This window comes from Cyclopterus lumpus, chromosome 1, assembly GCF_009769545.1.
Source record: "Cyclopterus lumpus isolate fCycLum1 chromosome 1, fCycLum1.pri, whole genome shotgun sequence".
NCBI lineage: Eukaryota > Metazoa > Chordata > Actinopteri > Perciformes > Cyclopteridae > Cyclopterus > Cyclopterus lumpus.
Window position 1 is genome coordinate 9,337,745 of NC_046966.1, and position 119,021 is coordinate 9,456,765.

Sequence of the window (119,021 nt, forward strand, 5' to 3'; positions counted from 1 at the left end):
TGTTGACGACTCCCTTGTGTCCCCTGCCATTTAATGTCGATGCTAAACAATTGCACTGTGTTGCCTGATAAAATACCAAGATAACACTGCTCAACAGATGTCCTTGTCTTGGTTTCCCAAACAACATCTATATAGTACACTATCAATGAATTAAAGATACTTACTGACCCGCAGCACGAAATGAACATAATACATCTTCAAGGATTTGATAGAGCAGTTGATCAATAACAGTGACTGCACAAATATTCCCCCCCCCCCTCCCTCCCCCCCCAACACACACACACACTTGCACTTTCCCCCCTACTCAGTGATGCAGGACAGTGCTATGAGAGCACCATTATGTACTCAAGCCAACAAGGCCAATACCACAGCAGTTCTGTACTCCCAGTATACTGCATCGTGATTACCTCATCACAAGACACTTCTGCAGACAACGTGACCTTATTCCTTCTGTTGACTATAGGCCACGGGGGTGTCTAGCAGGGTCTTTTGGGGTAAGATGGTGCTTATGTGTGTTTGTGTGGGGTTGTCATAAAATAAAAAGGCCTATCAAGGTTTCCACACTCCGCGAGCAGATCATCCATCTGGACGCAAGTGGGTTGATTGTGTTGACACTCACAGCGTGGTGCTGTCTGGAGAGGAGAGAACCCCTCTTCACCTCCTTAATTGTGCTGAACATGATGCAATAGAACGCATGTGCGTGTGTGTGTGTGTGCGCGTGTGTGTGTCATGTGTGCGAAAGAACGGTGGCCCTGAAGGCTCAATGCACGGCAACTCAAGAAACACACACGCAGATAGAAAAATTGAGAGCAAACGAAGAAAACATCTTCACCATTTTGACGGCTCATGCACACACACACACACACACACACACACACACACACACACACACACACACACACACACACACACACACACACACACACACACACACACACACACACACACACACACACACACACACACACACACACACACACACACACACACACACACACACACACACAGAAACAAAGCACAGCTGATGTTATAAAACAACAGCAGACTAGATTGGGACACCAAATCCAAATATGGTCGGTGTGTTCCAATTAATTAATAACTTTTTCATGACTCATTTTCGTTGTAACCTTCAGCATTTTTTTGTTTCCGTCTGTTTATGAGGTGCGTTTGTGTATTCTGTTGTTTGTCAAGTTGGTGAAGACGTTTGGATGTGCTGTGCACTGTTTTCAGAGCCACTAAAGTAATCAGACATATTCCAAAATAACTTAAAATGTTTCATCAATCTCTGTTGTTGACTAAAGACTGAATGATGAAGTTATTTTGTTTTCCTGTATTGATAGAATTGACAACATCCTGTAACGTGTTGCATATAAACGTCCCGACACAGTGCTAATGAATATACATCCTCCACTTAACTTCTGTTTGTCCTTTCTGCTAAATAGGAAAAGGAAAACATTATAAGAGATGAAGTTTTAATCACAGAAACTCAATAGTCTCATTTCTTCGATTATTTTTTTTGTCTTTCCATACAGCCGAGTTGAAGCCTGAACAGACCAATCAAATGACCTCAGAATCTCATCCCCATGCTCTGCCTCCAGTCCATTTCCTTCACTGGTTTCCACTACAACTGCCACCAAATGTTGACTGCAGTTGAATTTACGGAAAAACAACTTTTATTCAGACACAAAATGGAGCACTTCAAACCATTCAGGCTGAATGAGTAAATTAACATCACAGCACGGATTAAACTGCCAGCAACAGACTTCACATTTCCACAATCATGAGACACACAAGTCACAGGATCGCTCATATACGCTTTTATTGTTTATATCAGGAACGCTGCCACATTCACTGGTGCCAGCACAGGATTACATAATTGTCAATGCTACAGTATATATGTGAAACAGAAATGATCTTAGATAAAGTCTTTCTCGTGACACCCTCTCACTAAAACACTCCCTGATGTGTCTCTTATCGTGCCTTTTAGCGTTTGTGGTTAATTTTCCTTTCAGTAAAATCACATTCAAGTCATTTTTTCTCCAACCATTCAGCCGTTATCGGGTGTACAAGCGTCCTGAAAAATTATGATCTTTGACACTAGTGGTAGATGCTGAATTGTGTTGTTTTCCCAGGAAGAGAACAAGGTGAAATAGGCCAAGGTGACAAAAAAAGGTGATAATATGCAATAATATTTGCTTTTGCAGGTAAAAAACTTTTTTTGGGGGAAAAAAAACCCTGATTTAAGGTCACTGCAGGGTGAGGACATGTTTGGGGGTCAGCTAGGTCTACATCAAGATGTAAATATTGAGTCATCTTCTCACATCTTACGGGGACATTAGCACACACTATTAATGACACGTAGGTTTTGCATATTTTGTTTTGCATCTGAGGATATGAATGCAGTCAAGGCACACCGGCTGCTCATATGCACACAACGTTGTGGGGATACTCTCCTGGACAGGCCAGACTCGCTGTATGGGGGAAGAGTGCAGCGGATTTAAAATGTTAAGAGAGACTCTTTGGCAGTAAAGTGAGCATCAGTGGACACATCATAAGGACGCCAAACAAGAAGTCACACCAACTCATACGCACAAATATAGAACAACATAACGATTGTTTAAAGCAGCGGTTCCACACTCCTTTGATTTTACACATCAAAGTCTGGTTCCAGGTCTGGGGCACTACTTTGTAGTTTAAAGACTTTCTGGCTCCAGAGGGAGCTATGTGAAATATGATTACCATCATGTGAATTGGACTACAAGTTTGAAAATGAAAAGAATAAAAATAAATCAGGTGTGTGGAGTTAGAAAGAAGTGAGTTGACCAGACCTCTACAGCCCACTCATCTCTGCAGAAGGCTAACAGCTTGAGGCTAAAAAAAATACAACTAGACGGTATTTCACAAGAAAGAATCAATGCTTTGAAAAGAATCCAGAAATTAAAACTAATTTGGTGCAGCAGTATTGAGACGTTCTTATTTCCTACACCAGTAACAACCCACTGTGTTATTCCCAACGCTCACTGGAAAACCACTGCTCTAAAGCTTGCTAAAGGAGACATGAGTTTACACTGTAAACAAAAGGACATACAGTATTTATAGTAAGTCAACAACAAAATATATCTCATATTGAAGGGTGCATTTCTGATTATACAGCATCTTGGAGACACCACAACTTATTTACTGCAAAGCGGAGCTCAATGTGTCATTGTGCTCACTCCGCATTGCACAACACATCTGCTTCGATATTTCCGGTGCCTCCGTTATGATCAGTCACATTTTCACGTGCATTTAGTCAATCACTGCCATACATGTGTCATGACTTCCTGACTGAACTATTCACACATGCAATATATTCGTTCTCATATTACCACATCTTATAAACCACCAGTAGCTGTGTTTCAGCGTATAGGTCCTTCCTCTTGAAGCCGCTCTACTCTGCCGAATTTATGATTGTGGCACAACGGAAAATGAGTGTGACTGGATTATGTTGAACTTAAAAACTGTTTTGAGGAATGACGCAAATTGTGATGGACAAACATGAAAAATGAGCTTCCGTTTCTTAAAATACAGCTTTATTTGTGAATTTACACTGATTAGCAATACATCTAAAAGCAACTCCATTTGATAACCATTTATATTGGATGTTCACAGGTCACAAAGTAGCTTGACTCATTCTGGCATGCCAAAGCAAAACTCGTTATTTACTTTAAAACATTAGTAAAGCAAGGTGCAAACAGTCGGAAACAAAAGTGGAGAAAATAACAAGGATCCAATGCACAGTTCACCTGGGAGCAATTTGCTCATAAAAGGGTTAATACAAAATAAAAAATAAAAGCCTAGCGCTCTCTGCAAACTAAAAGAAAAAAAGAACGCGTACTGCGTTAAACATGGAGGATGAAGAAAAAAAAGAAAGAGAACCTCCCGGGAGGAGAGATGGCATGAAAGAAGAAGACGGTCTGAGTGATGAAAAGATGGTGCACTAGTGTCAGGTTGTCCTTAACCACTGCACCCCCCCCCCCCCCTCTACCTCACTCACACACACACACACACACAAACATATAGAAATATATATGCACTTCCATTTCCTAACTCACACCTCCCTTCTCCATGTTCCAGTTGTGTGACCTCAGCAGCTCTTTGCCGAGAGACAAAAGCTATCGTTTAACACAGCGAAAGATTTGTTGCTATACGCCCACTCCCTGCCCCCAAATCCAATGCTTCACATTGCTAGCTGGGATATTAGTACATCTGGTTAAACTGCTGGGGGGAGGATATATATATGTGGCAACCCATTACACTTTGGCTTTGCAGAGTTCATCTGTGGGTCATCTGACAGTTACTGCACGGTCGTGTTTACTGGACAAATTACACGAGGGGAGGCTTTAGAAGCTGAAATGACGACTGGGCTCTCGGAGCGATCTAATAGAAATACAAATGTCCATATGTGCCCCTTGTAATGTTCCAGGTCCAGGAGGAAATCAATGGCAAATAAAGCTGCTGTGGATGAAGCTACTGAAAAAAGAAATAAAGTTTTGGGCCGCCTGAGGGGTGTCAATGCAGTCACTGGGGAGATTTAACAGAGGTCTTGTTAGGGTCCTTGACGCCCGAGCAGGCAGACGACGGTCGCAACCCTTGTCTCATCATAAAAAACAATGGAGGGAAAAATATATTGAGTATGGCTTCAAAAACAAAAACAAAAACAAACGCACAAAACACCGAGTAAAAAGCTCCTCACTTCCCGACCCGTGACTCTCTTTTCAGCTGGCGACTGCAGATATTTGGACTCAGTATTTCGACAGTCCACTTCCTGTTTCTCTTTGTTGAGAAGTGGAGATGATTTCTCATGTGCGACACCAAAAAAAAGACTCTCGTTCGACTCACTTTCGGGGTCCCGTTCTCGGACAACATGCCTTGCTTGCTACTTGCACACCTTTTATCAAATTACTTCACAATCTCCTTCACTGATGAAACCACCTGCAACTGAAATGGGTGATATACCACAAGAGAAAAGTGCAGCACAATAAAATAAAAAATATATAGTTAAAAATCTATAGCCAACATATCATCCAGTTTTCATATATCTGCGTTATATAGTAAATTTGTGTACTCTGAAGATTAGAATATAATGTCAGCAATCGGGCATCACTAAAGAACATAGTCAGCCATATAAATTCAGAAAACGTGCGTAACTGCTGTAATTCTCTGTAAAAGCTTACAAATGAGTACAAAACAGAGTTGACTAATACCAAATTTGTGTTGAATAAAAAAAGATCACATTTCACGAGATGACAAACTAGACACAAATGGTGACGCTCTACTGAAATGAGATCGTTTCCTCTTTTTAGTTTGGCAATAACAACATTGAGATGAAGAGGAGAAGATGTGAAAATGCTACATAAATATTTGCGCGAGTCGGCGGCTCGTTGACCTAGTTGTCATAAACCGCCAGCCTCCGTCCTCACTATGTTGTCTGGTCCAGTTTCTAACCCCGTCTTCTAGTTCAACCACAATCAGCCGAAGAAAAGGTTCGCATCAGAAGCTAAATGGATCGACACAAACCTCCTTCGCAGACCAGTTTTCCAGTGTGACTTCAAATGTCATGAGGCCTCTCAGATCTCTGTGGAGACTCAGGTGGCCAGGATGCAAAAACTAAAACTTAAAAACACAAAGATTTAGTTTCAACTTGTGCAGTTTAACAACAATGTTGCAACGTAATCATTGAATGAAATTCGATTTCGACGCAAGAAATAAGCGAGGTGGTTTCCAGTTCTATCTTCGGCCTGGGAACCAGTTATTCTAAATCAAAGCCCTGTTGGAGTGCTGCAGACACCCAACACCCCCCCCAAGTCGACTTTAACTTGTGCATCCACGTGCCCATCCCACAATTTCACAAACATGATGTCTTCTAGCAGAAGGAGAGGCCTTTCTTTTTTGGTGTTGTTGAAAACCAATTCTTTTTTTTTCTCTACGTGATCCGTTTTGTCTGCCATTTTGCACATACAAACTTTTGTTAAAGATTTGAATAAAATTAAAAACACAAAAGGACGTTGAAAACGGAGACAAAATAAAAACACAGACATTAAACAGAGAAGGTTGGCTGCCGCCGCGCTTTCTTCTTCCCTCCCGTCTGCTCTCAGGCCTCCGTCTTCTCTTTCTTTTTGTTCTTCTTCAGGAAGGACGGGGTGCGGAACTTTTTCTTCTTCTTGGTGTTGGGGGACTTGGAGGGTGAGCTCTCGGGGGACAGCGCCTCCTCGATCTTGCCGCAGGTGCGCACCGTGATCTCCACGCTCTCCACGCTGGTGGTCAGCTGGCTGACGCGCCTGCACAGCTCCTCGTCCACATCGCCGTGGCTGTCTTTGCCGTTCATCAGGCCCGTGTGGTTGTCTGAGGGAGGGCGAGCACAGGGATCAACAGACACTTATTTACAGACCCATACATAATAAATAACCATACCCACAACGCTTCATGCTGACCTCGGGGCAAAGTCAAAGGGCACATGTAAGAGGAGATAATGTGGGGAGACACAAAGGTTTGCACTTAAGAGCTCAAATTAAAACAGACTGATAAAACTAGTTGACTGAATAAAGCAACACATCTTTATCATGGAATATTTGTGGTAAATAACATGTTGGGGAACACTGATCTCCCATTGTGTCTGATGTAAGTCAAAAAATAACAAGCACACTTAATAAAAAATTAAGAGACCCTTAAGGCAACGTGGCTTTTCCTCCATATGTTGCCATCTCATACCATTTGCATTATCGTATTTTTAATGATGCTTGCCGTGAATACACTTAAAGGCGGGTAAACGAAGGAAATTAAATGCTTGGAACATAATTCAATAACTTCAATGGTCGTAATGTCCTACATGTAATTACCTGATAAATCATATTTCTGCTCATTAGTTTTAACAGACTCATTTGATGAACTTTTAGCCGGTGTCCATGTTCATCGTACAAGGAGGGACCTCGCCAACGCGAAGAGTAATGCAACAGAATCCATGTTCATTATTGTTATTTAATGCCTCTCTGTGCTCATGTGGTTAACGTGAGGCGTTTCAAGTCCCTTCTGTACCAAACACACTAATACCATTTGAACTGTGTGTTGAATGGTCGCTTTACATAAAGAGACATGGTGTCCTAGTGCTCTACATATTTCATAATACCCCTGCATAAACTCCAGTGACCCGACAGCCCAGAGAGCCTGTCCTCCTTTCACCTTAATATAAATGGGGCTTTGAACCACGGCGTACAGCAACGCCTCAATGACTGTCACGTCTCTGTCTCGGCGTCGCTAATGCAGGTTGGGGAATGCAGAGCAGCGGCATCATGTTTCTATACTGAAACATGAAAACGGAGATGACTTGTGTGTCGTTGTTTTTTTGTTTTTTTTTTACACAAAACGCAACCATTGATCTGGTGGGCTGAGCTCATAGCGGTGGAGTCAGAATAAGTCGATGTGCTGTTGGGGGTTAATTGTTACGCATTGAGTGGTTTCACGCGTGTGTGCTGGAGGGAAGTCAATCCCACAGCGTCATTATTTACAACCTGCAAGGAGGCCGTTGTGATCTTTGGCTCTCGAGGATGCACACCGACAGGCTTCAAATGTCTTAAGTTAATAGATATGAGACTGCAGATCCGAGAGGCTATTCAATACCCAGAAATCATGTTATGTGACATCATAGCACGTTTACGTTACCAAGCCGGCCGGTCTGTGCTGTTTTCCATGAATGCAACAAAGGAGGCAAAAGATCTCGTCCTGACGTGAACTCGTTTCAACGGTTCTGGCTTGTGGTGCGTTTAAGGACGCTGCAACATTCCCGGTTGAGAGTGAGCTAGCAAAGAACATTGTGATATATTCTCTGAAGACATAGGTTGACATTTTGAGTAAAAAAACGAGATGGTTTCTTGCCGAGACGGGAAGACCAACATCACTCATGTTTCAGCTTCAAGGAAAAACTGTTCTTTATCATATAAGAGCTGCAATATGTAACTCTGTAAAACAAAAAACGTCTGTTGGGTATTTAAATTGGTTTTGAACCAGCGATACAACATTTGAATTATTAAGCCTTAGGTGGCAGTAGGCGTACTTTTGCTGCCAGTCTATATGCTCAGCTAATTTCCATACTAAACGTACAGACATGAGTGGCATCGGCAAGAAAGCACATAAACATAGTTGCCATAAAATGTCAAACTATTCTTTTAAAGTCAAACCAGGAAGACTGAGTAATAAGCAAATATGTACAATCTGAAAAGAACAATGCACATTTGTTTTCTGCATTCAAAAGGTTTGGGTGCGACAGCCACCTCTGAAAACCTCCATGTCCCCAAACGCCCCAACAGGGAGAGCTTTCGAAAGCAGTTCAGGCCAAGTGACAGAATTGTACACAGCAGCAATTATGTCACTTGATTCTCATATTGTACTGAAATGAACGGAAACCGGTGGCTCTGAATCGGTTTTGTTTCTTTAAATGTGGAAAATCTGAATGTACGCTTTAAAAAGCAGTAATGTTAAATTGCCGTTTTGTTATTGCAGACGGACAAGTTTTGACATGAAAAATCATTGGAGAAACTCGAAGCACAGATCAGTAGTTTAGGCAATGGAACAGTTATTTAGTTTGTATTATGTTTTACTCTCATGCGCCCACGCACACACACACACACACACACACAGTTAAGATCATTCTGACAAAGTCTCTCTCTCTCTCTCTCTCTCTCTCTCTATGGGTGAGTGATACCTTCTTTAGCTGGAGTGCTTTGCAGGGACTGGGTGAGAGACAGAGACTGAGAGAGAGTGGAGCCGTCGTCGGAGGTTAGCTCGTGCTCTCCATCTGCAGGGAGGTCGGGGGGTGGGCGAGGGAGGGATGAGAGGATTGCAGGGCGGCGCAGAGGATTGAAGTAGTGGGACGACAGCAGGGGTGAGTGGGGGGAGAAGAGGGGGGGATTTGGGATAAAGGGTCAGGGGGAGGGGGAGGGAGTGGAAGTGGGAGGGTTCAAGAGATTAGTGGTTACACACATGTTAGAATCAGGCCATGCACAGCTGCTTTTACACAAAATTTCCCAAAATCCCCGTTGATCGGTTCTTATCCGTTTCTCAGTGTGCACTGTAATGTTTTGTGGCGCCCGGATGTCCCCCTGATGAACAGAGACCTCCAGGCTGCAGGGTGGACACATTCAACTGTATCGTACCGAATTATGTTGTCCAAGCTTTAGGCTAAAATGTTACAAAAGGAGCAATAACAACTTTTACACCCTTAAAATCCTTACTCAAAAAAAAAAAATGTTTATCTCCAAAAGCCCTTTATGTTCCTTCATGGCTCTTAATTGAATGGAACTAAGTGATCACTTGTGTTGTTGTATCTCTTAAAGAGCTTAACACATCCTTTGTACATACAGTGAATGTTACAGTCGAGCTCCGCATTAGTAACCTTATCAGTGTTGCCCACTGATTAGTGTGAACGATTGACATTACCATATCACTTTAGCACGTTCATCAGCACGGTCACACATCCAGTATGCTGAGGCGTCTCAGTCACTCTCACCAGCGGATAGAAGATGGTTGCATAACAGCCTTGTGTGTGCAGTGAATGTGCAAATATGTTCTCTGTCAGATGTTACATGCAAAAAGTTGAGATCTGAAGAGTGCACTCAGAGGTCGGGGCTTTAAAAAAAATATATAGAATGAGCTGCATGAGTCCCATAATGTCGAACATTACTAAGTCCAAATGAAAGTGCACCTCATGAACTGCTTACAGCAAATCCTTTTCAACCTGCAATATCCACATTATATTCTCTACAATGGTCAGTTTTGACATTGTTAAGAATATAACATGTTAAAAATGATCATACTTTCCTAAGGTAACACAGAGTGGACTCGACACTAATAATCACAGGATAGATCTATACACGTGTGTGTGTGTGTGTGTGTGTGTGTGAGTGAGTGAGTGAGTGAGTGAGTGAGTGAGTGAGAGTGTGTGACAGACGGTCTCCAGCTTGCATCCAGATTGGCCATCGGGGGATTCGTGGGCCTGTGGAGGCAACAGTGTCATAGCAACGGGCTCCGCTCATGTGGTGGGTGAGAAGACCTGCTGTCTGTTCGGTCTGCCATCTTTTAGTCACACGGGCCTCTCATACATACATGTACACACACACACACACATATTAGCGCCATGTTTCATGAGGACGATCGATTTAGGGGATCACGAACACATGTGGATGTTGATGTACGCACACACATGCATACACGCACACACATTAATCCGCTCCAACGTGGCAGAATTCTGTGTCGGGACTAGTGGTCAACCCCCGTTCACTATCTGTTCACTATTGATTTCCCCCCTGCTTGTCTGAAAGGCAGTGGGACAGATGGATAATATGATTAGCATTGACAACACTGTGTGTGTGTTAAGCCAATGAAGGCAGCAGTGGAGCCCGCAGGGACCAAGCCCTCATGTTAAAAGGTATATAGGTGTGTGTTTGTGTGCGATACCCCAGGCTGTCAGTTAGAATATGGGAGTGTCCACCGAGATCGCCGTTATGGCGACGGGGCCACAGACCGTGAGACTGCTGATGGAGCACAGAGCAAACTCAACGTGCACAGTAATCAATCTGCTGGTGACAATTTTAAAGGAGGAGAAGGGGAAGGGGTGGGGGTGGGGGGGGGAGGGGGGGGGGGGGTCTTGTCTTTTATACAGTTGGAAGTCTGTTACACAAATGAGAAAGCTCATGGAGCCCACGACAGCAGGACGTAGCCTGGCACTAGTCAGAGAGAGCAATCTGCTGTCATAGCTCAGATTTTGTTGTTAAAGATAATGTATGTCGGGACCGGGATATTTTTACAATTGTAAAATATATTTTACAATAAAAGATGGCAAAGTAACACCCTAACCCACTATTATACGTAACTAAACATAATATATAAAATTAAAGAGAAAATGAGGTTACAATTATCTATAGAAACGCTAACTATAAAACATAATATTGCTATTATGATTACTGACAAAACATATACCGATAGCTGAGATTGGCCAATATCGGCCGATACGATCTGCCCCGCTGACACATCGGCAGGCTCTAATACAAACTGACAAAAATGAGAGCACACATCTTTTGAAGGCCTGCAAAGACCTGCAGCTCACTCAAATCTGTCTGGCTCAGACTAATCTCTTCCTGTGAGCTTTCAAAGTGGGCTTTACGGATTGATTATGGATTGATTGTCTTAACACTGCTCAATAGTCAGTTGCTAAAATGAACCTTCACATATCTGCATGATTGTTTGCTGCTTCACACACAAAAAACATCGAGTACAAGTCACTATGTGTGTGTATGTGTGTCTGTGTGTGTGTGTGTGTGTGTTTATCGGCGCCAGTGTGTGCAGTCCATATGTCTCTCAGTGGGAATGGGCTCTTGTGGTGTTTGACTTGAGCATGAAAGAGTTCAAAAACAAATCCACACACCAATCCATGAATTTATGAGTTTGCATGTTCACTCAAGTGTGTGTGTGTGTGTGTGTGTGTGTGTGTGCGTGTGTGTGTGTGTCGTACCATTGGGGCCTAGATGCCTCCTCTCCACGTTTGTGCGGTACTCCTGCAGCACCTTTTCTGTCTGCTCACTGAAGGGGTTGGGAGGCAGGGGAGCCATCTGCTCCTCCTCTGTGGGCACGTATGGCTGGGGAGGAGACATGGAGAGGGGTGAGCATGGGAGCACGCACACACACAAAAAACACACACACACACTCTTTTGAAGATGCAAAAAACAAAGCACATGCAAACAAATTGATGTAAGCATCAGAGCATAAACGCACGCACAGCGCCTCTGATTTAAACACACTCCCAAAGGCACACACACACTGTGTATGAGAGGGATGTTCATTCATCAGGGCCTCACGGAGGCTCCTCATATAAAGATCAAGGTGCCGACCACATCGCACAGAACTCATATAATCACAAACCAATTAGTCTGCAAACCAACATCTTATTAACACACTGTGGAAACATAAACACCAAGCGTGAGACACGTGCAATTACCGCCATACTCACAAAACAAGTCACACGTGTGCACACAAGAAACACACGTTTCACAACTAACGTCCTCTAAGAATCCATCATGCTCCAACACAACATCTCATTCTCAAGAATGCACGCACGGTTGCAACTAGTGCAATTTTGTCCAAAGAAAAGCCGGTGAAAATCAATAAAAAATTGGTGTCAATCTTAAAACACGACATTGACAAAACACATGCAATGTTTTCTGTTCTGAACGGGCAATAATGTGTAAAACGAATCCACAAAAAGAGTCAAATAAAAACACCACAGCAACAATTTGAAAACATTTGTGGATATTTACCAAGACTTGCGCCAGATCCTTCAAGACAAAACACCAACCACAAAACCATCAACATCGAAATGTCTGAATTAGATATTTTTTACCTTATTCTTTCCCATGTATTTATCGTTGTCTATTTAATCATTTATCTCCATAACTAAGTACAAAACTTGAACTTACTAGAGGTTCCTTTTGCCTTTTCAAAATGTTCTCCTTGCCTCCGCCTAGTGGTCAAGAGGTGTCATTACACTGGCTGTGCTTCCTGGCGAGCTAGTGAGGAAGGTGATTAAAGCCCCTACACAACAATGAGCGCCGACACAGATGTTTTCACTTGTGTCCAATTAGCCAGAATAACTGAAAACACCTTTGAGTTATTGCTCAATAACCAGTAATGAGGGAAATCTGTATTGTGGGTTCAACAGCAATAAAGCACTGCATGGCCATAAAAAGACACACGTGGGAGCAGAATGAAATTGAGATGTGAAGTTACTGTCTCTGACTCTGCACACAAAGGAAGAAAATAAACAGTTCAAAGCAGCGGCTGTTTATGACGCCGCTGCTTTGTGTTATGTGTATATTTAAAAAACGGCTAAAAATTGAGGAAAACTCTCCATGAAGTTCAGATTTTCTTTTCTTTTCTTCAAATTTCAGTGATGTCTGGTGTGTGACAAACAGGAAGTAAAAGGGTTTACATCCTGTATTTATTCAGGAATTTTCCAAATCACAGGATTGGAAGAGTTTTGAAGAGGTAGAATGGGAAGTACTGCGTACTGGTAGTCAGTATTTCACTTTTAACAAATATGATTACACAATATAATCAATCATAGAATATACATAGCCCTGATAGGCCAAGATGTATAACTGGTATGGATGGGTGTGCTGAGAAATATGATCTGGGCCTGCCAACGTCTAAATTCATATCGGACCTCGATACTCAAGTTACTTAATGGCGTCTCTACAGAACCAAGAGTAAACTGACTTAGCGAGACGTCTATAATAAAAATAAACTTTATTTATTAGAATAGCCTTGATCACAGCACATGTATAGCAATATAATGGAAAGCTGAACCACCTCCGCCGTCTGCTCAATGGATAAATAAATCAATGTCGTGTGTACCAAATGACAAGATAATGTACAACCTGCCTGGGGAATTTAAAAAGACACGGGACAACAATCCAACTGTCACGTGTGAGACCGACATGTCTGTGTCTGTATATATATATATATTATTGAATGTGTTCCTGTATCCTGTACTGTTTCTATTGAGGTTATTACTGTTTCTTTAAATAGGCACATACTCTGAATAAATGAGTGGGTTGCACCTGAAGGGGTGAGTGAGTCTGTTGGATGTGTGGGCTCTGTGGTGGTGTACGTTGTAGCATTATTCAGCCTTAGGGGCTGTTGAGTTATAAAACGAATAAAGACAACGTTGCAAAAAACCCAATAATGATGTCATTTGTATGAACAGAAGAATATTCTGAGCCTCGGTGCCAGAGAACTTGGTTTACAGCAAATTGTGTTTTCCTTTAACAGGAAACAAAACTTTTTTCGGTCTGGACTGTAACATCAAACAGTACAAGTAATCTACATTAATTGAGGTCCTTTTCATTTCTGTGAAAAACGTTTTTCGTATTGCTATTCTTTGTGTAGCAGGCCTAGTGGAGACATGAGATGATTCGATGGACAGCTTCAGCAGCTTCTTTCTGTCTGGCGCCAGTGAACGAACAGATCAACGTCAGGCGGAAAGGCCAGCAAACTAAATTAATATAGATTTTCTTCATAAGGTCCGAAGAAAGAAATTCTTACCCGCCGCGGTTCATCAACAGGGATGCCTGCAAGGTGCTGAGAGCGCGGCCCTGACGACATCATGTCAAAGCGGTTCTGTTCTCTGATCTGTGATAGGTCAAACCACACAATGATGTCATCGGAAAGCCTTTGGTGTTGAAAACAATGCTGACGGAGAGGAGAGATAAGTCAGACTCACTTTGTTCCTCTTCTTCAGCACCTCACTGGGGTCTGTGTTGAGAGGGACAAACTGATTGGGGTCCTCGATCCGGATCGGGGTTCCCGTCTCCTCCGCCTTCATCCACTGGAGAAGGAAGGCAGGAGAACATCAAGTGAGCTCAAAACAACAACAACAACCCAGCACTGTAAAAAATATAACTTATATATAAATATATCTTTTGTGACTATTATATGTAAGCCTATTTATATAGAACTTACACTCAAATTATATTTTTTATCAGAAGTGTGGGTTAAAAAACCGCGGGACTTAAGATAAATGCTCCCAGTGGTCCACTCTACTGCGTTGCATTAAGGGAACTGTAGAATCCACCATCATTAGAAACGAAAAATGCAGTAAGATATTTCAGTGTCTGCTATTTTTCGTCTCTTGTGAGACATCAAACTTTGTAGGAGTGCAATACGACATAACTGGACTACTAAAAAAAAAAAAAAAAAACATTGCAGCGGAACCAAAACCAGTGTAGTTCTCTGTTCAGCCCGTAGATGGCGACCTTACACCAGGTTTCAAACACTGAGGAACAACTGCCGACAAGACACCAACTGACAATGAACTGCATGTTTAAGTTTATCATATAAATCCCGTCGTTACAGACACAAATAAATACACGTCATTTGATACAAACCGTCGGAAAGTGTTTTGTCTCAGTTCAGAAGTGCAGAAATCAGTATTAAAAACTAAAAGCTCCACAACAATGCGATACAGATTATAAACTGGCTCACTGGCCCACACACAAAGGCAACTGCAGCAAACTCACACACACACACACTCTGTGCTCACCGTGGTTGTCCGGCTGTTGTAGCGCTCCTCTCCGCCCTCCACGCTGACCTTGGTGTAGCTGTTGGGCGAGTTGAGCCAGCGCGTCTTCTCCCTCTGCTGGCGCTGCTGCAGGAACTTGAAGGGCAGCCGCGTGGCGCAGCTGTCCGCGTCCTCCTCAAACATGAATGCTGTGACCGTGGCGGGGATCTCCACGTCGCTCTTGTGCCTGGGCTTCTCTCGGATGATGGGGTGCCTGTATGTGTAACCGGTCCTGTAGCCCTGCAGCAGGAAACAAAACAACATCAACAGTTTGAGTTCTGTGATCAGAGACGATTTGGTTTGTGAGCAACGACCAGGAAACGGAACATCATGGACACACAAGGAGGAAGGCCTTTGCATTTGTATACTGGGTTGTAGGTTATGTAGAGAGTAACTAGTTTATTTTCATCCCAATGCTGTGTTCATGAGGGGTCAGAAGAGAGACGGGTGAGTCAGAGATGACATGCTGAGAGGCAATGAGCGAGCGAGAGAGAGAGAGAGAGAGAGCGAGAGAGAGAGAAGGGGTGTGAGAGCTAACAGAGGGAAAATCTCAGCCAGCACCCATTTGTGCTGTTTCCCCTGTACTTTCTGATCCTACAGCAGAGGTTTCTGCTCTTTAACACCTCTGTTCTCCCACAGAGGCCCACACTGCACATGGTCGTTACCCAGTCCCCCTTCAGTTGGTCACAAAGAAAGTGAAACGACCAATAAAACAGCCCACACATGAGTTTCTCCCAGGGTGGAAAGGAAACGCAATGCATTCACGAAATGCCTCTCGGTTGTCACTAATGTATCTTTTCAATGGATGAGAAAGAAAAAACAGACCGACATTTAGTTACATGAAAATGACTGATTGGACTGTTTTTTGTTGAAAAATGTGCTGATCTGTGAACTTTGACGGAAAAAGAAATCTTGACAGAAAACACGCGGAAGTGAAGTGACAAGTGTTTACCGTAGTTAGTCATTTAATAAGCCCGATGATTACGATGACCCTCACGTTGACTCACCAGGTTATCCAGCATCCTCATCAGAGACTCAAACTCCATCTCGCCCAACTTCCACTTTTGATTGCCACTCATGTTGATAGACCCGTCCTTGATAACTGTCTGCACTTGTGCTTTCAACTTGGCCGAGTCCAGCAATATCAGGTTGTCCACCCCGCCAGCACACGCCATGGCCTTCACCTGCACAAAGGACAGAGGGAGAAGCGTGAGAGACTTACGCGACACAAAATAAACAAAAAGACTTTTCCATCATCAAACAACTGGGGCTTTGGATCTGCCAACTAAAATGAGAATATTTACGGCAAAGACGTTGTTTACCAAAACCAAAACGGGCTACCCCCTTAATCTAAAGCTACCACAGTGCCAAGAATATACAGTACTGCACAGGGCATACAACGAACAACGTGGGGGGATGTATTTATAGAAATTAAGCTGGGCTTTGCAGTATGGATTAATGTTTTCTTTTGCTTGACCGGGGAGAGTCGAACAGGAGATTTGCTATGCCTCTTCCAGCGAGGGATGCAATAACATCTCTAAAATCCTCCGCACAAGTGAACACAAAGACATGCAAGTGGAAATTATAACAATATTGTTTCATACAGTTGAATTGTTGGGGTTTGTGTTGAATTGGTTCATTTTTGGATTCATACGCTGCCCTGCAAAACATTCATCCCTTACTTTTGACTACCTCAACCCTTTCTTTCAGCTAACTATTCCATTTATCCATTACTGTTCATACATTACCTCAAGATAAACTACTCCGTTGAACTGTTACTTTCACCTGACTTCTCCTACTGCGCTAAATTATAACTTGTTGTTCTAAATTAGCTACTCCACAATCTTTCCACACTTCCAGTCCACCATCCAGGGATACACAAAATATGAATGTGAAACTGAATATCAGCTGTTATGGATTTAATATTCAATATGTATTCATTTCCTCTGCGTGATCCAGACCTCCTGAAAGCCCAATCTGCCGGCTTCCTTTCAGCTTTCTTACTGACTAAATAAACAAAAGGAAGAACAACACCCTTCTGTAAATGCGGCTTTGGACAACAACAACAACAACAACAACAAATCAGCACGTTACTCACTTCATCACTCTAAATAGCCTGGCTTGAAGACTGTTTAGCCAACATTTCCCACAAGGCAAGAGATTATGGCTTATGGAGTGTTGCTAAAATAGTGAGAGCGGGGACATGTAAAAATGGCTGTGGAGAGATTATATTTAGCGGAAAAAGCTGCGCCCTGCTGGTGTAAACTGAGGGGTAATGGAATGTGCTGGGTGCCCGGAACAGCAGCAGTGTGTGTTTGTGTGTGTGTGTGTGTGTGTGTGTGTGTGTGTACCTGGATTTCACAGACATATTGGGCAGTAAACATGTAGGTAAATGCCTCTTCGATGGTCTCCCCGAGAGCAACTACACCGTGATTCCTCAGCACCAAAACCTGTGACACAAAATTACAGGCAGCATTATTATGCACAGCACAACAGTCAGTCCGTCTTTAGCGCTCCATAGAGCGCAACTATCTCAACGGGCGGCTGCAAAATTAATTGAATATTTATCGCAATCATGATTTGGGCTTCCCACAATTAATTAAACACCATCAACTGCGATATTGACGTTTAAAATGCGAGCTCCGCTGAAAGAAAACTTTTCTGGGGTGAGTAGTTCCTTTACTATTAAATTTGTCTTTTTTCCCCCATTTTCTTTTTGCTAAGAATCAAAATGTTTTATGGTCACGATTCATGTTTAAAACTTTGTAGAACACGAATCCCCTGAAAGGTCAATGAGTGAATGAATGGGGAATTCACTTCCAGGATCAGAGCCGTTTGTCATTTTGTTAAATACTCTGATCATTTATTTAATATTTATCCGAGTGTTGAATGAGAAGGTTGATAACGCCTTCTGTCTTTGTTTAAATATGAAGCTAAAACCAGCAACCTGAGAGTGGTATCTCCCTTCTCATCTAACTTTCTGCAAGAAAGCGAAAGCATATTTCTAATAAATGAGCTATTGCTTGAAGAGCGACTGCTCAGCTAGAAGCCCCCGTTAGGGTCGACTTTTCTTAGGTTTCCTACCTTCGACGTGGGCCCCAGGGCCTTCTGCAGCTCTCTGCGGTCCTCCTGGTCATCCAGGCTGCCCTGGTAGCTGTAGTAGGCGATATCACCCAGGATCAATGACTCCTGTGAAATGGGCAGGATGCCACACTTCATGGACGACACCTGAGAGAAGAGAAGAGGGGACCAGAGACCAATAAGAAGCTTCGACAGGTGTGCTGCAGCTGTTTTATTCATCCAAGTTTGCGGCCGACATTTAAATTGGCTGCCGTTGTGAAGAAAGCGTTGAAACTCTTGACTTCTCCCATGAGTGCAGAGACGAGCCACTTGACATAATTACACCATTCAAACTTATGAAAGCTCCCTGACAACCACTCGACATCTGATCAAAGAGAGCTCCAGGTGCTCGGCGGCGAGTTAATCAGGAGCATCGGCAGGTGTTTGCCAGCGGGGCGGGTCTTAAAGACGTTGCAGCGTTAACGTGAACTTACAGCAGCCATGGCAGGAGTTTGCACATGCAGGATGCAGCGGATGTCTGGACGCATGGAGTAGATGGCAGCGTGGGGGCTGAAGCCCGCAGGGTCGATCCTCAGGGTGGTGGAGCCCTGTTCGATCACATCCCCGAGGATGTTGACCTTCACCTGGGGAAACAAGGAGAGGAGACAAACTCGGTGAATGCTTCATGGAGCTAAATACTTTGTTCATTTATTTTTAACTTGTGCAAAGGCACTCTGACACAAGCTGAACCAGCTTGATGAAAAGTTGACAGCAGCATCTTCTAGACGGCTCTCCTGAGGAGGGAGAGGGAATATGATGATATGATATGATAACCCTCCGACATAAACTAAGAAGACATAAAGTCAAAATCAATAAGCGTGATGACAGAAATCATATTATCAGCGATTCCTCCTCTCCAGGAAAAGCATTGGAGCGTTACCAGGAAACATTATATACTTTGACAACTTATTACCAGCCAGTTAGCGGTTATTAGATCACGGAGAGAGAGAAGAGCGATGCAGGCAGAGATAGAGGTCGAGACCTGGAGGAAAGAGAGTTGTTTAACCAGAGAAAATAAAGACAGATAAGGGGAATTAAAAACCCGAAGAAAGAGCAACTGACCACAGATGACAGTCCTCGCTGTAAAAGTTAACAAACCAAAAACACAACTTTGCCTGCAGACCTCGTGCAAAATCCCCAAGCAACCACATGTTCTGTGATGCAAACCAGAACCAACGAGATCACGTTTCTCTTTCACAACCCAAAGTACAAGTGTGTGTTATTCCAACCGGAAAGGGCGTCCTTCATCGAATCTGCTGCTTACGAAGTAATCCCAGTCCAGCTGAATATTTTACTCCTGTGCTTCAGTTCTGCTGCTCACAGCTACACAATGAGAAGTTATAAAGCAAACATGTCTTTCACATGAAGTCTAGTCAACAAGAACATGATGAAAATATCGTAGTGGATCGAGATAAGGCGACTCGAGTGTGGTAGCTACATACGTTTGGAGACAATATACCTGGCCCGAACAGAAACTAACCCAAGCTATTGTAAACAAGTATATATATATATATTTAGAACTAAACCTTTCAGATTGCAGCGGAACATAAAAAAAGCCCCCTTGAAAACTAACTGAATGAAATTGTGCTATAAGATTCTTATTAACTTGACATACAATTGGTTTTCTTTTGTATTCTTGTTTGGTTATTTTAAAAAGATTTCACCTTACATACAAAAAAGTGGGCCACACTTTACTGGCAAAGCCACATGTGTTTTGTTATAAGGACCAAAACACAAGTGTTATATTGGCATTGATTGATGAATTCTAACAGCAGGGGGGAGTCTCTGGATCAACTCAAGCTGAAGATCCTGAGACGTGTCCCGAGTGCTGCTCTGCTTTTTAACAGCCATATGGATGTCTGGATGGATGAGCGCCTATTGATCTTTCCCCCAGCAGAGGAACGAGAATGGCAGCGGCCGAGCGCAACTAACTACCGACATCTTTGTCACCACACGGCCAGCTGTCAGATGATCGAAACATCGATCGGTTTAAATCACATGTCCAGTACAGTACGAGTTCACCCGGTCACGCCCCTAAACCCGTTCGGTAAAACCTGCCCTGCTGCTGAGAGGCCCTTCTGACAAAAACACAACACTCCTCATTTTACAAAGACGCGTCAGAAAGAATCGTGAACGTGACTCGGTTGGATGGAAAGTACTCGACAAGGGCATGAAACCTCTGACCTCAGCATCGCACGGACATCAATCTAGACTAAAAGATGATCTAGTTCTTGTGCATACATGTATGTTACAATTCTAATGTCACTGTGATGTCCATATCAAATAAAGTCCAGTCAAGTCAAGTTTATCTGGAACCAAAAAAAACACAAAGGTCGACCAAAAAAAACCTAAACCGAAATGACCCCAGCTTCACCTCCGAGAGTTCAAACCGTGAGCTTGAGAGGGAGATGGGAAGCCAAGTGAACGCCAGCCGTTCTCTGGAGCTGCAGTCTCAAACACAACCTCCCAAACTCTTTATTCTGGATGACTTGAACTCAACCGTGTAACCATAGAGATCGCAGGATCAGAACAGGCTGAGAGGAGAAGAATGAGAAGGGGATGGAGACCAGAGAGGGAGAAGCCCAGGAGCGACAGCATGCCATCAAAACACAAGCAGACTGAAACACAGTCTGGGCAAGATGAAAGCACCAGACTACATAATTCTGCTGTGGTCATCGCTCTCGTACAGACAACCTCAGAGAAGATGGATGTGATCCAGATGCACTAAAATAGGATTTTGGCTTACAGACGACATTTTACACTGCTGTCTTCTGTGATTTATTCAATAAGTAGCTGCGCGCAAAAAAGTGTCAATACAAGCTATCCGACGACTTTACTTTTCCAGTGGAACAAAGTGAGTCATTATTTGTGAGATGACCAAATTACAGTCAATATCCCCCCAAAAATATCCCTTTTAACACCTAAAATAAAAACAGTATATATATATTTGGTAAAATGTCCTTTTTTTTTTTATGTGAAAGCATTTCAGTTGCAACTAAAAGAAAACCCTTTGATGATTATAGACAGTAGCGTCCCCATTTGATTTGTGGAGAGTTTGACTCTGAAATAAGAGGGTGGAGCTAAGTATAATTGAAAGCTGAATCATTTTCAGGCAACCGAAATGTTACAATTAACTTTAATGCATCAAGAACAAACAAAAGGGACCAGACAACAACCTGTGGTAGCAATCTGTCAATCACAAGGTAGTCCTGTCCTAAAGCAAACCACATAAAGCTCATGTTTACAGTGTCTACTGAGTTAATAAATCAAGTGAAAAGTATGGTCATTTACATATAAACGTCCGTACAATTGGACTTATTTTTGTAACCAGAGTATTTGCCTCCCGATGGTCATTAGAGAGAGAACACTTCCGCATTGACTTCACTTTTCAGACCCAGATGTTGCTGCCTATGTGTGATTCAGTGCTTGGATATATAAGTTAGTTAACGGTAGCCATTAGCTTTAGTTTAAACAAGCTGAAGACAACTGTCCTGCGCATTTCTTATAATATGTTTGGTGAATACATTGTTATTCTTTATTCAGTAATTGTGGTAACGGCAGAAACCTCTGCACTGCAGAATCTGGACTCATTTGTTGTTTTGAGGAAGCTATCTGCTGCCCCTACATTGTTTATTGGTTAAGAAGTTGAGACAGCTGTTATACAGAAAATGAATCAAATCAATAATTTTCTGCACCAACATAAATTCTAACTATCTTCTTTTACCACCAGGTGAACTTCCGCATTGTATTCCCACCTAATGAATACACAAAGCTGCGCTGTTTGAGAAAAGCTTGTAAAAGATCGTACTGTAGAAGCAGCTTTGTCAACCGCACTGACTTTATATGAAACTAATCAGGACCAACAAAAAGGAGGAATATAGAAAACAACTAATTTGTCTCGATGCCTTTAACAGCTGCTACGCGTTACACAGGTGTGTGTGTGTGTGTGTTTGCACAGATAAAGTAGGGCTGAAGTACAACAAGGCATAGAGAACAGAGGAGAGGAAAAGTGAAACCGTGGTAATGTCACACAACATAATAAGTGAATTACTGGGAAGACTTACACAACGTATAAGTAAAAGTGATATATTGGAACGAGAAGAAATAAACACGTGGATGGAAAAGAGAGGGAGAAAGAAGAGCGAGAGCAGAACAGAGACGCACACAAAACGGAAGGAAATAGACAAAAGATACACAGAAAAGGATAAAGGCCTATTTCATTTGTTTCACTCAAACAGTCTCATGTTTCTTACCAGATTCGATGCAGACGCCTCAGCGAACGACAGTCCTCTGGGACTGATGAGGATGTGGTCTTGCTCTTTGCTGACTCGACCCTGAAGCGAGAAATAATCAAATGGATGTAAATCTGACCACAGCTGACTTTCACTCAGGCTTTGGTAAGGATAGACTTTTCTTATTTGTGTTTCTATTCTGAAAACAGTGAAACTATTCCAGTCATAAGTCAAGCGAGCAAATTCAAAAGCAAATCAGTTTTTTAAATCTTTTTTTCAGCATGCTTCCACAAGGAACACAGGAATCCAGACAATTCATAGATTAAACGTCATCGAATTAATCAACATATATACTGGTGTTGGACTAGTGTCATTTTTGCTATAAAATGAGACGCACTGCATTGTGGGACAAATCCAATACATGTGGTGCACTACAGAGTAAACGGGGACTGGTTTGGGACACAGCCCATAACTGCCAACACATTTAAGACCTCCGTTATTAAATGTCTTGGTGCAGCGACTTACTGTGATGTAGGAGTTGGAGAGGTGGGCCCAGCTGAACAGGTCCACCAGTCTGTACGTGCTGGCCAGTTTACAGCGTGTCAGCCTCTCGCCTTTCACCATCGTGGTGGACTCGACTCCGTACAGGTCGTTGATGGGAGTGACCATCCCCAGACCTGAACAATGGCATGATCAGGGTTAAAGAGAAATGACAGAATATGGGTTAAAGAACATACACTTTAATCCTTTCTCCCCAACGACGACAACAGCAGCAACAAAAGGACCACTGTCAACATCTGTCTTTTTATCGAATGATATCTCTCACACATCTGGCTCCAACGGTCACTTTTCTATTGATTAATCTAACATTTATTTTCTTTTAGAAATTAATTTAAGCCAAATAAATATCAAAACTTGTGTGATGAGTATTTCAATATATATCTTAAAAACAAACGCATGTGAAAAGAAGATAGACCCTAGCACCACATCGTTGGGTCTCCGTCTAAAATACTTTGGAGCAGTGGTTCTCAAATGGGGGTACGTGAATGAAGGACCCCCCAAAATTAATTAAATAAAATGTGCGCAAGTTTATGAACTGAATTTGATATATTCTATATTAAATCAGACACTGATGGCACAGCGCTGTGTATAAGGTCTTTTTTTCAACTATCAATGCTTCGCGCTGGTTCGGGGGTACAGAGAACCACTGCTCTAGGTTTCTTTAGCAGCAGCTTGTTCTCCGGGGGAAAGCATTTCGACCGGGCCCAGCCAGTCTTGTGACCGACAAACACAAGTTATGCAAAAAATGGTGATGTAAACAGCCCTCCAACCAATGCTTTGTTTACCGCAATGTCTCTAAGACTTACTCATTAGGGGTGTGTCTTAAGAAAGCTGAACTGAACCACTATATTGCATTTGATGTGTAATTCGGCATTAGTTGTGCATTCCAGCGCAGTGATTGGAAGCAGACTTCACATATGGACTCCTGGACAGAAATCCTAGATCAAAACACAGAGAAGTATGCGCAGCTCTTCCGGAGTCTGGGGTTGCGTTGTCTTGGGGTATTTATGCCCTTAAGCACGCAAAGCTCATGTTTGGATTTGGATCTCCCGCCTTCAAATACAGACTCCGCGTTTTGTTTTTCAGTGCTGTGCAAGGCGGTCACACCCTGGGCAACGGTGGCATGTTGTGCTAAATGATAGAGTAACGGGCCACAGCCCTGTGAGCACTCACTGAGGGGGGAGGTGTTGAAGCCGGCCACGGAGGTGGCCACGAAGAAGTCAGCGATCTGCCTGAGGGCCAGCAGCCCGGCGGGGTTGTTCCCTATCCGCTGCTGCTCCTGGATGAGACTCTCCAACTCCTCCTTGAAGGCCTGCAAGAGAAAGATGAGAGGAAATTGTGTGAAACAGGCAGGGGGGGGGGGGGGGGGCGGCACTGAGACGACACAGTGTGTGAAAAACTAGAACCTGAACCCTCAGATCCCCGAACGAGGACGGGATCTAAATTTCCCCAACACCAAAAAAGGATAAATCTGGATAAATATATATTTTATAACGTCATGAAAAATATCCAATAATTACAAGAAAATCAAAGTCGTTGAGAACTTTACTTTGCGTTATGAGATTGGACCCCTCAATCAGGTATTATGCAGCTTAAACAGCAACCATTCATTTCATTTGGAAGACAGAGCTTCAACTTTCTTTCATGGTAATGACATCAAAAATAATGACAGCAAGAGATGATGGTGAAGCAGATTAGAGTCAAAGGGAGAAAAGAGAGCAGGGGATTAGTGGTGACAGAGGGATGAAAGAGTAAAAAGATGTGGGGACATTAAGAGAGACAGGAAGAGAAGGACTAAAGACGGAGACATGTTAATCACAGATTAGACATTCTCCTCGGGTGTCAATCTGAATCGTCCTCAAAGGGCTCGATGAAGCTGGATCAGGATAAGGTGGCTTCCCAACAATCAGAGTCAGGATTGGCCGTCTGGCTAGCTCACAGCCTGCACTGTGTGTGTGTGTGTGTGTGTGTGTGTGTGACTCACTCTCATGTCCAGTCTACAGTCATCTGTTGAATCCACACAAACAATGTGTCGTATACGCTAACATGCATAAGACCAGATACACACACACACAGCTGGCTGCATTACATCAAGTGTGCTTTTATGCTTTCACTTCCCTTCAAGGCAAATATTACTCATAACGAAACAGCTCCTAAATTAAAACGTTCAAACAGAAATCGCAAGACTTGGATGAAGGTATGCATGAAGACTGGCGCAGAAAGCGTTGAATGTGATGCTGCTAAAGCCGATTCAACTAATGCAAACCTGTTATATTCAGTGAAACCCAGTGCGTCAGCGAGTGTGACAGCAGATGAGGTCATACTGTATGTATAGCTCATAATCTTAATAAGGCTGCTGAAGCTGTGACCAGTGCAGAGCTAATACATAGTAACACCTACGGTGAAGTGTTGTGATATAGAGGAATAATGAACACTTTGATTTGTATTGCCTGTTCACATCATTTTGTTTTGTTTGTCTGTTGTAAGTTTATATATAATTAATTGGCAGAAGCATTGCTCCCGTTTAACTTCTATACTTTGTGCACTTGTTCATATAATTCATAAAGACGACTTCCAACAATCAGAAATGAATGAATATATATATATATATATATATATATATATATATATATATATATATATATATATATATATATATATATATATATATATATTTTTTTTTTTTCTGATGCTGGAATACCAAAGAAAGAAAAGATATCTCAATGAACACTCAAACATCTCCTGGCTCAACTGAAATCATATCACCTGCATCTCAATGCGCTTGATGATGGAAATGATTTGGTCTGATGATGTCAGGCTAATAACCCATTGGATTTGACCTAAAATCTACTTCACCTCATCATAGAGTTAGCAGACAATATCTGACACTCAGAGTCCCACTTCCTGGTGGAAATTTAAAAGCAGTGATGGGAATCTGTGGCAATGGGCCCCGACACTTCTCAATGCGATCACCCCTATGCAGGGTACCATCCAATATGAAGGCCTTTATTTCATCTCAGGGCATATGCATCAACACATTTCCAATATAGCTGTGCACAAAAGCATCCCTGACACTTAACTTCCCCTCGAGTCCCCCATGGGACGGTCCATTAGTCTTCTGCGAGTGGAGTTGAGGCCTTTGGTTTTGTTACCCATGTGGGGGTGTTTTGTTAAAAGTGGAGCGGCCCCCCGTGTCAGGACACATACAGTCGCGGAGCACCGCTGATTCTGAACCCAAGCCAGACATTCTTCGGTTCCTAGAGGCGAGATCGCCGTGGCAACCAGCCTGTTGCGGATGTCTGACAGTGGTGGGTCGGGGGCCTTTTTGTTTTCAGTTGCTGCTGTTGCTCTGGGCATTTCTGTTTCAGAGACGGTTGTGCCAATACATTAACATTGGAGCCACAGTGCTAAAGACACAGTCCATTGGTCAGACACCTGACTCGACTAGAAGGCTCTTTGTTTTAGGTGCTGGAAGATTTGTGCTACCTTGACACCAGTCGCTCTAACAAAAACTATTAAAAAGCAGTTGAGCATGAAAACTCTCTCTCTCTCTCTCTCTCTCTCTCACACACACACACACACAGTCTACAATTTGTGTGTTCCCAAGAAGATTATGACCACAGGGATTTGATTCTCATCATCTTAACAGATTAATTCTGGGGCCTAAAGTGGATCTTATGCCTATCATTAATATCTCGGACCCCCCCTTCCACATTTGCCGCAAAAGAAACCACATCAAACATGCTTTTTAGTTGCTGTACCGTGACTGCTCAACTAAGAAGTAAGGACACTCCCACTTCAACCCAAAGACAGGAAATGGAGAGAACCTTCAAAACAACATTACATCATTGCAGTTACAGCTCTGCCTCTGGAGTGAAAACCCCCACACATATCCATCATCTACATTGCCTGTTAAAAATCCCTGACATGCAAGCAGGCTAGCAGGTTTCTCCATTTACTGGAGGAAATAAATGTGATCCAATCAGAGAAACAAGGAAGGCTTTCTGTGTCTGCTCCAAAATGGCAAAAGTTAATTTTAAAAAAAGGACCTGAAGTGTTGAGAGAATTAAGTGGGCGTGCAGATTGGAGCTTGGCCAGCACTTGGCCAGCTGCCGAAGAGTGGAGAAAGTAGTACAAATGTATGTCATTTCATGTTCTCAAAGATGAGAGTTTATTGGTTTTTGCTCAAAAGTAGCCTTCAAGATGCATGGCTCGCTGACGGACATCACATCAGGGCAGATGCTTCCTGGAAAGGAAACTTTATCAGGCTTTACTATTTAGTGGCCGGTGAACAAAAAATACAGTTTCACATCCATATTTCATATCGTCCGGGTCACCTTCTCCAAGGGACAATAGAAACTTTTCTTCGAACTACAACAGGAAGTTTTTAGTCTTCCAAAAGCTTGTGTCATATAATCTGCAGAGAAGTTTCCTTTTGTCCCGGTTTAGTTATTCTTGCAGATGCAGGTGACACTTGGACTGTCGTACGTCCTGCTGTGTGAAAGGAAGACAGTTATGACAGTTGCAGCCACACCGATCCGGCACGTCTGTGCTTGTGCACCGATCAAGGTGATGGCGTCAGCATTACCTCACACACACTTGTTAAGTTGGACTGACTCACTTTGGTAGAGTTCAATTATTACCATTGAAACAAATTGGGTTGTTTAAGTTCACACAGCACGAAAGGGCTTGAAAACAACACGCACAAGTAGCCTGTCTAAACTATGTTCCATCAGCTGAATATCAAAGGTCCAATTTGGTTTACTTATACAGGGAACACAATCTTTTGGGTTCATTTCCTGAAGCAGGTTAGGATGACATTCACACAAACTGCACCTCAGTACACCTGGAAGAACGTAGTGACCTGCATTCTTTCAGATCCCTTGGTGACGGCATCCCAGCTCAGATTGCGTTAACTCGCTGAATAAACCGGTAAATAAGTAAAGGAGCCATCTCAACAGATTTAAAATAAAGACTACATGCCGTGAGAACAAAAGACATGCATGTAAAGATAGATAAAAAAGGCAAACACACACTCCTTACAGCTTGCACACACACTTGCTCAGCAGGTGAGGCCTGTAATTTCAGCCACAACCTCCCCAGTTATGTCAGCACAATGCTGTCCTTTCAAGCTGCTGACGTGACACTGTTACAAAGTAGGAGAGTGCAGAGTGCCTGCCAGCAAGTTTGCCAAAGCTATTGATTCTCCTCCCTAGTCGTTGATCTCTGATGATGTGACATTGTGAGCATCGCTCACAGCTAACAAACTAAGGTTACATTCAGTTACATTATGGTTCTGTTCAGGGAAAATTAATATTGGCCAAATGTTATGATGTGTTCAAATGAAATCAGGTCAAATGTAGTGTCGGTGAGAAACTTGAATACACATAGGAGAGGTTTTCACAGCAACATAAAAAGATATTAGAGGTGAACTATAGCTCTAATAATACAGCGTTACAACTATTGACAATATTGTTTTTAATCCATAAAAATAGTTTTCTATTTACTGATCATTAAAATTGTGTGTTTATAAAGAAAATAACACTATGAATTACTATAACAAAGTAAAAGGATAACATTAAGAATTGTTTCATGGTTTACACATGGTTGAAATTATTCATCAATGATCAACAATTAGTATTGTTTAAAAAAATAAAAAATAAAATAGAAAATGTGATCAGGGATCTCCAAAATATTTGCTTCCATTTTGTTCTTTCCCGTGATCCGATCCGAGATACGATGCAAACTGAGTTTTCTGATCCGGTCAAGAGCTAATCTCAAATTCTGAAGAATTTTATGGGTGGCCAGTTATAGCTGCATGCTCAAATAATCAATTTTTCCCAAAACGCCTTTCACCACCTGTTGATACTGCCATTGGCAGCTTGCTGACTCCATACTCACTACTCGTAACTGTCCAGTAGGGGCAGCTAGTGTTAACACTGCTGAGTGCATCTCTAATACTCTGCATCACTTTGCATTCAGCAAGATAAAAATCTTAACATCTATTTTCCTTTTTGACTAAAACATTACTGACGTGAACAATGTTGATTTCAGTTGCCAGACGTGGAAAGCTTTCACACTAACCACCCAAGAGTCTTTTTTGACTTTTGTCCTCTCCTTTTGAGGTTGCATGAGCTAAAGTGGACTTAGTAACATTTCAGTGTGCTGCCCTCTAATCCAGAGGGCACTGCTCCACAGCTGGAGCTTCAGCACCCAAGAGACGTCGTGAAAAGCCAAAAGTGAAACACAGCCCCCGAGACGTGGCTCTGAGGGGAGCGCAGAAGGTTTCAAAAGGAGTCTCTGCAGAGAGTTCAACCACTCATGTATTATCAAATGAGACCTTCAGGGAAGCCATAACAGAGCGTCGTGACATTTGCCTCACACGAGCGGGTACTAGGCAGAACCAACAAAGCACCATAAATCATCCACTTGCATCAGGAAGTCATTTCTATGGATGATGTAAAACTGAGCCACAAGATGGGGACACGAGTGGGGAGGAAAACCTAATAGCAGGGGGAAAAGCGAGATGAGCGGAGATACAGAAAATAGAAGCAGCATGTGGAAGCATAACTCAAATTCAATTTCATCTGATTTGATTTCAAGCCTCTGGGGGATTTTGACCTTTTGACTTCTTGGGTCGCAAATAGAGTCACGCCAACCCCGTTCACATTACAGGGAAGAGGAGAAGCTTAACCGCAGAATTTAACACAAACACATTATTATCATGATTTAACTACCATGACACCATGAGACTTGTATTTGCAGCAAAAATGCAACGGAAAATCCCCTCGCCATGCCTCACAAGCCCCTCAAGGCAAATGGTAATCCTTGCGTCATACAAAACACTCCACCAAAAGCCTTCTAAATCTCCTTTTGTCTCTTCCTTCCTTGTATGATGTTAAATAACCAAAATTATTAAAACTAAAGTAGATTGTCACACAGATTAACAAGAAGTCCACTGAAGGAAAACAATGCTCGGCTGTTTATCTTAAAGGAAATTTCATATTAAAACCGCTTCTACAAATGTGGAAATGTACATCTGCATCCAAAATCTTGAGGATTGTTTTGCTCTTATATGTAGGAGGAGATGAAAACACTACCAGCCCTTAAACTACATGTTTGCATGTGTCACTTCCATAAATGCACCAAGGGACTTTGCAGAATATGTATTTGTTTCATGTGTTCTAATTTACGCATGCATGCATTACCTCCACTCCCTCTCTTTCATCCACCGCCACGTGTTGTCTCACGTGGCCTCCCTCTGCATATTGTTGCTGCATACAGGCAATAAGTAAGTTTCCAAACAGCCTGGTAGAAAACAAAGGGACTGAATGGGTTCAAGGTTCAGTTGTAGCCTCCGGTTTCCAAAGGTAAACAACTGCTGCATGAATGAGGCGAGTGGATGAAGTCCGCTGAGTTGATTCAGTCCCGCCTGGTCTATATCGGTGCGACTTTAAATACAACCTGCCATCCGAGCGCTACAGACATGTAATCTGCAGCCACCACTAGTCCCATAACACTGGAATCAAAACAAACAGACGGAGAGAGAGAAAGAGGAAGGGAGGAAGAGAAAAGAGAGAGAGAGAGCGAGAGAGGGGGGTGCCATGTGTGGACACCCAGCTGGTGACGTGGTTGTTGTAGTTGATGAGAGAGAGCAACCGAGAAAGAAATGTCTATGAGTTGAGGGCCAGCTGGTGACACACACTTGTTGTTGTTGTTGTTGAACATGAGTAAACCAGCACCGAGAGGCCAACTGTCCTGACGTAAGGACTGAAAACCCCTCTGCAGCCAACAGGGAGCCACCTGTCACTACTGAGAGCTGAGGTGGGTTTACCCAGAGCAGTTTCAACAGAGCCGGGCCTCCTTTGCCTCAGCTGGCTCGATAAAGCCTCAAGTTCCATTCAACACAAGGGTTAGTAAGATGCATAACACTGCACGGCGTCCAGTGTAGTACTTGAACACACCACAGAGAATAGAGCCACTATCCATGAGTTTTCTGCACCTGCCTGAGAGTTTAACAGAGGCATGAAATACGTGTATACATTTGTAATACAAAGGCTGGACATGTTTGACAGATGACCGTGGCCGGCACTGTTTTGCTTGGCCTAGAGCAGGGCCCTTTAATGCACTCCCTCATGTTGCTCACCCCCCAACTGCACGTGTGGTACTCAATCACGTAAATGGACACAGGCATATGCAAAGAATCAAGTGGAAACTTGCATCAGCAGCACTAAGCTGGTGCCCTTCCAGACATCTGGCACAAAACACAGTGGGCCAAGAAAACCACACTGGGCATGTGCAGAATGCGGATCACATTTAAAGCTTAAAAAGAAACGTGTCAAACCGAGGTGGCCACTACCCAATATCAATCACAAGTACACACATACACACTTCCAGGCTTGTAGAACTCTGCTTGGGAGGAACATTCATGCATGACATGCATCGTCTATATCCAACAGTTAACCTTATATCCTTTATCTAACTATAACCTCACCATCTGTCCCTGCTGACTCAAAGTGCATGTATCACTGCATACACACACACACACACACACACACACACACACACACACACACACAAACATAGAAACATAGAAACTTGCCTTGAGTCAATAGCGCAGAGTAAATGTTCATAATACCGTGTGGGCTGACCGAGGCACGGACTCATAAAATCTTCACTCAAGGTGAGGCAACTGTTCAAAGAGCACAAACAGCAAGAAAGGAAAACACCAAGCTTGTTGACTATTGTTGCCAGCGAGTTCCTCCGGGATGCAAATGCACTCAGACATAAAACAAGTTGATCTACATAGTATAACAAATATTGAATTATTGTAAGTGTGTTCAAGTGTTGCTGTGTCTAGTGTTTATTAAGCCTCTTATAATCACAATCGTTGCACTGAATTCTGAACTTTGCAGGTTACAGCATGTGCAAAATCTCCAGTAAAGATACATCTTAGTTCCTATTATCATTTGTGTGTGTGGTCCCACAAAGGCCTCGCACCCCCAACTGCACCTCCAGCACTTCAGTTCTACTAGAGCAACAGTAATTCTCAAGAATCCAGACCTCCAAGGAAAGAAAATCAAACCACAACATGATGTGTGTTGGCTGAAATATGCCCTGTGCTCACAGAGTTGTTTACCTCAGCAAAACCTGAGAGCTGGGCCTGCTCCGACAGTAAGCCTGAGCGAGGGCGAGGCAGCTGGTGGTTATAATAGGGTTATAGCAGGCGGCTCACTGCTTTGATTCTGTGGCCGGTGTCACAACGTCAACAAAAGCACATGTGATGCTGTAACGTCTTTAGAAATCACTTGATTGGGGAATAATAACTGACAGAAGAGACAAATGGGAACTGATTACCCACAGTAGAAGTCAGTGAGGCCAAAAAATGATTTTCTCCATTTGGTATTCAGTGATCTTTAAAACTGAACCAGCCTATTCACTCTATTTTCTCTAAAAGATAGACTAACATTCACGTAGTTTTTACTTCTTCCATTAAATTTCTGGGAAAAAAAGTCTCCAGACATATTCATAGATGGAGGAACAGGTGGTTAACACCCTGGACCGGTCAGCAGTAGACAGACCAACCCATTCATTCTCATGTTAACAGATAGAGGGGATTTAGAGTTTACCTCGAGAATCCGGACCCCAACCATCTTTCAGGACTATACGCTCTGTGCAACGTATCGGTATCATTTACATAACACGGTTCTGTGTTGTTGTGCATTGTTACTTCAAGGGTAAACGATGGCATCAGCGGATACCATTTTAGCAGCTTCCCATCTCTCCATTGATCTCTCAGCGATGTCCCTCTAGAGAGAGATTGCATGCATTTCCCTCATTTTGAAATGCAGTTAACAGACTTACGGGGCTCTGTAAGATCTGCGTGACACGTTTCTTCTGCTCCAGGACATTGAAGTCCTGCCGGAGGTCAGGTGACATGTTCCTGGCCCTGATGTACTCCGGATCGTTGACGTTGACGCGGTCGAAGTAGCGCTCCTTAGTCCCTCCACTCGCCGGGGGAGGGGTGGTCACCACCTCCTGATGGCTGTCCACGCTCATGCCTGCTTCACCTGTCTCGCTCGCTCTATGGCCGCCGCTCTGACTCTCACCTGAGAAGAAAAACAAAACACAAAGCATGTCATTAGAAAGGCATAGGGGGCCTCGGAATTAATTTAATTGTAAGCAATTTCTTTTAATTGAACTTAATTATTGTAATGTTTCCCATGTGCACATATAAAAGGGAGTTAAGGGAACTGAACATAAAGCACCAGGACTCAAACTAAAGCACTGACGCAAAATGCCAAAGGATCACGTTGCAAACTTTCATAATGTCTATTATCATGAAATTAATTTGTATGCTGCCTTACTTCCACCAAAATAACTACCACACAAACAAGCAAAGGCGTCACTGATGGACACACCACTCATGTTTAATATCCATTGCTTAAGTTAAGTGACCGTTGTAACTCAATAGAGTAATCAAAAAGTAATATATTACTTTCTAAACTGGCAATCCAATATACTGAAAAACAACATGCCATGAGCAGATGACAGAGTCACAGCTCATGGACGGGGGTGATTAGCGTCGTGTCACAGCAGCACGCAGGCGTCAGTCGGGTCACTCGCTGAGCAGTTTTGTTTGATCATCCAGACCTTGACTGGTGAGGTGGTTTACTCCCAATGAACTCCCACCGTTCATTCTCAGGTCAGCTGGCATGACAACAAGCATTTTGCAGGATACAGGAATTGTTACAGTCAAAGCAACAAGAGTGGCCCTAAACCCGTCGGTGTCACGCCAAAAAGGGACACAGCCGATAAAGACAATGGACGTACATTTGAAAAAATATGGCAACGCTGGTTGTGTTTGTGAAAGAGTTGAAACTCTGTGATGCGACACGCTTTTGAGAGAAAGTCTGACAAAGAAAAAACAGACAAACTGGGAAACACAGATTTTCTTCCGATTCAAACGCAGTATCCTTCGCACTCTCCTTCACTTGTCGGTTCGACCGTAGCCTGACCTTTCACCTTTCCTATGGGATATCCTTTAACAAGAGATCAAATGTACACCATGCTTGGTGAAATACAAAGATCAATTCACTGGAAGAGACGGGCAAAATATATACAACTGCATTATTCAGGATGTGTCGCAACAAGGCTGCTGTTGCAGTAGCGAAGGATAAGCTGGTGGTGTATTAGGGAGAGGTGGGGCTTATGGGAGCCCTAGCAGATGGTGTCTTGGCTTGAAGAGCAGAGCGTTTAAGAAAGGAATCACGCTGCTTTCCCAGTGGTCATCCGACAGCAGCATCGACATGCTGGTATTGGTCAGACAGAAGAAACAAGGAGTTAAAGAAAATCATAGTGGATAAACATGTAACATGTTTGAAGTGGTTTTTTTCTGATCAGGACCTCATGCTTTCTCTTGTTAGATGGAACCCACCGTGTTAACTTAACGTTCACAGTATAGCAACTGTACCAATGCAAATTTGCAAGAAAGCCAACAACAACATTCAACATATCCTTTCCACAGGATTGCCAATGGCCTGAAGCGGCCATTATTGTGACCCTGATATAACCAGCGCTGGTGCTGCTTCCTCTCCCATCGGACACGGAGGTCACGTGTTCGATGCTTTGCTCAAAGACACGTCAGTGGGAGCTCAATGTGTTTGTCAATCGGTTTTCCCACCTCAATGTTTTCCACATTTCAACTGGCTTCCCTTCTATGCAGATGATCTCCGTGTTTTGGAAATGACATCCAGTGACAAGTTTTAGTAAATAGTTGGATAAAGAAAGAAGCTAACGTATCTAATATGGCAATACTGTGCAGATATATCGATATTTTCTGCAAAACAGAATCCATAGGAGCACAGGAGGCCTCTCGCTCACGACCTGATCACACGACAAAAGCTGTGATTTATATTATGGAAGTGAATAAAAGTAATGATTGACAGCAGACGTGCACGCCTGAAATATGCTGAATGAGTGGAATTCTGTGCAGCCGAATGCACCAGCTGTAGCCTCACCAAAATAAAGTTACAACCCCCCCCCCCCCCCCCTCCAAGCTTGAAACCCTGCCTCCCACCTCCTTTTACTCACACACAAACACCAGTACACAGGACTGCTGTAGTGTGTCACAAGACAAACCACAGCAGTCCTCAGCATGAGCTTCCTCCCTCGCTCCCTCGCTCCCTACGCCTCACTCAATAGATCATTGTCCCCATCCCGAATCCTCTCGGTCTGGTCACATCCAGAGAGATCGACGGTTGGGAGGTTTGGGAGGGTAAGAGGGGGGGGGAGCGGCAGTGGCGGTGGTGGTTGTGCGAGTGTGCACAATTAATCCGAGTAAGAATGAAATCTGATACATCACATTGCAGCCCAAATATTTATCCTTCAAATGTCATGCTTCACGGCAGATGTTGTCTTGTGATTGGTTCGAACACTTATCCAATGAGACACATTTAGGTTTTCACAACAATCCTAGAAGTTCAGACTGAGTTCAGTGACCGATGGGACATTTGAGCCACAATTACCCTTTAAATATATGACAGCGCTTTGTTATTGCAATTGATTGAAGCTCCATTAATATGTGGCAGATACAGACGAGGCTGGCTGAGTTTACTGAAGGGCACTAGACTGCGACCGCTGCCCGAGGCAAGGTGACTGCAACCTCTCACTCTGTGACCTTTAGTACCCCCCCCTCACAGCTCTGTAAACATAAACTGTCTTTAACAGTAAAGGAGTTGTCCATGAAAACACTCATCTATAAACAATTACTTTAAGAGTGCTACAAAACCAACCACTGCTATAAAACTAACCATGCTTCACAAGTCTTTGGTCACCACAATATGTCACTTTATTTCCATTTAAACAGGATGGTCCCATTGAGATTCAAGATCTCTCCTAATGGGAGTCCTGGTCATGAGAGAAAGAGAGAGAACTTCCTCAAACACTCCTCTGGGTGTTAAACACTTGACTGCAAAAAACCAATAAAGTATACTCGACTTGGGTTTATGATTGTGACAGCTTTAAATGCTTCAATTGGCTTGTTGATACTTGTACAGCTCATACATCAAATCATGGAGAAGTCATGTTAATGCATGAATGCATACAAATCCAATTAAAAAAGACACATTTATATTTGATGAAATGAGTTCCTTCCTTCATCTCCATCACGGGAGCTAACTGCATATCTGTATCTGTATGACAGTGCTCTCCCATAATGCCTCAGTAGTCCTCTGACATTTGGAGCTGGAGCCAGACAACGCACATCTCTCCATCTTCATCTGGTGACAGCTAATCTGGAAACCTGCATCTAACTCGGGTATCTGCTGCTGCATCTCTCCGTCTGGTGCCGTCTCTCTGGTTTCCTACTTTTATGTAGGAACATTACATACAAATGTAAATATGTTCTGTTCTTACAACCCGACCGGCGCATGCAAAATTAGTAACAAAAAAAGAAACAAAGCCACAACAGTACAGGCAGTCAACACAATACGCCCACCGACCAGCTCACACACACCTCTTATCTTTATCTTGCCCGGGGAAAGCTTCACAGCCTGGCGGCTTGAGTCTCCACCACTAAAAATAGACAAGCAGCCCTTTGGGGTTATGTTACGACCCCACCAGCAACAATACCAGGAAAGAATCTGTATGTTGGCTAATTATATCCACACACACTGTAAATGAGCACATATACAGGCATGAACAAATCTGCACACAAGTCACCTGCAGTGTAAAACCTGTAAAGGCGCACGTGCACACACACACACACACACACACACACAAAACAAATACAGGCGTGTTTGTTTAAACATGCCTGCATGACAGATCCAGCAGGGAAACTGGAGAGTGATGTGTGTGTGTGTGTGTGTGTGTGTGTGTGTATGTGCGTGCGTGTGTGCGTGTGTATATGTGTGTGTGTGTGTGTGTGTGTGTGCCAAACGCCAAAACAGCCTATAGATCCTCCAGCCAAGAGAAAACTTCTTCTGAGCCGGCCGGCATACCAGCCGGCGTTGCTTTTGTCTGACGCTGCAACAAAAGGCAGCGGCTGGTTGTACTTTGGGCAGTTGGTTTCTTGTGCAACCTCATTGTGCAGATTGCAACACAGACACACGGAAAACAAACTTGTTTTTATTCGGTTTTACGGACATTCCCTCTGAACTATTGGGAAATGCATGCTGAAGGCTGCTTCTGGTGAAAACGTATCAAGTGTGTCTTCCTTCACATGCAGCCTCTGCTGCACTTCACATGAGAGATGACAGCCACAGCTAATCTTCTCTGGTGCTAACGCACTGTTACCGTTTATAGGGCAGGAGTGTGTGCCTGTGTGTGAGTGTGTGAGTGTGTGTGTGTGTGTGTATGTGTGTGCCCAAGCAGCCATACTAACATGGAATTCCCCTAAAACTACAAATCAGTTTTAGGGATGGGAGTCTGAGTCATGCTTTGGCAGCATGTGGGAACACAAAAAAAAAGGCGGATTCTGAGTCTTTAAAAGAAATAATGAATATGCAAACCAAAATCAAGGTGTAATGAATGACACAAGAAACCAGTCCATAGACAAATAAACCAAGCCCGACCAACCTTGTATTTCCTCCTCGGTCAGTGAATGGGAGAGATCAGGCAGTAGTAGTAAGCAGCTGGGGCAAAACACATGTCTCTATTTTTCTCTGCTGCTCGCAGTCTGCCCTCAAATTCCAACACTGAGTTTGTTCCCAGAGAGAAGCCGGGAAAAGACGAGAGAGAGAGAGAGAGAGAGAGAGAGAGAGAGAGAGAGAAAAAGAGAGAGGGATATGAATGACGGAAAGTGAGAGCCTGGCTGCGATGAGAAAAACCAGTCGGTCCACTTATCCGAGCAGATCGTCCGTATAGATGCTCTTTGCTCCGAGCTGCCAGCAGATTCTCCCAGATTCCTGTGGGCTCTGCTCCTCTGCGTTTATCACAGAGAGAAGCCTCAACAGCTGTGAGTGTGTATGAGAGAGGGTATGTGTATGTGTGTGTGTGTCCTCTGCAAATGAGGGTGTGTGTTTGTGTGTGTGTGTCCTCTGCAAATGAGGGTGTGTGTTTGTGTGGAAAAGAAGCTAAAGGGACCACGTGACGCAGGCGTAATCCTCCGCCCACTGGCTAGAAACACACACACAGGCAAACACACATACACAATCTGCTCAACCAATCAGAGCTCAGGCTCACACTAATCGCACCATCTCCTCCTCCTCCTCTCTCTCGCTCTCTTTCTCTCTCTTTATCGAGTCGTCTTTTTTTTCTTTGATCCATTCACTTTTTGGTTTCTCTCCCACATTCCACAATCCTCGCTCTCCGACTCTTCATGTGGCTCATTCGCACTCCCTGTCACACCTCAGGCGACCGTACTAAAGGTCAGAGTTCATGAGTCCGGCTGGCAGCGGCGTAACCACAGCCAAACAAAACAGCGTGGCCTTGATAGCAGCTTCTTAGATTAAGTGTTATCTGGATCTGTGGCGGACTCACTATGTCACAGTTTACTGATCCTAGGTCAGAGGTCAGCTGTGGTTCAGTGTCTTGCCTAAAGCAAAACTCCATTATAATCCTGGCTTCCATTGTTCTGTTGATAGTTTTTACTGCTGACTGAGTCTCACCAAAGCTGCTCATGACACTGACATGTTGCTTTTCTACAGTATATTCCTAAATGATGGTGTGGGTTTTACTTTAAAATCATCTAATCGGATCTTAAATAAATGTCTTAAATATGTAGGATATACGTAGGTGTTCTGTTTCCTGGCTCAGTATGTCTTTTTCTCATTTTGGCACAAAAGTCCATCATAAAAAGTAAACTCCGATTTACGTGAATTGTTTTTGGCAAAGAGCTTTTGGGTAATAAAAAGCTGCAGTACACGTTGACTGCCCTTCATGCGATAGCTTAGATGATTTTGTTTCGGCTCCTGTAGAAGAAACCGTAAAAACAACACTGTGGCTACAGACTCCAAGCCGACCGAGTCTCGGAGGACCTGCACTCAAGATGAAAGCTCAAATTAAACAACACAAAATCCTGGATCGTTTTGTGAAATCTGAATTTCCCCCTGATATCAGTTCAAACCAGCGTCCACAGCTGTGTGAGTATGATGCTGTCCATGCCGTAACAACAAGGCAGTGAGAGGTGTGTGCTGGTGCATCACAATGTGTAACAAATGTGCTTCATGAGGACACAGTGGGTAACTAGCCGCATGCTGGATGAAAGTTGTGGTTTAGGTATGTCTCTAAATCGCTCTGAGCCCTCAGTTAAAATGAGAGGAACTCGCTATGATTGACAGCTTGACATATGAGGAAGTGGTGAACCTGTAACAGTGCAACCAAAGTGCACTTAATATAGTACAACACCACAAGTAGCAGTCACTACAGTTTTCCTGATTTGGACAAATTCTGGGTAAATGGGTTTACAAGTAATTGTGTTGTTGTTGTTGATGTTATTTAAATACAACATTTTAATTGATCAACACGATTGAATATGTTGTATTTGTACGCATTTCTGCATTGTCTATTATCGCCATCTGACTGTGCCGTCAATGGCATTTTGCGAGGAACACACACATATAGTTCTCGGTTTATCTTTACTGCAAAGGAGGAACATCGTACCTTCTGAGACTGACACACACACACACACACACACACAAAACGGATCTGTCATGCAGGCATGTTTAAACAAACTGTGAGTGTGTTTGTTTTCTGTGTGTGTGTGTGTGTGTGTGTGTGTGTGTGTGTGTATACGTGCGCGCAGCAGGTGATGCAATACTGGCCATTTTTTACGCCCTGTGGGGTTAAAAAAAGTTCAGAAACTAAGGCCGTGTTCAGACCAGCATTGGACCAAATGGCATAATATGCCGTTTGATTATGTAGGTTTTTCATGGTTATAAAATCTGCAAACGGGACAAAAACACATCACCCTAACACCAAACACCAAACAGCCCTTTTTAGTTTACATCAACACACATAGATAGCTGTCATACTGCGTCCTCTATACGAAGAACAAGTGTGCGTGTGCTCTTGGGCATCACTTGTACTGCTTGTCTATAACATGGCATAACCCTGAGAGAAAATACTATTTATTTCAGGTTGAGAATCCACCGCAGCATCGTCTGACAGAAAAGAATCTTTTAGTGCAATGAATGTGCGATCTAGAGTCTGCAGGTCTTTGGTCCAAACAAATGCCGACGGATGAGATCTCATTGATTAGTTTCTGGCATCAACAGCTGCATCATTGTGTATATCCCTGTCTATCAGTACATGTCATTAGTAACACGTAACAAGCTGCAGGGGCAGAATGCTGGAAAAGGGCTGAGCAATACGTAACGGTTTTAATTTCTTTCGCAAAATTAACGATAAAATGTGAATAGTTTGAAGAATTTCACATGTGTGTTCAAATAAATCTAAATTAATGTATTAAATATTGATACGGCACAATCTTCTTCGAGGTGTTTCTGTATTGGCCTGCATCTGCACAGTGTTCTCCTCTGCAGTGCAGTGTGTGTGTGCGTGCCAAGTACAGACTGGCATAGAAGGAGACGGACCCCCTCCCCTCTCCTTGATGTTCGTGCACTCAGCACTTTATACCAAACTCCACGCACACACTCCCAGTTGTCACTGCCAGGCCTGAGGTCATTGCATGGAGACATCACACATCCCAACCTAGAAATATGCAGAACTTTCAGATGTAAAAAAAAAAAAAAACAGTTCGACAAACTGCACCTTTGTTTTCCCTAAACCTCGAGTACAAAAGGGCCAAACCAAACCAAGCCAAGCCTGGCGTAGCAGCTAGTATGTCTCACAGCTTGATAACAGCAGACTTGTCTCTTAACGAGAGCTAATCATGACCCTGTGGAAACCCAAATTACTGTTATTGCTTTAGGTTGGCTCATGTGACACATTAGAGTCAAAGTTGGACTAAAGCCAGGCGGTCCAAAACAAATAAAAGACCTGATCCTCTGCCGTCTCCACGCAACTGTTATCAGGTCTGATGATTAAGGAGTCCGTTGCACACCGCGGTGCTCTTAAGTAATCCCATATTTCTGTTGAAGTCATCCCCTCCTTGACCTCGGTGATAAGCTGTGGACCAAAACAAAAACACAACAGAGGGGAAAGACTTGAGCGTCTCCTGGTCTAAATGCAGCCTGGTATCCATTTGCTGCCGAAAGCCCTGCTATCAGCGGACCGTCGGCGTTCCCACCAAACGGCGAGCAGTAACAGGAGAGGAGCGAGGGGGCACGTTTCACCGACGCCAACTGTTCAGGAATGTGCAAACACTTGAGCTCATTATTGGGCTCTCTGAGCTTTTTCACAAGAACAGGAAGAACACGGCGGCGAGACCCCTCGGTGGGAACTTGACAGATGTGGTCATGCTTAAGAAAATACAACTCATTCAGTGAATGGGTGTGAAGCAACCCCACTGACATAAGAAGTATTTTTTATTTTATAACAGAGCTTGTTTCGACTACTTTGACTTCAAATGCCTGCCGGCCTGCCTGCCACCCCCCCCCCCCCCCACATGACAGGGAGGTGAAGGTGACTCCCAGAGGACAGTATAAAGCCACATGAAGGCCTCCAAAATAACTCTTGGTAAAAGCTCTGGTCCGTTCACGACAGGAAACTCGACCGGCAGGAAAGAAAGTTTACATCTGGAGGATTTCAACTTCACCTGGAGGTGTTTTATTTAAACCCATTTTACCGGATAATAACAATGAAAATAGCACTGGAAAAATAAAAAGACTTGCTTTGGTGGGGACCTGCTGCTTCTGGTGGGGCGATAAAGGCGGATTCAGGAAGTCCAGTTTCAGTTATACTGTAAATCCATTTATTTGAAGGCTTACCACATGTCAAAACACTGCAGCTGTTTATAATACTGCAAGAAACAAGTGTGCAGCTCTGCAGAGTTATGGCGTTGCTGTTCATTCATCCAGCAGCTCGATGATCGCAGGGTTAACATTACATTGACCCTGTTCACGTTACAAATAAATAATCTCAATGTGCACTTGCACATATCGAAGCGAGCTATGCAATCGTTGGCAGATGGTGTCGACCCAGTGGTCTCGGTGAAATGAATGACCAGCCCCGCCTCGCACGTTTATATATCATATCACATATATATCTATAGAGTTGATGTAAACTAAAAAGGGCTTGCTGGGTTATGTTTGGTTTCAAAGGTTTTTATGCTGTAGGAAGGGCTAGAACTTTTGTTCTCTTCATTTCTAGGAAAGACTGCATGTTTATGTATCAGCTGTGTTCATAGTCAGATCGTCAGGGTGTTACAGTAAAGCACGTTTAGTTTTTCTTTTTTTTAACCCTGCAGGGCATACAAAATGGCCAGTATTGCATCACCTGCTTTGACACACACACACACACACACACAACACACACACACACACACACACACACACCACACACACACACACACACACACACACACACACACACACACACCACACACACACACACACACACACACACACACACACACACACACACACACACACACACACACACACACACACACACACACACACAAAAACCTGTAAAACTGTCACTCCTGTTTATCCGGCTCTTAACAGCCTGTCTAGTTTTACGCTTGTATTGGAGTGATCTTAAAAGAGCCTCTAATTCATGTTTGAGGGGTAAAGAGCTAATGTTTAACGCTCAGGTTCACTTCCTGAGCGCTCGCTGGGAACAATGAGGTCACTGTCTGAGCAGTCGTGTTATCAGCATGGAGAAGAAGCGCACGCACACACAATTACAGGGAAGTCTGCCTCAAGGTTCAGGTGAGACAACAAGCTTCTTTAGAGAGAGAGGAGAGAAAGAGAGAGAGAGAGAGAGAGATTTAAGAAGTCGTTCCTCCTTTTCTTCCTCCATTAATGATAGATAAAACGAGGCCTGGATGTGACAAAGGGAAGTCTCCGCCCAGTCGTCACCTCGGTCAAATGTGCCATTCCAGGTCAAGTTGAACAAAAAGCTCCACAGTGACAGATGGCTGAGGAAATACAGTGTTTGTCAGGAGGAAATTCAGAGCACGTATGCTCAATAAGGACCCAAAATTAACCACAATCTGCCCGTCAATGCTAAAACTAGGATGAAGATGGAAACAGCTAATAATAATAATAATAATGACCCATTGATTTCTAATCACCCTTTCTTGTCCTGGTGTCGCTGCATGGGAATATGGTGATTAGCACCGAATCCATTTGTCATTTGATGCAGTGCATTTTGAAGCCCGTCACCGATTGGACGAACCCAAGTGTTCTTGTAACATCTTTATCTGTTCTAAGCAGAGCCTACAACACATGTGGACTGCAGTTACTGCCATGGCAACACAACAACATGTCAAAGTGTCACATTAAGTCCAAAGTGGCTGGATACACTTTACACTAAAACTGCAAATGGGGTTTGGGAAAACTGAGAAGTTCAAAGCACATTGGTTGAAGCCAATGAGAACCAAGTCCATCACAAAGTCCACACTTGGCAGTCGGTTGCATGAGTCTTCAATGAAGCTGTGACATGAAAGCCAAAGCAGTGCGAGTCACACAAACCTTCAGGAGACAAAAAGGTGCTTTGTAGCTTCACATCCATCCCGCCGGCCAAACCCTCTGAATCAAAGCCGTGAAAGGAAGGGGTCGTTCGCTTTCATCCCCGGCCCTGAACGCCGCTGTGCATGTAGCATGAAAGAAGGTGATGACCTTCAAATCTTGAGAATGTGTGCGCACAAATGTTTCTGTGTGTGCACACATTCTCCAGATTCAAGTTCGACATCATCGGTCAGTACCATTTAACAATGAGCGGCAGATTTATTTGTGACAATTTGAAATGCACTGCACGGCGTTAAGGGGCGGGAATGTCTCGCAACCTCGTGATTCCATTTGGATTCAGAGGGAATTATAAAGTGAGAATCGATTCATCTTGATGCGTCAACACTTTCCTATACTTGATTTATTTGTTCACACTGTGACAATCTGCTATTGTTTAAATACTGCATACTTGTAATTATTCGTGATTAAAAAACAGATGAATTGTATTCAATTATCTTTACAAACAAATAGAAGACATGTGTAAACTGGAGGGTTACACTTCCAAAATATTGTCCAGGATCGCAAAGAGAACCAACAAGAAAATTAATACAATTAATAAAATCGGGCCTCAATGACTGAGTAGCGGCACAAATCCTTGTAAAAAAATAAATAAATACAGATTTAATTTCTTGCCGAGAGTTCGATGAGAAGATCCATAACACTCTCACGTCTGAATTTGAAGCTGCAGCCAGGAGACGCCTAGCGTAGCTTAGCATAAAGAGGGACACAACAAGCCCGGCTTTGCCCTAATGTAATACATGCTGCCTGCCAGTGTCTCTAAAGCGCACTAGTTAACAGGTAACAACTTGCTTGTTTAATGGTGTGTTATGCGAAGCTTAGCAAACTGGTTTGAATGCTGGTGGATTGGAGAGTCCTGCTTCATAGCAGCCACCGCTGCATTTGTACATCTTTAGCATGCAATAGTCACACGGGTCATTTATTATTGTTACATTTAAGTCCATTGGGCATGCTTATTTAAGTGATTCTGACATTCATGTTGGAATTTAGGACAATTTAACAAGGATTACACAAATAAACCCGACTGAAACGTTAGAATAAACTGATGCACGCACAAACACACACACGCACACGCACACACACTCTGCTAATCACCCCATGATTGTGGCTGGTAATGACAGAGCCAGAGACCCTGTTGCTTTAACCACGCAAACAAAAACAATCCATCGCAGGGTGCCGCGGCTGCTAACTGCTACCGTATGTGCTCACCGCCAGACGCCGTCTTTACAATGAGACGGGGGATGAGCGGCAGAGCGGCCCAGGCTGCTGCACGGCTACACAACACAGGAGAGGTGTGTGCTGAATTAGATTCGGTGTGAATCACTTGACATTTTCTCAAAGCTCTTACTGACATCAATCCCTTACTGAGGAAAAAAAAAAATACACAGGGATTCTATTAAGTTGACTCTGCTGTCTTTCTTCAACTACGCCCTGATTGCTTTTGGGGATGTAAACAGGAAGTACAATGTTGCCGTGGAATCAATTACTACACTGTGGTCCACAACTTGTGGTCGAAGTCCATTTTTTGGTTTAAATTACATTTGTCTGTGGAGTGACTTTTTGACTGAAATGGCGTATCTTTCTCCACGGCCTTCCTTCAACCTCTACTTGGACTTTCTGATTCAAAATGTGTTTTATTAATCATTTTGCTTGTCCAGTCATGTGAATAATTCATCAGAAATGTTGAACCACATAATCCAGATCTCAAAACTGCAGTTTCTCTTTGGCTGCAAGAACAAACGTTGTATAGATAAACCTTTCATAAAAGTGTTTTATATTTGTAAAACCCCCGGAGTGCTTCCACCACCACGCTGCCGTTGCTTATACAGAGTCCCTGCAGATAAAAGGACAAGAATACACACTTCTGTCCTCGATTTCCAACACATAATCAAGTTATTTTCCTTTGGGCTGTCTCACGGGCAAAAGATGCAGAATGAAGCACTGAGATGGGCCGCGTGTCTCTATTACAGGAACGGTCGATAATTCATTTGGAATTAATGGCTTCATTGGGCGATACATTAACATGTGAAAAGCACTAAATAATAAAAGGTTTGTCTTTGGGACCCCAGAACAGACAACTGAAAACAAACAACGACAGCCAGCAGTTCAAGTAAGCGAGGTTGTGGCGCCCTAAAGCTCATCAGTCCACTTTTAAAAGGCGAAAGGGTTCTGTGCCAACCCCTCCACACACATCTGAGTCCCATGTGGGAAGAGATGGGCCGACCATCCATACAGAGCAAGAGCAGCTTTTGTGGACTTCTGTGCCGTGTTGCCGGAGTTGATGTTCCAGCCTTTCATTGCAATATGGAATGTCTGTTATTTTAAATCACTTGTAAAGTTGTATATAACGGGGTCAGCCGTCATGTGTATCCAAATGGAACTGATGTATTTTTCATAAACAGCTTTTGTCAAGCTGTTTTTGAATGTGCCTGTTTTGCAGTGAATATGTGGACGGCCACAGTCACATGGCGGATCAATAAAAAGGGCTATAATCACGAGGGTTATCGGGTTGTGCTTTGGGGAAAAATAAATCTTCCAGAAATCTTTGTCTAATGAAGCAGAACTTTTTCCCTTAGAGAAAGCTGCATTCCTTTCCACACAAAGAAGATTTTTTTTTACCAGTGACTCGACTCAGCTGTAATAAGTGCACGTCAACAGCTGGGCTGCGTTCCACATTTTCACACTATCCGAGATTAGAGACTGAGGAACTGAGGAACTTTATCAACCTGGACTGACCCCGGGTGATAAAGTGGGAGGAGGAGTGATTTTATATTAACATAAAAAAGATATACTTGATGAAGGGTCAGTTCATGAACTTTCCAGCTCCTTTCCTAAAGGGACGTTGGAATCAAATAAATCTATTTGTAACCTCATGCACGATATGAAATTATCCAGAAATCAAGCATTGTTCCTTTTGTCAAATGGTGTTGGACTTTCGTTGCTAAGGACCCATAAACCGTCTGTGGTCAAGCAACGAGGCACAACACTGAGGGGGCGTCGGCCAGAGAGCTGGGGTGTGTGCGCGTATGTGTGTGCGTGCGTTCGGGGACTATCCATTACACAATCCGAGGAAGCAGACGGATTCAGAATTTCAGGATCTGTGTCTGGATGAGGTCATTTCGCATGAAGCAGAACTGCAGGCACGCAGGCACACACACACACACACACACACACACACACACACACACACACACACTCTACTATAGCAACTCCAAACAAAGAGTCTGTGCATGTGGCGACCCCACCCCTGCAGAAAAGAGGGGGAAACAAAGAAAACGAGACAAAACAGACATAACAGTAAGATAGAAAGCGGAGATGAATGCGGCAGCGACGGACATCACACTGCAGCTCCGTGGGCTTCACTTTATGCTCACCCTGTGTCTCATTCATAGCAGAGACATTAACAAAATAAAAAAGGATCTCACACTGTCAATGAAGGGCCTGAACTGTTTTTGCATTAATGTTCCTAAATCCATCCTCAACTTTGGTAGATTCACTTCTAAAACCAGATTTTCACATGAAGACAGAGGAAACCTTCTCATCCTATTAGAATCTCAGGGGCCTCTTAAGCTGTTCCCGCACACAGGTCGCATGCTGGGTACACAGTGACGACAAGGCCAAACCCCCCCCCCCCCCCCCCCCCCCCCCCCCCCCCCCCCCCCCCCCCCCCCCCCCCCCCCCCCCCCCCCCCCCCCCCCCCCCCCCCCCCCCCCCCCCCCCCCCCCCCCCCCCCCCATTCACCTTGGAGCTCCAGAAACAGCAAAGGGAAAAAATCAAAAAGTAGACATTTACCTTTGTATCAAGGTGAAGTCCAGCTACTGAGGCCTAGCAGCCTTCAAGGTCAATTGATGTTGACAACAGCCTCATCTGCACGTTAAAAAGATAGTAGAACAAACCTCTGACCGTTTGGACTTTTGACATTTTCCTTTTCCAATCTTTTCATTTTTTTGAGTCTATCCTGCCAAGATTAAAGCTGGGACTCTGCTGTTGCTGCTGAAAGGTTGTGGTTAGAGTCCACTCAAGTACTACATGCACTTAGATGTGTTTCACTGCTTTACTGTTGCATGGATAAAGAAGATATTAAGAGTGAAACTGACAATGTGATTAAACTACAAACTACAAAAAATGCCAAGCTGCTGTCCTCAGGGTGAACAGTGCAATGTAGCTGTGATGCCAGTAACCAGTGAGCAATCCCAAAAGCTAATGCTCTCTCGTCCACAGCATTGACACATGTGAACTATGAAATGGGTGGTCTCCACAGAACGGAAATGGGCCAGGGGGGCTTTGATGAGCTCTGGTTTTATTTGAAAGGAAATCTCAGCATGTCTCTCCCACAAGAGGAAAAGAAACAAGCAGAGTTCTGCTCAGTGAGTCATTGTGCCGCGCTTTGACCCTTTCTATCACTTCTCACTGCTCAATGACACGGTCAGAACGGGGTGGAAAACAGCCTCCAACAAGTGTGTGTGTGCACATGTGTGTGTGTGTGTGTGTGTGCGTATGTGTGTGTGTTTATGAGCATGTTTCCGGGCCTGTCAGGGTTGCGACACAGATTCATACAAAGCATCCACCATGGGAAGGAAAGTGGCCGCAACTGATGCTGATGACATCCAGGAGGTCAGGCATCTTGCTGACCCCCCCGGGGTCCTTCCTCGCCTCGTCAACAATCCATTCACTGAGCTCCGCTGTCATGGAGAGTCCAGCAAACACAGATAGATGGAAGAATTTCAGCTTTGAGGAGGAAAGACGTCCATTTAGCTGGTGCTTGTAGTGTGTGTGTGTGTGTGTGTTGATGAGATAATGATGATTCAATATCCAATATTTATTTTACGGGTTTATTCAATGGTTTTCTGCCAATGCAAAATAGTTATTTGTCAGTTGCAACCTTAAAACAGAAGAATTTCATTATTTAATCAAACATATGACAAGTTCCTTGACCCCAGACATGAAGAGCATTGTTTCACTGTCGTCTTCCTTGTGTCGGTTTCAAGTCTGCTCTATTGAACTTGGAACCACAGCCAACAGGAATGATGTCAGGGTGTACTGAAATAAAGTGTTATTTTGAAAATATGATTCAATTGGTTTCGAGCTTCGTTGTAAATCTGCTTCCCAAAGTCATCTTGGAACGCTTAGCATCTCAGTTCTGCTTAAAGCCAATGGATAACAATACCTCTATAGCAGAGATGCTTTTGGGATGCTAGACCCTCAACATGGGATCCGTGCCCTCTATTAAGGGGTCCTGGAGTAACTTAGGGTCCATTTCCCTCCATTTTGTGGTCTGCCTCCTTATCACTCCTATTTTGTGGTTGTCCAAATGTGTAGCTGCAGTGTTCCAGTGCCTCTCTCACTCTGGGACAGTGCGTGTGTGTGGGTGTGTGTGTGTGTATGTGTATGTGTATGTGTGTGTGTGTGTGAGAGAGAGAGAGAAGGAAGAACAAGCTTCCTGTCAGGATGTGGGGTCTAGCAGGGGGACAGTGGCACTTAGCCAAAAGTTACAACTTTCTGCTGAGAGAGAGAGAGAGAGAGAGAAAGGATTCTTCTGCAACATTTGGGGCTCACGCTGAGCTCCGGATGAACCTGAATGAGGCAAATTATCAGCGTCTTTCTTGCGCCACAATCATGGTGAAGGCTTCACTGACATCCAGACTGTAGACAATTAGACCACCATGGAGGAGAAAATACTCCAGAGCCTGGGCCTCCTAGATCCCTCCTCCGGCCTCGCTACCCTCTCCGGTGATCTCCTTTGCCTGATTCATCTGCATTCTCGCTTCCTTTCATCATAATGTAGTTCATGTTATCTACGTCTTGGAAATCATTCGGATCCGCACAAGTAGTGCAAAAAGGGGTACAATTGCTAATGCTCTGAGGAGGAATTTCAGTTTTATTGAGCAAGAACTGTAATGCTAAACAAAGTGTGAGTCGTCATAAATACTGTAAAATATACATTTTCTTATAACCAGGATGATTACTCAGTCAGTGTCTACGGCTGTCGGGATGAATAGGAAAATTGCAATCGTCCCACTATCACATGATACCTCAAGGAGATTCATATGATCTTTTCATTCACACCATTGTTCAACAAGTAGCATTTCTAGCACTCTGAACATACAAAAAAATGCTCTAGTGGGATTTGAAAAAGATTTTAAAAAAGGTACCAAACACATTTCTGCACAAACGTATAAATGACCCCATTACCAACCGTTAAGGATGTGGATGAGTGTTTCTGTGTACATGTGTACAAGTAGGCCCAGCTGTTTCCTCACACCCATCACACACACCCATCACACACACACACACACACACACACACACACACACACACACACACACACACACAGGAAGAGCTCAAAGGACTCTAGTGATGCAATCCGGAAGGAAAACTTTGAATTGCAACTGACAATCACCACAGATGAGTACTAAAGTTAATTTTCCCTGAGAGCTGCTAAATGCTGTCTTTGAAAATGTTGACTATAAGTGACTTGGGAAGCCTTGGGCTTTTACAACTAAATGTACTAGATTGACTCGTGTTTTTAATAAGAGATTAAATGCAGGTATGTTTTAGTTGCTTGATTTAAACTTTCTAGGTTCAGTAATCATCAAGATTGTGACAAACCGTAAAAAACAAATCCAGGCTTAAAGAGGTTTTTATATCCAGTGAGCCGTTTCATAAACAAACTTATCTATTTGGCATCCTGACAGGAGGATCTTTCCTCTATAGCTGACTTGCAGCCTGTATCACCATCACACGTGTCACTGTCGACTTGAGGCTGACGAGGAACATACCAAGCATCTAATGGCTGTTGTCTTAAAGATATCTCAAAGCAGGAAGGATTACGCAACCGATGACGGATCATTAAGCACAAGGGATTATCTTTCCAAACTTCAAAAACTTCTAAAAGCTTGTGCAGGCTAATGGTTACGGGGAACTACGGCGTGCCACTGTGCATCAGCGTCAAATCTAAGTGGCTCAGCTCACTCGTCCAATAACATTTTGAGAAACATGTTTTGCTTTGTGAAACAAAATAAGACCTTTTATTAAAAGGCCACGCTTTAATTCAACGACAATAAGAAAAAAGGTAACGCCTGCACATTTACTTATCAATGTTTTAAATCATACTCAGATCTTCTTCAGTTCAGAATGTTTGAAAAGTGGAAACCCGTCCATAATTATACAACATGCACACTAACAGACAAACAAGCTCTAATGGTTTTATAATTATAGCTGACGTTTCCACTTTTCAACTCTTACCTGAGGAATAGCCAAGTCATTCATAAAATCATTCATAAATTAGCTTTGCAACTACACAATATAATTAATCTTCATCAACTTGAAAAAGGAAGAGAAAGGGATTTAAGGGGAAATTGCGAGGTTGTGTGTTCAGCCCCCTCACCACCGAGTCAATATTTGCCGATACAGAAGAGCTTCCCGCTGAATGATGAAGTCATTGTTTTTTGGGACTTTAGAAACAAGGTTTTTTTATTGTTTTGCAGTGACTTTGTGGAAGTTTTTTCCTGATCTGATGTGAGGTCCTGGGTCAGGGATGTCGTATGTGTACAGATTGTAAAGCCCTCTGAGGCAAATTCGTAATTTGTGATATTGGGCTATATAAAAAAACTGAATTGAATTGAATCCCAGGGACGTTGAATGTGTTTGTGCTGGTTGGTTGGTATGTTTCCTAGTCATATAAAAAGTGACGAGATGTTAGATGACCCTACCAGTGAAGCATGCTGGGGCATTAAGGATTCAAACTGGGCACCTTCCTCTTCATATTAGTCTTCAAAGATGTTGATGAAAACAGAACCCCAACCAACCCTTTGGCATTAGTAAGTAATAACCTTTACTTACAATACCCCGCTGTCATAACTACTTCCCGTCTTTGGTAGCTACAGCAATCTTTGGAAGGCTTCTGACCCAAAGTACTGATGGGATGTCAGATGTCAGACATGCCACGTAATGATTTAAATTGGCATCACAGACATGTGATCCCGAAGTTGGATCTATGTCAAAGGTCACAGCCTTTCTGGAGGGAGGCGCAGGGTCTCATGTTACATCTCAATTAGCCACCGATTTGTCAGCCAGGCATGTAAATGCGAGGATCACCCCCAGGGCCTTCATGGCAGTGTCGGGGCCCATTAGCATGATCAAACACAGGGGAGTGGATGGGGGTTGGAGAGTGACCTCACTGATGCCTGTTGCTGAAATATCAGTCTCCTGGACCCGCGAGGAGGGAAGTCTCGGCTGCGAGATGAATCGCAGGGATACATTTTTGAGCTTTGCAAGGCGATACTGAAGCTATGCGCCGAGAAATTCCACAACTCCCTTCTGTCTGTCTCTCTCTCCCCCTTCGTGCCCTTTGGCTTACAGCACCGTCCTCATCCCTCAGTTTTCCTCCCACCCCGTGATGCCTTTTACAATATCCTTGTCCGTTAATATGGTTGCGAGACAAAAGATGATGGAAATATGATCGGGCAACACAGCAGTTAGCCTCCGCTTTGCTTTTTCCTATCAAGCTTCTTTCAGATCAGACAGTTACCAGAATATCGTCAGCAGACGTGAAAAAGGGGAATAGTGCTTTCAAGTTGATGTGGTGACTTGACTCGGTTTACAAGGTGCCTGATGGAACAGACAGACCCGTTATTTATGATAGTTTCCCCCGCCCACACTCACCCCTATATATTATATAATTAGTTTCCCCGGGGGTAACACCGCATTAATATTCCCTTTCAAATCATCCCCTCTGTTTAAACAATCAGACGGAAAACGCCCACCGTCGCAACAGGCCTTTCTTGGATCGTCCGTTTAAAGACGAGCATGAAGGGTTCTTTCCACATTTGAGATGAAGGCAAGGAAGATTGATGGCTCGTTGAGGTGGCGACATAAAGCTCGACCGTGCATCGCATATGGAGGAACTAAGAAAATCACAGAAAATGAGATCGGAGGACGCTTAGTCACAGCCGACAATGCTGGATGGCTTTACCAGAGGACAGTGGGCAAGGTGAACTGAGAAGACAAAGTTTTCAATTTGTCCCAAATAAGTCGCGGAGGAACAGTTTCACTCATTCCTCCCCTCATCTGTCTTTCATCTCCTTCGTCCTCCAGCAGGTCCTCCATCTCTCTCACACTCTGTCCACTCTCCGTCTTGCTGAGAGACGGACAGTGTAGCGTCCTGGCAGCTCTCCACCCTCCCTGCCTGGGCGGAAAAATAAACAAGTGTCCACATGTTCCAGAGGAATTTTAATGACTTCCATAACTTGGACTTCTTTACCTGCCAAACCCCAGGCATGGGAAAAACAGTGGACTCTGGAAGAGCCACTGTTAGCGGCACTGATGACGAGCTTTGTGAGCCTGATGCCAAGTAGCATCCTTTGAAGAGCCGAGCAGCTTCATAGAGATGTTCAAGCCAGAAGCCATTTAGACAAAACTGAGCAGAAAATGTCTCACCTGGATTTAATTAAAGTAGAATAACGGAAAATATTTATCAAAACTGATTGATCGGTGGCTGCCAAATGTACTGTAACATTCAGAATGCACAAATAAAACTAAAAATACATTTGCACCAATAATGAACAGGGGTTAGAGTGGACCTTGAATGTCCCATTGCGCGATTAAGCACACATTAAACGCGTAGTGGCGTTATCAGCAGTGATCAGTGCAGCCACACAGCAGGGAACAACCGCATGCGAGTTGACCCTATGGACCAAACAGTGTGTATCGGCTACGGAGGGTTTCTATTGTGACGCAACAAGGGCTCCGATCACATTTTTTAGAGTAAAGTATGTATCCCAAATGAATCACTTTTCCCCAGTGCTGGAAAGTCGCTGGTGTGTATGAGTGCACACATGATTGTTCAAGAGTGTATGTTTGTATGTGCAGTGATTGAGGTCCAGAAGAAACTCACTGCCAGGTGGGAAAAGCCTCGTTGGGAGTGTGTTTTAATGGGGTCGTGACCCACAGACTGTCAGGTCCCAGACTTAACTGACCTGACCTGAGAGCGGACATGGGATTGGTCTGTGTTAAGAGCCGAGGGAAGGCAATAAATCTGTTGGAATTACCATGTCACCCCAAATATGGAGGCCCATTTTAAGAAAAAAAGAGAGACTAAAGACGAAACAAGTAAACAGCCCATTGAAAACTATGGTGATCCAATTCTTGACCCAGCTTTTAACACGATTTCTAATTAATTTTGTACCACAAAATGTCAGTTTTGAACTGTGAATCTTTGCTTCACTACACTGAATTTTTTAAACATAAAAAGGGCTGCATTACATCTGTGCATTTTTCACCTGCATGGCCCCCTCTTCGCCATAATTAGCAGCACATTACGAAATCAGACTATGTGTTTTATTACAGATGTGTCAACGATGGGGAACACCCAGCCCGCTGGCAGGACCACTGTTTAGATTTCTGATCTCCTCCGTTGTGTTTTTCTTTCCCTCACAACCCGGGACCAGCTGCAGAGGAAATGACAATACGAAGAGCAAACAACAGAGATTAATAACACCTCCTCCCACCTACTCATGCTCCCTACTCTCTTCTTCCTCCATGTAGCTGGTCTTTCTCAGTACATGTGGCTTGTTTGACCTCCCGGGCCACTTCTCAATCTGCATTTCTACTCGTTTCATCTCCTCGATTGCGACCCCTGACCCATGAAATTGATATGTCCACTCCGTCTTGCACAAACCCAGGAGGCTCACTCATTTGCAGATTTCGTTGCTCCACCTCCTTTCCCCTCGTTGGACCCCGACTTCCGTCATGCATCAGGAATCTGGGCTGTATTCTCCAACTTTAAGCCCACAACGATTAGCAGGCCTCGGAGGGCGGACCCACAGAACTCCCCTAGAGTTGTGATGATAGAGCTTCGTGGCTCAACACAATCAGGAGAACTGAGTAAACCCCGTCTGTATGTGTATCTGAACAGTAAATCATTTCAGCCCTTTTATAAGCTCTCATTCCCTGTAGTTGTCACAGTGTGGTAAATACAGGTACATGCTGACTTTAAAAAGTCCCTCACAGAAGAAGAATAAAAAGGTACAGACAACCACAAAGAGTCAGAAACATAAACCTGATGCAGCAGATCAGGAAGAGAAACTACAATCGGAGCACAACTAGCTACCTCCTAGCTCTAATCCAGTATGTGTGACAGATGTAGGATGATGAGAGGAAAGGAAAGCCTTAGAGATGAGGCACACGATCAACAGGATTCACAGAGACAGAACAAAGATAAAAGGTTAGAAGTTAACATGGAAGTGTCTCTTTTCTTTCCCTTTGGAGAGCACCTTGAATGACTGATGATTTAGATTTGATTCTCTCAAAAACCCATTTCTTTATTCTCTACCCCAGACACGCTATGGGGGGACTGCTCATTGAAAGTACCAGGCCTACACAGTCTACAAAAAGGATTCTCACGTCTGATTGTTTCAAGACAACCACCTTCACAAATAAATGAGCGATCAAAAAAACACAACATGACAACAATGAATTTGTAAACACTAAAATAAATATTCGGCTTAAGATCACCTATCACTGACTGCCATTATAACCCAAATGTAATGGATTCAGGGTCATAGATTTCCTCACCAAACGCTTTTGAGCCTTTACTGGCACAAGGTTGTCTCCCGCATTCCGTCGTCAAAACAGAGCCACTGAGTCTGCGTCCGCGGGAACGTTAGCTAGCTAACAGTGAGAACACGTTGGCCTCTACCGGATGACTTGACGTGGTTATGCATTTTTAATTAGACCGTTTCTTTGTGAATTCTTGAGCACATTTAGAAGTACAAATAATAATGTAATAATAAATGACCAAAGTAATATATTTGATCTCATATATTATAGTTGACCGTCTGGCATTCCTCCGCGGCACAGGAGATGGCGCTCTTAGGCCCACCATTATGAGTCTCATACAGACTGATGTACAGTATATTCCAGCACTTGGGAGACTTTAATTGTAAAAAAGACTAACTTAAATAAACACAAACTCTGCTTCAGTAACTAGGTTTGGTTTTAACATCAAACCACAGCTGGTTCCAGCATTGAGATCTTCAGCCTCACTCTGATGTAATTCCCTTGATGGGAGGTGTGGGAAATCAAACTGGAGACCCTCCTGCTCACATATCCACTTCTGAACGGGAGAAAACCCATCCCAACTTTGTAAATGACTTCCAGGTTTTGGTTAAGAAGGACGAAGGAAAGAAACGATAGAAAGAATAAGGGGAAAAAAAGGAAGAGAAAGGGATTTAAGGGGAAATTGCGAGGTTGTGTGTTCAGCCCCCTCACCACCGAGTCAATATTTGCCGATACAGAAGAGCTTCCCGCTGAATGATGAAGTCATTGTTTTTTGGGACTTTAGAAAACAAGGTTTTTTTATTGTTTTGCAGTGACTTTGTGGAAGTTTTTCCTGATCTGATGTGAGGTCCTGGGTCAGGGATGTCGTATGTGTACAGATTGTAAAGCCCTCTGAGGCAAATTCGTAATTTGTGATATTGGGCTATATAAAAAAACTGAATTGAATTGAATCCCAGGGACGTTGAATGTGTTTGTGCTGGTTGGTTGGTATGTTTCCTAGTCATATAAAAAGTGACACGGCCGGGATGAACAAAGCAACATCCTCCACCAGGTATGCGCCGTTGTTCCTGAGACAATTGCTCAACCTGCCACACATCACATTTAATCTGTAACCATCAGACTATTTATCAAAAAATTTCTGCCATTTCATTGCGATTCTCATTTTCCTCTAAGAGCGCTAAAAATAGAAAAGTAGAATTAAAGTCTCCACTTATGACAGGGGATTGATAACTTAACACGTATTACGATGCATGCTTTGTTAGCAATTGTAGTTGGAATCAATAGGGCATTAAAAGTTACAATAAAACAGCTTTTCTCCACTTACCACAGCTCCCAAAACATCAGAATGGCTTAAATTGGATGCTGAGCGGTTTCTTACTTGAATAGCTTGCATCAACGTCATTAACAAACGCCACTAAAGGGATGATTTAAGTTTTATGCAAACAAAAGACCGGAAATCCCTAACTAGGAACAGCTGATCCGATGCCAGACACCAGTAAATTAGTAAATGAGTGGACAGTAATCGCTGAGAGAAATAAATCAAAGTGAATGACACAAGCCCAAAAGGAACTTAATGGAGAGCAAAGGTTGGTCATAAATGCGAGGGAGAAATGTCCTGTTGTGTCATCTCCCCATGGCACATTTTGTGGTTTTGGTGAATTTTAAAAAGAAATGTCATCTGGTGGAAACGTTTACTCTTAGCATCTTCGGCATTCAGTAACTAGCTTGAGCACATCTTTACGGACAATTGACTTATTTGATGCACACTTTAAATATTTTCAAATTGTAATAAAATTAAAGTAGGCAGATTGTCAAATAACATTTACCAAGTCAGGAGTTACATATAACCGTTTATCAAGCGCCTTCAGTGAGTCTAACAGGTGCATATAGAGTCTCACTTCTTCTTCTTCTAGAAATAACTGCGAGATCCAATTATAGTGAAGAGTTCAGAGAGTAATATGGCAGCATGTACTGCCACTCTGGGTTGAGCAAAGCTCTCCCATGAACTCTGACCTGGCCAGAGCAGCCTATAAAAAATAGTAATGGTTTCAATCTACAAGCCTCAAAGCATTGTGGTCACGGTTGACTGGGGTCAGAGAGAAGAGAAGGCCGTGCCAGGCATTTCTATTGGCATTTAGCCATTTAACTGATATTATGATCCAGAGGAACAGAGTGAGGACACGAACATCAGCTGCAGCAAGATCCTCAGTAAAGCAAACAACAACAACAACAACAACTCAACCACACAGCATCAATCCTCCTTTTATTGGAGCCGCTTCCAAGAATCTGACGAAGCAACGTGACAGTTAAACCGTCTGTGGGAGAGGACAACAGCAAGTCAACAAAAAAACAGATATAATTTTAAGACCGAAGGAAATTGAGGATCAGTTGTCCATGGGAGTATCAAACTTCAGAAGACCCCAGTGTTTACTAAATATAATAACCTTGACTGTAAAATAAAATGTCCATTTAACCACACTGGTTCCTGCTTTCCTTTGTGCAAAGAAACGTGATCGTAGGGAGTTTGGACCTGTGCGTGTGAACCAATACAAAGCTCGCATCTAAGCCCCTCAGTGGCAGCCGGCCCAAATACATTTGCTTTAACTTAGAGCTGGATTGAGGGGAGGGTTCAATCAAAACCAAATCACAACCATCAAAAAGGCTTCTTCTGCCAGCAATGACTCCTTTGCTCTGCGAGCCGACAGGTGACGCTCCGCAGAGTTTATTTTATACAAACAATTAAGCACTAATTTAAAACATTCTCTCTCTCTCTCTCTCTCTCACACACACACAGGGGATGACTTTTTTGAAAGCTAAATTAAATGCAGCTGACTCGGGACAGCTGGAACACATGTGGCATGACATAATCACATGCAGGCTTGCAGAACTATTTAACACACTCACACAAACACACACACACACACACATTAGAAAGAAGAGTAACACCCATTTCTTGGATACTAAGACACCCTCTTTACTGTCTCTATGTAAAATGCACAAACACACACTCACAAACACACACACACACACACAAAAGGTCCATCAACCCTCCTAAAGTGGAAACATAAGGAGAGGACTGGGAGCGGTGCTTGGGTCACTGAGGCTGATTGAGACAGCGGGACGATACTTCACATTTGCCGGGGGAGCGGAAATCAAGGCCAGCAGGGCCGCAAATCATTCGGCCTGAGGCAGCAATATTTTCTTCAAGGGCCTCGGCACACAGAGCCATTCCTAAAACAAGGAGGAAAACCTCAGAATGAACAAAAGAGGAAGACCAAACAAAGCCTGATGCAAGATCCTGTTTTATTACTTCATTACAAATATTTGATTTGACGATTCAGGATTCGTCAGAGGACTAATGCTGCGTTCACACCAAAAGTGCTGCGAATATTCGCAACGCTTTACCGACTATTTATGGTTTATTCGCTTCATTCACGCCTTAGAGGGGGCGTGGCTTATCTCTGTGTCTTTACTCCGTGGAAACAGTTAGCATTTCCGCCATCCACCATGGAAGAAATAACCACTATTTCTGCTTTTTTTTGTTGTGGAAATCCCACAAACATCGGAACATCAAACGCCCTGGCGTTTGGGTTCATAACATCAGCCGTAGGCTCACACAGCTCGGTAACTTTCACCGACTACGTCTGAATAACTGCCGCTTCCAGCGCTACTAGAGCAGCAGCCAGTTAAGATTCACCAACGGCACAACGGCAGTGATGACGGCAGAGCATCTCAACGCTGATTGGCTTTCGCAACTCAGCGGCCGGTGAATCTTTTACCCGCTTCGCTCTATTCGGGCCGCCTGGCAAAAATGTGCGTCATTCGCAACCATTCGTGTCTGTGCATTGACTTTGCATGGGATCTACTCGCGCAAAAAAATTTGCATCGCTTTTGGTGTGAACGCAGCATTAGGCCATCGCCATGGCAGCCAGTGCCATGGATCCAGGGTGTGTATGCAGATTATACTTCTCCTCTGCAGACAGAGTTGCATCTCAAAGCAGAATACACTCCATCTTGGTAAAACGTCTACGAAGCAAGACCATTATTAAATGAAACTGACCGTCCCAATTGTCATGAAAAGTGTGACTGTAATCTACTTTTCAGCAAAAACAACATCCTCACACATTCAACCAAATTACGCAGTATAAAAAATGGAACGTTTTATACACAATCTGACACTTTCTTTAACATTACACTACCCCATTGATATATTATGCAATCAATAATGTTCTCAGAGGACCTCTATTATAAAGTAATGTGCACCTTGGTGAAGACAACAGACATGGAACAATAAAGGACGAACGTGTGTGTGTGTGTGTGTGTGTGTGTGCGAGAGAGCGAGAGTGAGAGGAAGCAGCACCATGGATGCAGGTGTCTGCTTCACTGATGTGACTCCATCACGCTTCATCACTTCAGCGCTGAGCAGACGAGCTTGACAGGACGTCAGTTTTAGTTGCGAGCAGCTGCAGAATTATTTCAGCTGAGTTTGTCAGGAGGAACAGTGAGATGACATCACCCACATTTGTAGATTTAATTTCTGGTGATCGTAATTTTAATCAAAAACAATATTCAGCATAATAAATTATTTCCTCTGTTGACTTGAAATTAAGCCTTAATCACATAAAATAATCTGGTGTATCAGGGACTGATTCTACTGCCTTTTCAAGCATGAAGTAATTACATTTTATTAATTTGGCGGTTGGCTATTTCGCTAGCTAACTGGTTAATTTGACCATGCTTTAATGCTACAGTTACATAAAAAGCACAACATGAACTGCTGGGCTTGGTCTATATGTTACTTCAAAATGTAGCCTGACTTTACTTACGTACCACTATATACATTAACTTCCTCCTATAGCCAATGGTACAATTAAACTGGAGCAGCCAGATTTCCACCAGTAGAGGGCAGTCATGCATATTTATGACACAATATGTAAAATTTAAATAGTTTTCAGTAATACGTCAAGATCTGGACGTGAATCCATCAATGACGCCACTAAATGCATATACATTGTGTTTCAGCTGAAAGAAAAGTGGTTTGGGGGTTTAGTTACTCTTGAAGAAGAAGACAAGTAGAAATGCTCCATAACCTCGATCACGCCAATCACCCTAAGCGATATGAAACTGAACAAAATGATGTTAGCAACACATTCAAGGCTGGTAAACACATAACAACACGTGTAAAGAACAACCAAACCACTGACTTTCCCAACTTCCAGTCAGTTTTCAGACCATGAAAGGGGGCCTTTCATAGGAACCCAAAACAACAGCCAAAAATAGAAACCAGCCGCTCCATACAGTTCCTTATCACTGTTCAGCCAATGGTAAACGGACACCTGGGGAATCACAAAAGCACTTGACTTTATCAATCCGCATTTCCCTCAGGGGTACAGATGTATAGGAGTCACAAGATGAGAAGAAACATTATAAATAATCAACTCTCAAAAGTTATAAACAGTGGAGGACTATTCGTACAGGCAATAGCTCATCTCTTATCAGCGGCCCAGATGCATGAAGCCCAGCCCCCTCTATAAACTACAAGCACATGAACCTAACCCCCACCATCAACCCATGCTGACACTTGAGAGGGTGGCACCTCTCTTCTGCACACAGAAAGCCATCTCGGGCCCATTCACAGCTCCATTCTTCTCCAAAGTGAAAGCAATGTGAAAGGAGGGAAGAGGCCCTCTGCTCTATGTCATTTAGCATGAACCACAGCAGAAAGTGTTCTGCTCGCTTCCCGGCTTAGAAGGTATTCATGTAGCTTGAACTTATTGTGCAAGAAACATAACATTCATGCAAGAATGTATCCCAGATTCACAGTTTTTCCTCAGTACTCTCTGCTCTAAGAAATGTGCACAGACAGCAGTGAGATAGCAGCCTTGATGGTGTAGAACACAGCATCCATTATATCAGTCATAGAAGCAGGACTATTTAACACACACACACACACACACACACACACACGCACACACGCACACACACGCACACAAACTTGCAGTCACACCTAAAGCCGTAAATTCATGTACAATAAGTGAACAACCGGCTAGTATTGAAAATAAATTGCACTACAAACCTGCTTTAAAGCCAGTTAGAGTTACACGGCTGCCTCTGAACCTGCCTCTTCAGCTGTGATCCACCTGCACTGCAGCGAGTCTTCTGCCTGTAGTGTCTCTTTCTCTCTCTAACACGCCTCTCCCATTGTAGCTCCACGCAGTGTAAAACTGTTGCTGCCCTCTTTCCTTCACGCTCCTCCTCCTACAATATCTCCCTCATCTGCTGCAGGAGCTGCAGATGAGAGCCAGCATAGAGGGGGGGGGGGGGGGGCTGGGAAATCAGTGGGTGATGGTGGGGAGAAGAAGGGGGAGGGTCCAACCTGATTCAAATTCACACAGGAGTGAGATGACCCCTCATGGTGCTTCAGTGATCATTTGTAGACCTTGAAAAGCTTTTCGGCAAAAGAAACACATATTTGTTTCATTCTTTTATCCTTTTCTTCCTCCCATCTCTCTCAACGTCCCTAAACCTTTTTATCCACCACCTCCTTTCTTTTGAGGTCAAAATGTTTCATTAAAATGTCTCCTCTCCATCATTGTTGCTACATTTTTTCGTGGCGGAACAAAAAGAAAAATGTTTCTTTCAACAAGGTCTGAGAGGAGAGCCTTCCCTTATTTTCGCTCTACTAAAAGAGTCCCTCCCTCTCCATCACTGCTCCACCCAACACTTTCCCCGAAAGCAGCTTAACACCCTCCTCATGTGAGGAATCTCACCTCCGCACAAAAGAGTTTGGAAGATAATTTGACCAAGAAAGGGGGGAAGTGCTAGTATTTAAAATGATAGGAATTAGCATAAAACTGACTATTTATTGCTTTAAAGCAATAGTTTAACATTTTGAAAAATATGTTGTATATTGCAACCACCTGACCCATTTCAAAACACAGATCCCGTCATGTTCACAATGCCTTGAGAGTTTTTTTATTTTAATTTATTTTTTTGCAAAGTCATCACCATTCATATCTATAACCCACAAATAATGTTTTATGATTAAATTCTTCTTCATTGATCTAGCCTCTTAATTACGCTCTCAATGTCCACTACATTGATGCATTTCAAAAGTCAATGATTAAGCGTGTTAAATTATCGCCATCTCAATATTGACCAAAACAATCATGACTTTCATTTTTTGCCATATTCAGACATGGCTGTTTCCCCCCGTTTCCCATCATTAAGCTAAGCTAAGCTACGCTAACCCCCTGCTGGCCATCCCTTCACATTTACCATAAGGGCATGAAAGGTCATTCTCGGCAAAACATTGAATACGAATATTTCCCAAAATGTCAAACTATTCTTTTCAAGGCAAGCTCAAAAACACATGAATGGTAAGATGTTAAATACTGCTTGTTGGTAGACATTGTGAGGACTATATTTCATAAAAGAGAACACAGATAATTAACATGTTTGTGTCAGTGCTGTCACATTGTTTTGTTCAGGTCAATTTGTGAACATGATAATAAAAAGAGGGCATAGGAAAGACATTAAATTAGCATGTGAAAGGCTCACTCCCTGACTTCACACTGACCAGGCAAAGTTCAACAGAACTTCATTTATTTTTCCCTCCATGTCCACCAATAACTCTTCTGCTCTAAGCAGGTGTACTCTCACCAGAGAGAAACAAAGCCCACTCTATACACATCATTTCATTAGTGGTTTTTAAAATCTGATTTAGAGGAGACTGATATTGAGAAGGGCTGCACGGTGGTGTAGTGGCTAGCACTGTCGCCTCACAGCAAGAGGGCCGTGGGTTCAATTCCCGGTCGGAGCGGTCCTTCTGTGTGGAGTTTGCATGTTCTCCCCGTGGCAGCGTGGGTTCTCTCCGGGCTCTCCGGCTTCCTCCCACAGTCCAAAGACATGCTGCAGGTTAATTGATCTCTAAATTGCCCATAGGTGTGAATGTGAGAGTGAATGGTTCTATGTCCCTACATGTGCCCTCGATGGACTGGCGGCCTGTCAGCTGGGATAGGCTCCAGCGCCCCCGCGACCCTAATGAGGATAAGCGGTATTGAAAATGGATGGATGGATGGATGGATGATATTGAGAAAATAAATATTCCGAGAGATTTCCCATAACTCTATCTAGAGGAATTTAAAGAGCATCGGCAGACATTTAACCTTTCCTTAAGGAATGCTTGGTGTGTGTAATCTATAGTCAGACAGAGCAACAAAGAAATCTCAGATTATGTTTTAATTGCTGCTTCCTTGAAAAACGCTTCCATTTACAGAGTAAAAGCTCTGCTTTATTGCCGACTAGCACAGAAACAAGGCAGACAATAATTATAGGAAGCAAAAATACATATGTGGCAGAAGAAGACAGCTGAGCCTGAATCAATTCAAGAATAACTATTCAAGCTGAGATTATGGTGGGACAAGCTACTGTACACCCAGCTGTCAATCTCGAAGGGATTCCCTGCTTACTCTGCTCGTCTGTGCGGCGAGTGCGGTTTTATGTTTGTGAAACTGGGTCCAGGACAGAAAGCAGTGGATCTCCCACATTGGAAACTATTTAGTTGTGGTGTGTTTGAGCTGCACTGGAAGAAACGCCATCTTCGTTGTTGTCGGGAATACCTTAAACTCAAACCTGCGTAGCTCTGCATAGTCCTACGACTAAGCCTACTGATAGGATGCTTCATCTACAAACAACTCACGCATGCACTTATTAAACCACAAGAAGCAGCACCACATCCACTCCTGCGCTGTCCCTCCGGGATCTCTCAGGCTGTGCATACCTGTCCCAGAATAAACCTCGCCCTATGGCCTCCCGCTGGATGCCGCGGTCTAACATTAGCACATATTTGAGTGAAATGTGCATAGGCCCGGCAGTCTCGGCAGGATTAAAAAGGGATGCACCTCTAGATTATTTATGAGGCGGAATTGCTAGTTCTAACTTTCTACAATAACTCCTTAAAAGAGAGGAAGGCGGGAGATGGAGCGAAACAGTGCACTTTGCAAATGGCAGCGGGAATATACACACGGTACGTTAATAAGCACTTAAAGGTAGGTAATTGTACAGCTCAAGTCAAGGTGAGCTCTAAAATTACCTGTGCACAAGATTCATAAAAGTGCTTGTCAGTGAGTATCTTTCGATTTCTGAGCTCAGTGATGCAGATTCAACAACTGGACGGCAAAGTGAGCTCACATGCATCTTCCCCAGAATTTAACTCTGTGCATGCAGAGCGAATAAACCCTTTCTACCTCCTACAAACACGAGAAGATTGCAAAGCAAAGTAACTATTCAAATCCCATGAAAACCCCAGAGGACGTGCTCCAAGTCACCTGCAGTGGACCTACTGGCCGGCAACCAGCATTGTAAATAAAGTATGGATGTGGAGTGAAGTTAATGCAGCAGGGCCATTATCATAGTGACCTTTTTGTTTAGAAATAAAAGTCATATGTTGCCTTTGGAGAGTATTGTGTGCATATCTGACATGCATGTATGATTTATCATTAAGGAGCCTGTAGGTTTTTTTTAATATCATAGCTCTGGGTGTTGACAAAATATGACATTCAATAAATAAGTCACGGCTGTATGTCATGCTTTATAATAACTATACCTGACAAAATGGCCCCAAGCACGCATCTATATTAAGCATCTATATTTATTTTTCCTTGTTTATTCACAGAATTCGGTCGACTCGAGTCCCGAGGCGACCTCCCCTCACAGTGGGGTGTGTGGAACCCCCTTGACCTATTTGTAATTCCCCATGTTGACTGTAACACCATGTGACAGAGGTAAACATGGCGTTTCAGCTAATGAGTCCACGGCTGACTCAAGGTCGGGGAAGTGATCATGATGGTAAAAAAGCACTCAGTGACAGGGACTTGAACCTCCACCTTGTTATGGTTAGAGCACGATGCAGACCTGTTGTCTGAGACTGACCTGAAATCAGTCGAACGCCTCTTATTATTTCTCAAAGAAAGAAACACATAATAATAATAATAATAATGGCAGGTTTAGCAAAAGCATGAAAGTCTGTGAAGACGGGGGAAGGGGGTCTGGGGGTCTTGGCTGTGAGAGCCCCTCGTCGACAGGAGGCCCGGGCTGTAAGTCTGCCGGGCTCCAGTGGAGACGGCGAGGGAGAGAACCAGACAAACACAGCTTGCTGCCAAGCGTCGTTACTCACAACACCCACTCGACTCCACGGCACATTTCCACTGCCTGTTGCCAGGTTTCACTGATCATGATATTAAAAAAACAACCTCCTTTGTCAAAATAAAACTCTCCCCTGCAAAGAAAATTAAATTTCTGGGATGAGCTATTGGAAAGAAAAGAGTGTGGAGGGTTTTCATGCATAAAGGACCGAATGGCCGAAGATTATACGATTGAATCATTATGAATAATGATGTGTAATGGTGGTTGTCAGTACCCTTTAAATCATGGGGCTCTTGAATGTGCAGCTAATAAAACAAAACAGAATGTAGGGGTTAATATAACCTGCAACAGGTGTATAAGTACTTGGGACAATCAGGAACAAGATGCATCATCCTTCCCAACAATCTTTTACCACATCCGAAACGCCTGAAAAACACATTATATAATAGACACTGATAAAAAACCAATGCTTCTGCCAGCAGAAAGCCTGGAATGACTCATCATGAATTTAAAGACAAACAGAGAGCCAACTAATTGAATTGGGGAATGTAACACATAAAACAAAAAGTATTCTGGGTGGATTTTTCCATTAAGACCAGCCTGAACACTGTCACGTTACACTCCTCCTCCTCCTGCAAGTCCATGTTCTCCTCTAGTGTCATGAGGAGGCTCTAATGAATCAGCCTATTGAGCCTGAACTGCGCATAGGCTTTGACACTGCCAAAGTGCGTGTGTGTGTCTGTGTGTTTGTCTGTCTGTGTCCGTGTGTGTGTGTGTGTGTGTGTGTGTGTGTGTGTGTGTGTGTGTGTGTTGCGGCCCAACTTTCCCAGCCTTTCCAGAACACAAAGCTGACGTTTGTGGCCCCTCAGCACTACAAAAGCCCCACAGGCCACCAGAGCTGAAAGTGCTTGCCTGTGTATGTCTTTGTGCATAAGAATGTCTCTGTGTACTGTATGTCTTTTTTACATGTGTGCATACATTTGTGCAGGTGGTTGAGACGCGGCCACACACAACCCGTCTGCATTTCACGATTATGACAAGACGCACATAATGTGGCCCAGAACCAGTCAGACACAAACACAACCACCCAACCGCCAGACAGATGGATGGACATTAAGCTAAAGATATGTGGCCACTGCAACAACACCAGAACTCTCTTCTCGGATTCTCAACACAACTACAAACCATATCAAATAGGGCTGTAAAACACAACCCAAACGGTACATGAGAAACAGAGGCACACAAACCAAACTCCTCCTCTGGCTGCGGTCAGGACTGATGAGTCACACAGGAGACGGTTGTTGTTGTTTTTATCATGGAAACACCCATTCGGATAACTAAAGATCACTAAAAACTGTTTGTCACTCCAAAGCAGTATCACTTCTTGGAAGGACCCCTTTAGATCAAAATCGATGCACATGGTTACCACAAATCTGTGTTATAATAAGTGTTATTACTCTTAGTCGGTCAGATTGTGAACCCTTTCCACATTCCTCTCCGTCTCACCTGGCTGACATCTTTCTTCCGGTGACTGAACTACACACACAAAAGCATGCGTTTAAATGGTTATACAGCTCATTTAAATGTGAATGCTGATATAAAAAGCCAATACATTTCAGACATTGGACACAATTAACAAGACTTAACTTGCAATAAACTGAACCGCTATTATGCTGGAGGGCTGGGTTGAACATCATTACAGCATCATCCATGTCAGATGTGCCGGGCCTTTTATGATTTACACAGTCTCTCCCTGAAACTCCAAGAATGACACGACCTATGGATGGATACAGACAGTCTTTATATTTTTCTGTATTTTGTTTATTTGTCCATTTCTGTGTATGTACGTTGAAAGCAATGGACAATCCAGAGTCAAATTCCTTGTATACGTACGCACACATGTCAAATAAAGCTTTTTAATTCTGATCCCAGTCTATATACCACCAACAGCTACCCATCTCTACAGTAAAACCTCAAATGGATTAATTCAAAGCCTCAGTTTGTCCTGCAGGTTCCTCCCAGACAGCTTATCCTGTGTGTTGACTTGTCTGACTGCGTAAGTGAGTGGAGAGGCACAGACATGTCTGACTGCAGATCTACTTGTGAGGGAGAGCAGAAGAGACTGTGAACGTACAGTGTGTGTGCACAGATCCTCAGCTGCACCCAATCGTTAAGGAGCACAGCGCTGGATGACTTAAAATGCACCACGAAGCAGCACGTTTGCCCGTTTTCTTACTAAGACAAAAGCTGAACAAGTATTAAATTGCGCTGCATTAGTAATTAAAAAATATGAAAAACAGAATCCACATGGCAAAGTGCATGCAGGAAGAAATCCAGAAAGGATGAAGGAAGGTTCAATTAGGTTTGTTCGCATCTCTGGCTTGTTCAAACTAGGCCATCTGTTTTGTCTGTGTTATCCCTTTGCATGGTATGCTATGTTGGCATGCTCCCTGTCAGCTTGTATTGGCTTTAATGTACTGCCTGTATTCGGCCAGTTGTTGATTTTGTATTTTTTTTCTTCTTTTTTTACTTTCAAGAGGTATGTCTGAAAAAATGTCACCCGTTTTGTACTTATGGGAGCAAATTGATTGTTCAGTACCAGTCGATAAAATAAAAAAAGAAATCATCTTCACACAAAGCACATTCATGCACCGCTGCCCTCAACTGGCAAAGGAATGTTCAGCCTCACTGATCCTCGATGACATTATCAAACTCCGCTGTGTATGTGTTTGTCCACACCGTGTGGGCGGCCGGGGGCGTGTGCGGTTTGGACGAGCCCGTGAGATAAGAGCAGCCGTGATGTCTTCCAGATGACTGCTGGAGAGGAGGCATGCAGCATGCAGTCAGCATCTCAGGCCACAGAGCTGAGTCATCACAGTGAGAAAGTTATGAGTGGCTGTAGAAGTCCGGAGGTTTGAAACGCTGCTGCCATCAAACTGCAGAGGGCCATTCACAAAAGGTAATTTACTAGGAGAGCAGGTGTCTCCCAACGAGCCACTGAAGCCATTTTACAAACATGACATCAACAGGCCGAGGCTGCACGCTGAGGCACTTAAACCGAGTCCGAAGATGAGGACACTTTAAATGAGGGCGAAGGGAGACGCTGACGTCCCTTTACTGCCCTGCTGAGTAGAGCACAGCTCATCTTACTGAAGGACAGAGGAGAGGCCGAGAGGAGGAGCCTTTGTTGATAGAAGGATGGAAAAACAAGAAAGGAGACAGAGGAAAGAGAGAAGGAAAAGACAAACGCAAAGAGAAAGAAGATGACCAGTGGAAAGTTTTGACCCAGTAAACGCTTTAGCAGTCATGCGGTTTTATACCTCCGATCTCTTCCTTTGCATCACTTGCTTGGCCCTCAGCTCGTCTTTTCAGCCTTCCTTGTGGCGCCGACACCCTCCAAACCCCTAAATAATGGCCAGTCCGTTCTTTTTTTCCCAATCATTGTGTCTTTGTTACCTGGTTACATGGACACCTTGACGACTCCATGTAATGCAGAGTGTTTTGCTCCTTCGTTGTCAACCTCTAACATTAAACATTAGTCGCGTTAGACTGGCTGACAGAAACGCTGAGCTTGAGAGAGAGGATGAAACAAAAAGGCATCTTTGCATGTATCTATGCAAGTTATCGTCAGTTTTATGGAGCATTTTAACATCTTTCAGCACAATGTTTTGGTTTCATGGTCCGCTTTACAACTTTACTCTTCCACCGCTTTCATTGGGCTCATTTTCAGTTGAGAACCTCTGATGAACCCGCTGTGGTCTCCCTGCCAAACACCCAAAAGGTAGCTGGTCAACAAAGTGGACCACTTAGCAGATAAAGAGACAAATATTTGACTCTTTATTTTTAGCCCGGAGGAGTTGGTAGAGACCAAAAAACAAGTTAAAAGAGAATGTGAATATTGGACTTGTTTTCGCCAACTGGACACAAACTAAGACACATTAACTTTCTATGGTGATATGTCAACTTCACAAAAATCAGTTAATTGAGCTTTAAAAAATGAGAACATGCAGCACAATTGAGTTGACTATTATCTCGTAGTTTCATTAGAACTAGACAAATTCAGTTCAATCGTGTGCATTATATCACTATAAATATTAAAGGGATGAAATCAGCAGCTGTTAATCCACTTTATATTGTGGTGTAATTTATAAACGATGCATTAGGAACTCAGCCTGGTGGCTTAGCTGCCGTTTGCACTGTAAATGGAAAACATGTCCGAATCACAAAGCTGTCCTGTGGCAGAGTCCTTGTTGATAATTACACTGAATCAAAACACTACTCAGTTATAAAGTCTGAACGCTCACTAAGTCAATTTGATACATGTTGCCAATAGTACAAATAATAGACCTGTGTGTGTATGTAGTGTGCACTTTTAAATTTAATCGTGTGTGTTTCCTGACTGTCCAGAGACTCTGAGTAATAAGCACTTTAAATAAACTGAAGTTGACGTTTTGTACTTGATGTCTGTGAGAAGGAGGCATATAATGTGATGTCTTGACCTCCGTTGAGCTGGCATTTCAATATAAATGTACACTTGCATGTGTATCAGAAAGAAAATAACAGGTGTGAATGGACATGTGTGAAGGACCTTAAAGAAAAGAACCCAACCACCCCATCATTAGACCTACTAGAGAGCGCTACATCAACAAGCAGTGCTCAGAGTCTCGGGAACCACAGGAAACAATACATTACTTAACAAGAGTCAAGCTAAGATATGAAATGGATTAATGGTTGGTAAAGTCAGCATGCAACAAGCAACATCAGAGTGGGTTTTCTCGACCACAGGTGGGCAAAAGAGGGAGGGAGAAGTGTGTGTAGATATAGATATATAGATGGATGGATATATGACAAATAGGTTTGTAGGTGAATGGATGGATGGGGGGATAGATAAAGAGAAAGACCTTTCACTATTTCCTTTCCAGGATCATTTCCAGCACAGTAAAATGTCTGGCCAGAAGCAGTTTGCGAGCTGACCACTAACCAAAGCTGTGCCATTTAATCAAGGCTCTCCAAAAAGAGCTCACTGTAATTCTCCATGTACCTCCTGTTTCCTTAGGAAACTTAAAGAGGAGGGCGGAGTCGTTTAGACTTCAGACCGAAAACTTCAGTCAACACTACATTTCAGAATTTGTTTCCATTTAATTTCCCCATCAACTTTGAGTGTTGTGGTGCAAGATAACAGTCAACACTGAGCTGTTGAGGCAATCAACAGGTGTTTCAGAAGCTTGAGCAGGAGCGAAAATGTTGTGCTTTGAAGCAGAAAGTCTTACCTCACAGCGGCCCGCTCACCTTATGCCTCACCAACTAGGACAAAAACAGACAAACACATTATTATGTTTTGCATCCAAGTCTTCTGGCAGCTGTTACATCTGTCCACTAAATCTCTGAGCCAAATTGTGCATCTTAGGTGAAGAAATCCATCACAACTAGAGGCGGACACATTAATATGCTTAAAACATTATTTACTCGTTGGTCGTTTGAAGTCTGGATACAAAATCACAACTTGGAACCGAGAGCGAGTGAAATAAACACCTGAAATTAAAAAGGAAGAAGGCTCCCACAATAAAGCCTGAAGCCTTTTCATTATCTTTGCAAACTCGGTATGCTCTGTAATTCAGCATAATTGACATACTCAAAAGAAATATAATTAAAAAGAAGATATTCAATGCTAGCACACACCTGTAATATTGGATTTATGTTTTGTTTAAATACCCCAATTTAGGGTTTTTAGTTTTTGCATACAAACTACTTTTCAGATTCAACAGACTTTGTAACTAACAAAGTATTTTACAAAGGAAACAGTCAATGCCTTTGTTCCTCTCATACAAATCATTTCCAGGAGGAAAGTCTGATGAAAGAGCATGCGTTCCGAGACGCTATATATGCATGCATTTTCATTCTGCTCCACCACTGGTCTCCACACTACAGGAACCTACATCTCTGGATGTGGCTCCATTACTGCCCATGTAACTGTTTGTACTGGTGCATTCGGTCAGTGGTTTCCACTACGGAGAGCGAGCTGTGCCCCAGTACTGCACTGGTGGGATTCAGGGACTCGGTCTGTGGCCTTGATAGTCATCTATGTCATCTGCACAAACACCAACTGTGTCAACACCAGGGAGCGGTGGAGAACATGAGCGCTATTGATAGCATGCAAGACATGTTATTGTCGAGGGTGCTGCTCCTGCATTCCAATATAAATGATAACTGGCTACTAGGAATTTGGGATTGATCCAAAATAACACCTACCAAAAAAAATTATAGAAGAATGTGTAGAAAACAGTCTGTGAGTGAACCCACACAACTGACATGAGGTTGTATTTAGCAGAACAGTCTACATTTTGTAACTGGGAGGTGTTGGCGGCTTCTGGGAGTTGGTGGAGAGGTTGCGGAGCACCTGAAATGTGAAAAGCTCCAGATGGCCCAGCAGTGCTGGAGTGTAACACACTTTCTGGCCAGGTTGGCTGAGTGAGCAGGAATTGAAACCACCTGCTGAATCTGGTGAGGATCTTTTTATTGTTCGTGGAGAAGGAGAAATTAACTTACAATCAGATGTTGACTGACAATGAGACGTGAGAAGCATGAAGCTTGCTGACAGCGCATACAAAACTGTTATAATTTTTCGACATCCACCATGGAATAAATAACCACTATTTCTGCTTTTTACTTGTTGTGGTGATCCCACAAAACATCAGAACATCAAACGCCCCGGTGTTTGGGTTCATAACATCACCCGTAGGCACACACAGCTCGGTGAATTCCCAGCGCTACTAGCAGCAGCAGCCAGTTAGATTCAACAACAGCACGACATCAGTGATGACGGGCAGAGCATCACAACGCTGATTGTTTTTCGCAACTCAGCGTTGGGCGAATTTTTCTCCAAAGTTGAAATATTAAAACTTTGTTGAATGAGGCACATTTTTCGCTGCGCTCTATCGGCGTCATTCGCGCCGCCCGGCAAACATTTGCGTCATTCGCAACCATTCGCATCTGGACATTGACTTTGCATGGGATCTACTATCGCGAAAAATTCACAGCATAACCCAAAATATCTCCTGTAGCTGTGCCTCCAGTGTATGAATGTGTGTAAGTGTTAGTTACTCCTGATGGGCAGGGGGAACCTTAGCCCCTCCCATCAGTGTGTGAATGGGTGAATTATGTCATGTAGTGTTAAAGTGCTTTGAGTGGTCGTAAGACTAGAAAAGCGCTATACAAGTACAGGTCCATTTACTGTTTACTGTCGGCAGCATTAATAACTCCGAGTTGAAACACCAGAATGAATTCCGCTTCACGTCATTAACTAAGCCGAGCACCGCCCTTGACATACTAATTATTTTTGCTTCAGGCGAGATGCAGAGAGACAAGGAAAACCAGCACAGTTACATAACAACCTTTTCTGCTGACCACAGTGATCTGGTGGATGTGACCGGTCACACAGCACGGCCCCCTTCGACCTCGTTATATAAAATCCAGACAAATTTTATTTTTTAAACGAATTTTTGCACAAGCCCTATTAGGGGAGGGGAGGTCACTTCTGATAAACGCAAAGCACTTTCAGGCCTTTAATAAGTGAGCCTCAGACACCACTTTATTTGAAACAACAACAAAAAAGCCAAGGGATGAGAGGACAGTCAACTTTGCTTTCTGTCTTGTTAGTTTTGCCACAGTTACACAATAATCCCAACATCTCATTAATCTGATTCTGTCAGACAGGTTTAGAGAGCTGCAGTGTCGGGCCTGTTCAGCCCCGTCACTCTGACGGTGTGCTGGTTGAAGAGCTAATTCAGAGGTATGAGGGGGATGACAGGTGATGCTTTCACTGAGATTTCACTCATTCTTCCCTTTCAGCTAGTAGAACATAGGGTTGGACGGTGTACCGATACTAAAAAAGTACCGCGGTACCGGTACGTTCAAAACGATACGGTTTTGCATATTTTTTAGTATTGATACTTTATTAAACACACTCACTGCTCCGCTCCCTGTCATGCTGCCCAGCGCGTTGACTGCAAGGGGGCGGCGCGGCGCTCACACACTAACAGGTAGCGCTCACAGTGAGTGATCGCAGGGGAAACAACATGGCGTAGTGTCGGCGCTTTTGAGACTTTTTGTAAAAAAAAAAAAAAGATGGCAGAAGCGAAATCTGGAAGTACTTTGGCAACATTGCGGACAGTGTTTCAAAGCCACTCAGACCAGGGAGCAACACGTCAAACATGGCAAAGCACCTTACAGACGGACACCCCGAACTTTTCAAAGAAAGACAGGTAAGCACATGTGATTATAAAAATGGTGCACACCTTAAGCTCACCCACATAAAGCCTAACACGAGTAGCCGTAGCCTAGTTTGACGACCAGTCTATGTGATCATGAGGTCACAATGCACACACGTGTACTAAATGAAACACAGTTGATGCAAAATGGCTACATGCTGGTGGAGCCTGAGGGTGGATCTTGAGCTAATTAGGGTCCTCATGACGACTTCGTCGTAGAGGAACCTATTGTTTTTCGTGGAATTATTATTCTCTAGCAATGACAGTGTTTTGGGGGCCTTTATCAAATCCCAAAAGTTGTTAAATTTGACATGCACATCAGGACTGGTGAAAAACTTGATAATTTGGAGGTCTCACATTTGGGTACAAATAAATTTCTCTATAGCGCCCCCTTGAGGCAAAAAGTCCACGCTTTTTGCTAACATTGACCGATTGACTTGAAATGTGGTACACATGTCCACTTGGACCTGCTCTACAAAAAAGTCAATGGTGGCGATAAAATGCGCCTACTTAGATTTTCCGCCATTTTGAATTTGGTAAAAAACAAATTTTTCCCATTTTCTCCTAAACGTTGGGTCTGATCTTTACGAACATTTCTGTGGTTTATTATTGGTTCAATGTCATCAAAAGCTTGTTGATATCTCATTGCGTTCAGAAGATATGGGCCAATTAACTTTTAAGGGGTGCGGCCTCATATTTAAAGACACAACTTCCAAATGACTTGGCCTATGTCCACATTGCATCCCTTGGCGTTCCCTAATGTTTTCATAATATTTGAACATTAGGGGGCGCTGCCGTCAATCAATAAAAAAATTTCGCGTTTTTTCGGAGTTGTAAAAAAGCGAACTCCTAGAGATTAAACCCCGATTCATTCCAAAATCGGGCAGTGTGATCTAGAGACCTTAGCCATGAAAAGTTATCAAAGGATTTTAAAAATATAAAACTGTGCGTAGGGTTCTATTTCAAAGAAACGGCATTCGCCATGAAAATTTAAGTTGTTTTAACTCGGCCATACATTATCTAATCTGCTCCAAATTTCTCATATGTCATGATACACTGACCCGAAAGACATCCATATGTTCATTTTTAATTCTAGTCATAGCGCCACCCAGTGGCACATTTTTTGTATTTTCTTCACGTTTTGGGGAGTTGTAAAATAGCCACCTCCTCCTAGAGATTGAACCCGATTCATTCCAAAGTCGGGCAGTGTGATCTTGAGACCTTAGTGAAAATGTATCAAAGGATTTTAAAAATATAAAACTATGTGCCCTACTAGGGCGCAGCGGCAAAGAACACCATTCGCCATGAAAATTTATTTAATTTAATTTTAATTTATTTGGCTATACATTATGTAATCTGCTCCATATTTTTCACATGTCATGACATACTGACCCTGAAGACATCCATATGCTAATGTTTTATAGTGCCACCTAGTGGCAACATTAAGATACATGTTTTCTACTTTTATACCCTTCTCCTCACAGATTAATCAGATCCCTCTCAAAATCTGTCAGAATAGACTTAATACCTTGATAATGCTTCACCGTGAAGATTGTATGGATTCGTTGAAGGGCGGCAAGTTGGAGCATCGGCGAAGTTTGATCGGCAAAGCTTGATCCTTCGCCGTGACCGAATAAACCAATGTAACATGCTCGAAACGTAACTTAACACAGCACACATTTAAAGTCAAGGTTGTGGTTACCTGATACGATTTTAATGCTTCAGAATGGCAATATGGCTCGATAGCGCCCCCTATAAACATTAATTTAAGCAGCCCCGGCGCTACGTTTCACCTACATTTATAAAACTTGGTAGGCATATGTAAAACATGTAAACTGAAAATAAAGTCTCTTGGGACCATGCTCTAAATGGTCCCGGAAGTCAGCCATTTTGATTTCTGTGTGATTTTTCCATTCATTCTTGTGTATTTCATGCCACTATACGTTACTGAACTCCTGATGAAGGGAATTTATCAGATCCCCTTCAAATGTATTATGTTGATGCATGTTGTCTCGGGCCATACAGTGTATACAGCAAGTGGTGGACTGTTTGCAGTATAGTATAATTTCCAGCATCGCTCCATGCAGGAAAAAACGTCTAACTCACAGACGCTTACTCCGACGGTCGCAGACATTCTCGGCCGTGTGAGCCGGCGTCCAGCCAGTACCCCCGACGACGTGCGAGGAGGAACGAGGACCCGCACATAGCTGCTTGCAGCTTTAATTATTTTTATTTTTAGTTAAGAAAAAATAATTATTCCATGAATTAAGATAAAATATGAACTCTACAATTGCTCATACTTATGAAAGGAACTGTGTAGTCATCTGCTCAGATACGGACAAAAGGCTACATAGCCGTGTATAATCAATGCTGTGATAGCACCATGTAGTTTTCATTAATATCTTGCTGTAGGCTAATACTAATATTAATGCCATTTGTTAAGTGTTCAAAAAGCTGGGCAGGAACAAGCTGGTAAAAAGGGAACCATACAGATGTTTTATTCATTACTATTATAGATAAATATACCAGTATCGTATTTGTGGTATCGTATCGTAAGTATCGGGTATCGGGATATTTATGGCAGGTATCGTATCGAAGTTATAATTTTGGTATCGTGACAACCCTAGCAGGTCGTGAGTCAAGTCGTTCTCCAAGTCAATCAGTTACAATTTTAGCGGACTCTACATTTAACTTGAAAGGCTTGTGTTGGATACCAGTTGGATGGAACCGTGCTGCCTGGATGAAGAGCATATGGCAAAAAGGCAGGATTTCTACCTGGCAAGCAGTTTTTCATTTGGTGAGATTCTGTCTGTCCCGAATACACATCTTTATGCTACTTCTGAGCATAAACGTCTAACAGTAGCTTACTAGTGAGAAATTAAAATCAGGGTATTTTCCAAAGTAATATAATTAGCAACAGGAAAAGGGTAGAAAAGAGCACACAGTAAAACACGGGGACAGAAAACTATATTGACACACATCTATATACAGTAAACAAGCACACTAACATATAGCAGCCTGAGTGTTTGGAGTTATCAACTCATTATACTGCTATTTGTATTTCCTGCCAAATGTGCAAATGTACTGCCCATCTGACAGAAGCTCTTAGGTGAATATGTTGGATCTTGTCTTGCACTAAGTTTACTGGAGAGAACACGGGTACGAAAACATGCAGGCCATTATAATACTTTACTAATACTAAGATAAATACAGCTGCTCAGATCTGGAATACTGCACACACATGCACAAAAATGTCACTCTGCAATGAACACATCCGTCTTTTTGTGACACAACACAGAGGTGATTTGTGAGGAAACATCAGCTGTTTCATTAACATGTCCCCTTCATCTCTGATCCCTAACAAGAAATTTGCTCCATACTGCCGACAACCTCATTTCACAAGGGGAACCCCACCCATAAACATACACAACTTTCCAGATAAGTTCCCACTATAAATGTCAGATATACTTATACACAGCTTGGAGAGTTTGTCTTGTGGATAGGAAACATTGTAAACAAACGTAAAAGTGAATGGAAATATGGAAAACCTTGGAACCTTAAATAAAAGAACTAGTTTCCTTTACTCGTTAATTAGAAAATGACCCAACACGCTTAAACTAGATTGTACTTTTTTTGGTGTGATTTACTTCAGGTAACATTAGGACTGCAAGCTCTTGAAAGCCTCTTTCCCACTGGACACAAAAAACCTCCCAACACCCACTAACATCTGGCTTTTGTCTTAGGTAACAATCAGCATTCCTTCCCCGGACAAACGTCTCTGCAGACACCCAGTTGGACACGCTGAATTTCAACCCTTTTTTTCGGTAACGTCAGCAACTCTCAGCCTCAAGTTCTGTTCGTCGAGTTTGAAGGGGAGATTGAATAAGTAAGATATTTCGTTAAAGTAGCAACCTCCGTAACATGGACACTGGCCTCCAGGCTGCTTTCTACTTCTGTGTGTGTGTGTGTGTGTGTGTGTTGTATGTTTTCTGTTGTTCTGGAGAGACCACACCATTGCCCTTCAGGTCAATCGGTGTTCCGCGCTGGCAGCCCGCCACTCTCTACAAAGCCTTTCTGAACAGATCCCCCAGACAGCTGTATGAACAGGAAGAGAGCCTCGCTGAAGAGTTCAGGCAGAGTACATGACATGACTGGTCTGGAAACAGCCCCATTAAATACTCACTTTTGTTTTCATTTGTTTCCTTAATAAGAACAACAACTTGAAAATGTGATACACTATTAATCCAAGCAGACAAACACCGCTCCTCTGGGAGGTCAGGGGTCGCGTTCATCTGTACAGCGGCACCTCTGAGCTGATACAGTATCGGTGCTTTGCTCAAAGGCCCTTCAGCATCAGAGCTTGATGATGTGACGTGGGCCGTGTAGTTGGAGGACGCTATGGCCAACTGTGCTGCCGAAAAAGCTGTTGGAAAGAACAAAAAGGCTTGTTCCCATCGTTCAGTCACAGAACTAATGTGTTAGTTAGCCGAGTAGCTGAGCAGCTACCACGACTGGACAGGCTGCTTCAGAGAGTAACATCATACTGGCTACTCATACTGTAGTCACGTCTACAGGCTCAAAGTCTGTCGGGCAATGCAAGCCACCAAATAAGTGACATGTTAGTTTGAGTCAACCTAATGTTTCTTTAAAGACGGTCCGTATCCAATCCACAAACTGGCGGGTTCAAGCTGCGTTTGGTGCCTGTGAACTTGAAATGGTCTCTCAGAGGAAACCTGCTGCCAGTCCCAGGAATCAATAATTGTAAAATGATTACTGAAATTATTCGATTTCTTTACGCGGCTTTGATTCCTACACTAATCACCTTGATGCACATTAGGCCAGACCAGCTCACACTGCACTTCAGCCAAATGTCGTGCTCTGCCAATAAAGATCACACCAATATGTCTTGCCTCTAGGGTTGCACGGTGTACCGATACTAAAAAAGTACCGTGGTACCCGTACGTTCAAAACGCTACGGGTTAGCATATTTTTAGTATCGATACTTTATTAAAATAGCGCGCGATCAGAGCGCACTCACTCTTCCGCTCTCCGTCATGCTGCCCAGCGTGTTGACTGCAAGGGGGCGGGGCTGCCCAGCGCTCACACAGTAATATGCGAATATTCGCAACGTGTTTGGTGTGAACGCAGAATTACATAACAGGCAGCGCTCCGCTGGGGAGACAACATGGCATCAAGTGCTGGAGCATTTACCGACCGTCCTCGGCTTTTTGTAAAAAAAGATGCCAGAAGTGAAATCTGGAAGTACTTTGGCAAGAAGTTTTCATTAATATCTTGCTGTAGGCTAATACTAGTATTAATGCCATGTGTTAAGTGTTGAAAAAGCTGGGCAGGAACAAGCTGGTAAAAAGGGAACCATACAGATGTTTTATTTATTACTATTATAGATAAATATACCAGTATCGTATCGTATTTGTGGTATCGCATCGAATTCTGGTATCGTATCGTAAGTATCGTGATATTTATGGCATGTATCGTATTGAAGTTATAATTTTGGTATCGTGACAACCCTACTTGCCTCACAAGAGCTCTAACCATGATATGACAGATAGCTATGTTCCCAAATTATGTTTGAATTATAGATTGAGTGTCAACTAAACTAACTTCTTATGAAGGATCCTTGTCTTCAGGTCATGCTGGAGACATTTAGGACTTTAAAAACACACACACCATAAATCATGTCCCAGAAGCCATAAAACACCAGAATGAAGCTCAAACTGATGACATCATCTTTAGGACACGCCACCACAGTCCCTTTGAACACAAAATGGATGACATCACTCGCCCCCGTAGTTATAAACAACAGCTTGTGTTGGCCCATAAAGACATGTTATGTGGGGATATCACATGGCCTTGTCCCACATGTTGTGACTTCCCACCCCGAGCGTATCAGTGACCGTCCTGGAAGGACAGAACAAAAGATGAGTCCTATCCAGTGATTTCCTTTGCTGAGGTAAAGGAAATACAGCCTTCCCATACAGCGACAACATGCGACACGACACCACGCACATCTGACAGGGTATCTCTCCCCGACTCCGACCAGATACATCCTCCGTGGAAAGTCGGCGTGTGGGTGTGTGTGTGTGTGTGCGTGCAGTATGTTAGTGCGTGCAGTGTGTGTGTGTGTGTGTAGCGTTCCATCAGAAGGGGAAAATGATAAGGCGGAAAGTGTGCTGGTCAAGAGAATCTGTTTTCAAATGCATGGAAGAAAAACAGATCAAAAATAGTCATAATATTTGATTAAATTTAGAAGCTGCTGCTGGCATTCATTTGCTAGTGTGTCAATATGTGTACTATGCACACAAGCAAAACATGCACTGACTCACAATCTGTTTGTGATGCCCGATGGGGTCACTGAGCAGGATGCGACACAGGCAATCGGGCCTCCAGGTGTGGTCCCGGCTGTAGTTTGTTTAACCTGCAAATGCAACGCCATCAACCAAAACAAGGAGTCACACAACTATTTGTGGCCCAGCATGAGTAGACATAAACAAACTATGAATTAGCGCCACGGTGGTCCTGCAGATCTAATGTCACCACACACATAGCTTAAGCTCCACCACCAGCGCCACTATACTAGTTATGTACTGTGCCTTAAATACAATCTATCACTATGGCCAGCTCAGTCTAAAAAACACACACACAAAACTGATTGACAAGTGATTTCTGGGAGGCACAAAAATCACGCCGATTGTCTTCCTTGGAAACGTCAACCCTGTTTTGTATGATGACATTCGGCTTCATGTCACATCTTACTACCACAACACAGTCCATATCAATTAAAGCATGACTAAGGACAACAAATAGCTGTGCTGACAAGGCATTTTAGTAAATAGCTGTGCTGACAAGGCATTTTAGTTCAGTGGCAGCGATGATGAGAATCATCCTTTAGTACACAAGCTGACCCAGTTACAAACAAGAACAGAGGACAGGACATACCAACAACACCACCACCAGCCAGCTAAACACAGTGATGTGACTTGTTGGTGGGATGGGAAATAAACCTTTACTTTTTGTTAAATACCCTCGGACGTGCCTGTGTCCAGCTCTATTTTTGCACCGCCCCAGGCTAGCCTGTCCTAGCGACAGCCCGTGACACTACAATATGCACACGCAGCATTTCCACTGAATCGTTATATTCCTATAGTTGAATTTGACAATTTACATAAATGTAGACCAACTACTATTTGTTAATTGACTAATCATTGAAGTTATTTTAAATACATTGTTACATTACGGTAAATCAATTTTTTATAGTTTTGGACTGTTAAATAAAACAAGACATTTATTAACGTTACATTACATGTCATTTAGCTGACGCTTTTATCCAAAGCAACTTACAATAAGTGCATTAAACCATGAGTCCAAACTCAGAACAACAAGAATCAAGCAAGTACAATTTATTCAATAAACTACAAAGTGCTATCAGTAAGAGCCATTTAAGTGCTACTACGGCGCTACCTTCCCTATTCAAGGTATAGTCAAAAAAGATGTGTTTTTAGTTTGCGACGGAAGATGTAGAGACTTTCTGCTGTCCTGATGTCAATGGGGAGCTCATTCCGCATTCTGGATGAGCTGTAGCGGTCGAATGGCATTAGCAGGTAGACCTGCCAGGAGGGAGTTACAGTAGTCTAGCCGTGAGATGACCAGAGCCTGGGCCAGAACCTGTGCCGCCTTCTGAGTGAGAAGAGGTCGTATTCTCCTGATGTTGTACAGAATGTACCTACAGGAGTGTGTTATTGCGGTAATGTTGGCAGTCAGGGAGAGTTGACGGTCGAGTGTCACACCGAGGTTGCTGGCAGACGGAGTCGGAGCCAACACTGAGTTGTTGAAGGTGATAGACAGGTCGTGGGTGGGAGAGCCTTTTCCTGGAAGGAAGAGAAGTTCAGTCTTGTCCAGGTTAATTTTCAGGTGGTGTGCGGACATCCACTGAGAGATGTCAGTCAGACAGGCAGAGATTCGTGCTGCTACCTGTGTTTCAGATTGGGGAAACGAGAAGATCAATTGGGTGTCGTCAGCATAGCTGTGGTAGGTGAAGCCATGCGAGCGAATGACAGAGCCGAGAGAGTTGGTGTACAGAGAGAAGAGAAGAGGACCAAGGACTGAGCCCTGAGGAACCCCAGTAGTCAGAGGACAAGGCTCAGACACAGATCCTCTCCAGGTTACCCGGTAAGTGCGGTCGGTGAGGTAGGATGAGAAGAGTGAGAGCGCGGTGCCTGAGATACCCAGGTCCTGGAGGGAGGACATGAGGATCTGGTGGTTCACTGTGTTAAAGGCAGCGGAAAGGTCTAGAAGGGATAAGGACAGATGAGAGCGAGGCTGCTATAGCAGTGTGAAGCTGCTCAGAGATAGCAAGGAGGGCAGTCTCTGTTGAGTGGCCTGCCTTGAATCCAGACTGGTGGGGGTCTAGATGGTTGTTGCTGTGGAGATAGGAGGAGACTTGGTTAGAGATAGAGCAGATCCCCTAGAGTTTTGGAAAGGAAGGGGAGGAGAGAGACAGGTCTGTAGTTGTTGACTTCAGACTGGTCGAGAGTGGGTTTCTTCAGGAGAGGGTTGACTCTTGCCTCCTTCAGAGAGTTAGGGAAACAGCCGGTTGAGAGGGAGGTGTTAATAAGATGGGTGAGAAAGGGAAGAAGGTCGGGAGCAATAGACTGGAGAATGTGAGACGGGATGGGGTCAAGGGGGCAGGTGGTTGGGCGGGCAGAGGTTACCAAGGTAAGAACTTGATTGGGAGACAGGGGGATAAAAGAGGAACGCGAGGGGGAAGAAGATGAAGTTACTGGAGGTGTAGTTATTGAAGATGGATTAGTAAATGAGGAGCGTCTGTCGTCTATCTTTTTTGTGACGTAGTCAACAAAGTGGCATCACTTTGTGATGAGCATTTTCCAGTTTTCTATTGTTATATACTATAACCAAACGATTAATCAAGAAAGTAACATACAAACAAATAAATAATGAAGATAATTCCATGAATGAACTAGATGATTCATTTACGTGAGAGAGAACTGGAGGGTGTGTACTACGCGTCTGCAGCAATGCAGGGCGGTGGCCATGAGCTCGCCCGTGGGGCTAACTGCACTAAAGTACCTACAAATTGTGTTCGAGGGTATATCCGCGCTGCTAATGGCTACTCCAATATCTCTGGAGTGTTTTGGATTTGTTTATGTTTACATCGCATGGAAGCATTTCCTCCTGCATCAAACAGCCTTCCCTGTGAAAACATGGTCCATGTCTCCACCTGGTGGATGAATTGGAGAACTGCACACATCTTAAAGGCATGAGCTGGCCAAATAACAGTTTTCTTTGAATTGGAACATATACAGAGGTCTAATTGATTGATAGGTATTGATTCAAATCTAATCGAGACATGTAAATTAAATTAAATTCATTTTAGTTATCTGAAATTTGCACGGAATGTGTGCCAAAATGTACCCAAATGGCCTATTTACACCTTAGCTTGCCCCGACTAAAACCTCTCCAACTTTGCTATGCTTCACTATTAGCATCAGTCTGTGCACAGGTAATGTTCAGATGTCCGATATGTTTTTGTTCAGAAATTCCCAAAGGAACCAGCAGGTGTTCAATCCACCAGAAAGGTAACCGGTGCTCCCATATTTTATTTAATCAACCTAAATGCTTTTCACCAGCACAGTCCCGACATCCATGTGTGTGCATTGTAAACATGTAAAAATCAGTGAGTGTCCCTTCAGTAATACACATTCCAAACTAGCATAATTCATTAAACAGAAGGTCAGTTACCGTGTGATAGAGCTTCCTATGTAACCATAAAGGGTGCACTCCGTATCAGTCACTTGGGATGAACAAAGCAGATCGTCTGACATGAATGTCACTGCAGGATTCTTGGCTTTTCTTGTGCGTGTACGTTTAGAAGAGTTGCTCAGTGGGACTTATATAGCAGGGTAATAAAGGCAGCAAAGAAACATGGCTAAATGGAGAAAAGAAAAGAGAGGAAAAGAGCAGGCAGTAGCATGGATTTAGACAAGGTGCACACACACTATGCAATTTGAGCTTTCCATCACACTCAGAATTGTGACAGCACAGATTCCTTTCCAGATCCCCACATAGCAAAGGGATCAACACTTGTAATAATGGCCAACGCACACACACACACACACACACACACACACACACACACACACACACACACACACACACACACACACACACACACACACACACACACACACACACACACACACACACACACACACACACACACACACACACACACACACACACACACACACAGCTATGAATGAACCTCACATGAACACATCATGGCTGTTCACTGCACATCCTAATATTCTTTTCTTTGCCAGTAAACGACAGTCAGTTAATTACGTGGATTAAGTGACCTGGAAGTTTTCTAATCTAATCTCCATATTAATGCAGACCCTCAGGGCACAGTGATGGGGGAGGTGCCCACCCCTTCCTCTACAACAGTGGCTGCACAGTCACTCTCATGAGCAGCCCTGTCAAAACAAGTTGCAAGGTGCCATGCTCTGCTCACAATGGAAGCATAACATTGGCCATCAACGATAAAATTGAGTATTAAGATTGAATAAGGTTGAAGACTTCATGGATCTAATATCACAAGGATCAGTCATACTGCACTATTACCTCCATGTCATTGTGTTTGTTTATATACTTTTGTATGTATAGGTGTACACAGTAGCTAATTGTTTATGCTTACTTCTGTTCTACTTTGTTGTCCTTGTTTTTTGTTTATTTGTCTATTTCTGTTTATGTATGTTTAGAGTCAAATTAATGGTATACGTACGCACCTTCTGATGTTAAAAGACCAGATTGCTGGATTTTTAGATCATATCTGCACAAGTTCATAAACTGGATAATGACAGTGTTATAATAAATAAGATATAAGAGACAACATATTAGATCTCATCATTCATGAACACCACAGATGATTAAAAGAACAATCAAGTTAGCAGTTAAATCCACATTCCCATGTCAGCGGGGAACTTTCATGATCACAAATGTTTGACCCTCGGAGAGACGCGACCACGGGGATCAAAAGAGCCGCTGTCTGTCTCAAAAGCTCATTTGGCCCAAAACTTGGCACCTCTCCTTCTCCCATGGTCGGAGGCTGACCCCGTTACCGTGGTTACGCCCCTCTAATATCTATGCAAACGCCTTCTCGCTGTGCTGGGAAGACCCGCTGCTGAACGGGGCTGACACTCTGCCAGGGACTGCCCCCTCACACAGAAACAGAGAGAGGCCTGTGTACATACAAACATATTACAATCCCTGATGCAAAATAGACGCATATCAAAACACATGCACATCCAAGGCGATGGCATATGAATGCACACGTGGACGTTTACAATTCCACAAGCTTGACAGCCGTCAGCTGTACTCCATGTCAGGCCGGATGCTTTCAGTAATTCATCCACCCTCAAGTGTATAATCAGGTTATTCTAACCCCACCCCGGTGGGACGTCTGGCTCTGGCAACCCAACAACTGTGGTATCTAAACACTCAGCCCACACATGAATCACATCAAGCAGCAGCACCCAGACTGTGGATGCATGCACAATAGTATGAAACAAGAGACTGTTCAGCTTTCGCCCTCAGAGGACAACAAATAAAACATTACAGAGGCCGATCAGCAGTCAAGGTTGGTAAAATGGCCCACAGCGTGTAAGCATCAGTACGCCTACCAGAGCCGAAACAAATATGCATGTAAAAAGTGAACAGCAACAATGCATGTCACGAATCATCTTCATTTTGCTGCTTTCTTTCTCTTCAATATCTAGATGTCTTACTCCTATGGGCCACAAACAAAAAGCCTGATCACATCAGCTTTTAAATCAATTAATTTCCATGGCACGAAACTGCTCACCGGAGCAAAGTAAATCTCCACTCAATTTAACCATTGACCAAAAGCAAGACATTTTGACCGCGTTGCCCCAATGGAATAGCAAGGCAAAGAGTCAAATTGAAGTTAGCTCACTAACGTTAGCTGTGCTGACAGTATGACGTGCTCCAAAAAAAAAGAGGAATTATTTTTAGACATTTATGAGCAGGAGTTCATGTTTTCTTTAAATAAAAGTATGATCCCGTTGGCAACCCAGCTAATAATCAAGCAAACTGTAAGCTAACTATTAGCTAACAAGCAGTATGGAAGCTTGTTAAAACTCCATAAAACTCTATTGAATTAAATGATGAAATTACAAAATGACGGGGGAGTTGACGGCATAGTAGAGTGACAACAGAGAGACGCTTGGAGATAAACTGTGACTGAAAGCAACAGTGACTTCAAGTGAAATGACTTTTACGGTTACCTAAAAAGAAAAATGGCACATGAGGTACCCAAATGGCCAATTTGAAGTTTTCGCCTCAACATGCCTCTATTGAAACCTCTCCCACTTTGCTGTGTTCATTTCATTTACAAAGACCCAGTAACAGAGTCACTAATGCCTCCTCCTCTGCAGACATTTCACAACAACATGACTCAAATAGATCTCCAAGTCGAGATACTATTCATTTTGGACAAGTCATTTTCAAGCAGAGGCCGGAGCTCGGGCGGGGCCTTTGGTTCAAGAGCCTTTCGTTTTCAGTCTTCTTTAAAGTAATAGTTGGACATTTTGGGAAATGCTTTTGCCATTAGTTAGATGAGAAGATCCATTCCACTTTCGACATGAGTGACATCAACCTTCTTCGCAGGCCAAATTGTATAACTATTCCTTTAAAGCACTCTCTTGTAATATTATGTAATAATAGGGGCAATAAAATGTACCCCTCGTTATGTTTTCTGTCTGGTTTCATTGGGCGTAACAGACATGTACACACAAGCTTAAATGCTCAGGCATGGTCTGTAATCCTGTCAAACTGAGCAGGCCTCAGCCCTGTCTGACCGAACCCAGAGCTACACGCAAGCCAAATAAATGACAGATGAAGTCAAAACCCAGAGAGGCAAGAAAACCCAAGATAAAAAATTAAGCCAGCTTTGCACACACGTCCTCTAACAAAAGGAAAAACATCGGAGTCCAAGACTCACTCAATTTGCAGTTTAGAGGGAGAGTGGAACCACATGTTTTTGATAAGTCTTCTAGCAGAGCTGGGTGAGGTAATGATGAAGTCATCGCTGTCCTCTGGACAGGTTCAAATTGAGTCGTGTGCGTTTTAAATGGCTACACACACACACACACACAAACAGAGTAGTACTTCAGTCAGAAACCTGCCTTGAGTCAATAGCGCAGAGTAAATGTTCATAATACCGTGTGGGCTGACCGAGGCACGGACTCATAAAATCTTCACTCAAGGTGAGGCAACTGTTCAAAGAGCACAAACAGCAAGAAAGGAAAACACCGAGCTTGTTGACTATTGTTGCCAGCGAGTTCCTCCGGGATGCAAATGCACTCAGACATAAAACAAGTTGATCTACATAGCATAGAAAATATTGAATTATTGTAAGTGTGTTCAAGTGTTGCTGTGTCTAGTGTGTATTAATCCTTACTGTGGACACCTCTCTTTATTGTCTTGATTGTCTATGAGGCGGTGTGTCCATTCCCCTACCACAGTGGACACTGTACTTCCTGTGGCTCGCCAATGCGCTGAGCTGCCTCGGGTTATTATTAAACCATTTATTAAGGCAGAAAAAATAAACAAGTGAGAGCATTTCAGCCTGCTGCAGCAGAGACAAAAGACTCCCTTCCGCTCAGCACTATCTAAATGTTATTCTGCAACCACCGTCGAGGTCAACACTAGAGGCAGATCACAAGTACACCGTGGACAAGGAGAATACTACATTCTCATTTTCTGGTGGATTATTCAGAGACTCTGATGTACCCATTACTCTTCTAAATGCACACAGATGTCCAAGTAACAGCGCAAATAACAAGAAAAGAACACAGGATGTTTTAATCACCAGTGTCACAAACACATTCTCCAGCGAGCTAGTAAACTGTGTCTGGAGAATTTTCGGGACGCCTCTGCCTCAAAAGTACTTTTTTGTAGAAGCTGAGAGTGTTTGATCCCTTATGGGCAGCGCAACTAAACTGTATATGACGTCTAAGTATTTGGTGTCTGACTGCAGGCTTTAAAAGGAAGCCGAGAGTGCTAGAGGATGGTGGCTTTGAGGAAACATAATTACATGAATGTATAGAGAAAACGGAAAAGAGTGCAATTACATGGCTACAAAATAGTTGGATTAATCTGGAAAGGTGAATCTGATGGGCCTCTGATGTGCAGTTTGAAGCTGTGTACAACAACATTATCATCAATCAGTTGGAAAAAGCTTGGGATCAGATTACAGACACTGGTGTCATTAGATTTTGTAGAAATGAGGCTCAATGAGTTCACGTTCAAGCTTCGTAACATGCTTCTTCTTTACTCAACTAAGACTGGCTACAAACGCCACCATCTTACCTCCCCAGAGTCCCAAGCAACTGCAATATTTATGACGACCTTATGGAACTAAGCTAGAAAATGGAGTTCACATCAAAGAGGAGGTGGCGGAAAAATAAATACGGAGCATGTTTGCATTTCCAATCTATTCCGTCATTGGCTCTGGGTTTAATATCTCACTTGAAGAACATCCCTGGAGGCTTTCGAGCGGGGGCCCCCTCTATCAGAGTAAATCAGGGAATGAGGGGAATACCGTTTATGATTTCGGGTCCATCTGGTGAACATTCACAGCTTTGTAAAGGGCTATGTGGAGCAAAACACAAGGGTAAAATCTCTGTTAACATCAGTGTGAAAGCAGACTCAGCTTGCACTGATAAAATATACATATTTGCTTTGAAAGAATACCAAAACTCTTTGTCTACAAATTAGTTATGAATACCTGCCAATAACTTGAGGGCAGGTTGGCCCATTAAACAAATACCTCTGCATCTTGATCTGCAACTGTGAATGTAACTGAAGATAAAGTCATTGAACCTAAATGCAATGTTCGCCTCATGATGACTTACAGTACTTTTTACAACAATAACACAATATTTAGTAACAAAAATTTCCATCGGGATTGTCTTGTTTTTTAACCTAAAACATCAGAATAAACCCATGAAGATGCTATCTGCAAATTAAAAAAGGTGCTACATTTGAAATTATGAGTATTAATAAAGCAGCTCACAACTATTTCTTATGTAAAGATATATCTACCTGATTAAATAATGAATTAACTCTGTGTACAATTGCTTTGTTTAAAGTAGTGGCTGTGCATTATAAAAGAGAACAGGCTCCGCCATCACCATGTTGAGAACCAATTGGAGGCAATCCCTCAATCGCAGATAAGCATCCCCACACATTGCATTGAAATGTGTGAAATATGATATGCTAGTGTGCTTAGTCACTTGAACACAGCAAGTCAGTAGCCTGCATGACTGGAGGTGCGATGTGGCACCGTGAGTGAATCCCCATCAGCAGCATGTGGTGCTCTACCATAACTGACCTTGGCCTTTGGCCTTTGACCTCCTGCCACAAAAACAGCTCATCAAAAGCTGGGCAAAATTGATAGAGCTTTGTTTTCCATCCAATAATAAACATTGAAACAGGCCAGACGCTACAGAGTTTCTAAATATCAAATACAACCACTCACGCGGTAGGCTGTTTATGATTTAGTCCTAAGTAAACAATAGTGGACAAGCTGCAGGATAACACGTTAGCAGGATGTGCCTCATACACGTTTCTTAACACAAGCAAAGCAAGCATAGGCGAATCAACTACAACGCAACGTGTTATTACAAATGTCAGCGACCAAACATGTGAGAGAAATCATCCACATTGTGTGCGGCTCACCGGGTCCCGGTGAGGAGCGGACAGGAGACCTGCAGACACACGGAATTCACCGGCTGACGTCCAATCGACACGAGGGCGCTACAACCCCTGCTCCCTACTCCCTACTCCCTACTCCCTACTCCCTACTCCCTACTCCCTACTCCCTACTCCCTACTCCCTACTCCCTACTCCCTACTCCCTACTCCCTACTCCCTACTCCCTAACTCCTTACTCCCTAACTCCCTACTCTATACTCTCTACTCCCTGCGGGCTCAGCAGGCAGCAACGCATGCCGTGTAGATCTACGCCGGCCAAAGCGGAAACGCTGGCTCACAATATGGCAGGAAGTGGAATGTCATTCACGGAGACCGGCGACGCATTTTTTCGCGGATCCCTTGCTGTCAGACCGGAGCACACGTGACTCAGGCAGTTGTTGTTGATGTGTATTATTTATGTTTGTCCTAGTTCAGACAGAAAGTCACAGGCAGACATGGCAGGGGACATGTTTCACAGCACAGGCTTTAAACATATGCAAACCTACTAAAATATACTGGCATATATACAAACATATATATATATATATATATATATATATATATATATATATATATATATATATATATATATATATATATATATATATAGGCCTAATTATTAACAGGCCACACTTATCAAACTGTATATTATTCGCAAAACGCCTCTTGCAAATATATAATAAAATATACCTTGTTGGAATCGCTGTACTCTCTGTCTAGCTTAGCATATAGTAGGTTAGGTCATTTTCACCTTCATTTATAGGTAGTGTTCATTTCTGCGTGAAGTGTGGCATTAACTCACATTGTCATATAAAAGATAATTATGGATTCTTTATTTGTGTGTGCACAGAATGAGATTGTTGATTGTAGTCAGCGTGGCTCATACAAAGATGCTGAACTGCCTCCATCTAGTGGCCTGAAGGGTGCTGTACAAACTGTGGCTCCAGGAGGAGCGCTGACCTTAGTAATGGTTCTTTCCTGGGCCATTTATGTTCTGTGTTTGTTTGTGTAGCATTTTTCTGTATTACAGTTAATTTTTTTCACCAGTTATACAGTTGGCTGTTAATTAATTGGGGTTAACGCGGCAGCCAATATTGTTTTAAGTGTTAGTGTTTGACACTGGTAGAGCATTACACTGAGGTGTAATATGTGTAGCCGGTGTCTTTAGTGTATCATAAGGCCAGAGTGTCACATGTTTTCATACATGTAAAGAAAGTAACATATCAATGTGCATTATTGTATTTTATGAGCAACTGTGAATCAGGTCCAAGGCAATATACACTTTGATATCAAATGCACTAATATAAATATAAATTATAGAAACCTCCTGTTAAGGGGGCCAGGTTTTGGACACAGAGGGAGACGCTGAGACAGGAGTAAAGTCACTGATGTGTATTGGAAATGTCTAATAACGGAAGCAGGCAGGCAGAACTCTGGAGCTGGAGTCGGGGCAATAATCCAGCTGCTGGTCCTGGGCAAGAAGACAGGCACGGTTAGGACATGGGATCAACAGGACGTTTTCGGAATCTCAATAGCTCCGTCTTAGCGGCAGCTAGAACTAACCTGAACTGAGTCTATAGTCCGGCGCAGACTGAGAGCAGGAGTGGAGCTTTTGAAGGCAGCTGGTCAATCAAGCCCCAACTCCAGCACACCAGGTTCACATCAGCAATTAGCCACCTACACACCAAGAGAGAGATAGAGAGAGGGAGAAAGAGAGAGCCTAGTAGGCAGGTGAGGAGGAGGGCATGACACCTCCAAGGATATTGACATATACACTTCAAAACCTCTATTATAATCCAATATAATGTCTGTTGTGGATATCACATTAGGCTGCAAAATATGCTGTCTTTACATTTGTAATAAATGTACATGTCAGTTGTTTATACATGATCACCCGTTAACACATCATTTAAATAGCTGGTCAAATCCTTTAACGTCAGCCCTTGTATTTAAAGGAAGAGCATTGATCAAAGCTGCATGTAATTAATGGTTAAATATAGAAACCTGAGGTATGTTACAGTAATGAACCGGTGGTTTTTGAACCATTTCAAATATGTTTTAATGACAGGAAAGTCCGTATGACACACAATGTGTGCCACTCCTCTGTTAAACATTATTTGTTCACACATTTGTTTTTATGAGACAACATTGAAACAAAATAACCAGTAGGGGACATAATAGACAATGGCTAATTACATCTACTTTCAAATGATTGCTGCCTGGACCTTTAATGTTTTTTGTTGAGAACCATCCACACTTATACGCCTGTGTGTGTGTGTGTGTGTGTGTGTGTGTGTGTGTGTGTGTGTGTGTGTGTGTGCGTTTGATTCTACCTTAGCAAATCTGAGGTACTTGTGCTCCCATTTTATGCTAACTTATATTTATATATATTTATATTATTATCATATTTCCTTTTTTACTTACAAAAAGGTTTTCTTTGGATACTTGAAGTGCATTGTTGCTCATAATACATGTGCTTATTCTGATTTAGGATATTGAATGCATTCATAAGATTATTTTTGCATTGTGTAATGACTTATTTACTGGAGTAAAGTATATAAGTACTAGTCTCATCTTGAACATACTTTATTCAATTGTATTTTCTCTCATATACCATCTGTTTCGTACGTTCACGTACACCCCTACGGGCAATTTTATGTAATCAATTCATCTTAGCTGCATGTCTTTGCACTGTGGAAGGAAGCCAGAGAACCCAGAGAGAACCCACACTGACACGGGAGAACCTGCAAACTCCCCACAGAATGGCTATGAGGTGACGGTGTTCAAAACAGCCACCTGTGGATAATGTGCTGTGCGGCGCAAGGATGGATCATTTTACAACGCTAGCTTGATTAATTATTCTGGAAAACAAAACAATGTTTTGTATGAGGAATAAGGCGGAATTCTGTTTTGCGTTTATAGAGTCCTTGTCAGCCAAATGAGTCCACCTTCTTTTTGTTTTGTTTGGCAGCTTGAACAAGTTTCTTTGATAAAACATGTTTTTACATTACTACCATACCCTGTTGACAGCTGTCTTTTCAGACGCTTCCAACATAGCAGACAATGTGTTGAGCATTTTTGTGTGTCAGCCTATTGAACATTTACCAATCGTGAGAATCTCAGGTAAACGATCCCCAAATGAAAACATGTCATGAAACTAGGCTCCTGCATGTTTTTTTTAATCATACAATCATATACTTAAAACTGTGAGTTTACTGATCATCTTGTGATCTTAATGTCTGTCCTGTCCTGCCCTTACCAGGCTTGTTCTGAACTATAATCCTGTTAATACATAGGCACACAGGGACAATTGTTGGTCACAATTAAAAATAACTAATAATTTTCTCTTTCTCTTCGCTCCTTTCCTGTTTGGCACAGCCTTTTGTTGTCTCTGCCTATTGTGTGTGTGTGTGTGTGTGTGTGTATGTGTGTGTGTGTATGTGTGTGTGTGTGTGTGTGGGCAAATAGTAAACCTGTGTGTACATGATCACGTCACAATCTCAGCTCCTGCCGCAATCAGTGATCTAAACAAACAAGTGAAGGACCTGGCCCACTTCACAGGTCCTCCAATATGTGTGCATAGCTGCAAGGCCCAAATAGCCCACAATGATGGTCCAGTGGGCTTCTATTCTTAGAACAAGTCAAGTTACTATTTTCTCTCCTCTCTTTTTTTTTGTTGTCACAAGGACAGCTGAGGCACATATGTGAGTAGAAAGAGGAAGAGGGTGGTAAAAGGGGAAAGAAAAGAAGGCAAGTGAAAAAGCATGAAACTGTAAGGTTGACTGGTTATTTATCGTCATTGTGCAGGGAGGTTCATTTATAACATTGCATACAGTATAAAGTGTCAGTTTATCTTAAAATCCATCTACTTAAAAACACAGAGCATCAGTTCTAGTGTCTGTGAACAGCCAAATATAAATATTTCCTGAGCATTTTGAACCGATTGAGCCCAACACAACACTCGAACAGTAAAATCATCAAGTGCTTTGTCAGCATGGCCACGACAGGGTTAGGCCATCTCCACCCATCCATGCTGCCAAATATTCCGCCTTTCCTCCCCTGCCTCTGTCTATGAGCCACTGACGACTCGTTGGCCAATCACAGGAGGACTCAGACAAGACTGCAGCTGAAAAACCGAAGCACAAGGCTGGCTGCACACTTTTGAAAACCAGCTAAACCTGACATGTTCTTGGAGAAAAGACTTCGCTGCTCACTCCATCTTCTTCCAGTCCTTGAACTTCTAACGATGTAAATGAGCTGTTCCTTTTTGTCTTCTCACCTTCGCCCTTTACAGGATTTGCATGTCTTTCAAGATAATTGTCCTCCAATTCTATATAGAGATTTCCTCTTTGCTGTGTGTCTTTTAGACATCTGCCATCATGCATCCTCTGACAGCTGTCCTCCTGCTTGCTTTACTTGGTGAGTATTTGGTCATCTTTTACCTCTTACCACATGGACCTCATGAATGATTTATGTGTTAAGCAGTCTTTATGCCAAGGGTTTTAAACTATGTGCAACTACATATTTTGACAGTTTATGAAACTAGATGTAAAAAAACTATTATATATATATATATATATATATATATATATATATATATATATATATATATATATATTGGATTATAAAAATATGGTTTTACAACCTTATGACTACCGCCTGAAGAGTCCTTCACAGCATATAACTCTAGCACTAGGCCAATGCTTTGAAATTGATTATTTATAACAATTACTGCTTGCTTTACTTGGTGAGTATTTGGTCAACTTTGACCTCTTACCACATGGACCTCATGAATGATTTATGCGTTAAGCTGTCTTTATGCCAAAGGTTTTAAACTATGTGCAACTACATGTTTTGATGTAAAATGTAAAAAAAACTATTATATGTATATATATATATATATATATATATATATATATATATTGGATTATAAAAATATGGTGATAAAACTATTATATTAGTATAAATCAGTTATAACAATTACAGCATCAGCTCACTCCTCTCATTAGTTAGAAGTCTTTTGATTTGCTTTTAAAAAATACTTTAAATAGTTTAATAGAATTAAAATGATCATTCTAATGTCATCACACTGTGAAAGTAGCATTTACACTATTAACTCTCAATTGAAATGGCTGCTATAAATACCATTTAAATGAGAATAGAAACTAAAATGTGCACCAATCTTAATTCTAACTAAAATGTTTTGATATTTCAAAAACACACCTGTTGGTCGAGACCCTCGCTTCACTAATACATATATCTTGTTTTTTTACAACTTAAAACTGGTTTCCACCTTTTTGTACTGTATCATTTAAGCTTCTTCATAGCTTGCATAACTCTTCAGTTAATTAATTAATTAATTAATTAATTCTCGCGTGCAAATGGATCACTAATACCTGTGAGGGTGTTGGGTGACAGTTGTACCTCCCTTTAACTCCAGGAACTAAATGTAAGTCAATGTAACGTCCCCAAAAACACAACTGTGTGTACAGTATGTGTTGGTTTCTGTGCGAGAAGAAATTGAATTAAATTGAATCCAAACCCGTTGCTGGATAAAGTGTGGTGAAAAGTAAGGATGCGGAGGTCATGGTAATAGATGTATGTTGTATTGTTTTGATAAATGTGTGCTGTCAAAACATTTGGCCCCGTCCTCTCAAAGCCTTTGCTTGTTATTATTTTACTTGGATATTTGTGCATTACTCAAACATTCATTGAATGATTTGTGTGTAGTGTTTGACACTTGAAGGAAGTCAACCAGCGTGGAAGTCAATCATGATCTGATATGCAGCTTGTGAAGTACATTGTGTGTCCATTAGTTACATTTTTTTACATGAACGATAGCTGCATATTCATGCATATTTTTGTTGTGCTAATGAGAGAGAAGTATAACAATTCATTTTAAGGATTTGCGCCCACATTGGACTCAAATTACTACTTCAAGCAGAGTATCTTGTTATATCTTGACTGATGTCTGAAGGGTGATTTTTGTAATCTTTCCATTGCCTTAACTAAAATGCTTTAGTTGTCCAACATTAACCACATTGTATTGTAGTTCACAGATATCATTGGACCATTATTTAAACGTTGGTGATTGTACATTCATTTGTTGAGGAGGGATGTGTATTAATAAGTAGGAAAACTGATAGTATCATCTCTTCCTCCTTGTCGTCCTTTTCAGATTCCATTTCCTGTGTTCAGTTTGTGGCGCCTTTGAACATGGGAGGTGTCACAGGGCAGGTCCACTTTAACTCCACCTCCCAGATGGCCACTGTCAACGTGTCTGGTGCAGGAACCTGTGGTTCAATTAACTTCTCCCTGAGCCAGTTCCCCGTCATGTATGGCCATTACGCTCAACCTTGTTCTGAAGCAAATATCGGCTCCAGCGTTTTCGCCTTCGCGGCTGATCCCTCCTCAAATCCCACCGTCAACATTTCAAGCCTCCTTGAGCGCAGTTCAAACCTGGATGACTTTTCGCTGACTTTGCAGACGTGTAACGGTACTAAAGTATGTACGGGTGTAAGTCAAGGTCAAACACTCAATACCTATCAGGCCAGGTTCACCGGCCCCATCGCGGGTAATCTTTACATGCGCCGTAACAAAGGAAATACCAACATCAGGCTGCTTGCAGACCTAGTTACTATCGGTCAGGTCAATGCCTCACAAACTAATGTCACTATCTTTGGATCCACAAGCCCCGCTGCAAGCTGTGATGTCCTTCTTGGAAGCTTGGATCCCTCTGCTTTGACCAATCTGGGTGTCCTAAAAACCGGAACCCCCTTACAGGCTGAGAAATCCCGTCTGGACCTGACCAGCTTCAACAATAGCTTTCTTCTCCTCCGCATGGGGTCAAGTTACAAGTGTGCTCAGATGTATATTGTGCCGGAGAAACAGGTGAGAGCTGTCGTGAATATGGGAGAGATCAAAGGATACTTCAGCTTCCGTCAGGCTTCCCCGTTTGATGTGACAGAGTTGAGGGTGAACCTGACTAACTTACAGAGCAGAGTAGGCCCTTACCATGTCCACAATTTCCCTCTCCCCTCAGTCAGGTCACCTTCATCCAGCCAGTGCTCAAATGACAATGTGGGCGGCCACTGGAATCCATTCGCTGTCAACACGAGCAACCCAACATACCCAAAAGTGCCAGGTTCCACCCACGACATGTATGAAATCGGTGACCTCAGCAGCAAGCACATGTCCCTTGCAGATAAAAATGAGGTGGTCATGATGTTCATGGACTTCAACCTCCCTCTGTTTGGACCAAACAGCATTGTAGGTCGCTCAGTTGTAATTCACCAAACCGATGGTGCTAGGTATGCTTGTTCGGGCATTAGCTATCCTGGTGAAGTGATTGTAGGCAGAGCCACATTTCAGAACCCTGTGGTCGGTGAGATCTGGTTCACCCAGCTAACAGACAACCCCCTGTCTGACGTATCCATCTTCATGGACCTGTCATATGGAAATCCCTCAATGACAGCAACCAGAAACCACAACTGGCATGTTCACACCTACCCCATCAGCGCAGAGAGGGATGACGATGAAAGGCGCTGCAGCACAACAGGAGGACACTGGAACCCCTTTAACATTAACACAGGAGACAGCAGCTATGCCCTCCACTGTGGCCCGTCCAGTCTCTTATCCTGCGAGGTGGGAGACCTTTCTCGAAAACACAGCACCATCAACCTTAACACCGCAGTGGGCGGAGTGCAAGCAAAAAACTTCTTCACTGATGTCACTTCCTGGTTGTCCGGGTCAGCCATAATCGGTAAATCGGTGGTCATCCATGAAGCAGAACTTGGAGGGCCAAGGATCGCTTGTGCCAACGTCACAATGGTGCGGATCGCCACAGCTAGCTTAGGTAGCTGGTTTGGCTCCCAGATTCCCGGCGGACAGGTCCGGTTCTCCCAGGCTGCCCCACAAGGCCCCACAACTATAAACGTAAGCCTGAATAACCTGAACTCCTTAGCTGGGGGTTACCATGTTCACATACTGCCCATCAAACCTGGCAGCACAGAGCCCTGCTCCAACGCAAACATCCTGGGCCACTATAACCCGTTAGCCGTAAACACATCAAACAACCCCGCACCTGGAGTGGGCACAGTGGACCAATATGAGATTGGGGACGTGGGCGGGAAGTTTGGGACTCTGCATAGCCTCAACCAGTCTCAGGCTGTATACATGGACCCTGCCATGCCATTAACTGGACCCTACAGCATAGTGGGAAGGTCACTGGTGATTCACTACTCAGGAAACGCATCAAGGTGAGAACCTGTGTGCATTTATGTTTTTGTGTTTAGACAGAAAGAAACCAAAAGTATGCAAATATTTTACATTCAGGATGACCACAGGTTCCTGTATGTGAAGAAGTAGTGGTCACTGTGACAACCATTCTGTAGCCACTGACTCTTTTTCTCATTACTTCATGTGCACTATGATACAGAGATACAGCATAGAAAAACGGCATCAACTCTAGTAGCTGTAAAGTTGAATAGTGAATAGTCACTGATGCCTTGGATGAAGGATGAGCAGACAAATAAGCTTCACCACCCTGAGTGTCTCTCTGGCTAGTCTAGTGAGGGTAATCAAAGGTGTAGGATATCATAGACATTGTGTCATTTCCTCCTCATGTTTTGTGTTTTAACACAAAGATACACCTTCACATTGCGGAGGAGAATATTCTTAAATTTATCTTGTGTTTTTGTGTCTTCCTCTTGTGTGTTTTCTGGGCAGAATGCGCTGTGCTGACATCTCAGCTGACAGGAATACAGACGGACAATGGACCATTGCTCAGGCTGTTTTCAATGGTGCAGTGACTGGGACAGTGAAACTGGTAAGAGCCAAAGTCTTTTCCACTAGAGATTCAGGTGTTAAACTAGCAGTGGCTAATGTAGCCCAGAGCCGCTAGTTTAAGCAGAGATAAGGAGATGGCAACAGAGATCTTGAAAGCCAACTTCTTTCTAATGCTCTACCATTTTCAAATGTGTAGTCTTCAACCCCAATCGACGCAGACTCAAGTGACAACTTTATACAACTTTCTCACCATTGGGACCCATAAAAAGGCTGTGATGTGTAAAGTCAAGGAAGTCCCCTTTAAGAAAGACAGTGGTTGTTCTCATCTACCACACCTCCAATATTGCATTCATCTGTGGGTGGCTCACACCCACACTCATTTCTATAATTAAATGATTGTAATAATTCAGGTTACCAAACCCAAATCTAAAAACATATTTGATAGAAGTCATGGAACCGGAAATATCACCAATACATTCTCCTTTGTAATACAAATGGATAATGGTCATGTAAAACAACATTCTTCTCTTGGGAGTATTTTCCTGATCCGATGTGAGGTCCTGGGACAGGGATGACGTATGTGTACAGATTGTAAAACCCTCTGAGGCAAATTTGTAATTTGTGATTTTGGGCTATACAAAATAAACTGAATTGAAACTGAATCAACTTCCTTTATATGTAACTTGATGTTTTGACATTAGCATTTTGAAATGGACTTGGAAAGTGTTTCTTCAATTCATAAGGTCAGAAAATTTAGAAGACGGCCTTATCAATTCAAATGAAAATCACCATACCCAGCCCATCACCAGAAGCGATTTCCACTTGACAGGAGCAAATTAAAAGAATTAGAATCCAATGTTTTTTTTTCTTTGATGGCCACACACGGTTTTCTCTCTTTCTAATCTATTAGGATCCAAGCTGCCACAAAAACATGACAGAGTAGTTCTGCTGCACTGGACAGACAGTGAATTCATTATGCTTGTGGTCGGTTGCAACAAGGAGCCATGGGAAGCAGGGGCGGGATCATTAGTTTAGCTTAGCATTTGTTTGCTGGCTAGTTAAACCTACAGGCCCCCTGAACTAGGAAGATCCCCATGGGAACAGCTGTCTCTGTCAGCCACCCTCCAGAGGCCCCATACTGAGCTCTGCACTACGTCTATGTATAAGAGCTTGTAATACTGTATCACCTAAGAGGCTATATTATCAAGGATAGTCTGAGGATTAAACATTGCCACTCACCTTCATCGGCTAAATTTGCAGGCAGATTTAAATGAGTGACAGAGTGAGTATAAGAATGGAATAACAGTTTACATTGTAAAATCCATCGAGGCAGCAACCTCATGTCTGAAAAAGTCAATGTTGAAGTGCCTTAAACTTGCATTCTTTTTAATAGACAGCAGGGTGTGACTCCTCTGGTTGTAAGAAGCCTGTTTCAGTAAACATTGCAAACATGAGTTTATGTTCTCAATCACGAGTTTCAAGTATTCTTCAATACAGCATGATGTTCATTTAGTAAATTATGGTCCCATTTAGAGGAAAATAGCAGTCAAAATAGAAATTAATTCTTCATTTCTTTTCTTAGTAGGATAATGCCCTTGGAGCTGCATGTTGTTGTCCATTAATTCCTGATAATGGACACCCCATCGAGCATTATCCATTCCATATATTTCAGCAAAACAAGCACCAGGCTCTGGTTGAACTAATTACTATGAGAGTATGCATGTTCAATTCAGACCCTCCGATTGCCTGTTAATATTGGACATGTCTGTTGTTCTTTCTCGCAGCGCCAGCAGATGTTTCCTGACGGGAGTAGCAGTGATGTCAAACTGGAGGTGACACTTCAATCAACAACACAAAATGTAAGACTCATAAATAGGGTTTAAATCTACACTCGGACAATATTAATTGTTGACCATCAATTTAGTTTCGTTGCCTTTGAAAGCAACAGGATCAAGAGATTGTAAGCGTGTGTCTGAATCATGTGTTCATTGTTAATGTGTGTGTGTGTTACTTTCTGTATTTATGAGAATCATTTAAATCACACAGATATACAGCAAGTACACTTGTATTTTACCTCCTCCCTGCAGACAAATGTGGCCTCCATGTTCATCACAAGCACCCGGCGCGTTGACACCCGCCAGTGCATCAGGGGAGGAACATTCAATCCCTTCAACATGACGTCAATGGTGAGACCGGCCTGTTGCTTCTTTGACTTCTGCACTTCTTCTAAATTCTGTTGACTGCTCTGGAAGGCTGATACTCAAGTATTGAAGCAGTTCAATCATCAGCATAAATCCACAGTAAATCAGTGTTCTTGCTACTGCCGAGCTGTTAGCTGATATTTAAGTATTCAAAGTATTTAATTTGTTGTCGATGTCCGCTCTGATTTAGTTTCCTAGTCTTAATGAATGTATCTACAGGAATAGTAGACACCAGCTTGTAAGTCCTATATTATGAATATACAATGGTACAACATTTTCTACCATTGCAGAGAAGGAGGGCCAGTTATGTTTTTGCAATAAAAGCATGACCATTAAATGTGAGATAACATGCATAATGGTGCTAACACTGTGCCCGCTCTTCCTTTCTCCAACTCCGTCAGAGCTCCAGCTGTTCACTATTGAACCCTCTGAGCTGTGTGGTGGGGGAGGTGTCCACAAGACACGGCCCAGTCAGCCTGATGGAGAGACAGCTCCTCACTGACAGCATCATACAGCTCTCTGGAGACAACACAGGTACACTGACAATGCTTTTTTTTCTCAGTGTATCTAGCAGTGGTAAGAATTCAAGATCTCAATACCTAGATTTAGATATATTTCTTAACATATAACAAATAACAACAAAACAAAACAAGAATAACCCATAACATGAGAAATAATGTATTTGCAAACGTGACAAATAATAATAAACAAAATAATATAATGTATGTTAGAAAAGGTGTTTGCAGAAGTAATCTCTTAAATGCTCCTGCTTGCAATGCCATTAAAGTTGTTTCATGTGTTTGTAGTGGTCCAAAGAGCTGTACTGCTGATGAATGGAGACAGCATCATCGCATGTGCAGACATCATGCCAGAATCTCCTTGGGCACGGCTGACCTTCCCGACAATGACTAACTTCAGCAGGTGAGTGCAATAAAAACCTGCATATCTAACACCCTGTCTTAAGAATTGGATTTTAAATCTCTTGACATTTAGCCTTTAGTTCCAGCTGAAGGGTTTGGTCAAAACTGACTTCCAGTAAATGAGTGTTCAATGAATCTTACAAGACCAGTTCATCTTCTCCTGTTCATCACAAAATACCTGAACTGTAAACTGAAAGCAAATAGAATAACTGGTTATCTATGATGTTGTTGAGTGATAGTGAAACTATTCAAAACAAAACCAGTGTACTGTCTCGCAAAAGAAGGATAACATATTTGATTAGAATTTTGCACTTTTGGTAATCACGTCAAACCATGCGAGCTAGATGGGGTAAGAGTGTAAGACAGGATGTATGGTGGGGGAAAGCCTTATTAACTTATTAATGAAAAAGATTCAGGTGGCATTTAATGATGCTTTCAGAATCTTGCTCAAGCTTCCCAGATGGACAAGTGCAAGTCAGATGTTTGTGACTCGTAATGTTCCCACTTTCCATGCTGTGTTGAGGAATTTTATATACAAATTTAAATGTCTATTAAATTACTCAGAAAATGTAATTATAAAAGCCTTAACTGAGCCAACACAGAGTGATACAAGGTATTTTTTCCTGTTTCTGGAAACATTGGAACAAGTGTTTGTATGTTTTTTAACCACAAGTGACTTTTTAACTGCAGTAATTGTACCTATGTCCCTGTATTGAATTGTATTGTATTGTATTGTATTTTATATATTGTTGTTATATTTGTGTTTATTGCTTTTATATATTATGACTGATAATTTACTTTTTTGTAGTACCCTTATTATAAAGTGTAACTGACAAAGCAATACAATCCCTGAAGATTGGTTGAAAACATTTGTTTGATCATATCTGGACCACAGAGTTGATGTTTTCTTTATTTTTGCACAGATATGACTTCCGTAAGAGGGTTGCAGATGTCCTGGAGTTGGAGAAGGCGCGAGTCACCATCCTGGCTGGCTCTCCTCTCTCTGCAGCTGGTGGAAAGTGCCAGCAAATCGAGTTCATGGTGTCTGGTGAGACAGAAACCCTCTAAAAAAAGCATGCACCTGTGTAAATACAGCAGTGTGTCTAGTTGTATTAAACACCAGAAACTCCAGTCAATTTTCCTTCTTCTTCCTCTTTTTGTTCTGAACATCATGTGTTCAGAAGAGCAACGTTTTTTGACATAAATCTATCGGACTGTATATGTGCAGCACGTAAGGCTATAAAGATGTCTGCTACTTCAGGCTTCCAGGACCTATCTGGGCATAGCTGTGTGCCCAGGCTGTGTCCATCAGGACAATGAACAATTACAGCCATTGAATCTTTAGAAAACCAGAAAATGTGCACAGTAACCTGATCCTGGAGTTGAATGTCTGTGTGTCTCATGTTCTGTCCCTTCCTCTGTCCCAGGGGGGAACAGAGAAGTAGCCGTTCAGAGGTTTCACACAGTATAGCACAGGACCGGCATTTATGCCCTCCCATTTCTCCCACAAGAGCTTACTATTGCAATAATAAGGCCTCCTGTATCGTGATAATGAGTGTGACAGCAGGCAGCTGAGAATTTGTAAAATGATGTTTGCAGTGCTTAAGAGGATAGTAAACTAAAATAATAAACAGATACTGATTTTTTAAACCAAAATTACATGCAAAGCAATCACATCCATTGAAAGTTAAAGAAGTTATTTGTTTGAAAAAAACAGTGCAGCATTTCAGGTATATCATCATCTGATTAATGATGGAAAAGCAAGTCCATGACCACCTTTGGACTGCTGCTATGCAATAATTGTTCAACTATAACAAATCAATCTTGGATTGGCTTGGACAGTGTATGTGTAATTAAACATTGCCACGTTGTCTGTATCTTAAAAGGGGATGTCAGCACAGAGCTACTGCAGTCTATCAAAACCAACGAGAACATGGGCATGTTCCAAGAGTCTGACTCATGTACAAGTAAGTACGCTCCACGCTGTAATTATATAGCTTTGAAATTGTTCATGCATTCAAGGGAGAGTCCTTCTGTGTTTGTCTTGCTGGTCAATGTTTCATTACTTCTCAGCAAAACATTCTAGCTGATTTCTTTCTAGCTTTATGTAATCATTCTAATAATGGATACAGATACGGATGTAGGACCCTCAGGAAACGCAGGTCCGCTGCTGATGCCAGGAACTTTTCTTCTGGGCTTGATGTTTGCTGCCGCCTTTCTGCTGCCAACCCCAGTTTCTTTATAAGCTCAGCGATTGGGCCACACCGTGCATCATCATGGATCCTTCTATTGTAAAACTATGAACATGTTTATGAACTGTAGCCCACCAAATGATTCATCCGATTCATTATCAAGCAAATAATAACCATGTTTCTTTGTACAACTAACTTTAAGCAACAAGCTATTCATTAACTGTTAAATGTGGCCTTTATAGACACGTCATTGTTCCGCAACAGATATTGCTTATGTTTGATTAATCTACTGTTAAAGGAGGGGGAAATTTATGCTGTACATATTTACGATAACCTGATTTCTTCTTTTATGTACCATCCATATATTCATGTCAAAATATATGTAAATGTTTCGAACATTGGGAATAAAATATAATAATTTTTGTATGTCTTGTGCCAATAGTCCGATTTTTTCTTTGCCTAAACAAATTTCAGCACATGAATATATGAGTGAGCACAGAGCACACGGTGCTTTAGCAATTCTAGAAAATGGTATTATTAAATTATTAACTATTGCTTTATATATCAGTTATAACAAACCATTATTAAGACAATGACTATAGGCTGTGAAAAATCCCTGGCAAGTGTCCATCCTTGGTCTTTCAGCTCTTGACCTCTGACCTTCTGGAAAATTAAGTAATTAACAACCACTGCAGTTAAAAAGTCACTTGTGGTTAAAAAAACATACAAACACTTGTTCCAATGTTTCCAGAAACAAGAAAAAATACCTTGTATCACTCTGTGTTGGCTCAGTTAAGGCTTTTATAATTACATTTTCTGAGTAATTTAATAGACATTTAAATTTGTATATAAAATTCCTCAACACAGCATGGAAAGTGGGAACATTACGAGTCACAAACATCTGACTTGCACTTGTCCAGCTGGGAAGCTTGAGCAAGATTCTGAAAGCATCATTAAATGCCACCTGAATCTTTTTAATTTTCACTTTACTATAACTGCACCACAGGTGGGCTGTATAGTGAGGAGTACAGTAGGCTCTGAAGAGAGCAGTTTTAACATCTTCTGTACACATATGACATTTACGTGCCAGCATGTTGGCTTGTGCATAAAGTTTGCAACACTGCCGCTGCACATCATCATCATCACTGAGGTCGTTCCTGATGATGTGACCCAAATATCTGACTTTCTGCACCACATTTAGCTCCTGGTCTCCCAAGAAAAAAGAAGGAAAATGTAGCTTCTGAACCTCCTTGGTTTTAGCTATCATTATAACACTCTTTTTAGAGTTGAACTTGATATCATAGTGCACACCATACCTTCGGCAGACTCTGAGCAATTGTTGTAAACCAGCGCTATAAGGGGACAGGACCACTAAGTCGTCAGTGTAGATCAGATGGTTAATAAGACTTTTACCCACCATACATCCTGTCTTACACTCTTTTAACTCTTTAGAAAGGTCATCCATATATAGATTAAAAAGAGCAGGTGACAGTATTCCACCTTGTCGGACCCCATTGGTCATTAGGAAGGGTGCAGATACACTCTTACCCCATCTAGCTCGCATGGTTTGACGTGAATACAAAAAGTGCAAAATTCTAATCAAATAAGGAGGGACCCCTCGCTCTTGCAATTTGATAAACAATTTGGAATGATTCATTCGATCAAAAGCTTTAGATGCATCCAGGAAACACATAACTATTGTGGTGCTATGTCTCCTGTACTTACTAACAACTTCTTTCAGTGCATATATACATAAGTCTGTGCTATGTTTACTTTTAAAACCAAATTGATTATCAGTGGTTATGATGTAATCTTGAAGCCTATCTAAGAGGATTCGTTCTAATACTTTAGAAATTATACTGGCCAGATCAATTGGTCGTTAATTTTCAATGCTGGATATTTTGCCGGTTTTACTTTTGATTACTGGCACTAACAGAACAGTGAGCATCGAGTCAGGAAGTACGCCATGCATTAACAATCCAGAGAAACACAGAGCGAGTTACACTGACATGCTGTTGCTAGCATGCCTCAGATGTTGTGCTGTTATTTGGTCAAGGCCACATGCTTTGTTCAATGCCAATTTTTCAATGGCATACAACACTTCATCAGGTCTAATACACACACAAGCATCATTTGGAACATCACCAATATTAAATGTGTCACTCTTAACACTGTTGAAAATATCCCTATAATGTTTACTCCACAGATCTGCAATACTGTCCGAACCAATAGCCCCATCAATATTGGATGGGGCTATTGGATTCCAGAAATCATAGACATTATTCTGTTGACACTTTTTGGCCATGGAGTTTGCCCTCATGGCCTGTTCATTTCTTTTAATAAAGCGCACAGTATATTTAAATCTAGCATTTGCGTGTTTGCGTGAATAAATTAGGTCTCAATTATTTTATCAACTCATTGTGTATATCTTCTAACTTCCAGTGTGGTCCATGGAAACAATTGTAAGCTGTTGTAATCAATTATTTAATAAATTCCCTGATACCTCCTACTTTACTATCAACGTGGTTTAATTTAAAATGTCTGCCGTAGATTATAATTGTAGGCATATTTATAGATTGTGTTGTTCGGTGTATGGACTATTATTCACAGAAAAGGAGGCGAGTCTGGATCCCTCTCCGTCTACTGGAGGAAACTGCAGTCACGTGACCTCAAACGTCAACAACGAAATGGCAGCCTTCTGTTTTGTAAATTAACACACGGTCCGAGCTGATACACGAGCGTCTCGTTTGTTCACCCGAGAAGCACGCTTACAAGACGAAAACCCCGGGTGTGTATTCGGCATTTCACTGGCTGCATGCGGGGGGCTTAGACGTTAACTAGCGGCGGTGTGGGGAGGCACAGGGGGACTGGACGGCTGGCTGCCTCACGCCCGAGTCTGCAGCGTGTACGTCCGCGTGTCCAAGCGGAGTGTAGTGCGTTTACTTTGAGCCGTAAAACCTGTACTAATGTACTAATATCCCACCGGCGTGCCACCACCACGTTAAAAACAACGGCGACTCCCTGAATGAATTAACGCGAGGGTGACGTGTGTTATGGTCGGCCTGCTGACGACGGGGATGCTTTGTGAATAAAAAGTCGCCCTTCCTCTTCAACCCAAGCTGCGTGGTTATGTCGGAATACCACGAGCAGCCGTTTGACTTTATTTGAGCCGGTTAGCCGTCGAAGCTAACGGTCGCAAGTTGCGTATGTAAAGGCGTCTGAACCACAATGTCTACTTGTAAACAACAATCGCATGCAGAGTGTGTAGCCAATCGGAGAGCTCATCGATGAAGCGTACCGTGAACGTGATTGGTCAGCTCGCAGAAGTTCATTTTACGCCAAGCGGCATCGCCCTGCAGTGAGCGTGAGTTGTAAAAGTGAATAATACACCACTGCACACGTGCACGCCGTCTCAGTGCCAGCCACCGTTCTTTTAATATTTAACTTGACCGTTGCTCAATCAACGCGTTGCAGCGGGTTAAAGATCCAGGTGTGGACTGTGACTTTGAGCTCCACGTTAGTAGTCAGGTAAGGCTCCAGTCAGCCACTGCCCTGCTCCAGTCACCTGAAATCAACATGACTTCCCAAAAGTCAGGTAATCTCTGGATAATTAGGGAGGGGTTGGATAACAATAGACGAGGGAAATTCCTCAGGTGTTGTTGTTTAAGGCGTTAGTTCTCTGAAATTTGCGGGAATTATTTTCGACAACAGAATCTTTTCACATCGTACTTGTCCGCATAGTTGCCTGCACTTGGTAAACCCCAGCAGCATTTATCTTGACCATCACTTAATTCATACACGCGACTGGCATTGTAGCTCTTTTTTTGAACAGGTGTGGTGACAAATTGTGCTTTGCGTGTGTCATGTTCTTTCTCCATGCAGACACCGCCATGTCTCCAAAGATCACAGGAGAGCTGCTCAGGCAGCTTCGCCAAGCGATGAAGAATTGTAAGTTCTTCTCTGAGCCCATACAGGCGTACATCGTCCCTTCTGGAGATGCACACCAGGTGAGCAAGATCACACCTGAATATATATATATATACATATATATAAGAGGCTTCTGATCACGAGCTCACAGTCATGCAGCTGCTATTCCGGCATATTTTACTGTGTGTCCTCACTCAGGCCTCGTCTGACCTTCACAATTAATTGTGGCTCTTTTGTAGGCATTTTAAATGACTGGTTGATGGCCACTCACCACTGATTGTTAATGAAGCTGATCACCCTCTCTCTCTCTCTCTCTCTCTCCCCCCATGTGACTTTCAGAGTGAATACATTGCACCATGTGACTGCAGGCGTGAGTTTATCTGTGGATTTAATGGCTCCGCAGGTATGTTTTGCTTCTGTGCGAATGCCAATGTAACACAATCCTAGCTGGGCTGTCTTGAAGCTAAGATCAAATTTCCATTGTGGATAAATCTAGGTCAATGTGATACATTCACTTTTATTCAACTTTTCTATTATTCTTCGATATATTCAGGTTTAAAAAAACAGATCCCGATGCAGCGTCTCATGTTAAATTGTATTTGTACAGTACTACATGATGTTAGCGGAGGTGTACTTTCAGGCAAGGTGGCCAACTTTGGAATAATCCCTGTGGGAAATCAGCAAAAAAGAAGAGCTCATACATTCTCAGACTGTTTGTTCGCTGCTGTAATTTTAGAGGCAAATCTGTATATTTTGTTTCTCAGAACTGCACAAGCACAACTGACACATGAGATGTGTAACAGACTAGTGATAGTAATCGAGTAGTGTACCACCATCCCAGACAGAGTCAGTTTTCTTGCAAAGTGCTGACCCAGATCCAACAAAGCATCTGTGACTGAAAAGGTCCAATCCGCCTTGTGTGTTGTGATGTGTAGGTACGGCCATCGTCACAGAGCAGCACGCTGCGATGTGGACTGATGGGCGATATTTCCTCCAGGCCAGTCAGCAGATGGACAACAACTGGACCCTGATGAAGATGGGTAATTTGGCCCTAATTTATGTTTCTGCTGTTATAAGAAAAATAAAAACAGCCTCTTAGTAATGTTATAACATTTTAATTTTTCCAGTTTGGGTTATTTTTGAGTGCTTTAAGATTAAGATCTGAACTACACATTCAGTATTGAAGTCAGTCTTTATACACAAACACTAAAGTACCCTTCAACCTGTTACCAAAGCCCTGATGATGAGGCATGAATCACAGCCAGACTGTAAGACAGAATGTTTCGACCTAATTTGAGAATGGAAAAACAAGGCAAGATTTTCCTATTTATGTCTACAGTAGACACAAATGGGAAAATATTGCCTTGTTTTGTATTTAAAAAGACACTGGTCTTTTTAAATCAAAAATAAATCTTCAAAGATGTTGAATGTGAAATACTGGTATGACCTTTTGTTCGTTCTACGTCTCTGTTTGTTGATCAATAATCGTATCCAGGGCTGAAGCAAACACCCTCTCAAGAGGACTGGCTGATCAGTATCCTGCCAGAGAACTCCAAAGTGGGAGTAGATCCTTGGATTATCGCTGCTGGTAGGTACAATTTCCCTTCCAGCGATCAACAGAACTACACCAACACTACCAGAGCTGTATGAACACTGTGTTCTTCCACATATTCAACACGAAGGAGAAATCTTGAATTTTGAGCACAGTGAGAATGTTTGACTCTTCATTGTGATCTGAACTTCTGTTTCCTGTATGACCATCAGGCATATTGTCGAGCCTTAGAGTCCAATGTGGTTCCAGTATTTCTGCCCGGTCTGATTACAGAGTAACATGCTCACATTGAACAACACCTTCGTAAGCTTTCACACAGGTGCTCTCGTGCTGTGACATTACCACCGTTAACACGTCTTAACAACTTCTGATGTTACGTTTCAGACCAGTGGAAGAACATGTCCAGGGCGCTGACCAGTGCCGGCCACTCTCTGGTGGCCGTGCAGGATAACCTGATTGATGCGGTCTGGATGGACCGCCCAGAGAGGCCCAGCACACAGCTCCGCACCTTGGGTTTAGAGTACACCGGCAAGTTCAAAGCACCACATGGCACCATTATTATGACGTACACGGTTATTTTACAGTAGCTAAGGAGAGACACACAGAACAGACATGAAGAGAATGTAGACACAGTTTTATTCTTGAAGAATTGTTTATTTTATTGAGAGCAGACGTATTGTCCATCATTTGGATTGTGTTTAAGATTTTTGATTACAAAACAAACGACATGCGGGTATGTAACTAGATGCACAGGTATTTTGAGGAAAGTGAATTCACTGTCTGTGCCTGCACTCCTGTAGGTATTTCCTGGCAAGACAAGATCACAGCACTGCGAGCCAAGATGACAAAGAGGAAACTCACCTGGTTCGTTGCCACGGCGTTGGATGAGATTGCATGTATGAATACATTCTTTACGTTCTAGAGTACTTCAACACAGTGTTGGAAATGTCGAGAGGATTTAATTACATCTACAACATGTCAGACTTAAACGCCTTCACTGTGGAGATATTTATCAGGAACATCAGGTTGTACTTCAGTACTGTATGGCCTTCACAACTAAACGACTTCTTAGCTGACAGCAAACCTGCCAATTTGGGAGCCTTCTTGTTGATGTACAGTTGTTGTGTAAGCAGCATTACCCAACATCCCTTCTGTTACACGTTTTGATACACGATCACGATCCAAGGACCCAGGGATGCACAGGTGTCCCTCTAGATGCCTGTCTGAGCACCTCGTTCACCGTTCCTAATGAGCTCTTGTTTCTGATTGTCTGGTCTGAGGGTTTGTGTTATTTAGAGTAATGCTGATTTTGATTGTCATTAGGTAGCATTCGGACAAGAGGGTTTCAATGGGCATTCAATTGAAGGGGATACGCTCGGGCATCCACAAAGGATGAGTGAAAGTCCAATCATAACTTTGATATTGAACACCAAAGAAATTGCAATGACATCCATACGGTATTTTAAGGCCACTATACTGTTTACCAACACTGTCCTTTGGGGATGGAACTATTTATTTCTTAAATTTGACCAAATGTTATAAAAATGCAATGTTCTGTTTCCTTTCCTCAGGGCTTTTTAACCTCCGTGGTGCAGACATAGAGTACAACCCTGTTTTCTTTGCATATGCCATTGTGGGGATGAACACAATAAGGTAATGGAATATAACAATGCAGCATCATATTGGCTCTGTTAACCACCTTTAATGCTAAATAAATAATACTGAATAAATGATGAGGATTAAGTATTTCTTAAAACTATAATAGCACACTGAACTTCCCCTTCCTCTCTGCAGGCTTTTTGTGGACCTCAAGCGTCTTTCTGATCCCGCACTGAGAGAACACCTGCAGCTGGACTCCCCCAGCAAGCCTGAGCTGAGCATCCGTACGTTCCCGTACGAGTCGGTCTACACGGAGCTGCAGGCCATCTGCGCGGCACACAGCCCCAAGGACAGGGTGTGGATCTGTGACAAGGCCAGTTGTGCTCTCACACAGGTCATCCCCAAGGTGAGCGAGCACCATACAGTTAGCTAGATTGTGTCTCTGTTGTGTTTTCCTTGTTCATACACGGTGGCCACGCTCCCATGTGTCATCTGTCACATCGTACTTATACTATACGTTCTCACTCACAGCCTGACTTTCTGATGGAAGGACAGAAACACATGTATTCTCAAACACCCTAGTGTCAAGGTTAATGTGCATCGTAATGTGCATTTTGGGGGACCAGCATAATTCTCTTGGCGTTGACAGGTGGCGCAATACTTTGCTTGAAATATTTCTAATGGAGACATTTCGACACGTTTAACTAATTTATTGTAAGGTAACACCAGCTACACTGTAATTGTGTCCTCTTCCTGTATTCCAGGCCAACAGGTCTCCGACTCCCTACACTCCACTCTGCCTCGCCAAGGCAGTGAAGAACGCAGCTGAGATTCGAGGCATGAAAGTGGCCCATGTAAGAAACTCTGGAGCGCCTTCAAATCTGTCGTGTACATAATTTCAGTGACGGATTCATGACTTCTTTATAAACGTACACCTCACAGAAAATGTATTACATCTTCTGCTCTTTTCCCCAACAGATCAAGGATGCAGTTGCCCTTTGTGAACTCTTTGCTTGGTTGGAAAAGGAGGTATTTTCATTATATACTTTTAGATCCATAGGAGGAAGTACCAGATTCCTCCAGTCCGTCTTCACAGGGTTCCCACTAAACGTTAAAGAAAATGAATCAAGGATGTCACTTTTTTTTCTTGAATGAATGAATAGACTAAAAACAAGGGATTTTGTCATGTTATATTCACCAATGAGCCTCAACTTTCTTGGCATCTTATCTTAAACCCTTTTTGTAAAGAAGAAGCCCCTGTTTATAAAATATATATATTTGTGATAATATGATAAAGCAACTATTTGAATAATTACTATTATTCTTGGAAACAAATCTTAAATGCTGACTTCAAATTCCCTGATTGGTATGTCAATAGGATTGTGGGAACCATGTCTTCAGTTGGAGAACCTTACATAACCCGGCTTGCACTTGAACTGTAAAATGTTTGTTTATTTAAATTTAAAAGCTCTCATGACGGTTGCTGCTGTTATTGTTTTATAGATTCCAAACGGTGCCGTGACAGAGATCTCTGCTGCCGATATGGCAGAAGAATTACGCAGGTGGGTGTTTTCTTTTTCCCATGGAGGTTTTAACCCTTGCACATATTCTCTTATCTTATTAAAATACACTTTCCACTTTTATTTTTAAATATATACTTGTATTGTTATCTGTTTGTTGTTTACCATATGTATCTATTATTGCACTTTATTTATGTTTTTATTTTAATTATTTTATTGTTTACTCTGTCTATGTCTTATTATACACCTTTCACCGAGTCAAATTCCAAACCGTCATGATAGTGGCTATTGTGGAGGAACATCCCCCTCTACTGGACACCCCGTCAAGTGCAGTAAAATGTCCACTAAAGGCCTTGGAATAAACGTGCTTTGTTCAATTTTCACATGTTTTATTCTCTGTGTGAGATCCTAAAGCATTTGGATATTTATTCATCTCTAATCAAGATGTGTGCATTATTGTGTGAGAATGTCCCCTCTCATGCTTTTTTGTCTCCTTCAGTCAACAGAAAGATTTCGTTGGTCTCAGTTTCCCCACAATTTCCAGCGTGGGTCCCAACGGAGCAATCATACATTACAGGTCAGTGGGCTAATGAAACAGACCCAGGAGTATTAGATTTGTGTAACTGTATCTGCTGTTTTCTTTTCATGAAAAGTCTTTTGTTGTTTTAATAATAGGTGACTTTTTGTTTTTGTTTGTGGGTCTTTTTTCTTTTAGACCTCTGCCTGAAACCAACAGAACCCTCTCCATGAACGAAGTTTACCTGATCGACTCTGGAGCTCAATATGTGTAAACAAGATAATTATTATATAGATAAACTGCATGTATTCTACCCAGCCATGACTTGTATATCACCTCCTCGCCTCATAATGCCAAGAACACTTGCCACTGAGGAGTAGTAGTAGTTGTGTGTTTTTGTGCTTTTACATGCATACATCTGCATGTATATTCTGTCTTTGGCAGTGATGGAACCACAGACGTCACGCGCACCATGCACTTTGGGACGCCATCAGCTTTTGAGAAGGTACATTTATTTATGTTCATTGTCAAATAAATCTAATCTCAAGTTGGAGTTTAGTTTATTGACCAAAAGCTATTTGAGTTGTTACATCTAAAAGCAAAAGCATTATTATTTGTGTTGTGTGCTCCCTCTTTCCTCTAGGAATGCTTTACCTATGTACTGAAGGGACACATAGCTGTCAGCGCTGCGGTTTTCCCAAACGGAACTAAAGGTGTTACCAGGGTTACCTTCCACTGTATATAACATACCAGGATGTTCAGCATTGATGAACAGGGATTCATTCACATACACAGTCTGTCTTATGTTGAATAAAGATCTCTTATTATTAGTCAAAAACAAGTCAACAGTAAACATGTGGTCGCTCAGTGCGAGCATGCTTTTGGTTAGTAGCTAGTAAACAATGTTTGACATCACTCATCACATGGAAATGTTTACTTACTCAAACATCCATTTTTCAGCATGCACTAGATAGATGACAGTGGCAACACATAGACAAACCCATTCGGTGTCACATGTGGGCGAATGTTTGATTGACTTTCTCATGTATTACTTTGAGGTGCGCTCTCCAGCTGTAATCCTGCGTTCCCTCCCCAGGCCACCTGTTGGATTCCTTTGCCCGTGCGGCTCTGTGGGAGTCGGGGCTGGACTACCTTCACGGCACGGGCCACGGCGTGGGCTGCTTCCTCAATGTCCACGAGGGGCCATGCGGCATCAGCTACAAGACCTTCGCTGATGAACCTCTGGAGGCCGGCATGATCGTCAGTGACGGTATGGCAGAGAGCGCTTTTGAGCCAGTGGCAGGACTCCATACGGGCTTTTATTCAATTCATACCGTCGAGTTTAACTGTTTGTCATGCTGGAAACCTTCGCTGAAGTTAAAAGCACCGGGACAGAACTACATTCTTTATGCCTTTGCTTTGTTTGATTGTGTTCTGAACTTTCACCTCAATTCTTTCGTTCTTCTAGAACCTGGGTACTATGAAGATGGATCTTTTGGCATTCGTATTGAAAATGTGGTCCTTGTTGTACCAGCCAAGACCAAAGTAGGTCCTTCAACTGAGCCCAAGGCCTGATGTTCATATAATCATGGAATCCATAGCGTTTGATGCTCGGGAAGGTTTTATTTGTCAAGATGCATGCACTGGTAGCTGAAAGGCAGTCAAAAGGTGATCCTGGGTCACAGGAAAAGCAGGTTATGACACGAGAAATCATTATCGATGCTGCGTGTGCATACCACTGAGATATGAGACTGGTCGGATAGCCGGAGTAGAAATACTGCATGTGTGCTTGATGAGCGGGCCGCAGACAGTGTCAGTGTGATGAGCAGAGAGATAAACTAAACGGGGAATAACAAGGAACACCAGGGAAAATACATTATTCTCACGAAGGCGTTTACTATGTCAGTTTTATTGATGAGGAAAATCCGTATGATTGTGTTTTTCTGTGTGTGTGTTCAGTACAACTACAGAAACCGAGGTAGTCTGACATTTGAGCCCCTCACTCTGGTTCCGATCCAAGTCAAGATGATGAGCATAGAGCTGCTCACTCAGAAGGAGGTAAGGAATATCCAGCGGGATTTAGCTTAATATTTCAAATAATCAAATTCACCCATTAAAAGATTTTCTCAAAACATTTTATTGGTAAATGTAGCCTATTTAACATTCCGTAAGACTTGGAGAAAAAATGTGACACATAGGAACAATTTCAAATAACAATCTATGGAATGTGAGTTTGTGTTAATATTCCTATATATTTCTATTACATTAAGCACTACTTAACCACAGTTTCCTCAAGGTTTCACAACCCCTCTTTTCTGTCCTGCAGCGCGACTGGGTGAACGACTACAACAGGACGTGCCGGGACGTGATTGGAGCAGAGATGGAGAGGCAAGGCAGGAAGGAGGGACTGGAGTGGCTGATCAGAGAGACCCAGCCAATCGTCTGAGGACGGGCTCTTACGCAATCCGATCCTTTTGCCCAGGAGTACCGTGCGATTAATTGCTCCGCGGTGATAATCGTTTGTATTTTTCTCATCTTTCTCAGTGTCTCACACTTGGCTTCTTTTGTAAAGCACATTGTACCAGCAGTTTTATTAAAGATCATTTAAAAAAAATCAAGAAAAAACTTTCAAATGTCTACTTTGTGTCTCTAATGAGCAAGCTTTTCTTGAGCAGCTACTAGTTTTATGTTTAGGCATTTTTTAAGGTTATTCGGATGAGGAAGAAACTTTCTTATGATGTAGCAAATATAAAGTGAAGAAAGTAAATCACAAGAGCATAACAGTATGTACAGTATTTAAAGACTATCCCTTATGGTATTTAACCTTTTAAAAACCGACCTGTTTTTTAGGTTTCTGCTCGAAATAACATACCCAAACTAAAAAGGGTGTATCTCTGCAACCACAAAGGCTATTTGAATAATGTTGGTGTTATAATAAAGGCAACACATGTTAGCTTTTGTTCAGATATGTAAATATTAGTATATTTGTTACTGATTAAGAGTAAAGAAAGATGAAACACAGCAAAAATTGAATTGTCAGGTTCGCCTAGAAACAAAAAAAACACTTTCAGGATGATTATCTCTTGGAAGGATGCAGAGCAAAGGTCAATATGGGACCAGTCTCTCTGCAAAGTTTGACTTTGAAAAAGTAAAGCAGAACAAAGTTAGAGTTTTTAGTACAGATAAATTATGCAAAATGGACATTTGGGCACCATCTGTGCAATTTGAATGTTCTCATGTACCAAACCATACATTTCACTTGTATATTACTTATGGTGTTCAATACATCCAAATACGATTTTAAATTTTTTTTTAAAGCCAAAGGTAAGCAGCATTTGCTGACTGTGAAGCGCTAAAGCGATTCATGTTGCTGTGTTCTTTGGCTCATATCTCGGTGATGCTTTGGTGAATGATTTTGTAACGATATCTAGAATCTGTGTTAAATCCTCTTGCTTTTTGCTATCTGGCTTTTTCTGGTAGCACCGAGCTACGGGTTGCTTGTTCCGAAAACATGCTGAGTGGGCTGACTCCTGACAAAATTATGATTAGGATATTTTAATAATTCTTTTAGTTGGTGTTTAAGTTGTGTTGAAATGGCTTACTAATTCTTGTAGCCCAAGTTCTGTTTAATTTGATGTATAACATCAATATATTTGTAATGTTTTACAAAATGTAACCATAATGTGTAAATTTCACCCCAATTGGGGGGCAAGGTTTTTTTTTTTTTTTTTTTCGATCTGCAGCTGATGGACAGACACACACATACAGACAGACAGACAGACTGACACACAGTGAGAGAGACGAAGAGCTGCCCTCAGGTCAATCAGGCACTTAAGCTGCTGATGCAGGGGCATATGCAACCAAAGAATGGTCAAATTTGATGCTGAACTTTAGTCCCTAATTTGCGCCACCCTTTCAAATCCTACATTTCCCATAATGCAACTGTATAGTGTCTCAGGTTCCTTGCCTGGTAAACACCCACCTCTGTCAAACGTCATACCCCAGTCTATAATGCAGGCTTTCTGTTATCAATCAAAGTCTTTGCTGAGATAACCCTGACAACGTCACATTGACATCATCACAGACTTATTTTTCTTCTTCTTTTTGACACCCGTGATTACTAAACTTAATTAATTTAGTAAAATGGGTGGAGGTCCCCTTTCCATGGCTTGCACATGGGAGCATAGCTTTAGTTTTGATACACACATCTGCTGAGTCAAAGCTCAGACGTTTTCAGGTCGCGATGTCTCTCTAGTGCGCCTCCATGCATTCAGACAACTTTCTCCCTCCCAACCCCACAGCATGACTAACTCTTCACCACCTTCTAGAGCTGCATGTAGAATATGGGAGGGTCCAAGGTGACGCCACTGTTGGGGTCATTGGCGTACTCTTGAAAGGACAGCGTCACTGCAGTTTGCCCCTCTGGTCCGTGGGGGGCTTTCCTGGCCCACTCCTCCTCTTCCTCCTTCAGTCCCACAGGCAGCGGGTTACTGTAGATGTAGTAGATCCTGGAGTTGTCCTTGGCTGCCTCTGGTTTCCTGAAGAAGGCGAGAGGGTTGATGAAGCTGGTGGACCTCTTCACTGCTTTGACCGCCACGGGGTCTGCCGGCTGGCCTCGCGTCACTGCACTCTCATACACATGCGCTCTCTTTGACTGCCTGGTGGACAAGATGACACTGATTGCACTAATTGCTTTAATGTAACTTAATGCAATGTCCTGTGCTCTATTTTAATTCACAGAATGCTTTAAAGACTTTACAACTACGCTCAATATTAAAATGTCAATGATGCAACTGTGCTATTAAACTAGGGACTTCCATGGATCCTATGAAGGTGAGAATAATTTTAAAGTTTCAAAGCTGATCCTCACCTGCTTCGGTTGTAGCAGACGGTGATGCAGTACAGGCCGGTGATAGTGAGGATACACAAGGCCAGGGCAATGATGACAATGTTGAACACTTTGAACTCTGAGTAGAAGATAGATCGAAGAAGAAGACGAAGAAGAAGATGAAGTTCACTTAAAAGAGTAAAAAGAAGCATCATTCATTCAGTTAAACTCTATTGTGACAGTGCTGTGACATTAAACTGAGCGGATATAAAAGAGAACAACACACCAAACAGAGCAGTGTTCGTCTCCTGCTCGCGTAGTCCTGAAGCGGCCGTCCCGGTCGGATGGAGGCTGTCTGCCGTCATTGCTTCGTCCTGTTGGGCTCCACTCATGTTGCTGCCATTGGCTTCCAAAGGATGGACTGAATGCTGAGCCTCGAGCCTCGAGCCTCTTCTCACTGGCTTCAATAGAAACCCGGGCCATGTGACTAAAACAGCTCGACTCAGTCACCGTGGAGACACCCCCTTTTTTTGTCTAAGCCCTCAGCTCAAGTTGGACACCCCATCTTCCACCCCCCACCCCCCCCCCCCTCCCTCTACTCCCCTTGTTTACTGTTCATTATTCTGCTCAGTGCTTTAGGGGGACACTGAGGGGAGGGAGATGTTGGGCCTTTTTTACTGTTTGCAACAAGCTCTTTGGGTGGTGACCCAAAACCAGAGAGTTTGCATGAGAGGTTGCAAAGACCACCTCTGAAATGTGTGAGAGGAACCCTCGTTGTTTTGAGTTGCCTTGAGTTGCCTTGAGTTTTGAGCTTTTTGTTCTTGAAAGCCAGCTGACGTTAGATGATGCATCCATAAGTAGAGTGACATACGTCTTGCTGCCATCCGTACTTAGTATACACAAATAACATCATGTGCCACGGGCTGTCCGATACTTCTAAAAACACCTGAATCAAATAAGGGCTTCAACTTCCACGATTTGCATAATCATTATACCTAACATAATTTTTTATTTATTTATCTGTTTAGTTTTTAAAATGTCTGAAAGATTTGGACAAATTCCTTTACAAATTCCAATTGTACATATATAAATAGTATAATAATCCGAAAAAACTGTCCAAAGATGTTCAATTTACAACAAAAGTGAGAAAAGCAGCAAGGTCTCATGTTTGAGAAGCTGGAGATAACTTAACCAATCAACAAATTATTAACTTTCTGTCAAATCACAACTTCAGAGAAGTTAACAAATCATGGACAGCCCAATAAGAATAACCACAAAATGAAACAAGGCATTTTTCATTACTCTAGTCAGACAGCATTCAATTCGTCGGCCATCACTGTTGTACTTCTCCACGAGTTGTCTTTATGTTCATCACTGTTTGTTTTGTGTGTTTTGGGGTCAGGAGTACAGGAAACCAGGACCAGGTCCTCAGGCCGTTGCCAGAGCCAAAACCAGCAAAAAAAGGCCACAAAGACATCATTCTCCTTTCTGCTTATGCTTCACTTCACCCTGCAGCATCATTGGAGATATTATGCAATTAGT

General features: G+C 42.7%; 3 protein-coding genes across 11 annotated transcripts; 2 read left to right on the top strand and 1 right to left on the bottom strand.

Moving 5' to 3' along the window:
* Positions 1–3,550: 3,550 nt before the first annotated feature.
* On the bottom strand, positions 3,551–89,719 carry add3a (adducin 3 (gamma) a). Of its 8 annotated transcripts, XM_034538322.1 has the most exons (16): positions 89,423–89,719; positions 70,628–70,661; positions 32,923–33,167; positions 24,232–24,370; positions 23,023–23,174; positions 22,519–22,599; positions 18,700–18,849; positions 18,230–18,373; positions 17,497–17,595; positions 16,153–16,329; positions 15,128–15,385; positions 14,309–14,413; positions 14,131–14,217; positions 11,543–11,666; positions 8,738–8,830; positions 5,935–6,384 (listed from the first exon to the last, which is right to left on the bottom strand). In XM_034538322.1, the coding sequence occupies exons 3-16, from the start codon at positions 33,115–33,117 to the stop codon at positions 6,134–6,136; spliced, it is 2,055 nt and encodes a 684-aa protein (XP_034394213.1). In that variant the 5' UTR covers positions 33,118–33,167; positions 70,628–70,661; positions 89,423–89,719; the 3' UTR covers positions 5,935–6,133. The 8 variants fall into 8 exon arrangements, with proteins under 8 accessions (XP_034394318.1, XP_034394126.1, XP_034394566.1 ...); XM_034538427.1 differs by lacking the exon at positions 70,628–70,661 and having other exon boundaries at positions 3,551–6,384; XM_034538235.1 differs by lacking the exons at positions 70,628–70,661; positions 89,423–89,719 and adding an exon at positions 61,288–61,396 and having other exon boundaries at positions 3,551–6,384.
* Positions 89,720–93,512: 3,793 nt separating this feature from the next.
* Positions 93,513–103,962, top strand: cusr (Copper-only SOD repeat protein). Of its 2 annotated transcripts, XM_034543891.1 has the most exons (11): positions 93,513–93,684; positions 93,804–93,855; positions 95,615–97,694; positions 98,164–98,263; positions 100,008–100,082; positions 100,311–100,409; positions 100,826–100,958; positions 101,231–101,345; positions 102,268–102,392; positions 103,231–103,311; positions 103,477–103,962. In XM_034543891.1, exons 2-11 carry the CDS (start codon positions 93,816–93,818, stop codon positions 103,587–103,589), a joined length of 2,961 nt encoding a protein of 986 aa, XP_034399782.1. In that variant the 5' UTR covers positions 93,513–93,684; positions 93,804–93,815; the 3' UTR covers positions 103,590–103,962. The 2 variants fall into 2 exon arrangements, with proteins under 2 accessions (XP_034399782.1, XP_034399790.1); XM_034543899.1 differs by having other exon boundaries at positions 93,513–93,855.
* Positions 103,963–106,181: 2,219 nt separating this feature from the next.
* xpnpep1 (X-prolyl aminopeptidase (aminopeptidase P) 1, soluble) lies at positions 106,182–115,259 on the top strand. The gene is made up of 20 exons (XM_034541943.1): positions 106,182–106,324; positions 107,419–107,543; positions 107,803–107,866; positions 108,399–108,503; positions 108,959–109,051; positions 109,400–109,543; positions 109,816–109,911; positions 110,587–110,668; positions 110,810–111,020; positions 111,379–111,468; positions 111,593–111,643; positions 112,118–112,176; positions 112,634–112,711; positions 112,850–112,921; positions 113,096–113,156; positions 113,295–113,364; positions 113,748–113,921; positions 114,120–114,196; positions 114,611–114,709; positions 114,978–115,259. The coding sequence occupies exons 2-20, from the start codon at positions 107,427–107,429 to the stop codon at positions 115,095–115,097; spliced, it is 1,863 nt and encodes a 620-aa protein (XP_034397834.1). The 5' UTR covers positions 106,182–106,324; positions 107,419–107,426; the 3' UTR covers positions 115,098–115,259.
* The last annotated feature ends 3,762 nt before the right edge of the window (positions 115,260–119,021 follow it).

Bases quoted from the DNA above. Each gene is read 5' to 3' on its own strand.
- add3a (XM_034538427.1), bottom strand. From the start codon at position 33,117: ATGAGCGTGGACAGCCATCAGGAGGTGGTGACCACCCCTCCCCCGGCG. The intron at 17,596-18,229 runs GTAGGAAACCTA...TTTGTGTCACAG, and splicing joins CCCTGGGGCCCACGTCGAAG to GTTTTGGTGCTGAGGAATCA. The intron at 16,330-17,496 runs GTACACACACAC...TCCTTTGTGCAG, and splicing joins AATATGTCTGTGAAATCCAG to GTGAAGGCCATGGCGTGTGC.
- cusr (XM_034543899.1), top strand. From the start codon at position 93,816: ATGCATCCTCTGACAGCTGTCCTCCTGCTTGCTTTACTTG. The intron at 98,264-100,007 runs GTAAGAGCCAAA...TCTTTCTCGCAG, and splicing joins TGACTGGGACAGTGAAACTG to CGCCAGCAGATGTTTCCTGA. The intron at 102,393-103,230 runs GTGAGACAGAAA...GTATCTTAAAAG, and splicing joins AATCGAGTTCATGGTGTCTG to GGGATGTCAGCACAGAGCTA.
- xpnpep1 (XM_034541943.1), top strand. From the start codon at position 107,427: ATGTCTCCAAAGATCACAGGAGAGCTGCTCAGGCAGCTTCGCCAAGCG. The intron at 107,544-107,802 runs GTGAGCAAGATC...TGTGACTTTCAG, and splicing joins CTTCTGGAGATGCACACCAG to AGTGAATACATTGCACCATG. The intron at 113,157-113,294 runs GTACATTTATTT...TCTTTCCTCTAG, and splicing joins CGCCATCAGCTTTTGAGAAG to GAATGCTTTACCTATGTACT.